Source organism: Bemisia tabaci, chromosome 2 (assembly GCF_918797505.1).
Source record: "Bemisia tabaci chromosome 2, PGI_BMITA_v3".
Classification (NCBI taxonomy): Eukaryota; Metazoa; Arthropoda; class Insecta; order Hemiptera; family Aleyrodidae; genus Bemisia; species Bemisia tabaci.
The window spans coordinates 41,206,812-41,350,990 of record NC_092794.1 but is presented as its reverse complement, the minus strand read 5'-3'; the positions used below and the strand labels follow the sequence as shown (position 1 = coordinate 41,350,990).

Sequence of the window (144,179 nt, the reverse complement as noted above, 5' to 3'; positions counted from 1 at the left end):
GAAGAAATTTAAGGAAGAAATCCCTGGGAAGCACTCTCTTGTCACAGCTCAGAAAGCAGCAATCCTCGGAACTGCTAGGATACTGAGGAAAGTCTTAAGTTGAAAACCTTAACCAAAGAATCCATACTCATTTGTTCCCCCACAACCTAAACCCCTACCTCACCATCATCGACGAGAAGCAACCTCTGGATGGGCGTCTTAAGACACAGTTCTCACCCCGGTTACTGCAAACCTTATCGTCGGCTGTAAATTGGCCATTCATAGCCAAGTTAACACCGGCCTCAACCCACTCTACTCTCTCTACCAATGAGCATTGTTTGCTCACGTGAAGAGAGCCCAACTACCCAGCAAAGCTGGAGATAACTTCGCATATAATAATAATAATAATAAAAATGGATTTATTAACCTTCTAGTTGTCACTTAGATAGTACAAAACATGACTAAACGTGACTATTACCAAACAAATTTTACAGGTAGGGGGTCTAAATTTGGCTCACGGGGTGTACCGACTTAGGAGGGAAGTCAAACCAGGTCCTACGTGAGCCTCCCACTCTAAAAAAACTAATAATTTTTAATATAAAAAAAATCTGCCACTTTTCGAACTCTCCTTGTTATTTTCCAAAAATGGGGGGGGGGAGGGAGAAAAAGGCAGTTACTTCACTCAAAGTGGCGTCGATTTGTTGTTGCACAGGAGTTTTACAAGGGTTGGAGGTTGGAGAAGTCGTCCAACAAGCATGACGTGCTACTTGAATGGCCACCAGAACAAATTACCTAGTAAATAGTAGAAAATGGAGTGAAAACTGGCAACCATTGCGCTTTAGAAAAGAGCTATAATGATGGAAATTGTTCATTTGGGTTTTCAGTGGACGGGTACAGCTTAAAAGACCATTACTGCCATAATCCACAACTCAAAATCGCCATTTTGCGATTCGAAACACAGGAGGCTGCGCGCCGTGCCGACCCGCTTCGTTTTTGCCCTCTAGCTCCTTTAATTTTGAAGATAACCATGTAATGTGATATATCAAATCAACGCTAAAAGAACGATCTACAACTTTTACAGGACGGTATTTTTCGATCCGGGCCTTTATATCGACGTAAATATAGAAAATGCTGATCAAATATTCTCAATTTTCTATTATTTCCAATTTTACTCACATTTAACTTACTTGGAAATTCAAAATATAGCTTATTCAAAAAGTAGACTCAATCACCTATATTTAAAAAAAAAATGAGTTCTCCAAGTTTATCTCTCGCCCCGCAGTGAACTTTTGAAAATACGTCCAATGATCTTGTTCAGCAATTCGTAATTCTTGCATTTTTGGAAACTAGAGAGTGCACAGAGTTCACAGGAATTTTCCCCGATTTTTTTGAGCAATATTAACCCACGAAATACGAGTCCAAAAGTCCGTATTTTGGGCTCCCATTTAAACGCGCGCCGCTTGGCCCATCTCAAAATGGCGCCCATTTTCTCCGTCCGGCGGTGGCCACACTTTTGACCCGGCGTGCCGGCGGGTACCTCTGCATGCCTCTGCCGTGTGTGGGTCTGTGGGTCGTATAAACAAACGAAGATTGATAACACAAATGATCCGAGCAACTCGACATCTCTTAATATTAAATAATTTAAATCCATTTTCGACTTCAACCAAGCACTTGGCAATAATATTCATCGTATTTTACAACCAGGAGCCACGGCCTATCGGCTCATTTTAAGGTGCATTCTGAAAATCAGTGTTACAAGTCCAGTGTCCAAACCCAGACTTTCTTCCTTTACTTTTTTTTGACCATTCTCTTTTCATTTTCGCCTCAAATCAAATGTTTTGCAGTTTCTTTGTCTTGAGTATGTGGTCCTGAATTCATTCAAGAGTTAGAAGTTCACCATTTATTTAGTATTATAGCCTTTTGACCTCTCAAGCTTTACCGATATGATCTCATGTAGTTCGAGGTTTCTTTGGCCCAAACCAAGTGATTACACATCTGATGTGTGTCTTATGGCTCTTCAAATTCGCAGTTTAGAACTAAATCAGAGACTACAGTTACTTAATCCAGTTCTGCTCTCTTGTTCAATGTTTGTCATAAGTGTTTGTTCGTGTCTGTTCTTTATAAGTGACCACTGTAGTGCATATACACAGTTATGCTATCGGTACAGGTATTATTTCTTGTTTTCTACAGTCAGGACTTTCTCTTAAGCGCAATAATTTACCAAAGAAATTCACCTAGTTGCGTAAATAATTTGGTGTATAGATATTCTGTAAATGTCTCCTTGCGGTGATGCAAAGTTTCTGAGATCTGTCATAAGTGGATTTTGCATTTAGACGGTCACTCTTGTCTGATAAAATTACTGCTCTAGCAGCTTCAAATTTATACTTTGATCTCTGATTCATCACTAAATGACACTCGTGCGGTGTCATTTATCTTTAATCAGTTCAAAGCTATTTCGACCATGAATCATCAAAGGTCCGATCGAAGAAGGAATTTTCTGGTGAAAGCTGTGGCTGAACCGACATCTCAACTCAACTTTCAAAAGCATCAACTTATATAAATTTATCAGGAAGTGGTAATGGTAAGTGGAAATCATGGTAGTGCTCGCTTCTTTCATAAGCAAATTGTGCGCTCAAAATTTCAAAATCTACTCACCTGCATGTATATTTGAAGAGGAATACGACATGATATGTAGCAGGCTACACTTCATCTATGAATAATACGTAAATTTGTCTTGAGAGCATTCTTAGGAAACTTCCACAATTTTTAGTTTTGTTCCTGAGAGAAAATTTTGAGATGACTCTGCTGGTATTCCCAGTGTCTTTTCAGAAATTTTGTACTTCATAGGTATCATCATATACTTAAGTATCAACAGACATTGTACAAGACATAAGATTTATTTGAGGATTCCTGCTATATGTTGTGTTTCCTGCAGCAATAAGGCTCATCATATTTCATGGAATGAAGTAATCAAAAACTATTTACCTACCTACAGCTTGGTCGGTTTCATTTCTTTCTACAGTGAAGAAAATGTTTTTTTTCTCTATTTAAGAATTCAAGGTGAATCAAACCTGTCCAACAAAAATTTTAATAAAATCTCTTTGTTCAAAAACACCTAAGAATCATTTCAATGGTAAAGTTGCCGACGATTCTTGTTAAAAGTCCGAAAGTCGGCTGGTTTACTGAATTTCTCAGGTACAGACGAATGGAAGGATTTTGAAAAGACATAGAATTACATCCTCCCATAAGATAAAGTGAGGAACATGGTTAAGGTTATCTGGGGATGATATTTGTAACATTTCGTTGCATGTCGTATTCCTCTTCAAATATACATGCAGGTGAGTAGATTTTGAAATTTTGAGCGCACAATTTGCTTATGAAAGAAGCGAGCACTACCATGATTTCCACTTACCATTACCACTTCCTGATAAATTTATATAAGTTGATGCTTTTGAAAGTTGAGTTGAGATGTCGGTTCAGCCACAGCTTTCACCAGAAAATTCCTTCTTCGATCGGACCTTTGATGATTCATGGTCGAAATAGCTTTGAACTGATTAAAGATAAATGACACCGCACGAGTGTCATTTAGTGATGAATCAGAGATCAAAGTATAAATTTGAAGCTGCTAGAGCAGTAATTTTATCAGACAAGAGTGACCGTCTAAATGCAAAATCCACTTATGACAGATCTCAGAAACTTTGCATCACCGCAAGGAGACATTTACAGAATATCTATACACCAAATTATTTACGCAACTAGGTGAATTTCTTTGGTAAATTATTGCGCTTAAGAGAAAGTCCTGACTGTAGAAAACAAGAAATAATACCTGTACCGATAGCATAACTGTGTATATGCACTACAGTGGTCACTTATAAAGAACAGACACGAACAAACACTTATGACAAACATTGAACAAGAGAGCAGAACTGGATTAAGTAACTGTAGTCTCTGATTTAGTTCTAAACTGCGAATTTGAAGAGCCATAAGACACACATCAGATGTGTAATCACTTGGTTTGGGCCAAAGAAACCTCGAACTACATGAGATCATATCGGTAAAGCTTGAGAGGTCAAAAGGCTATAATACTAAATAAATGGTGAACTTCTAACTCTTGAATGAATTCAGGACCACATACTCAAGACAAAGAAACTGCAAAACATTTGATTTGAGGCGAAAATGAAAAGAGAATGGTCAAAAAAAAGTAAAGGAAGAAAGTCTGGGTTTGGACACTGGACTTGTAACACTGATTTTCAGAATGCACCTTAAAATGAGCCGATAGGCCGTGGCTCCTGGTTGTAAAATACGATGAATATTATTGCCAAGTGCTTGGTTGAAGTCGAAAATGGATTTAAATTATTTAATATTAAGAGATGTCGAGTTGCTCGGATCATTTGTGTTATCAATCTTCGTTTGTTTATACGACCCACAGACCCACACACGGCAGAGGCATGCAGAGGTACCCGCCGGCACGCCGGGTCAAAAGTGTGGCCACCGCCGGACGGAGAAAATGGGCGCCATTTTGAGATGGGCCAAGCGGCGCGCGTTTAAATGGGAGCCCAAAATACGGACTTTTGGACTCGTATTTCGTGGGTTAATATTGCTCAAAAAAATCGGGGAAAATTCCTGTGAACTCTGTGCACTCTCTAGTTTCCAAAAATGCAAGAATTACGAATTGCTGAACAAGCTCATTTTCAACTTCATCGAACTAGGTACTGTGCAGAGATCCCAAAGGGGGTTTATAGGGACTTTTAGCTAGAAACACCTTTTCATATGTAGAATCGATTGCACCTAGTTTCAGCCGTATGTTCGTTTTCGGCCGGAAAGGGGCCCTTATGCCTTTGTTTACCGGGCTAAAATATAAAACTTGGCAATTCTTGAGTTATGAGGTGGAATTAATGCTGCCTTAAAAGTTTTATAAACTTTGGAGACTTCCTTTTGGGTTAATAATGTTAGATTGAGGATTTTGTGTAGTGAAGAATTGGTGCGCTGCACACCTAAAAATTACTAGTTTAAAAACAAATTAAAGTTTTCATTGTAAAAAAATACTGACAAATCAGTAATGCTTTTGTCAAGGAGACTTCATCGAAAAATTTGATGACAGTTTTGAAACACCTGACTTCATGTGGTGAGATAAACATTGAAATTAATACAACTGCAAAAATGTGTTGCCAAATGTGGCGACACCTCTTCCTAATGACTTTTCTTGTTCATTAATAAACATTTCAGTTCAAACTGGCAATATTCTTGAACATTAGAGTCTCGAGTCTCCTTTCAGTAAATATTGCCAAAGAATTCATGATCAGTACTGATTTATTACCGCAAATTGCTTTTTTGCTTCATAATCAGGGTTGACGACGCGTAACCGACCGGATATTTACGGCCTTTCAAGTCTCATATCACTAAATTTAATAATAATTTATCATATTTTTAGCATGGATAAGTTCAGGGACACCATTTCTATTGACTTATTAACTTGGTTTTCAATCGTTTTGCCATATGTCGTTTATAACCCACGGTGACACGACTATTCCTCTTATCGTGAAATCACCCAGGCGACCGTTTCCGCAAGTGCACAGCGCCACACTACTCGTGAAAGTCATACTTTGCTCGTCATTTGGCAAATATCGAATTTCTGATGGGGAATGACAAATTTAGCCAAGTGAAGAAAAAACAAGCAGGGAAGTCCAAAACGAGGTGTTGGATATAATTCTAATTTAATCGAAGATTTATTGGAGGTAAAGGAAGTTTAATTGGTGAGTGACAACTTGGACTTATTAATAGAGGAAAGCTATGAAGTGCATGGTGGCAAAAGGGAAAAAAAAAACATTTCCGTGTAAATAGGAGCTGCGAAGATAAGAATATAAACATTCGTCGCATAAATTTAAATACATATATATCAAGCCGCTACCTCAGCGCACTAGAGCGCTCTGCGACTCCAAATCGCCATCGGAATCGATCCTCCCACTAATCATCGGGCAGATTACACCGTCTGATCTCCCCCTCCACTCCCTCTCGCCAACCTTTTACTGGACGTCCACGCCGCCTTCTTCCGGGAGGAGCCCAATCAAATATCTTTCTGGGCAACCTACTATCTGCCATTTTCCGCACATGTCCATACCAAACCAGCTGCCTGGTTTTAATATCGTGCACAATATCTTCCTCAACTCCCATTATTTCACGCACTCGTTCATTACGAACGCGCTCTCTCCGCGAGATCCCTGCAGACCTTCGCCAAAAGTCCATTTCGGTTGCCCGTAAGATATCCTCGGATCTTTTCATTAATTGCCAGACCTCACTCCCGTACGTAACTATGCTCTTCACGATGGCGCTGTAAATTCTCCGTTTATTTTCCTTCGAGATTCTCTGATCCCAGAGAACCTCGTTTAACATCGCGATGGCTTTTCTTCCTTGCGCATTACGTTCTCTGATGGCCCGATCAAACTTCCCATCTTGGGTCAGCCATACTCCAAGGTATTTGTACTCTTCACATCCGTTGATGCACCGGCCATCCTCCAACTCTATACCTTGCTGATCACCACCAATAACCAATTTTTCAGTTTTGGAGACACTAACATCAAGGCCCCATATTCGATATTCCTCCACTAACTTGCGAGTCATGTAATCTGCATCTTCTTCGTCTTGTGCCACAACCACCTGATCATCAGCAAAGCATAGAGTATAGAGTGTGCCACCATCTTCCAGCGGGACGCCCATATTTGCATATTTCCTTTTCCATTCTTTCAATGCAGTTTCCAGATAAATTTTAAACAAGGTTGGCGACAGGCAACATCTTTGTTTTAATCCCTTAGTTACAAAAAATCCGGGGGATAAGCCCCCGTGTGTTTTAATCCTAGCATACATCCCATTATAACATCCCTAATAGCATTCACCAACCCCCCCTAAAACCACTTTTGTTCAAGGCTTCCCAAAGCTTCACTAACGGCACACTATCGTAGGCTTTCTGCAGGTCCACAAACACCAAATGCAACCCCTGGCCCACCATCATTTTCTTTTCGATTACTTGGGTGATGGTAAATAAATGATCGATCGTTGATCTCCCTGCTCTGAAACCGGCTTGCTCCTCCGCTTCATGTTCCTTTCATTCCTCCTCGATCTTTGCTTTCAGAATCTTGCCATGTATCTTGCTCAGCGTTCCTGGGACTGATAAGCCCCTGTAGTTATCACAGTCGTCCTTTCTGCCTTTTCCCTTATACCACCCTGTCACTCAAGATTCTTTCCATTCTTTCGGAACATTACCAGTTGCAATACAATCTTGCATCAAGTCCCTCAAGCGCCTAAACAACTTGCCAGTTCCACATTTGATCAACTGTGCCGGTACATTTCCCGGGCCAGGAGCCCTGCAATTCTTTAAACCCCTAATTGCTTTTACCACATCCTCCAGGTGGACCTACACGTTGTTAATACACTCAGTTTTTGTGATTTCGTATTGAAACTCCGGTCGCCTCTCTGTCAATAGATTTTTAAAATGGTCCTCCAGTTTTTCAACTGATATCGGAGATATTATGTCGCGCTTCATGTCCCGGCGTAGCCCTTTCAACAACTTCCAGCTCTCGGCGCTTTTCCTTCCTGCAAGATAGGCGTCCAACCTAGAACAACTTCTCTCCCACGATTCGTTCTTTTTCTCCGTAATGAGCCGTCTGACCTTAGTCTGAGCGTGCCTGTAGGACGTCTTATCCTCAACCTTCCTCGAAGAAAGGAACCGATGATATTTTTCACGCTTATCCTTAATCTCACTCTCTATCTGTTCATCCCACCAGTAAGGTTGTTTTTTGGATTTTCCATTATTATCCGAAACGCCGAGAGCTTCCATTGCTGCCGAATGAATGCAATCCTTTAAAAATTGATACTGGCCTTCGGTATCACTCTCTCTTGCTTCACCTAACTTCTCGTCCAATCGCCGTCCGTAGAGTGCCCTAACACTTGGATGCTGCAGACTTCCGATATTATACTTCACAAGCCTTATACGGTCCACTTGTGGCAAAGTCTGCTGTTGTGTTAGCCTGTTCTCATGGCAGCCCCTCACAGGGAAAGCTATGGCCGCCCCAAGGAAGTAGTGATCACTGCCACAGGAAAGACCTTTCCACACTCTAACTTGCTGTACCTTTAAGCTGGTGTCTTGCTTTACTATCACATAGTCGATGACAGACTGTAAACCCCGCGTAGGCTGGACCCACGTAAACTTGTGTATATCCTTGTGTTGGTAAAACCCATTGAGCACTTTCAAACCTCTTTGCTCACAAACGTCAATGATACGATTGCCATTTTCATTCAATTTAGCCTCACCGAATGGTCCTACGATTTTATTCTTTAGCTGACGACCTGTTCTCCCATTTAAGTCTCCCAACACAACGATTTCTCTACTATGTCCAATATTTCCAATCTCTTCATCAAGCTCCTCAAAGAATTGGTCTTTCACTGCGACAGTTGAGTCGTCATTGACTCCATACACCCCTAGCACAGTCATCATATGTCCAAACACAACGAGGTTCATCCGGATCATACGGGGGCTAATCGCTTCCCACGTTTTCACGCACTTACGCAGACTCTTAAGGATTGCAACACCCTGCTGAGCACAATGGTCCTTCGACACGCCACTGTAAAACAAATCGTAATTTCCAATACTCTTAGATCCTCGCCCTTTCTTTTTTGCTTCTGTCAAAACAGCCAAATCCACGTCGCGACTTTCTATCTCCGACACCACTTCCGTCAATTTCTTGGAAATGCCATGCACATTCCAAGTTCCAAATAAAAGGGTCCGTTTCTGTAACTTTAGTCGATTTTTCCGTAAAATTCCATTGATACCGAGGCTCGATATGGGGTTTTTGACAATTTACTTTTTATGAGTATCGAGGAGTCAGCCCGATGCCTCAACCCCCAATCTGGAGGACCAGAGTTTGATTTCGGAGTTGCCTCTCCAAGACAGGTTGCTTTCACTGCAACTAAGAGCCCTGTCTGCCTTTCCCTTGGGTGATTCCTACGCCTAAAAGCCGGTGACCAACTCCAAGAATTAAAATGATATCCCAAATAATAGATGTCAAGTAAAATTTATTGACATAAATTTATAATTCCTCCTGCCTTCAACACTAGTATCGGAAAAACGCAAGACATAGACAAAAAATTTTTTAAAAAAATCGATTCAAACTTGTCGATATATTTCGTAATTCAAAGCAACTTCTGTCATCACAGCTTGCGTTTGGTTGATTTACGGTCAGCCGCAAATAAATTGAACGTTAATCTGACTCTATGAGAGAAGTTTAAGCACAACTCATATGCTACTTGAGACAACGAGACCAAGTGCAACAAAAATGAATTTATCAATATTAGAAGCTAAAACAGCAATTTTGGCCTCATCAACAATATTGGATTTGACAGTTTCGAAAATTGGACTAAAAATTAGATTTGCTGGTCGAAAAATACCCCCCCCCTGTTACAGAGTTTTACGAAAATCGATGCAAAAGGAGCCGAGATAGAATTTTAGGCCACATCCGCCATCTTGGATTTGCGAAATTTGAAAAATTGACAGAAAATACGAGTTTCTCGTCGAAAAATACCCTCTGATACCGAGGCTTACGAAAGTCTATGCTAAAGGAGCCGAGATACGGGGTGCAGAAATGACGTGTCGCCGTGAAGGAGGAGAAGAAGACGGAGAAGTCAACGGTTAGGGTCTCGTGACGTCATAGCAATGATTGGTGGGTCGCTGGACACTAAATTTGCTGGTGTATCTTGGCCTTCACTGCCTGCCGAAATGACAGCCGATCGGAAACCCTGTTACATGGACTCGCAGCTTGCACGTGTAACTGATAAGGTAAGGAGGGGTAGGTATCGATAAGGGCCTTTTTTGGCCCCAAAAGTCGTCGTTTAAGGGACACCAGCAAAAATCATAGGGAACACGTCTCTCCAACTGTATGCACGCTATGTTTATTATCGAGGGCAGTTATCAAGCCTTATTAAACCCTTACAAAGATATTTTCTTTAATTGTAGCCAAAAAAAACCCAACGACGTAATACCCTAAGATTTTTGCGGATGTCCCTTAAACGTCGATTTTTGTAAAAAGTTTTTTTTTTAACTATGAGCGCATCATCTAACTAAAACCAAACCAGAGTTAAAATGTGTCCTAAAGCCTCCTTGATAACATTTCAAAAGCTCGTTTTAGTTAGACGATGCGCTCGGTGTCAAAAAAGCCCCGGAGTGATGGAAAAACACAAATTTTCGCCAAAATACGCCTGCAGACCTATGTTTAGGCAACCGTTTAACACGTATCCATTGGCTTATGGGCTAAATCATGATTATTTCCGTAAACTACATTGAGTCAACTCAGAAAAACCGCATAAATTTCCAGATTCGAGGAGGGGGCCAAAAAAGGCCCTCATCGATACCCCTCCTTTCAAACAGCGATCTGCTCTAAGCAAATGGGTAGCTACGTAAATATTGGAGAGCTTTTGCGGGATATAAAAGGTCATAATAGATTCCTTTGTTCAAGGCATTAGTTAAAAAATTGTCCCCAGCACTTGGCTGTTACGTCGGTAACACCGTACTGCGCTGCCGCGCGCGACCCGGGCAGGCAGCGTAGCGCGCGGATCTGCCTCAGAACGGCCGGCTCCTCGTCCCCCGATGGTTTTTCCCGTTTCACGCCTTAAATATCGATCCCACAGAAAAATTCATAATCAATCATCAATCATTTATTTTTGTTCTTAATAAAATTTTCCATCGTCCTGATGTAGAAAAATTACGCTAACATTAGCCGTTCAGTAGTTATTTAAATTTCAAAATTTGGGGGCCCCCTGCCCCCCCCCCCCCCCAGGGGACTCAGATTTTTGGGGTCTATGTCTAAATCGAATGTCTATAGGGTAGAGATGAATCCCTGAAATTTTCATGATTTCTACCAGAAGTGCACGATTGTTATGATATTTTCCACTTATCGGCCCCACTATCAGCCATTTTTAAATTGGCCCGGCACGGTTTTATAAGTATTAAAAAGCTAAATAACGGAGCCCATCCATCTTTAGAATGTTCAATGAAAAAGTTACAGTTGATACGAAAATCAATCAACCTAAAAGACTAAAGCGTTAAAGACTTTTCTACAAGCTTTCAAAGATTCAGAACGAGCCCGAGCCCGCCATTCACATTTCGGTAAGCAATTTAACTCAGTCCAACTCAGGCACCCGATGGATTGTATCGAGTGGGGGTTGAAACGATCGCAAAGGCGCACAGTGCGAAATCCTTATGGACGATACGGACAAAAATTGGTGTAAGACACTTAACTTTAAATAATTAAGATAGTAGCACCGACATAGAAAGTTGGATATCTGAGGATTGAGAAAACGTCAACCACCCAGAGCATTTTGCGTTTCAAGCGGGAAATCTTCATTAGAAGTCGACGTCTTTTTCCCGTGTATTTCTTATGGACCTGTAATTTTCGACCCATTCCTCGCCCATTTCTACCCAAAAAAATAGATTGGAGCGAAAAAATTTGAAAATAATGAGTCAAAAATATCTTCAAAATGACAAACTCCAAAAAAAAAAAAATATTTAGTTGTCGACTTGTAAATTTCTTATTTTTGCCCACAGAGGGCCGCACTGGGACTACATATACGATCCAAAAATAGCCCGACTATAAATCTTCCCATGATACAGTGTTACTTATTCGTACCAACACATCATGAGCTTTTTAAACGTTCACGGAAAAAAATTAAATTGCTGATTCAACAATTCAATTGCTAAAAACAGTGAGTGCAATGTTTCAATGTAGATTTTACAACAAAAAAAAATGCTGCTTAAATCACCCCCGTCGTTAAATTAGTTTACAATGTGGTTAGAGTAGCATTTTTTTTTTTTTTTTTTTTTTTTTTTTTTTTTTTTTTTTTTTTTTTTTTTTTTTTTTTTTTTTTTGTAAAATCTACGTTGAAACATTGCATTCACTGTTTTTAGCAATTGAATTGTTGAATCAGCAATTTATTTTTTTCCGTGTTGAACTAGTTCTTTGTGCTAATATGTTAAAAATTGTTATGAATGTTTTCTTTTTGCAAAAACAAATTAGGTACCAAAAGTTTGATATTTGAAGGGAAAGATTTGAGACTAAGTAATTTTACGAAAGCTACAGCATACATTTGTGTCTCCCAGAATCCAAAATTGAAAATTACTTCCTACCCAATAGTGAGGCGTGATTGATCGATTCTCGATTTTTCCCCATTTGAAGCTTTGGTAAAGGATCAATTATTAAAGTTTCCGTCGCCAACACCCGGTTTATCGATCCTTCTCCATAGGTTTAAATGGCAGATCAATCGATCCATTACAAAGCACGCCACGCCACTGTTCATATCATAGGGTATTAAATGACCTGCAGGAACTCAGACCCCCGTAGTGCAGGGTCTGCGGGAGACGAGTGTGCTCGTTACGTCACTGTCTTTTCATCCTTGTAACCATAGTTTAACGGTTTCTAAAAATGGGGACCAAAAATATCTTTCGTGGGGGGGGGGGGGGGGACAGGAGAACTGCCACTTCATATCACCCACCACCATATAAGGACGGACGTAATACGCGGCATTTGGGGTTATTTGACGTGAAAAAAGACCTTGGAACGGTTGGAGCGCTCTCAGTGACCGAGCGCGAAAGTTCCGCGCTAAGCTTGTGTGAAAAAGTTTAAAGCCTACCCATGAGTTAGGAGGAAAAATGAGAGTTTCTAGGGAATAAAGGCTTAAAATACGAGACCGCCGAGCGTGGGAGCTTTCAAAAAGCACTTAGTGCCGGCGAGAAATTTAAAGTAGCTGCACTGAACCCCCCACCCCCCACCCCCCGGTCCCGCAAATCGTGTTACGTATTTTTTTGGCTCTCATTCAGGAACGATATTTGATAGTTTGTACCTACGACGTATGTCGTTTTAAATCTATCCTCGCTCGTAAATTATATTGTTCGTTTCCTTCATGAAAGCTGGACGCATTTCTCCTAAACGGAACCAGAGACAGGTGGAAATGAAGGGGTGCAGCTCGTTAGTTAAGGGCCATAAGAATGAACGGAAACTATAAAGTGCCACTGACAGTGCCAGTATTTCTTAAAAAATATTTACAAAAAAAAATTTTGAATTATTTTAAACATATTTTTTAATAATATTTTCAAGTCCTTATTTTTAGTTATTATGAGGTTTAATTTACATTCGTGTAAATTTAGTGTGAGTACCTATTACGTGAGATCGAAAAAAATAAATAACAGGAAAGAACCGCGCACTGACGCAACGCATGCTATAAGAGGAGTGATTGTAACCCAATCCGCCATGAGCTCCCTGTGGTTCAATGGCAGAGTGTTGGATTATCAAACTCGCGGCCCAGGTTCAAGTCCGCACAAGGGCGTCCGGATATTTTACGCTACTAAACGTCGCAGGAATTCAGGTAAGTGGTTTATAATATTCAATACTTGTGTAATTCATGTTTCAAATGTAATAAATGTGCAGTACTATGAAAATGACGATCTTTGCCTGTAATTCGACATCTATATGACAGAGTGCGCTGAGTATACAGAAGTAAATAGTGTCATTGATCATTGATAGAGCAGGCATGGTATACAAATAGGTAAACATTCCGGTAAAATATTTTCGATTAAATATTTTTAAAATTTTCCTTGGAAATATTTATAAAATATTTACATGGAGGTAACAGGTAGCAATTTTGAAAATATTTTTACAATATTTTAAAAATAAGTGCAAAATAATGTCAAAAAATATTTTTAAAAAGTTTTAAAAATATTGCGGTGCTGACTGGGAATTGCCCGTCGATAGCTGCAAAAATCATAAAAATCGGCTCGGTAGAACGCTGGAAGTAAGCGTTACCAGTTATGCAAAAATAGGAGGTCTCGGAGCTTATCTTATAGACTTATGATGTCATATCAAATTCAGTGGAGCTAATCGTTTAATACCTTTAATTGTAAACCGCCAAAAAACCTGGAAATAGAGTAAATATTCTGTCAAGCATGTGCGATCTTGTCACAAAATTAATACGTATCTAAAGAAATTTAAAAAAAGAAGAGGGGGAAACATAATATAATAAATAGGTAATGTAATAAAAAAGAGCACATTTTCCAATCAGGAACTACATCTGACTTATCCGTGCAAACACTTATGGGCATGAGAAAAATAATGGTACATCAGTTATTAAAGGATATCATGGGTGGCGGTAGCCACCTCCGGACAAAGTCTAAACTCGACAACACTGGAAAGCCTCCAAACGAAAAAAGGTGGCAGCCAACCATAGACACACGTAACTCCCTTATTCTGAAAATTGATTCGACTCGAACTCGACTGCAGCCCAAACGACGGCACGGATTCCAACGATCTTGGTGTCTACTGACGCACCTAAATTGGGCCTACTAAGTTGGAAAGTTTCATCCAGATCCATTGAGTTTTCAAAGAGTTATAAGCACTTAAAGGCCCAAAATGACAAATATTTTTTGTAACATGGGCCGTTCAGTAGCGGGAAACCGACATGATCACCTTTCACAACAGATTTCATGCTTACGCGGCCACAGATTCTAATGAAACCTACAAAGGAACCCGCTTGAAGATATGAGGATTTCATTTCTACCACATTTAATAGGGTTTCAATGCTCGGATAATTCAGCATCGGCAAATAACTTTCAAAATTTTAGCTTCAATGTTTTGAATTTTAGAAAAATCCGGTATAATGGTTCAATGCCATTGGTCGATTCCATTCAGTTCAGCCAGTCTCGGGAACGAAATTTCCCTAGTTACCAATACCAACTTCCAACTCTAACTACTTGAGAACAAATTTATGATTTGATGTAATATAAGAGTTCAATTCTCTGTAGAAGCTAACTAATATTTTTACACACTTATATTATTACGTCCCACGTCTTCTGCCAGAGTCCGATACACTATTTCATTAGTTTCTCTTAAAATGTTCAAGTGATGTCTTTGTTCAGAAGTGAGGTTATCAGTCGGTGTGTATGTCTGACCCAAGCATCAATAAATGTAATTCAGGTAAATTACGTCGATAATAGGACAACAAAGTTGTGCCAAACTATCAAAAGGAAGCAGGATTTACACCACAGTTTGCATTCCCGTGACTAACAGCATCCAAATATTTCCCTACCGTGCACACCAATGGATCGAAAGGAGAGCCCATTACTCTCAGTTTTTAATTACATTATTGTTTTCCTCAAGTCACGAATGCTAGTTTCCATATCTTGATGAGATGTAGTTGTTTTCAGTGGACCCTATCAGTCTCAAGGAAAGATCTAAAAATTACTGTAATATGAGCCTTCCCCCATCACACTACTTGCAACACGGTCACAATGCTCTGACCAAAATTTATTCGCTTTAAATTTTGCTTTCAACCTACGTGCTCTGGAGTGCTTGTGCTTCTCCTAAGTGTATGTTATTGACATTAAGATCTTGTGTTCTTCATGACTAATCTTGGAAAGCTTTCGCCTCTTACCATTGCTGGTTTACATCATCGGCATATGCGGGGATGCGAGGTATAATTCAATCACTAAGTCAACTTATGTCCCTAAATCAGAGATCTTTGACGATGAGTATTAGCTCAAATTTGGTTTTCTTCGAGTCTCTTTGATTTTGCGTCAGAAGTTGTTAGAAACACCATGTGGCCAGTCAATGTGTAACAAAGTCTTTCATGAAAGGTATGTACTCGTTCTATTTTCTCAGCTTGATGATTACTATAAAATCAAGAATTTACATTCCTGCATAAATCGCTGGGCCAAGTAATTACGTAGCGCCCATTCCGTCTCTATTTTAACATAAGGGCTTTTTTTTATGCGGATCGCAGTGGAAGGCGGTGGATCGCGTTGAACATCGGTATTTTTTTATTCTGTTCCTCAGCGTGATCCAAGTGTTCCAGGTGGATCAGGGTGGAACGCTGGATCGCTCTTCCGAGGTGGGGGAGCTCGCGATCCACTGTGATCCTAATCTAATGCGAGGAAGTTGCCGTCCCCAAAAAATCAAAACAATAACAAATCGAACCAAATTCCAAGTTTGGATTTTTTTATCGCTTGGAACACTTGGATTGGTCCGAATCGCTCAGGATTCCGATCCAGTGCATTCCACCGAGATCCACCCTGATCCGCGATAAAAAAAAAGCCCTATATGAAAACTTGATGTAAACACATCAAATAGTGAGGTTATGTTATGGACTTACACTGGTGGTGCAGCTACCGACTGTTAGATAATAAACCCTTAAATGCCATCCGGCTAACTTAGCTACGTCCATAGATACCAAGATCGTTGGAATCTGTGCCACCGTTTGCTCTGAATTCCATTCTATATCGAATCAATTTTCAGATGAAGTGAGTTGAAGGTGTGACTAAGAGTGTCGGCCACCCCTTTGTTATAGGGACTTTAGTAGGTCGTCATTTTCCTCGAACGGGGGTGGCTAACGCCACTCTTGATGTGAAAATATTGTGGTGTTGTTGGTTGCTGTGTCACAGAAGTATTCCATCTTCACCTAGTGAGTTTCTAGCATAATTACTCCAGTGAAACAGTGCACTCTGAAATTAATTCAGCGTTGGGTCTATGTATGGTTCGCGTGCCTACCTAGTTCTTAATGGAATAAATGTAATCGGGTCAATCAAAGCCAAAAAAAATTAGACCAATCGTTAGCGTTTATGATCAAAAAGTTTGCGCCTACGCACCAACTGCGGAACATGCTCTGATGAAGAGTTTGGGGGTGGTGTTTTTAGTCCGACAGTAGACAACAAAATTACTAGGAATTCTTGAACTACCAGGTAACTGAGAGGTAGCCTTCAGTATCTTTCATGAATCAAAAGACGCCATTCAAATTTAAATGCTTACTTACATGCCAGTTATACAATTCGACAAATTATGTGGTGAAGCGACTCTAAGCCAAATAAATCAAAATATTCTCCGCTATAGCGTCAATATAGGCATACTGTATCAAGAGTGGCGGTAGCCCCCCCGGTGGGTAAGCTTACAGTGTAATATTTTCAGCAAGTTTTTCTCTTTTTCAATTAATTTTCTGACTGAGGCCATTGTAACTTGAGGTTGAAATTTAGTCGATTATTACCTGAATCGCTCAAGTTCAACGGAGTGCATAATAGGTATAAGTACAATTTTCTTATCTTCATGTTTCAAGTCACATTCCTAGACGTTATACTCTGTTAAAAGAAAAAATACTTTTGTGGCCGAAGGGGCTTGGCTTGACGCACACTTTTATTGACAAATTAAATACCTCTTACAGGAAATACTTTTTATAATGAGTGAACCAAAAAAAAAATAATTTTAACTCTTTGAATGGACTTTCCACTTAGTGGTCTCACTGTTATTTAATCTAAAATTTTAGTGGCTGAATGTAAGTAGGTATGTCCAACAGTTGAGTTAAACGCAGTAAAAATTGCAGAATTAATGTTGAAACTTTATGAGTAAGGAATAATTTATGCGGCAAAAGAAGTTCATTCTAAGTAGCCCTACACTATGACAATTAATTGCTAATCCATCAGTTTTTAAAACATTATGTACCCTATTTCGATGAGAGAAGTTTAAACTCACCAAAACATCAGGTAACTTTTATTGATTGCAAACTGAATCACCCCCTATTAATGTTTAGTTGATCAAACAAGGAGTTCCAGTTCTGCTCATTGAAAAAATTATTCTCAGTTTCTCCTTTTCCAGCCAAATGTTTCATTAGCTTCACATCATTCCAAAAACGACCTGATATAAAAACTACAAAAAACCCCAAAAAACTTTCAGATTCTAAGGGGTAAAGAATCCGGCCAAAGTCTTAAACTTGTTGAACCAAATTTTCTTATTACTCCTAAAAGAAAATTAAAAATTACCTATACTTTACTGAAAATCGAATGTGGGCCCCTTCATAAACGAGCGATACAACATTCACTGCATGTGTGTATGTAGACCTCTTGTAGGAGCCCAAGCGGTTCGCTTTTTGCAACAAACGCTACATATTCGTGAATGGAAAGTCCTTGAAGGAGCACATAACGTCCTCTTTCTTTATTTAACTTATGCATTTTTTATTCAGAATCTTCATAAAATCAAAAAGAAAAGTATGGACTGATCTGAGCCTTATATGTGCTCTAAAACAATATGAAATATTTTATCGCACAAAGTCGAATATTTTTTCTTTAAAATTTAGAGCTACGTAACTAATTCAATAATCATGACTCGTGTATTAGCAGAAAAGTTTTCTCAGAGACTCAGTAAATTCCCTTGCTGAGCTGCATGTATCTTCAAGTAGGCATTATACTTCTAAAAGGAAATGTAGGCCCCTTCATTTAGGAGTGATGCAACAGTCATGACGTGTAAGTATGTTCAGCCCTTGCAGGAGCCTCTCCTCACCTATTTGCATTTTTATCTAAAGTAAAAAAAAAAAATAGTCGGTAGGTATGGATTGATCTATGAGCCTTCTATGTGCTCCAAAACAATATGAAATATTTTATCGCACAAAGTCCAATATTTTTCGGTTCAGGTCCTACAAATGCTTTTAAGAGAGCAAGAAAAAAAAAATACTCAATCGGCTGGCTAAAGTCCAGTATTTTTCTTAAGAATAGTCTCCTCCTTCAATGAGTGATGCAACAATTGCGACATTTTTATATGAAAAGCCCTTGCAGAAGCCTTTTTATTTGACTCGGCTAAATTTTGAAGAATCACTGACGTGTCCGCAAAAATGCTCTTACTGTAATCATTAGTATTTGTCCCCTCTGCTTGCTGGAAGATTGCTTGCAGCGTATTTTAGGTAGAGTAGAATAGGTAAGAGGGTTTTGACATGGATCCTCAGATATCTCTATGAAGCATTAATTTCAGTGACCCGTTCATTTTTGCGGACACGTCAGTGATTCTTCAAAATTTAGCTGAGTCAAATAAAAAGGCTTCTGCAAGGGCTTTTCATATAAAAATGTCGCAATTGTTGCATCACTCATTGAAGGAGGAGACTATTCTTAAGAAAAATACTGGACTTTAGCCAGCCGATTGAGTATTTTTTTTTTCTTGCTCTCTTAAAAGCATTTGTAGGACCTGAATCGAAAAATATTGGACTTTGTGCGATAAAATATTTCATATTGTTTTGGAGCACATAGAAGGCTCATAGATCAATCCATACCTACCGACTATTTTTTTCTTTACTTTAGATAAAAATGCAAATAGGTGGGGAGAGGCTCCTGCAAGGGCTAAACATACTTACACGTCATGACTGTTGCATCACTCCTAAATGAAGGGGCCTACATTTCCTTTTAGAAGTATAATGCCTACTTGAAGATACATGCAGCTCAGCAAGGGAATTTACTGAGTCTCTGAGAAAACTTTTCTGCAAATACACGAGTCATGATTATTGAATTAGTTACGTAGCTCTAAATTTTAAAGAAAAAATATTCGACTTTGTGCGATAAAATATTTCATATTGTTTTAGAGCACATATAAGGCTCAGATCAGTCCATACTTTTCTTTTTGATTTTATGAAGATTCTGAATAAAAAATGCATAAGTTAAATAAAGAAAGAGGACGTTATGTGCTCCTTCAAGGACTTTCCATTCACGAATATGTAGCGTTTGTTGCAAAAAGCGAACCGCTTGGGCTCCTACAAGAGGTCCACATACACACATGCAGTGAATGTTGTATCGCTCGTTTATGAAGGGGCCCACATTCGATTTTCAGTAAAGTATAGGTAATTTTTAATTTTCTTTTAGGAGTAATAAGAAAATTTGGTTCAACAAGTTTAAGACTTTGGCCGGATTCTTTACCCCTTAGAATCTGAAAGTTTTTTGGGGTTTTTTGTAGTCATTAAAATACTTATGTAGGCTGTTCCAAAAGTGCAGCCCCCCCCCCCCCCCCCGACGATGTACGTTATTATCGGGGTGTACGTACATCGATACTTCTGTATCATGTGATTATACTTCAATGAAGCAATTTAAGAGAAGGCGCACCTTAATTTTGGTGCGCAAGCTAAATTTTGATGAATGCCCAATTATCAATTTTAGAATACTTTTGGTAATGCTTCTTGTTCACTGATGCGAACAGAGCCTAGCTTGCAGTGCTGAAAGAATGCGTCAGGCTGCAAGCTGTGTTGCTTATAACTGAAATACCTGCTACGGCTCTCTCTTATCTTCCTGCTCTCATTACCTGAATGTGATAACGATTTGATGACATTACCATGAACTAGCTAAAGAAGAACACCATGTACGGACTTATGCAATAATAACCAAAGAGGAGTTGCTGAAAGTCATGAGAAGAATGGAATTAGCGCCTGTAGAGAAACATAGATACAGCCATTACTCCTAGAGAGATTAGGTAAAAGGTAATAACTGATGCACATGGAAACTTACAGAGCCAGAAAATTTTCCTAATCAGATTTCAACGAGTATGATTGTGTTATGTAGGTACCACAGATTAGGTTAGGAAGATCAGATGAAGATGTTCACACCAGAGGCTTCTAAATCACTGAGCACGTAAAGTTGCTTTGACCGGTGTTTCCGAAAGAAATAATTGAGAGTTAAAGAGAAAAAAGACACACAATACAGAACCAAAGAATTCTCGCGGCCTCTGAAGGAGCCAGGAGCACATAGAATTGAGTTTTAGTTTGAGCTTTAGAGCTCATTCGACCATTTACCCTAGGGTAGCAAACCATTCATCACGAATTCACGAAACAAAACCACAGATCCACAAAATAGTAATGAGACTGGTAAGTATCTATGAACCGAACCACACATTTGTGAAATTACGAATTACATTACACAGGTACATACTTGATACTACACTTGAAGTATTCACACGCCAACGGCCAAAATGGAGTGGATTGGAAAACCGTTGGCCGTTAGTTGAAGCGCTGGCTTGAACCATGGCAGCCATCTTGAAGATTTGCTGTGACGTAGAAAGGTACACGGACTGGCGCGCTGTTCAAATTTTCCGCGATCCTATTGACCAATCAGAAGGATGGCTTCATTTTTAGCTGTGCCGTAGAAATTATAGTGGGACAATGAATCGCATTTTTAGTGATGCATGTGTATTCATAGATTGGCACTAACCATCACAGCTGTGCCCGTAGTACGTACGTGCAAAATTCAATTTTAAATTCCTGTGGAAACTAGAAAGACTGTAATACATATTCTAACTCTTGAACCCTGCAAATTTTGGGTACTTTCAGTTTCACCTCCAAAAAGCTACCCTGGAGAACACGTTATTTTTGGGGGGACGGAGAAAAAAATGGGAGGGGGAGACAATTGAATTTGGAAGAAAAATCTTTTTTTTTTTTTGGGGGGGGGGACATTTGCTCGGGTTGTGGAGAGCACAAGTATAATAATTCGTCCGACAGGGAGACATATTTTCCAGGGGTGGCGGGAGGAATTTTTCCTGGGGTGGGGGAGGGGAGGAGTATTCTCTTAAGGAAAAAGAAAAATTTCCTGGGGGTATTTACCAAGAAGTAAAAAAAATCTCCCCCCCCCCCATTTCAAAGTTGAGGAGTAGCTCCTTAGAAAAACCCTTGCTTGGTACCCCTGGGGAAGTGAGAAAAAGGCGTGTAGTACCGATCCCCCTGCCCTCCAACAATGAAAAATCCCTACCGACTACCTACCCTCCCTCCCAGAACCCAAGGAAGCTCAATTCGTTCAAAAGTTAGCAGGGGTGGGACGGACTTTTGGTACACCCTGTATGACCCTTAACCCTTCAATTTTTAGTTTAGTCCAAGGACCTCACAGTAACTTAAATTAATTAACCAGGTGGTGCTCTTATGCCAACTTTCGAAGAATTAAAGGCATTTTTTCTAAAATTTACAGTCCTTCAAAATGAGCTTTCCGTGTGATTTTGCTGAAAATGGACCTTTAACCCAATTTGACCCTAGCCCCCCCCCCCCCCCCCAATTAGCGCACCCCAAAATCGTTTGACGTGCATAAGGAGACCATAGATACGGTGTTCTGTGCCAATTTGGAACGAAATCGAACATATAGATTCTGAGATATCGCTGTACACAGATTTGGGGGACATCGGACGGACGGACACACATTTTTTCAAGTATGGTTATTTTGACTCCTGGGACCTTAAAACGTCTAGAAATGATGAAATTTCAACTTTTTTTTCTTTTTTTTTTTTTTTTTCTTGGAGGATGACAATACTTCCTCTCTACCTAAGGGGAGCGAGAAAGTAAAAAGTTACAGGTATGGTCAGTGACTTTTGCATAACCCTGTATAATATAGAATAACCTTTTCAACCCTCAGCTCAGAATATATTATATATATTTTATACTTATAAAATATGTATATGAAAAATATATTATGGAATGCTCTATATTTTATGTATTAATTTTCAGATGTGCTACTAGGATTTACATCAAGTTTTCATATGTAAAGATAGAGAAGGAATGGGCGCTACATACATGCTTGGCCCAGCGATTTATGCAGCAAAATAAAACCTTTATCTTAAAATAATCATCAAGCTGAGAAAATAGAACGAGTACGTACCGTTCATGAAAGACTTAGTTACACGTTGACTGGCAAAATGGTGTTTTTAACAACTTCTGACGCCAAATCAAAGAGACTCGGAAAAAACCAATTTGAGCTAATACTCATCGTCAAAGATCTCTGATTTAGGGACATAAAGTTGAATTAGTGATTGAACACACAGACTAGTGATTGAATTATACCTCGCATCCCCATATCTTCATGATGTCTTTGATGTAAACAAGCAATGGTAAGAGGCAAAAGTTTTCCAAGATTAGTCATGAAGAAAACAAGGTTATAATGTCAAAAACATACTCTCAGGAAGAGCACGAGCACTCCAGAGCACGCAGGTTGAAAGCAAAATTTAAAGCGAATGAACTTCGGTCAGAGCATACCTAGTGACAGTGACGCATGTCGTGTGATGGGCGGAGACTCATATTACAGTAATTTTTAGAACTTTACTTATGACTGATAGGGTCCACTGAAAACAACTAAATCTCCTCAAGATGTGAAAACTAGCATTCGTGACTTGAGGAAAACAATAATAAAACTAGCTGTGGAGGGCGCCCGTAGGGCGCCCTCCACAGCTAGCAATGGTGGTGCAGTAGCTTATTTGGAATCGGAGCGATTAGTTGAATCTATTTAATAATGATGATGATTCTGCGGCAGAAGATCAAGGAATTTAATTGCCTCTCTGCGTTACAGGATGGAGACTGCCATTCTACCGAAAAATGTTATAAAAAGCTCGCATTATTAGTTTTTCTTTTTTTTGTGTTATTTTTTAATTGTTTTTTTATTTTTATTTTTTGATAATTTTCTAATGACTATGAGGCTTTTGGGATTTATAAAAGATCGAAGCACCTCTTTGTGCACGATGTTTTTTTTACGGTTGCCTTTGGGAAGAATTTGGACTTCAAAATTTTTGTACGATGTAGCTCGTAAGAGTGCAACATATAGTTGACCATGGCCAAAAACTGTTTGGGGTAAATAAGACTCGCTTCAGTGTTTGACCCTTAGCTTTGATGATGGTTATGCAGAACGCAATGCGAATTGGAAATTGTCGCCTCTTAAAAGAGAAAGGGAGAGAGGAGTCTGCAGGTGACAAATCAATTCTTGGCAGTGAAATTCTTTCACCGGCCTTCTCGCCGGAAATGACCTGCAAATCAAGACAATTTTCATAACGTTTCCAGACGATCAATCGGGTACCATTCGATAAACCTTTAGAAACGTTGATGTTTCTTAAAAGCATGACAAAAACCCCCTCCAAAAGTGTGAGTTTATGCGGTGGTAAGCCACTAAGATTAAGACTGTCCAAGAATTCGAGGAGAAAATTGAGAGCCTCTCCCTCTTCCTCTACAATGAGCCTGTTAACACTAAAGTACGTTTTAGACACACCTGAAAGAACTTCAACAACCTTGGCGTTAATTTCATTGCAATGCTCATTTTTAGGGGCCAGAATTGCGCAGTTTGTGAAATCTACGTTCGAACGTGAGGAAGCTATCTTTTCCATAAATTTCAGTAATAATATCAGTTTCAGTAATACTGCTTGTCGGTAAATCAATGAATTCCGGCATGGCCTTTTTTAGCAGAAAGGTAAACACCATCACCTATATCGAGTTAAAATTTTGCAAATTCCGCTTCGTCTTGCAAAGTTCTCATATTTTGAGTAAGTTTTCTGATTTTGAAAAGAGGTCAAAGTGGTGAGAATTTGATTGCATTTTGCACCAATGTTTGGCAAGAAGCATGCGGAACAACGGGTAAAACCTGTCTAAAATCACCACCATAGACGACAATTTTTCCTCGAAAAGGGATATCATTACCCATTCTCTAAGAAGTCGGTGTGATAACCATGGGAGCTTCACCCCAAAAAATGATCGTTGTTTTCCGAATAGTCTCAGCCTCTCTTGAGCTAACCGTCAGACTCGATACAGAATTTTCATTCAGAACCGAAAAAATTTTGAATTTGCTATGAACCGGCCAACCGTTAGATAGCAACGATGCGGCGATACCTGTCCAAGCAACGGAGATGACGTCTAAGTTTTCCTTTGTACAATACGCAGTAAGATATTCTTAAACGAAAGTTTTTCTCGATCCTCCTGGACCATCAATGAAAATCGCATTACACGTGTAAGATGGATTTTGGATGAGACTAATTATTTCAGAAATAATTTGATGTTGCTCTGGGTTAGCGGCAGAAATCATGGAATCATCGTTTTAGGGGAGGAGAGTCAGGCTCCGACCCTTGAAGATTCAGGTTAATTGGAAGCAATTCCGGAAGATCAAATGATGATATTGAAAATCCATGAAGTCTTAATGTGCTTTCAATAGCAAAAAGCAGATCAACGTAGTCGACCGACCAACAAAATAAAGAGAGAGGAAGAAACGAAGTATCAAGCAAATTTGAAACAAAGTTGGAAAGAGAAACGAACAAATAAGAATGAAATGTCCATAACAATACATGTTGTTAGCAATACGTGTGCGCACCGCTGCAGTTAATAAGTCAGGGTCAGTCAAACCGCCAGGATGCCTATCAAGAAGTGGTGAAGCGGAGTAGCCGAGAGATTGCGACGGAATGTGGGTGGTGAGTGACGAACGAAAATGCGACCCAAACCTTCTTTGAGGTTGGTGGGAGGAAATCTATACGAAAGAAAACGGAGATAGCCGAAAGAACGTTGTGGGAGGGGTGGCTGAGACCCTAGGGGGGGTATCTAGGGACGGGCAAGCAGGTAGCGGCCAGATGACCGCTCGAAACAGCTGAACTTTACTCGTCGATAAAAGAAAGAAAATTTGAGAAAATCGAAAAAACAATTACAGCCTGCAAATCTACAGATCAGAAGCTTTCATTTAAAAAAAAACCCCCATGCAAATCGGTCCGGTGGTACTCTCAAAGTTAATGTCCCAAAATGCGGACTTTAGTCTGAATAAATGGGAGAAAATTTGAGCCCAGCTAAACTTCACTCGTCGATAAAAGTAAGACAATTTGAGAAAATCGAAAAAACAATCACAGCCTGCAAATCTACAGATCACAGACTTTCATTTAAAATAAAAATCATGCAAATTGGTCCGGTGGTTCTCTCAAAGTTAACGTCCAAATATTCGGACCTCCGTTTTAATGCATCGAAGAAAATTTGAGAAAATCGAAAAAACGATCACAGCCTGCAAATCTACAGCTCAGGGGCTTTCATTTAAAAAAAAAAGATCATGCAAATCGGTCCGGTGGTTCTCTCAAAGTTAATGCCCCAAGATTCGGAACTTTGCATTTTAATAAATAGGATTAAAAACTGAGAGTAATTGGCGATGTCTCTCCCTTCGATCCACTGATTCATTGGTGTGCATGGTAGGGAAATTTTTGGATGCCGTTTGTCACGAGAATGCACTGTGGTGTAAATCCTGCTTCCTTTTGATAGGTTGGCACAACTTTGGTGTCCTTTTATCGACGTAATTTACCTGAACTTCATTTATTTATGCTTCTAGGTGAGATAGATACACGGACTGATAACCTCACTTCTGAATTCCATCGTTCAAAATAAACACATTACTTGAACTTTTTTAGAGAAGCTAAATATAGTGTATCGGGCTCTGGTAGAAGACGTGCGACGTAAAAATTGAAGTGTGTAAAAGTAGTAGTTAGCATCCACAGAGAATTGAACTCTTATTTAAATTAAATCTATTCACAACTAGTTAGTAAGAGGTTGGTCACGAACCAGAACGGGGAATTTCGTTCCCGAAACCGGGCTGGACTGGCTGAACTGACCGGAATCGACAAATGGCATTGAACCACTACCGGTTTTTATTTAAATTCAAACAAGTATAGATAGAATTTTGAAAGTTATTTGCCGATGCTCAATTATCCGAGCATTGACACCCTATTAAATGTGGTAGCAATGAAATCCTCATCCTCAAGCATAGGTAATTCTATGTAAGTTCCATTAGAATCTGCGGCCGTGTAGGCAAGAAATTTGTTGTGAAAGGTGGTCATGTCGGGTGTGTTCGAAAATTTATAAATAAAATTTTGAAAGTTATTTGCTGATGCTGAATTATCCGAGCATTGAAACCCTATTAAATGTGGTAGAAATGAAATCCTCATATCTTCAAGCATGATCCTTTGTAGGTTTCATTAGAATCTGCGGCCGTGTAAGCAAGAAATCTGTTGTGAAAGGTGATCGTGTCGGGTGTGTTTCGAAATTTCAAACTTCCCCGCTACTAAACGGCCCATGTTACAAAAAATATTTGTCGTTTTGGGCCTTGAAAACTCAATGGATCTTGATGAATCTTTCCCTTTTTGTAGGCCCAATTTAGGTGCGTCGGTAGACACCAAGATCGTTGGAATCCGTGCCGTCGTTTGGGCTGCAGTCGAGTTAGAACCGAATCAATTTTCAGAATAAGGGAGTTACCCACGTGTGTCTATGGTTGGCTTCCACTTTTTTCATTTGGACGCTTTCCAGTGTTGTCGAGTTTAGACTTTGTCCGGAGGTGGCTACCGCCACCCATGATGTCTCCACTAAGTTTCAATCGTGACGGAGTAGTGACGCCAAAAATGCAGCTGGCTCTTAGACTATAAATATCTTTTAGGAATTTAAACTAACGGAACGAAACGGACTAAACTGAAAATTAAAGGATACGAGGCACAATAGTAGGGCACTTTGTTCCGCGATATCACACAAACAGCTCATTTTGAAGGACTAAAATGCCTTTCATTCTATGAAAGTTGGCACAAAAGCATCACCTGGGTCATTAATTTAAGTTCCTAAGATCTTTGGACTACCTAAACTCAAAATTGAAGGATTACGCGTCTTAGGTATAGCGAAGGCACTTAAATCACACGAAGAGACCACTTTGATGGACTGGAGATTTTGAAAAAATACCTTTAATTCTTTGAAAGTAGGCACAAAAGCACCACCTGTGTCATTAATTTAAGTTCCTAAAAGATATTTGGTGTGGACCGCGTCGACAAAAGAACGACAAAAAAAGTTTAAAGATTTTCATACCGGACTTTCATTTATCCGATATTTCTCTGGCCGGGAGCGATTGGACCAATAAAGGGCTGAACACACGTTCAAGTGATGCTTCAAAGTGGTGGCTGTTTCGCCAAGTGTTGCCATCGATCACCGCATCGATGCGCAACACTTCACTAAACAGCCACCACTTTGAAGCTTCACTCCGAACGTGTGTCCAGCCCTTGAGAATCGATTGAAAAAAATCAGCATTTATTTCAAACTTCACGCCAAGACTTACAGGAAACGGAACGGGGCGTTTCGTCGCTTTTTGATAGTCTGTAGCTGAGGAGCATACCTTCGATTTTTTTTACCCTACTAACAGACCAAGATTCCACGTTTTCCGCTCAATTCAATTTTTCGCTAAATTTGAAATTCCCGCCATTTTTCATCGGTGGGAATCTCAAAGAGCTTGATGCAAAAACGGCTTTTTTCGCCCCCCCTCTGGAAGTTCTTCAGACTTTGTCTATTGATTACTCATACTTGAGCGCTTCTTTTCCCAAATTTTCAGACCCCCAAAAAATTTTGGGGGGGAGCTAGGGGGGGTGGAAGTCAAAACCTGTGAACCTCGATATCTCTTGAACAAAGAAAGATATCGAGGTCCGGTTTGGACGAAAAATCGTCTAAAATTGCATACTTTAATATTCTAAAGGTCGAAATCCCGATGTCACATTTTTAAGTCAACATATGTGCTTTTTTCCAGTTTTTAGGTCTAGAAAATTTCTTTTGAACGAAAAATTTACAAAGATCTCAATTTTTTATTTGAACCAAAACCAGTTTTTTAAATTGTTCGTCTTTTTCCGCATCCAACGAGTGGTCCATTAAGCTGGGGAACCAAACGGTTCCGGAGTTATGATCGATTGAAGTTTCCGCTCAACGCGCGCCGACCGATTTTTGCGCGCAAAAAAGTCGGATTTGACTGTTATTAGATCAGATTGAATGTTCAAACTGAGCAAAATGCTTTATTAGGGACTCTTGAGGGTCGCTGAGTTCAGAAATTACCGATACTTCCAAATCATTTACGTTTTTAAAATTACAGCTCCGCAGCGCTATTTTAGAGGCCCACTGAGCGCCGACCGGCCGCTCAGTGGTCCTGTCCGAAGCTGCAATTTTAAAAACGTGAATTTTTTGGAAGTATCGGTAATTTCTGAACTCAGTGACCCTCAAGAGTCCCTAATAAAGCATTTTGCTCAGTTTGAACATTCAATCTGATCTAATAACAGTCAAATCCGACTTTTTTGCGCGCAAAAATCGGTCGGCGCGCGTTGAGCGGAAACTTCAATCGATCATAACTCCGGAACCGTTTGGTTCCCCAGCTTAATGGACCACTCGTTGGATGCGGAAAAAGACGAACAATTTAAAAAACTGGTTTTGGTTCAAATAAAAAATTGAGATCTTTGTAAATTTTTCGTTCAAAAGAAATTTTCTAGACCTAAAAACTGGAAAAAAGCACATATGTTGACTTAAAAATGTGACATCGGGATTTCGACCTTTAGAATATTAAAGTATGCAATTTTAGACGATTTTTCGTCCAAACCGGACCTCGATATCTTTCTTTGTTCAAGAGATATCGAGGTTCACAGGTTTTGACTTCCACCCCCCCTAGCTCCCCCCCAAAATTTTTTGGGGGTCTGAAAATTTGGGAAAAGAAGCGCTCAAGTATGAGTAATCAATAGACAAAGTCTGAAGAACTTCCAGAGGGGGGGCGAAAAAAGCCGTTTTTGCATCAAGCTCTTTGACCCCCCCTTCCTAAGCGTTCTGGTCTATCTATATATAAAAAAAAATCTGGATCCTATTTCCAAAATCTGATTAAGGGGGCTCACCTATGACCTATTTCCTATCGATAACCGAAAAAATCATGGAAATCGGCCCAGTAAAACGCTCAAACGAACTATGACAAAAAATAAAAATTTACATTGTTTGAATGGGACCATTCGCAACTTTACCACGCAATATAAAAAAACCTGGGTCATATTTTCAAAATCTGAATAGAGCGAGCTCATCTGAGGACAAGTACCCATCGATATCCGCAAAAATCATGAACATCGGCACAGTAGAACGCTGGAACCAAGCGTTACCAGCTATGCAAAAATAGGAGGTCTCGGAGCTTATATATTATGATGAAAAAATATTTTAGTGTGTGGAGCAGGTGGAGCTCGCAAGTTATTGCTTAGAGTTAACATTTTCCGGAATTACCTCTCTGTATCGTTCGAAACATGTGGGCCTGAACTCGGGTGTTCTCCTTCGAAGATCTAACAATAAATCAAATTTTAAAGATGAGCTTTTAACGCCCTAAATAAATACTCCTCGTTGTATTCATAAATATCCTGAAGTATAGCTGTATAATCTCTCAATTCGGAGGGCTTCCCCTTCTCGTCTATTTCAATGAGATGTTATACGATTCTGACGTAAGAGTATAACTCTATTTCCACATGAGTCCCGAAAAGCATTGAGGTATACAGAATACAGGGCTCACTTAGAAATTGAAGTGCGCCCTTATGTCAGGTGCGACGATCTGTGCATCGTGGGACTTTCACCCCGAAACATGTAAAAAAGTAATATTTGCAACAATACGTAGCGTTATTTACTTTATTTCGATATAAAATATTTTGATCAACCATGTTCATTCAAACACTGGAAAAAACGTTTCCTAAATTCAAGGCGACGCCGTGTTGACCTAAGAAAATTGGATACTTGAAAAAAGTGGACAAGAAACGAAGTCTTGAATGAAGAAAACGGTTTTGCCTTGGTCGACGAAAACGCGATTTCTTGAACCAAAACTCCTGTTACATTGAAGCACGAAAACGTTTCCTTCAAATTAGGAAACACCGCCGCGCGAAGAGTTTCCTAAAAGTAAGTAAGTGTTGTGTTGTTTTCAGGAAACGTTTCCTAAAAAAAAAGGAAACAGTGCCTGCGAGCATTTCCTTAAAATTAGGAAACGGCCGGTTCCGCCGCGTCGCTGCCTTGAGAAGCGGCTCCTCGCCTAGTGTCCACACCCGTTGAAGCGCTTACCCCTATCGTTTGTACTGCCGGGGATGATTTCCTTCACGTAGTTGACGCGCTTCGCGCTCCCTCTGGAAGAACTCCGTTTCGCCCTGGCTGAGATTTGATCATGTAACCTTCGACATTGTCCCGGGAAGAGTGAAATTCCGACACCGTAGTCCACTCGGCCATCCTACCCTCGCGAGTGATGAGGAGTTATTTTGCTATGTTAAACCTATTCGCATCTATCTCTTTGGCTACACAGATGCCCACCTGCTACCGTTCAATAGCACTTGGGTTTATCTATAGCAAATACTACCTCAATTATCATTTAAATATATTAAATATCCACATATTTCCCTTTTCTCTCTGTTTATCAGCCGGTTCTCAGATATTAATTGAAGACCGTGGGCCATCGCCGCCATGACTTAACCAACGTATTCCCCTTTATTTTTCATTCGGAGATAGTATGATCATGGAGTAAATTATTTTTTTATTTAATTATGGTTAAAGGACAGATTTTCATACGTGCCTCTCAAAGGTAAATTATCACTCATTCGATTATCCAATTTGCCGCCCATATCATTAAGGTTAATGCGTAAATCAAGAAAGCTCATGTGAGAACCGCTTCTCATACTGAAAGTAAATATGATTTAAAATTCCAATAAAGTATAGACAAAATAATCTAAGATTATTTAATGCTGGCTATAAAATTGGCACATAAAAGATAAATGATCTTTATGGAGTTTTCAAAATGTACCCGGAATAGCGGTAAAGATGTGGTGATAAAGGCATGCATAGGTGATACTTTAATGAGTACATATCGGGCCGAGTCAAGCTTTCTGGGATTTGAAGACACTTAAAAATGTTCGAAGCTACGACCAGATTCAAAGAGTGTACTTGCAGTAAAATGTTGAAAAGCTTCGCATTATTTATTTATACCTACATTAACGGACGCACGCTTTTGTATAGAAAATTTAAAGAAATTTTCGTCGAATCAGAAAATTCACCGAAAAATATTAAAGGAACTTTGGCTCTGATCCGTGCATCTCTAGAAAGCATTCTGACATTTTGGACTGAAAACAATATTTTTGATAAGGCACAAAAATTCCGTTTTATCAAAACCTCCACCTTTCCGACGCGTAAATTCTTTACGAACAAGCGATTAATTGATTAAATTTGGATATACTGAATTTGTTTGGAGTGGAGTGGATCTTACGAATAACGCCATCCAAGCGGTTCGGTCGGATTTCTGTAAAGGACCGTTCAAATAATATGTAACGCTCTAAGGGAGAGAAAGGGTCAAGGAGAGAGTTACGCCGTTTTGTTTTTACGTGTGAAAGAATACCTACGTCGCAAAAGTGTTACGAGGGAAGAAGTGAGTGGGGGTCCAAAAATTGGAAATTTAGCGTTACGTTTTTTATGAGCATGATGTCATTCATAGGCGTAAGGGTGCATCGAAATTTTCACGTAGGTAAGCCGCAGAGAGCATGCGGTGGTATACGGACGGAAGGGCTCATCATCTCAAAGTGTAGATGCGCCCTTCCGCCAAAGGAGCGACGGTATATTTGATAGGCCCCTCTTGAGCAACTCGCCGAATACATATGGTGGTGTACGGCACGTTGCATCCACCTCCTCAATAGGCGTTTGGTAATTTTTTTGTTTCCTAATTTTAAGGAAATGGGTTTCTTCTATCAACATCAAATAGATCCTTAAATTGAGGAAACAGGAAATGCTATGCCCGTTTCCTAATTTTAAGGAAACTGATCTCTTCAAACGACACTCCATGGATTCTTTAATTCAGGAAACGGCTTTGCTTCTCTCCGTTTCCTAATTCTAAGGAAACAGGGTTCTTCGATCAACACCACATGGATCCTTAAATTTAGGACACAGAAGCGATTCCCTCGTTTCCTAATTTTATGGAAACAGTTTTCCCGTTTCAAGTATCCGTTAGTCTGTTTCAAGAAAACGTATACGTGGTTCAAGAAAGCATGGTTTTCTTAACTCAACACAATTGTGTTACCTTGGATCGAGATAACTGTTAGCTTGTTCCAAGCTAACACCGTGTTGGAAATAGGAAACTTTTTAAGGGTACATGTTTCCTTAAATTTAGGACAAGTTTTTTTTCAGTGTATTTGACAACAATGGATGAGAGGTATCACAGGCAAAGGAGTGGAGTGATATTCTTTAAGAAATATGGAAAGAAAAAAACTTCGAAAGTAGAAATGAGCACAACTCGTCTTAAAGTATACTTGGTGAAAAAATTAAACAGTAGTGCTCATTTTTTTTCTTTCCTCAGAATTCAGGTTTTGAAATGAAATATGAATTATGAAGGGATTGCACGTTTTTGTTTTTTTTTTTGGGGGGGGGGGGGCAGTTGAGCTATAAAGGACGACAGACCAGTCTTATGGGAAAAGTGGGCCCGGTTAAATCGGCCGGCTTTTTGATACGTTGTAGGTCTTAACCTACTGATCAAAAGTGTCCATGGGCGTTTCTTCCTATCTCGAAGTATACCCCCCCCTCCCGTTCTGAGGGTCAAAGTTGCCAATTCGACGTATAATTGGTAGTTTTTACGCCTGGGTTTGTTGGTCACCTATAAGATTCTGTAATGGTTTATTGAGTCTATTGTATCCTCTGAACAGGCTAGAGACCACCCAAACTCAAAAACTGAACAATTTGGCCCGAAGGGGAAGGGGGGATGTTTACGCCACCGATTTCAGCATCGGCGAGTCGTATTAAACCAATTTTTTCGCCATGTTTTGGAGAATTTTTTATACAAATGATTGCGACTGCATCTTGAAAGGTCGACTAAGATGAAGCTCAAGATATACCCCCCCCCCCCCCCCCCGGGAGGAGGGGGGCGACCGACTCGAGCAGCTGAAACTGGCTTGCGCGGGTCGGATCAAACTGATGCTTCTACCATGTTTTGGAGAACTTTTCATGCAAATGACTCCGACTGCTTCATGAAAGGTCGGCTAAGAATATACTATGAAAAGTGCGCGACCTAACTCTGGCAGCGAAACTGGCTTTCGCAAGTTGCATCAAACCGATAATTTCGTCATGTTTTGCAGGAGACTTTTTTTATCCCAATGAGACCGACTGCATTTCGAAAGGTCGACTGAGATGGAGCACGGAATATGCTGTAAGAGAAAGAAAGCCTCTCAATCCTCGCCTTCCCTCACAATAGGATCATAGGTCAGTATGGCACTGACACTATTATACTGGCACTTTTTAACGTGGCTAGTACGATTTAAACTTAATAAAATTTAACGCCATTCCTTTTAAATCTCGAGGCAAAATGCGATTGGCTTGCTCATGAAACAGTTGACATTCTGCAAAAGTTTTTAATGCGCAATAATATAATGTGTGATTTCATCTAATGGACTCTTTTGATCAGTAGGTTGAGACCTACAACATATCAAAAAGCCGGCCGATTTAACCGGGCCCACTTTTCCCATAAGACCGGTCCGTTGTCCTTTGTTAACTTTAATTGAGGGGTTTGGAGGACAAGACGCACAAGTGCAGTTTTTGCAATGTCGACAACCATGTATTTGAAGTTTCGAAATTACATGAATCCTTATGACGGAAAGATGGTTCAAACTAACTTTTCGATGCTTTAAAATTGGATTTTACTTATGAATTTTTCACAGAATTCACTTTCAAACTAGTTTTAGTTGAGTTCAAAAATATTTCAACTTATTTAAAAAAAAAAAAAAACTGCACGTGAGCGCTTTCTCCTCCAAGCCCCTTAATTGGACCAAGTTTATCAGAAAGGAACCAACCCACATTTTCGAAAGAATTGAATTAGGAATGTTTATTTACCTATGAGTTCCACTTGTCGTTTATTTTCTCCTGCCAATTAAAAACTGAAAGTCGAAAAAAATTAATTAGTTTGTGGAAAGAGAGGTCAACGTCAAGTGGCGTGGCGTGATTTGCGATCGATCTGCCATTTAAACCTATGTAAAAAGATCGATATTCAGGGTGTTCGCAACGAAACTTTAATAATCGGTTCTTCACCATACCTTCAAATGGGGAAATATCGATAATCGATCATTCACGCCACGCCTCTGTTAAAGTTTATTTTCTACATTGAGCCTTATGGAGGAAAATAAAACTTCAAACATGTTATTCTCTGTTTCAACTTCATACGGGTTGGTTACTTTCTGATGAACTCGGTCCAATTTTCCTTTAAAACGCAGCTCATTCGTTTCTAAACTCTATTTTAATCGGGCAAGCAATAGCGCTCTATGAGTGTGAGCTGCTTGTAGGAGTAAGAAAATTGAACGATGACTATAAAACCTCACATTTTATAAGGTCGAGGTTTGCGTTATTATCGTCAAACATCTTTTACTAACCTGGACTGGTAAGAGAGGAAAGCGGAAACTTAAGTACGCGAAAATAACAATTCTTTTCAAGCAGTTTCAGGGGGCTGAGATCGACTCCTACGTCAAAAGCAGGGTAATTAAATGCGCTTTTCGAGGAATATTTGATCTTTCTTAATCGACAACAAAAATAAGCGCGTCTATCTGCAAACTGGTTCAAGCATTATTGTTTCATTTCAAGAATAATACTGTATAAGAGCGGCATTCGGTTATTAATAACACAAACAAAGGCGAAGTAGCTTTTGAGCTTCACCACACTACATACAAATTTCTACAAGCAGCGTCCTTCAAGACGTAGGGGTTGCGGCGGGACTCAAGTATGTAACAACAAATGAATGACGTCATTGAAGTCTTAGACTCACCCGACTTAAAAATACAGGTCCCTGATGTCAGGTGGAATTAGAAATTCCGCATTACAAACCTACGTTTATTTCATTTTGAATATTTGATTTAATGGACATTTTTTACTATCCGAATCATTGACTCGAGGCAAAGAATGAAGAAAGAAGCATGTGCAAAGAATGTCGGAGGAGAGGTTGTTCGAGTTTTGAAGTTGGTACCAGCTGGAAAAAGCAACGGGGACGTCTCATGATGGGCGTTGATGAAAAGATGTTGCGATGTCAGTTTTGCAATAATCTATCCAACCCGTACTTCGCAGAGACAGTATGATCTGGACTTTCTTACAGCTTTTACATTTTTATTGATAGCTTAACTGTACTTTTATATTCTGTTTTTGTATTTTTTCCGGATTGAGAGAGGATGTTTTTGTAGATAAGTCAATTATGGTAGGTAAATAATGCTAAATCCCGTCCAGCATCGAATATTCTGGGAATGAATTCCGTTCGATTAATTAATCAATCAGAAAATGTCATGGGGAAAGCAATGATTACGTAGGTAATCGATGAGCTCATGAAAATTAATATTCTTTGAATTCAATGACCCCTCGTTTAAATTAACAAAGAGGTTTTTTCATCCTCTTTTTCACCTATTTAATTTAAATACATTTTGCAATGGACCACCAGACAAGGTGCAAATGTAAGCTTTCTGATACATGTTTCTTAACCAGACTTTCACGTAAGACACGATTCACACAACGAAAATTACTGAAACCAACTCCTAAGGAAGATATTAACGATTTTATTTCACATTATGGTTACGAGGAATATGAACTGGCCGCTCACAAAAAACTCAAAGCTCTACGTGAGCCAAATCGCGCACTACAACGGTTTCAGCAAGCTTCTCAATCGAGCAATGTTCATATCCCACCGTGTCGTGTTTTTCAAACTGCAAGTAATTTGCTGTAGCTGAGCCAAAGTGTCAAGTTGAGGTTGCCAGATTTTTTTTATCTCAGAGACGTTCACGATAACGTTTAGCGCGCGATGTGAATCACGTAGAGCATTGAGTGTTCATGAGCGGGTGGTTTGAATTCACGCATAAGAAACAAAAAATTGCGGATCATTAAATATCTTCGTAAGGAGTTAATTTCGGTAATTTTTGTTGTGCGCATCGTGTTCTAAGTGAAATTTTGGTTACGAAACGTGTATCAGAATGCTGAAAATCGTACCTCGTCTAGTGGTTCATTATGAACTTTCATTCATACGCAAAATATAGTCCAAATCTGGTTCCAATTTTGCTCCGATTTTATCTTTGATTGGACCAAATTTTCAGTTTGAAGCTACAATTCCTGTCTTGGTTTGGAAACAAATTGTGTGCCTTTAGGTCTCTTGTGCATTTAGGGTGTTCTAAAAGTCCAGCACCCCCCCCCCCCCATTTTGCACGACCCCTCACCATGATTTAATAGCTGATCAATACAGAACAGCACTCTCAGAAAAGCACGGACACAACACCAATTTTCACTTTATTTTTAACCTCTAGGAGAGAAATGCATTTTCAAAGGATGCGACATCATCGACCATCGCTCGACGGCAATGAATAAAATAAAAATAAAGCTTAAATAATTTCACAATTTACTCCGATCATTGATGATATTAAGGTAGCCATTGATTCTCTACCCGACGTCCTTTTCACACATAACAAGGATCGTTAAAAGGTACAGAGCAAATGGCACTAAGCAGTGATGTACATATGATATCACACCAAAAACACTTCCGTGTAAAAATGACCCGCCAAGCTAAAAATATAAATATTCGTCGCCTCAAAAGCAATGATATCAAATGAAGTAGACGCCAAGCAAATTTCCTGAATATAAATTGTAAGTTTCTCCTCCCTTCAACATTATTACCGGAAAAACAAAAATTATGGACAAAAAAAAATAATTTAAAAAAACCGATACAAAGGAGGGGTATCGTTAAGGGCCTTTTTTGGCCCCACCCTAAAATTCCTCAATTCCGCGATTTTTTGGTCATTGAAGGTCTATATTTTACGGAATGCACAATGGTTTTGTCATTTCCGGTCTATTTCGGGGTCTACCACTGGCCTAAACATGGGTCTGAAGGCCAATTTTGGCGAAAAGTGCGGGTTTTTCAGCATTCGACGCGCTGTTTCGTAACGATCCCTTCGGCGGACAAAAAAATCCTTCAAGTATGTTCATTAGGGATGTAAGAGAGTCACTTTGGCCAATTTTCGTCGATGTCAAACTTTGCGCTCATAGTTAAAAAAAACTTTTTAGAATTTTTCTTGTTTTTCATCATTATTTAAAATGGCTTAAAAAAGGCGATTCATTTTACACCAGAATTAAACTTTTTTGGCAGAAAATGGTCGTGGGTGGTCAAAACCTTCCTCTAAGAACTTTTTCCGATTTAAAGCCCCCCAAAAAAGCCGGTGTTGCCATATTTCATTGCCTAAAATCATAGAAAACCGAGTACTTATTTCAGTATTTGGGGGCTATTTCTCGTCGAGTTCATTCAGAAAAGTCCAAAAACCTTCATTTTTCATATGTTATGGCCGAATCACCAGTAATTACATACATTTATCTAACTACAGAACCTCCCATCGCGGCACGGCGTTGCCACATCATCGGGGGAAAATCGAGAAAAATCCACGTTCCCCTGGATTTGAGCCATTTTTTCGGATTATGCGGATGGAATAAAGTTGAAAGACTTAAATTGCAGTATTCAGAGATGCAAGTGGATCATACCTCGTGCTGGTATTCATTATTTTAATATATTGCGCTTATAGACAACCCATATTCTTACGATTTCTAGGCACGATATTTGCGCAAGAGGATGCGACTTTCAAACATTGGCCGTGATCTGAAGTCCGAAAGAAAGTAAGCCATGTGTCAGAATCGCGAGTCCTCAATGCTGAATTTTTACCCGCCCTGACAACCACCACCATCCCCCTCCCTCCCCCAGCCCTCTTATCGGCAGCGATTGTTCAGAATTTTGCTTCCCTAAATTAATTTAAAACAGTAACTTTTTATCTACTCCACCTGAATTCGCATTTATTATCGCATATATTATTAATATCGCATTTCGCACATTTCATTTAGCAACATTAAACTTGCATTTAAAATTGTCCTTACCCTCGAATAATACTGCTGCCCTCGTTGCCCCCTCCTCTCTTCTCAGGTTTCCTTCACTCCTCTCCAGTTGCATCTTCATCTGTCGCCTCTTCATCAGGTTCCTCGTCCTCTCCATCAGACCACTCATTTGGAGCTACCGTTGCGGAATCTTGAAGAAATGACCCGTACTCATCTGACAAACGCTTGGTTTTTTGTGCTTCTGTCTTATGTCTGTGATGAGCGAGGTACCACATGACAGATGCGATGTGCGCACAGCAGCCGACGACTCTAGCGCCCACATTGCACTGGCAATACCACCCAGAAACGCCTATGGGGTGATACTGTATCCAAAGGTGGTATTTTTTGGCTGATACATGGCGGCTCTGCAATTTCACCCTGATGACGTCGGTGCATTCTCGGTGAACGAATAGCTCATACAACCCATCATCGTTCTCGTGTTCAGCTGCGTATGACTTGGCTTGTTTCAGCTGATATATCCCCATGGTGATCAGGCGCAGTTCGTCCAAAGTAAGCCTAGGAAAATCATTGAGGCTCTCTGAGTCAAGCTGAGTCCATGTCGCTTTGTTGTTTGACCAGTTCTGCACTTTTCCTTGCAGTGGATTTTCGTTTTTAGATAACTGCAACATTCTCTGCGCAATGATGGTGGAATTCTCATCTTCGTCCCCTATTCTGGATGGTCTAAATGCGTTGATGAAGCTGCATATAATTCTGACATAGTCACCTATGTACGGGATTTGAGAGTTGGGCATAGTATGAGCTAAGGCCTTAAAAGTCTTGATGGTCCCGTTTACAGCTTCAACAACCCATCCCACAGAGGTCACCAACCTGGACGCGTTGGCCTCTTCAGCAGAATGCTGTTTTCTATTCTTCTCAAGGAACTGCGGCATTTTTACTATCAGGTCTAAATCCTCTAAAAATCCCACAGCGTCTCGGAAACCACGGTCTACAACAATTACGTCTCCTTCCTTCAACCAGGATCGTAGCCCATCTGCCGACGAGACCATGTGCGAGGTGATGATGTTGGCGTCGTTATTCTTACCGTCCGCGAAATAAGGACCGAGGACGTCTAAGACAAGACCTGTGGTACTGACAATTATGAAAGGTTTAACCAACGGTCGGCCTTTATGCATTGAGAATGTTCTTCTTTGCAGCTTATAGTTACTGCTCTTTTCAATGTAAACATATGTGCCGTCAGCAACAATGATGGCCTTGTTGTTACCGTTACCATCGTCAAAAATGCTTTTTGCGAAGTCTCGGGTGTGTTCATTAATTAAAGTATCCCTCGAGATACTTGCCAAACCCAGGTGTTTCGGAACAAATTCTGACATGAGTGCCTCACGGACATTACGCATGGATCTCTGAATAACACTTTTTGAAACTGAAAACAAAGTCGAGAGGACGTTATAGGATAGACCTGTCCTCATTTTCATCAAAAAAATTGCTAAACTTGTACGACTAGTTCTATTTTTACTGTCTCGTATGTGGCTACTTATACTGTTTAGAATTGTGTCAAACCGTTGGATTGTTACCCCGGTCAAATTCCAGTAATCTTCAACAGTCAGAACACCAGGCGTATCAAAGTCTAAACCTTTGCGCGCTGCTATACTCCTCACGCCATTTAGTAACTCTTTAATTTCTTCAGCATCGAGAGAACATTCCTCAGACTGTTTTTGGATGTCGACATCAGGTCTCAAATATGATGAGATCAGATGACCCTCACAGCATCGTGCTCCTGCAGGAATAATGTAGCCTTTATCAACAAAAAATTTATATCTAGCCATAGCAGGAATACATACTCGGGTTACCTCGGGTTTGCTGGACCTGCATACAATACAATTCCGATGGCTCGAAGAAGCTCTTCCAACATGAAGCTTCATCTTTCCTGCCGATGAGGTAGTTTCATTTTTACAAAGTGTATGCTCGGGAATGGGTTGAGGGGCTGAACTGCATGATGGCTCAGTAGAGTTCCTTCTCCGTCCTACGAGAGGTGACGCGGTTTCTTTTTTCGCCACTGATTTGTAGCATTTCAAACAAATCTGACTTCCGATAGTTACAGATGAGTTTTGTTTTTTTAAGCACTCAAGCACTTGCTCACCAGGGATGGAACGCAACTTAGATTTCAGAGCACGGGCTCCACAGGCATCACAACATATGCTTTTTGGCATTTTCCAATAAAACAGTTCAACACAATATTCGAAGAGTTCCTCAAATCAGTTAACACTATGTCCCGAATAATATGTAAGTCACGCACTTTAAAGTCTCTCTCACGACCGGGAAAAACGACAAACCGATAGGCTGATAATCGGGGTAAAAAAACCGCTTAGAGAAGCACGTTTTGAAGTAAAAAACAGAAGAAAAGGAGCACTAAACTTCAAACTATCCGAAAAAATCTGCGGGATAAGCTGACTGAAACGCGATCGCGAGCACACTGAAACCTCAATTTCAGGTGCGAATCAACCGCATCTGATGTAAATATTTACTAGTTGTTAGTGATGAAGTACTTACTGAGATACGAAGATTTGAAGATTCGGTGGATTGGAGATACGCTATAACACCCAGTAATCAGTCTATCTTTAGTCTACCGTAAAGATAACCGTTAATATACATCTACGGTAATTGTCACTCTAAGCATCTCGCAGACTGAAAATCAGCGTATTCGCAATACGCGATATGCGCGACTTTGTATACGTGCAATCATATGTCTTCTAAAGGAAATAATATTAAGCATCCTAAATCTCACACATATCATCGAGGCCCCTTTTTCGTTCTGTGAACTAGCAGTTAGTTCTTTTGGGTTTGAATAGCCCTGATTTTTCGTATCGTTTTCATAGCATTTTTTCTTGTATGATTTTTTCTCGCACCGCGTCAAGGACGGCGCATGCGGCACGTGTTGGGCCACGTGCGGTCCATGAAAGTTGCATAAGCGGTTATGCAACGGAACTTTCCATCGATTCTCGGCACGTGCGCCTCCACGTGTCGGCCACCTTCGTTACATAAGTGCGTTATGTAACGGAATTTTCCATCATCTCAGCGGTTATGCAACCACTCTTATATATACTCGGCCACATCAGTTGGTCATCGCCACTCTGCCACTCTCAGTCCCTTGGACTACACGGCACTCTGCCACGCTCTGTCTCATAAACTTCACGCTAGTACTTACGGTCTCTCTGCAGTTTTGCTACACTCTCTCTCTCTCTCGAGCACGCCTGATTGGATGCTCATCTCTCTCACTCCCCCTCGAACACGCCAATTGTGGATGTTCATCTCTCTCTCTCTGACTCCCCAGAGCACGCCAAATGTGGATGCTCTCCTCTTGTTCTCTCTCACTCTAGAGCACGCCAAATGTGGATGCTCCCTTTTCGTTCTCTCTCTTGTTGAGCACGCCAAATGTGGATGCTCTCTTCTGTCTCTTGCACATTTGAGTACACCAGATACTCCCATTCTCTCTCTCTCTATTCTCCCGGGCGCTCGCTGATGAAACCCGCACCGACTGTCTTATGACGTCATCGCGACTCTGAGAGCGCCCACAATCCCTTCGGTAGATTGGCCTGGTCCTCCGAGTTCTCTCTCTGGCTGGGGCTGCGACACATTCTCACTACGAAAGTCTAAAAATTACTGGAATATGAGCCTCGGTCTTCACCTGCGACTGTCACTGAACTTCGACCAAAATTTATTCGCTCTATATCTTGCCATCAACCTATGTGCTCTGGAGTGATTATGCTTCTCTAAAGTGTATGTTATTTACATTAGGAACATGTTTCCTTCATGATTTATCTTGGAATCCTCCTATCTCTTCTATCGTTCTTGTGACGCTTGGCTTGCGTACCTGAGTATGTGAGGCACAATTCCATCCCTTTTCGGAACATTTCAATCATAGGTCAACTTAATGTCACATAATCAAAGGTCTTTGACTGTGAGCATTTGCTCAAATTGGTTTCTTCTGAGTCTCTTTGATTTTGCGTCAGGAGTTGTTAGAAACTTCATTTTGCCCAACAATGTATAACAAGGTCTTTAATGAAAGGTATGTACCCATTTTATTCTCATAATTTCATAAGTTGATGATTAAAATACAATGAAGGCTTCATTTTCTTTCATAAATTGCTGTGTGAAACGGGTGCGTCCATTCCTCCTCTATTTAAAAGAGTAACAGAATGTATCGCTCATCTGTTTAGAGGACTTCAGTATTAAGATACGTAGATACGTGTTCCTGCCTAGTTCCATTGGAGTAAGTGTGATCGTGTTAATCAAGGCTAAATACAATTAGATCCTATGGTATTAATGTAATCATAAATGCCTCTCCACTCTTACCAACTAGGTACGGTATATCCTCCGATCAAAAGATGAAGATTGCCGTCTCAGTAGGTACGAGGGTGAGCCTACGAACCCAGGTATGGTTACCGTAAGCACCGCTCTGGCCTCTCACATTCAGATGAGCCTTTTTCTCTAATGAACTCATGCCAATACTTAGATCTCCAGACTTATTTACTGCATTAAGAACACATAAGATAATAAATCAAATAGGTCAAGTCAGTTGTCAATCTTTATACCAAGTGCAGGTACCAACATAATTGTTTGTTATTGGGTGGACAAAAGACACTAGCTGCAACGCAGCGATTCATAGATTTAATTGTTCCCAACCGATCCCTGATTTGACGTCGATCCTTTGGATAAAAAGATCATGATAGTTCCATTATTATTAATTAAAAACATCATTTAATTTGACAACAGTTCTGTGTGCGTTTCCCACTGTCTGAAGTTCAGTAAAAATAAGGACTCAATTTGTGGTGGCCACATTCTTTATGATGCAGTTACTTCTCAACCAATGAACACCAGATTCGTTTCGTACTTAGAGTTTCGCCTTGTAGGATCAATTTTTGATTGGCTCTTGCATTTCGGTTAAAGCGAAAGACTGAGAATGAACCATGGAACGAAGGGTACAACAAGAAACAAACGGAATGAGAGAGGGGATGTAAGTAGGAAATGGTAGAAAAGCAACAAGAGCAAAATAAACAAAATCTCGAAAATAAGAAGGCAAATTTTTATCCAGACGAATTTCTACATCAATCTTAAAATACATTCTCCTCAAAACCCTTGTTCTTTTAGTGCATTTTCACGCTATTCTTAGTTTTTGCTGCTATACTGTGTGCCATCCTATAAAGTCCTATCTGAAAGTAAATAAATTCGCGGGCAATTTTTAAACTTTACTTTGCTGCAATTGGTCCGAGTTCTCAGGATCTGGGAAGTTGCAAGAATCAGAATCAGCATTAGTGCGCTCTCTCGCGGCTAACGCCGAAACCCTAGTTTTCACTTTCACTTTTCTCCACCAGTAGCGCTCTACTTTCGTTCCGGTTCTCCGATTCGCTCTGAACTTCCTGAATCCTACACCCAACTCCGGGAGCCACCGAATGCTTCGGTTTTGCTAGCTCCTCGTATAGCCAGACCTTTAGGTACTTATTCACCCAAAAACGACCTGATATAAACTACAAAAACCCTCAAAAACATTTTTCGGGCAAAAAATCCGGTCGAGGAAATTGACGTGTCACTTCCTTTTAATCAAGTATAAGATAGGCAAAAACCTTTGATGAATTCCCAAGGTCCACTAAGACTAATTATCATCAAAAAGTTCCAAAAACTTACTCGAAAGGAAAAAAATAAAATGAAAAATAAAACCCTTGCCAAAAATAAATAAAAAAACCGATTTTGAGATAAATCCCTTGAATGAACTTGAAATCACGAAATTGGTCGAGGATGTCAACTGAAATTTTTCCCTCTTTAATTATGAGCTCCACAACAAGCGTGACTCGCTTGTACCTTTTCATACACGAGCCGCACGAATTCATCTCTTCTTCTCTCCTCTCCTTCCGTCCATGGACAGAGGTCCAAAATTTTTCGGATTTATTGACGCGACCGGCTGCGGCTCGGTGCGTAAACATGGGTGGATTACTAAGATTACACATAAGTCAGAGAGAAACACGTACAACCTGTTGACTTAAGTGGGGCTCATTCCGTGAAGGGACTCAACTCCTCCACTATAACAATTCCATTAATAATTTTGCGATTCAGAAATCCCCTCACTTGTCCGGACCTAACGTGTCTGTCGAAATGTCATCCAATGGTACAGATGTATTTTATACTTAACTGATAGAGTATAAGAACAATTATTACTTACAACCTACCTACCGTCCAAATCAAATGGTAAGCTCCCTTAAAAAAATCCCATGTTTCAGATGAATCATGTTTCGAAAAAGTCTAACATGTGGTTATGGAAAAATGGGTCGACTGGTGAAACTGCAACCGACTTAAAGCCGACATCAGGGATGATAAGAAGGCACAGATTCACTGAGAGCATCGAGCCGCAGCCGGTCACGTCAGTGAATCCGAAAAATTTTGGACCTCTGTCCATGGACGGAAGGAGAGGAGAGAAGAAGAGATGAATTCGTGCGGCTCGTGTATGAAAAGGTACAAGCGAGTCACGCTTGTTGCGGAGCTCATAATTAAAGGGGGGAAAGTTTCAATTGACATCCTCGACCGATTTTGTAATTTCAAGTTCATTCGAGGGATTTATCTCAAAATCGGTTTTTTATTTATTTTTGGCAAGGGATTTATTTTTCATTTTATTTTTTTCCTTTCGAGTAAGTTTTTGGAACTTTTTGATGATTATTAGTCTTAGTGGACCTTGGGAATTCATCAAAGGTTTTTCGCCTATCTTATACTTGATTAAGAGGAAGTGACACGTCAATTTCCTCGACCGGATTTTTTGCCCGAAAAATGTTTTTGAGGGTTTATGTAGTTTTAATGTAATTCATTCAGCAGCTTAGACCCGTCAGTAGTAAACTGGTTCATTATTAAGTGTTTCCCGGAAGGAAAGGTCTAAGGAAGGTCCGCGTCCCTCCAGACGGAAGGGTCTTACTCTCACGAAAACTTTGTTCTGTTAACAAATGGTGGTTTATTTATTATAATGTAATTTGATGTCTGTCTCTTTTGACGGTCATTACTTGTAGGTGGATCAATTTGGTGATCTGTTTCTCGCTTTGTATTTTTACAGGTCGACACTTCCAGGAACTTGGGATATCATATGTACATCACTGCTTAGTGGCATTTGCTCTGTACCTTTTGACGATCCTTGTTATGTGTGAAAAGGACGTCGGGTAGAGAATCAATGGCTTCCTTAATATCATCAATGATCGGAGTAAATTGTGAAATTATTTAAGCTTTATTTTTATCTTATTCATTGCCGTCGAGCGATGGTCGATGATGTCGCATCCTTTGAAATGTGCATTTCTCTCCTAGAGGTAAGAATAAAGTGAAAATTGGTGTTGTGTCCGTGTTTTTCTGAGAGTGCTGTTCTGTATTGATCAGCTATTAAATCATGGTGCTAATTTTTCTATTACGCTAAGGAGTGCTTAAGATTTTTTTACAACGCACCCATAGTGTATTCAAGTGTTTCTCTGTACTTATACTAGTTCTAATTGAAAATTTGCATTCATTGTTGTCAAGTGGATTTTCCTGACCCAGTTTATTACTGAATCGAGCAAGTTGGTGAGTGGTTTTTGTTCATTTTCTATTTTATTGAGCATGTTTGCATGACATATGCACCTCACAAGTAGGGTAGTCGCCACGACAACTACTGTGATTACGAAAATACGTAATTCAAACATCCGCAAGTAGTTGCACGACTACATATAGGTAGTCGTGCGACTACCCCAGATGTATTCATGCGACTACCCTAGTTGTAGTCGTGAGCCTATCTGAGGGGGTTCTATTCACGTACCCTCCTAGTCACAGGGGTAAAGTCGTTTTTTTTTACCATGGTAGCTGATGTGGCTTGGTTCCTTTCTGTTTAATGCGGTCCATCTGGGGGGGGGGGGGGGGCAACGCTTATAACGGTACCATAACTGTTATATAATGGTTATACGACGGCAGTTTCCTATGAACATTCCGTTACTTAACCATTATATAACCGTTATATAAGTGGTATACTTTCGTTGAATACTCATTATAATTTCATTAATTTTTTTTTTCTATAAATCTGCTACTAGGGAACTAACAGGTTTTATAGGGAAAGTATGCTAGGCAACTGTTGAAACGCTTTTAGGCGACCGTATGCAGGGGCTCTTCTGTGTGATTTCAAATATGCTTTGTTCAGTTTTTCCCGGGGCACAGCGGCCAGGGGTACCAGTTTTGAAGTCTGATACTGCCCAATCCGTTACTAGGGAGGCCAGTGCTAAGTTTTAGCAAAGTTTTAAGCGAGCCCGAGTAGTGGCGCGGAAAGTGCTGCTGTCTCTTATAGATTATTCAGGGAGTTTTTAATCTGGACTTCCCTATTACCGGCACATTTTCTTCAAAAGAAAAAAAGGTGTTTTTCGTAATTTTCAATGGTTTAATTCGCAATTTACCCATCCATATTTTCATAATTAGTAAGCATTTTAAATCAGTGGCGTGGCGTACTCTCTTGAATATCGATTGATCTGCCCTTTAATTGTGTGGAAAGGTATCCGATCGGTAGAAAAGGTGTTCGCAACGAACACCTTAATAATCGATTCTTTACCAAAGCTTCAAAACAGGGGCTTGGAAGACAAGGCGTAGTTTTTTTTTAAAAAAATTGAGGTATTCCTGAATTCAGCTAGAACTAGTTTGAAAGGATATTATGTAAAAAATTCAAACCTAAAATCCAACATTAAAGCATCAAAAAGAGAGTTTTTACTTCCGTTCCACCATCAGGATCCATGTAATTTTGAAACTTTAAACACGAATTTCTTAAAATAGCAAATACTTACTATGCGCCTTGTCCTACAAGCCCCTTAATGGGGAAATATCGATATTCGATCATTCACGTCACTGTTTCAAATGTGTTTCTAAAATACTTAGGTTTATGAAATGAAAATCCGATCGTCATCACGATGTTTTAAATCTGTAATAAAAAAAAAAAAAAAAAGTTTTACCCACGTATACAAGTTGAGTAGAAAATAATTTTGGAAATATTTACAAGAAAGAAAAATATAACAGAACAAAAACAAACTTAAGGCCATGAAATTAAGTATATACAAAAAATAGTACACCTTTATAAAATATTGGTTACGTGACACCAATTAAGTATCCGTATTGACGACAAGAAGCTTTTTATTTTTTTTTTAAATAAATAAGACTACAATGAACCCGTTCTACCCGTGGCTGAACAAAGGGTGAGAAGCAATATAAAAGAAAATATATTTTCCATAAACTCTGTTGAATATATATCGTTAAAAAACGCGTTTAGTCATTGAAAGGGAATCATAGTAATGCCCCTGATTAAATGGACAGAAAGAAGTGGATCAGTCTTTGCGTCTTTCGGAATATCTATATAGGTACATGGATTTTAAAGCTGTGTTCTTTCTTTAATATTAAAGCAATGTCCAGAGCTTGCGTGATTTGAGAATGTAATCATCCAGGAATCTATACTAGGGCCCACGAACGATGATCCCTAAAAAATCGGGCGAATAAACGCGTGGGCCATGTGAATGACAACGCTGCAGGGTCGAGCACGCACATCGACGAGACCGGGTATTGTGAACGCGAAAAGCTATTGTATGCGAACTGCTGCTATTCTACCCCTATCTTCAGGTCAAAATTCTTCATAGGAAGCCCTTTCGTAAAAGACCAATTTCTTGTAACTTTGCCCCAATCTCTCCGTCCATTACATGGTTGGATTGCTCGTAAAATTCTGAGCTAAATCATATATAATTGTTATATACAATTTTTATTATTTCCTTCTTTTTCCTTTTTGAAGCGAAGTCCAAGTTTTATTTATAACGTCGTATCTCGAACTGTAAATTTGCTGCTATTTGACCGATTTTTATAAACGAGGCCTCTTTTTACTCGTGTTTTAAAGGAGAGTAACGAAACACTTGCTAAAAAAATGTTACACAACTTTCAACAAATTTTGGTTTTTTCTAGCGGGAGGGTGAAATTGTAAATTACGCGTAAGTAATTAGGGTTCGATTGTGGCTCGGCTCGGCATTGTCCCCGAACTCGAGACTCGGTTCGGGCCGGGGTGTCGCTGTTGCCAGTGTTTGCAAGAAATACCCGCGGCTCAGGGATCATCGTTCGTGGGCCCTAGTATAGTATAGTGATTTGTTATAACGTTAATCACAAGCCCAATTACATCTACTAGACGGATGGAAAAAATCAAGAGTCACTAGCAGTTGTAAGCTGCCCTATGTATGATACAAGGCGATCAAAACATATCGATTCAATTCTATATTAAGTATGTCGAGTGGTGGTGCCATTTCTCATCATCTCCAGCCATACTTACTAAATCAGTCTAGCACGTTGCTATTCTACCGTGCTAAAGAAAAACGATGTAATGGGCATTCATATATTGCCCAATTCTTTGGAAAAAATATTATTTTGGAGAAAATTCATGAATGGTCTGAAAGTTTTCGATTTCCTGGGGAAAGTCGATATGCAAAGTCTATGACATGTTTCGTCGTTTCCCGAGCGAAGAAACGTAACTCCATCTCAATATTGCAAAGTTGACTCAAAAAATTCAATTTTTTACAAAAACGCAACCGCCGTGCAATTTTTGTCAAATTTTTTTATTCTCACGTGAGATTAGACGAAAAGTCAGTGAGATTTTCAGCTGTCACTGCCCAATATTTTTCTCATAAAAATGCAATTTGCGAAGGGTATTCTGCAACATTGAAATGCAGTTGCGTTCTACCGGGAAGAGAACTACGATTAATTGGGGGAAAATATTTCCAGATAACCTTATTTTATCAGCAAAAATTTGACAACGTCTGGATGCTCATACGTCGTTTATTACCTTCGTGCAGTAATATTGCTTTGGGTGCTTTTAAGTAATTATAGCTCCTCTGACGTTAGGGGGTACCTATCTCAATTGCCACTCGAGCTCTGCTCTCCGTGTAACTCAAAGCTTTCCGGGGCTCATGCGGAAATTAATAGAGGGAAGCGCTTCGCGATCTGTCGATTGAACTGCCGTATAAACTTCTAGAAAATGATCGATTAACCAACTGTTTGCAACAATCGATTGCTTAATAATCGATTCTTTACCACAGTCTTAAATGAGGAGATATCAATAATCGATCATTCACATACCTTGCTACTGGTGGAAATAGAGGTGTCCCATCACGTCAGAGAGGAATCTCGTAGTGATCTCTTATCTCATGCTGAGAATGATTAGGGAAGGACAGTGACAAGGCGTAAATGATCGATTGCCAATACTTTTTCCATTTGAAGATATATGACAAAGAATCGATCGTTTAGGTTTTCGTTGCGAACACTCACTGCTTATCGATCTTTTTCCATAGATTTGAAAGGCAGATAAATCGATAGGTCACAAAGCACGCCACGCCTCTGGTGAAGGAACGCATTCAGTCTGAGTCCTTTGAACCTTAATAGGTTTTATTAGCGGCACAGATATACTTAGAAATCTCTTGAGTCCTCCCGAACGCAAGACAATCAAATTAGCATGCGACATTTGAGGGGAAACATATTGAATGACGCACTCCAAGAGACGTGGTAGAAAACATTGATCTGTTCTCTTTTCTTGAGGTAAGTAAACGTGCTGTTGATCTGATTTAGTGGCTGGGAATTTAAGCGATTTGATTCTGTGTGATCGGATAAAGAAAAAAGGACCTTGGACGCAAAAAATCAAACTTAATTATTTGATATGAAGCCCTAAAGGTGCGCTTTGTGGTCATTTTGAAGGTAGCAAACGCCCAAAAACGCTGGGCCAAATCAGAAATATGATGGTTTGAAATATGTAGGAAGGTATAAAGTTTGTCTAAAGTTAGAGTCTGCCAACTGAATGAAATTTTAGTATTTTATACCTCATATCCACGCATTAATAAATTTACATTTCGATGGTGTAAGTCGGCAATCGCATAACTCGGTTTGCGACGTCGCAGACTTCCTATCATACTTTACTAAAAAGAGATAAATATACTTTACTAACCACCAACTGCCGTGATTTTTCTTCTGTGAGCGAAGAAAATTCTGCAAAAACTTCGAAGAATGATATCAATTCGTTTGCCTTTAACAAATTAACATACCTAGACGCGGAGATTTTCAGACACCGCAAACTAGTTATGTGATTGCCGACTTACACCGTCGATTTGCAACTTTTCATAAGAAACTATGAAGGGCGAATTCCCTCAAAAATTTAAAATCCGATTTTTTTCGACGATTTGAGAAAAATCGCTCTCCTGGTCGCTCCTTTGCGTGGACGGTTGCACTTAGTCATATGACTGAAGTACAAAACCGCGTATATTTACTAGAATGTTCCAAAATTTCCGCTCCTTCTTAATTTGTTCGCAATAAAACAGGCCTTAAAATATTTACCGAATATTTTGCCAGCAGAGACGAATAATCAAGAAAGTTGTGGGTTTTTTGTTGACTATTTGTTGAAAGAAAAAATGTAGCCTGCAACGTCAAAAACGGAGAAAGGTATGCGGTCTCGCATTTTGGCTTTGGATTTTGAGTCCAAACGGCACGTGTATACTCCGGTTTTCCTGTTTCCTTCTGATCATGAGAAGAAGGTACGTTCAAAGCATGCAAGGTTTGTGTGAGCAAAAGTTTTACTTGTTTCTTTCCTACAATTACTGTACACTGCACTTGCAATCCTCTCCTTCTTTACTCTCAAAGGCTACCCATAAGAACTGTCTTTTTCGACTGTGCGAAAAATTTCAGCATGAAAGACAACTTAAACGTGAATTGACTGATGTTAAACTTTTTTAAGGGCAAATAGGAGCCGCATCCGAGTGGATATCCGTATCTTGTTTTTGAGAAATTAAAAGAAGAAAGGACCATAAGGAAAATTAATATTTTTCCTCTCTCTCTTTTTTTCTCAGACTTATGTCAACGTAAACTTCTACCGTTACTGTATTCTGGAAACGCGACAGTTGCTGGAAGGGGCACGACCGATTGAACCACGTCTGTATTGTAAGATGGATGTGGCAGATCGGCTTGTCCACGGCTCATGGTCACATTGAAAAACCTGAGAAAAAGATACAGATTTATTTTAAAAATCAAACACATGAGCTAATTTGATAGGAAATACTGAAATGTTCAAAAACATTTTTTCGATTTAAAATATAGCTCTTTGATTTATTCCCTAAAAAATAAATTTTTGGTCGTATGTACTTACTGAACATTTGGTGTCCCATATCACTCCATGGCTTCAATTTTTGAAACAAAAACTCTCAATCCCAGTAATCAAACTTCGAACTTCGTAATGATCATTGTTTCCGTAAAACAATAATAAATACTCACTAGGTGTGAACAGTAAGATATGTATTGGATAACTGAGCTGGCCTGATAAAAATGTTCCATGCGAAATTTACATGGAAATCAGCCGCATGGAAAATTGGGATGGAAAAGTTTCCATGCGCATATGGCATGGAAACCAACTTCATGGAAATCAGCCGCATGGAAAATGTAAAGCAAGGTGGTTAGGGAAAAAGAGGCACCCCAAAGGATTATTTAAGAAAATAATTTTCGAAATCGTGAAAAATAAAATCAATTGAACTATTGAGAGTCCATGTTAGCGTTGTCGTAGGTTCGGATTTTTTTACCTGCATCGGAGATTGAACCTGGGACCTACCCAACACTAGCCGAAGATCCCACCGATTGATCTTTACCGAGCGATGAGAATAAGAGCCGAAAAACCGGGATTTAACATCGATTAGAACAGAAAACTACAATATTCAAAATACAGGTACATTTTTTCGTTCTTAAAAATATATTTTATTTTTACTTCATTTTATTTTTAACTTTACTTTAGTTGTTTACTTTATTTTATTTTTTAATTCTTTGTTTTAACTTTATTTTATAACTTTATTTTCTTTGACTTTCTATCTCTTTACTTTATTTTTTTAAAATTTGTTTTACTTAAATTTATTTTTTTCTTTATATGATCATTTCTTCACTTACTCTTATTTTCTGTAAATTTATTTTGTTTAATTTATTTTAAGGTTTTACTTATTTTTTATGAATTTAAAATATTTTTCTTTAGTCACTTTTTTATAATTTAATTAAATATTATTTTCCTTTATTCACTTTTTGCTGCATTTATGCACGCCCAGTTGTCACATCGATCACAAAAGAATGGAATGTCAACGATTTTTTTGGGGGCTGCTAATGCAACCCGCAACAATCGTCCGTGAATTCTTTAAAACATAACGTTTGACTCATCTTTTTATTCCTCCATCCTTTTTTGGCGCGTATACGTAGTATATTGCCTTTGCGATCGTTTCGACCCCCCACTCGATACAATAACCGAGTCCCTTAGTTCCTTACCGGAAAGTGACTACCGCGAACTTCTGAGATTTCCCAAAGCGTGTAAAAAGTTTACTAATCCGTCAATAATTAGGATTTAGAGTTGTTTCTCATTCTGAGGCTTTCTAGTTTATGTGTAATGAATACCAAGACTCCACGTTACTTGGTTTTTTTAAAAAAAACCTAAGAATGCTCAGCGCTAATTTAAAATCATTAATATAAACTTCGAAGGATTCTGCCTTTTTCTATTTCACTCGAGGGGAAGTGTCCCCTCCCGGACTCTCTTCCCCACCCGGTGACTGACGCTGCGCTGTGCTGAGCGGTTCAGCCTGAACCTTTCCCCTACGTCTGATCGTTCCCCACTCCTCTGTCAATCGAACCATATGCCACCGCTTACGTATTGTCGCTCGCCCACCCAGGTACCTAGCGGCCAGCGGTCAGTTGATGATAAATCTCGCTCATGCTCCTATGCAGCTACGCATTGATTACGCCAGCTAATTACTTTCTAATAATTAGAATTTCTTCGATAATAGTTTTCTTTATTTATTCGACTGTATTTTTTTCTCTGCTCTACTGTGATTTCCTTGGTTCTCTACTGTGTTTTTCCTAAATATCTGAGTCAGAAATCTGAAGCACTTCGGTATGCACCGAGTACTTCAGATGTGTGACCTGAAATCTTCGGTATATACCGAACTACTTCAATTGTCTGACCCGAACTTCGGCAGATGGACCTTAACTTTTCGGATGCGTGATCCGAAAACTTCAGAGATCCATATGATCTCAGCTTCGGGTTTCATGCACAAATTTTTTTCTCCGTGTTTCCTTTTAAGGGACGCAACTAAAATTTCAGTAAATTTTTTTCAGAAAAGTAAAGAAAAAAAAAAAAAGAAAAAAAGTGGCTAACGATGGTTCCTCACCTTCACGTGATGTTGGCTGTTTTTACTAAGTGGGAACCGTCCATTTTAAGATATAGTCTATTTCTTGCCCTGCCATTATTATTCTACAAGTTAATCGTGGAGTGAGAATTTCATAATGTTTTCTATGATATCTTCAAAATATAGTGATAAAAAATTTGCAACTACTACAAAATCGGCTCGCGAAGCAGGCCGAATGTCACTCGCATAGCGAGTGACCGGGGGTCCAGGGGGCATAGCCCCCGGCTAGGCGTGGCGGGCGCGCGAAGCGCGCCCAGAACGGCTCGTATGCATATATGTCGCAGGCAATTAGTCAAATCAGGCATTTAGTCAAATGCCTAGGCAAATAGTCAAGAAATGTAAGAAACTAACGAAGTTTACTATTTGCCTAGGCATTTGACTAAATGCCTAGGCGCTTGATTAAATGCCTAGGCATTTTATTAAATGCCTGAGCATTTGACAAAATGCCGAGAGGTGATCAGGCACATAGTCAAATGAACGGACCGGGGCTAGAGGTGCTTCCATCGCATTTTGAACCGATCACCGTACACGGCTCTGTTTGGTTTCGGAACCGAAAATGGGTCTTGGAAGCACCAATATACCATCCTCCATTCTTGCTAAATTAACGACTGAAGAAGATTTTGAAAACTTGCAGAACAAAGGGAATGAAGAAAGAAAACGCTCTAGGGATTCAAATGAGCCGGAACCATCGGATGCACCTGTAGAAAAAGCTGCTAGATTGGAAGATGACATAAATGATGTCCCTTGCTGTAACTGTCAGACAGGTGGTAAAACTGAACAGTGTTCGACATGTTCTAATGTCTGCCATGCACAATGTGGGCAGACGGGCAAACATCCCTTACCTTCCTTTGTAACTTATGCCAGAATGAAATAGTAATTCGTCAGACACGTTCTGAAACTCATGAAAGGCAAAAAGATGCAGCAGCTGGCATGGCAGAATCAAGTAAAAAACTGTTTGATGATTTACAAATAGAAGACAAAGTTATTTTAGCCGTCCCAAAAGTCGATAGAGGGCCGCTTGATCATCAGAATGTACAAGGTTTCGTAACAGATATTCGTAACGGAGTTTACCAAGTCGGAACTATTGGTGGAATCATAAAAAAATTGGTGCGCCAGACCTGACCTTCGACGAATCGACTGTGTTGATTTCGACTTTTCACAAATTCCGCGAGAAAAATTCATATCGATCCGTGAGGCGGTTGCAGCCGGCTCTATGTTTGGCGGCCAAGGTGTTATGAAGTGTTCCTGTAAGCCAAGCAATTTGACTATTTGCCTGATTTTTAACGAGTTTCACTATTTGCCTAAAGGCCATACGGCATTTAGTCAAATGCCTAGGCTCTTTATCAAATGCCTAGGCACTTTATCAACTGCCTGGGCGAATAGCCAAAGTGGGTTTTCGGTAAAATTTGACTATTTGCCTAGGCATTTGACTAAATGCCTGATTTGACTAATTGCCTGCGACATATATAAGTAGAAGGAAACGAACTGATTCGAGGATTGCTGAGCAAGTCGGCACTCTTCCAATGAGAATGTCACTCTTCCGTTTTGTTTAAAACGTTGCATAGACAGATATGTACACCCCTGTTATGCTTTTCAAAATTTGGTACCACTGCTCTGATAGCCAGGGCCAGGCAGGACAGCCGTAAGTGCAATCTTTGATGAGCCTCAAGACTCATTAGATTCATAAGCTAACCGTGGCCCATACAGAAATTCACTCCCCTATCAGGCCAAAACAGAGCACAAGCAGGCACAAATCCTGGCAGTGTCCCGATCGTGGCTCGGTTCGCCGCGTCGCTTCCCAGCTGAAGAACAAAAGGCGACCCTCGCCGAAGTCAGATCTAATAACTTTCACTCAATTACCCATTTCACCGTCACGCTGGGATCATGGGAAATTTTAAAAAATAATTGTTTCGCATGTATTTGGCAATTTTTTCTTTACTCTCTGTTAAAACAGGAATAAAGCGAGGCCGCATTCATAAAAATCGGCCGAAGAGAAGAGAAGTTACATTATTTGAAATCCGAAGAAATCATTGAAACCTCGATTTCTCTAATGAAAAATAAAATGAAGGGAAAAAAAGAAATGTATAAATTACAATTGAATAGAATTGACCTCAGAATTTGACAAGCAATTTTTTTATATAACGGAGAAAAAATTGAGAGAAATTACAAAAAATTACAAAATATTCGCCTCTTGCAAGGGGCTTCCTCGTAAGAATTTTCACCTGATAACAAGGGTTGAATAGCAGCAGTACTCCATACAACACACGGTGTACCTGAACGAACATTTTTTTTGTCAAAATCGAAAATTCTTCATATTTTTTAACTACAGTGTCTTTTAAATCGTTTAAGCAAAAAAAAAATTCTGTCAAGATTCTGGAAAGTAAAGGTGCTTTAAAAGTATTCTGGGGATATAATAGCTAAATCACCGGTAGTAAATCCCTTTATATTATTAAAAAGAAATTGACTCCATAGTTTAATGCCTTAGTTTCTTGAATATGATTATTTTAAGCACTCAAACATTTATACCCCCAATTTTAGCCATGGGGTGATTTCCTGAGAGCCGATAATATCACGAATTTCTCATAGAACCTTTCAAAAATGGCTTGCTTTTTGGGCAGCCGATTCTGTCATCGAACCGGGATTTAAATAGAAGCTGATAATAACACAAAGCTCTGAGAAAAATTTTGAGATGAACATAGAAACGGTTTATAAATAACGAGGAGAGGCAGGCAAAGCGGCTAAAATCGATACGTACGTATTTTTACACGTAGAATCTAATTTTCACGTCAGGGAGTCGACTCATTTCGATGGATGTTTTTTCGGGATTGAAATTATTATTGTTTCATGAAAAATAAATGCACCCAAAATGACTATAGCATATTGATTTTGACATATTTGCACTCACGAAATTGGTTGGTAAATTCAACGAGTGGGTGCATCGACCTCGTATAGGTATCAAGTTTCTGAAATTTTTTACGGCAAATCAGTAGATTTTCGGGATGTAGATTGCTCAATTTCAATTCATGAATGAATAAAGCAACGACATGGTTGAACTTCTTTGCATGGAAATACGTTTAAAATAACAAAATCAAGACATATTCAATGCATTTGCATTTAAAGAGAGCCAATTTCTTTTCAATAATATAACGGGATTTATAATACCGATGATTTGGGTATTTTCGCCCCCAAATACCTTTAAATGGACTTTATCTTTCAGGAGTTCGACAGAATGTTTCCTATCTTCGCTTTAATTATTCCGTAGCACTTTTCTTCAAGAATATGATAAGATTTTGCTTGAGGCAGATCAAAAAACGTAAACTCGTTCGAATGACTTTCTACATTCACAATACACGGTCTTGTCAAGGTGCGTCGATGACCTCGCAGTGTTGGATCGTGAATTCTCTTGTTGTGCTGCTTGCTTATTTTGAAATCTCTGTATAAATGAAGAGTAAAGGGGTTGATATGTGCGAGTTAATGACGCGCCTTATCAACACATTGTTGGGCGGGAGCGCGAGGGACCAGCTGAGAAATAGGAGCTGTGACTAGAACCAAGATATGTAAGATTCCTTCAGAAAGTCGATTTGCCGCTACGAGCCCACGACATGGATCATCATCAGGAGATCTTAATCTTAAAGTTCTAATCTTTATTTCTCAACAAAATATGTACACTTTACACAGGAAAAATACACGACAAATACACGATACATACATAGGGCTATATAACACTTGAATCTTTATGTCCGGGGGAAAGACGTTAAGGGACAGGTGAAGGATGGAGGCGCAGCATTAGTCGTGCGTGCACATAGGAGAAGGTGCGCTGCAGTATACGTGCGAGCACAAGGACAGGGTGCTGCAGTATACGTGCGAGCACAAGGATAAGAAAGCTGCAGTAGACGTGCGAGCCAGGGCTTGTGCAGCAGTAAACGTGCGTGCACGGGATAGGAAGGAAGGGATTGAGAGCTCCGACTAGGGCGCGACGAGGGCAAAGTCGAGAGCGTCTGACTTGGACCAGAGAGCAGGCCGAACCCCTATCTTTTCAAAACATAGAAAAAACAAGGGAACGGGCATGTAAATGAGACCCCGAACTCTGGTGGTCAGGGATGAAAAGCTGGAGGGATCCCTCTCGTCGGCGCACAGTCGGTTCCCTGCGCGGGGGCGGAGAAAGCGCGCGGTTGAAGCGTGGACGGTGGAACAGGGGAGAGCCACAGTGGGCTCGAACATTCCCCCCACCAAAAAGAAGGTGAAATCCCTCCTTCTTTTTCGAAACAAAAACCAAGTGAAAAAGAGGATAACTAATTCAAGTTAAATTTTACACATTGGGCACAGGAAAAACACGAGATAATTAAGAGGATTACATTAAAGCTCATTCGAGAGGAGAAAATGTCTGAATTTGTGAAAAAGGTTAAAAAACAATTCAGAGCAGACACAAATTAAAATTTACATAAAATTTTAGAGAATTTAACAAATTTACACAAGAATAACGTGGGCTGACTAGCGACGAGCGCAGAAACTGACTGACGAGCTGAGTGAAAGGGCTGACTCAATCAGTTTTCTAAATGCTAATTCATTTATGTTTGAGCGGGGGATGATGACCTAATTTTGAGCCGAGGCGAGAGGTCTGGATGGGGTGCACGTGCACTGTAGAAGGCAGTTCCAGTCAGGGGATGCGGGGGTGGACGATGCACTGGCCGCGGCTCAGGTCATTCATCGCTCGAAGTGGCCCAAAACAAAGGAGAAAGTGAAGGGTTGCGACTCGGCGTGCGGCGCGGCGTGACAGGAAGAAAGTCATAAAACCAGCCGAGGCTGCGCAAGGTTCATCCCTTAGCGGATATATTCTCCCGAACGAGACGGATCAGCTGTTCATGCTGAGTTAAAATGGGAACGTTTAACCTATAGAAATAACACTAAAATACTTCTATTTACACACATTTAAACGTAAAATTTACAACAATGCAGAGGTCCAAATCTCAATCGACGGGAAGGCGAAAGAGTTTCACGAGCGGACGACGCAATGTGTTGGCCGTTGTTTTCACAGACGTAGCACGAACAATGCCGTCTTTGCCTGGATGCAGCTCGATGACTCGTCCCATCTGCCAGTGCAAGGACGGTGCATTTTCATCCTTGATGAGGACTAAGTCACCAACAGCGAGAGTTTCAGCCGCTTGAGTCCGCCACTTAGCACGCTGTTGCAGAGTATTCAGGTACTCCAATGACCACTGTTTCCAGTACTGCTGTGAAATTTGCTGTAAAAGTTGCCATCTGGAGAGACGGTTTGTAGGAGTGGGCGACCAATCATACTCTGGCAAACTCAGGAGCGGGCCGCCGATGAGGAAGTGAGCGGGCGTAAGTACATTGAGGTCTTCCATATCAGAGAAAATTGGGCAGAGAGGCCTAGAATTGAGAATAGCTTCAATTCTAGTTAGGAGCGTAGTGAATTCCTCAAACGTCAATTTTTGATCACCTAATATTCTCTTTAGGTGGAATTTCACTGATTTGATGCCAGCCTCCCAAATGCCACCAAAATGGCTGCCAGTGGGTGGCGAGAAGTGCCATTTGATGTTTTTCAATGTCAAATGTTTTGTGACCATTTCATTTGACTCGTCTTCACGCAAAAATTCATAAAGCTCATCCAAATAATTACTTGTGCCCTTGAAATTTGATCCATTATCCGAAAAAATGTCAGTGCACATGCCTCTGCGCGATGTGAATCTCTCCAACGCGGCGATGAATGCTTCCGTAGTCAGATCGGAGACGAGCTCTAAGTGAATTGCTTTCGTTGCCAAACAAATGAATAAGCAGATGTAAGCCTTATGAGAAGGTGCATTTCGTCGCTTAGAGTCTTTGATCAAATACGGACCACCAAAATCTGTTCCAACTTTCAGGAAGCAGCGCGCGGCAGGGACGACGCGGGACTCTGGAAGTTGCCCCATTTGCGGCGCAACATTTCTGGGAGCGGCTCGGAAACAAATAATACACTTATGAAGTTGAGCTTTAATCGCATTACGAGCTGAAAGAATCCAATAACTTTGGGATATGATGCTTTGCAGTAAGCGAGGTCCGGCGTGAAGATTTTGACGGTGAAAAAAGTCGATGATCAATTTGGTCAGATGACCGTTTTTTGGCAAAATTGCCGGGTGCTTGGCGACCATCGGCAAATTGGATTTATCAAGTCTACCCCCCACCCTAAGCACTCCTAGGGGATCAATGAAGGGGTTCAAACTTAGAATTTGATTGCTGACCGTTTTTCCGCTGCGTAGTGCTTGAATGTCTTGAGCAAAATTTTGAAGTTGAACCAATTTTAAAATTGTCAGCATGGAGGAGTTAACTTCTTCGATTGAAAGTTCTCCTTGAGCAATTTTCGTGGCTGAATTTTTCTTCTTTTGATCAATTTTAGCTCGACCATTTGAGACGAAACGAAAACACCAGGCAATTGTGTTGCGGAGTCGAGTCAGACTTGAAAAACGGCTTATAATATCCGTAGTTTGGGCAATAAAGGCTTTTTTGACATTTTTAAGCTCAGGGATAGCCTTTAATTTTATCTTTTCGATTGGAGTGATTTTCCAAGATTCTTCAGGTCCAGAGAGCCAGTTAGGGCCTTTCCACCATAGAGGATTATTTACGAGGTTTTGCGGCAAAACTGGTCTGGATGCCAGATCGCTGGGATTTTCATCACCTGGTACATGGTACCAAAGATCCGGGGACAATTTTTCAGTAATTGAAACCACTCGATTTGCGATGTAAGTAGACAGTTAGTACGGAGGCTTGGTGATCCAACTCAACGTCGTGGTTGAGTCCGTAAGTGCTACAATTTTCTCAACGCGATATTTCGAAGGTTCAAGGGCTTTAAGTGTGCTCTCGAAAGTTTTAGCTAAAAGGTTAGCGCCACTTAGTTCTAGACGAGGCACACTTAGTGGCTTGACAGGAGCCACCTTGGATTTTGTGATTAAAAGATTCACATTAAATTTTTCGTCATTTTCAGAGCGTACGTAGATCGTGGCACCATATCCTTGCTCAGATCCATCTGAAAATCCAATCAACGTGATCATTTTTGACTTGGAGGGGAAAATCCATCTTGGGATTTTCAAATAAGTTAAGAGGTGCAATTGCCTCAAAACTTTTGACCACATTTTACCAATTTCTGGCGGGGCGGGGTCGTCCCAATCTGCACCGACAATCCACAATTGTTGAATGATTATTTTTGCACATAAGGCTACAGGAGTAATGTAACCTAAGGGATGAAATATTCTTGCGATATCTGAGAGTATGCCTCTTTTCGTGAGTTTGCCACATAAATTCACTTCATTGTAAGAAAATGTGTCTGAAGAAGGATGCCATTTTACGCCTACCACTCCGTGGGTGCTTTCAGCGTCATTGTGAAACTCCAGCGGTATGGCCATATCCCCATTTTCTAAACCTTCCAAAACTTCAGCGTGACTGCTGCTCCATTTTTTCACAGGAAAGCCTCCTTTTTCACAGCACTTAGTGATTTCAACTCGCAGATTCACAGTTTCTTCGACTGTGTCATGACCAGTGAAAATGTCATCGGTTTAGAAAGCGTCATCCAACACCTTGCAGGCTTCTGGAAATTCTTGCTTTTCGTTTTTTGAATGTTGTTTCATTGTGCGATGCGCTAAATACGGAGCTGGGCCGGTACCATAAGTGACAGTACACAGCTCAAAATCTTTCGGAGGGGAAGTTTTGTCATCTCGCCAAAGTATGTGTTGATATTGCCTATCTTCTGGGCGTATCAAGATTTGGCGGAACATCTTACAAATATCACCAGTAAGGGCAACTCTATGCGTGCGGAATCTGATCAAAAGGTGGACGATATCTGCTTGCAATTTTGGACCGGTGTGCAAATTTTCATTGAGACTGATCCCGTTGCTAGCTTTCATAGAGGCGTCAAAAACGACACGAACGCGTGTCGATAGTGCATTTTCGCGCACCACTGCATGATGCGGAATGTAATAGCGGGCTTCCGTACTGCTGGGGGCTAACTGCATGTGTCCAAGCTGCTCATATTCCTTCATAAATTCCTTGTAAGCGTGTTTCAGCTCAGGTTGCTTGTGAAGTTTTCTTTCCACAGATTTCAAACGATTTTCGGCTAATGCGCGTGAATTTGGCAACACCGGATTAGGATTTTTCAGGAGGAGCGGAACTACGTAACGGCCATCAGGTTGGCGATAGTGAAGTTTTTCAAATTGTTGTTCACAAAAGATGTCACCGGGACTCATCACATGATGTTTCTGTGGCTCCTCTGTTTCCCAAAATTTCTTAAAATCTGCACTGAGTGGCAGACCATCGATGGACAAAAGGCTTTTCTGCTTTTGCCTGTTCGGTTTTTTCGATGTGCTCACTCGGCCGATAATTATCCAACCATAAATGCTCTGTAGGGCGTAGCCATTTCTCTCGGTCAATCTTCGTTCCCCCGTGAGAATATAGGGAAAAAGATCAGCTCCCAAAATCATGTCAATTTCGCCGACTTGGTCAAAAGCTGGATCCGCGAGTTCAAGCTGACTCCAAAATTTTCGAACTTCGGGCGTGACAGGTTGAGTAGGAATTGAGTCTGTGATTGTAGAGAGAACGGTGGCACGAGCATGGAGTATCGGCTCAGAATTTTGAGGAGGTTTCAGCGTGCATTTCACTTCACCGAGAGGTTTTACCGCTTGATTACCGATACCTGAAATTTCAGTGTCGGTTGCATACATTGGTAATTGAAGGCGCTTAACGCACTCATAACTGATGAAACATGACATAGCGCCACTGTCAGCAATTGCTCGCACAGGTTTATACGAGTTATCAGGGCACTTAACGTTGAGAAGTACAGTACCAAGGAGAGAAGTGAAATTTCGAGACGGCAGAGTGTCAAACTCTGAGGAAAGATCAAAGACATAAAGACGGAGGGCTAAAAGCAAAAAATGAAGCTTCTTTTCAACCACCTCTACTATTGGCTAGAGGATTGGCGGGGAAATCGGGACAAGTTTGAAATTCAAATGTAGGGCGGGAACTAAATAAAATTGCGGAAACAAAGTATTCTAGGTTGATTTTTGCCCAAATTCACTTACCCACTCATATTTTTTTAACTTTAGGTTAGTTTTGGTCCGTCGTTGACCGATTAATTTCATTTGGGAGTAACGGTCATCTAGCACTGTAACGGCCTGTTTGAACCTGCAGAACCACCATGAGCAGAAGAAAAACTAACTTTATCTAAGATTACTGCCTGTTACTGAGCAAAAGTAGGTGTATTATATTAGGACGCAGACCGAACTTTCTTAATATAATCGTTTTAGGCATTTAAAACACGTTTAGAAGAAGAAATAAGGAAAAATGAAGAGGACAAGTTCAAATCAAATTTCCGTTTGCCGCCATGGATTCCCGCGCTCATTTACACACTCACACAAGCACCCAGCGCCAAACCAGGCTTCACTTTTTTCCCGTGCTTTTAGATACGAGCACTCCGTCTTTATGTCTTTGGGAAAGATGCACTTTAATGTTCTCCGGGGGCGAATTAGAATTGGATGCTCCATCGACGTTTTTCCGTTGATTTGAACACAGTAGGCTATGATGCTGTTGTTTGCAAAATCGACAGGAATATTCGCTAGCGCAGGCAGCAGTTTCGTGCTTTTTAGACAAGCAGTTGGTACATCTGCGTAATTCGATTACTTTGCCTTTTCGCGCGCTTGGAGAAAGGCGCTTAAATTTATTGCATTTGTACAGGCCGTGATTTCCAGAGCACAATTCACAAGTATTTGTAGACTCAACTATTTCACTGTTGAGAAAAACCTTGTGAGAACTATTGTGCGATTTTGACGGATTTGATGTTGAGTTGGTACCCCTGGAAACTTGTGAATCCTTCGCCTGAGCCTTGTTGCTGGAAGAATCCATGGAAGAGCTTTCGATCTGCAGACACTCTTTTTCGAGAAAGTCGAGAATGCTCTCAAGTTTAGGGTACCTATTTTACATCTGCACCGCGATAATCATCAAAGCGTTTTCTGAAATAAAACGTCATCTTGGCGGTGATCACAGCTGTCAGCATGGATGAATAATCTTGAAGTTTGTGATCCAATCCTTCAAGTGCTTGCGTATGTTCACGCACTTTAGTGAGGAAGTTCGGAATGTGTTTCAAATCCTTAATTTCTGGCAGTCCCAAAAGTCCATTGTAGTGGTAGTAAATATGACGACGTTCACACTGATAGCGTTGACACAAAAGTTTCCAAGCTACGTCATAATTTGTCTCGGTGATGTCAAGACCTTTGACTAGGTCCCGAGCGCTACCTTCAAGGGAGCTTAAGAGATATTGAAATTTCCTCACTGTGGGCAACTCCTTCTCGTTATGCACGGAAGCTGCAAAGAGATTGTAGAAGGAGCGCCAATCTTCTAATTTACCCGAAAAACGCGGCAAGGGCAATTTCGGGAGTTGGATTCGGCCGCGCGAGGCTCCGCTGGATGCGGAGGAATCATGGCTCGCTGTCTCGGCGATTTTCGGACAGCACGAGAGATACAGCGTTTCCGCAGAGTGTATCATGCTGTCGAATTTTCCTTGAGTTCTTTTGAACTCAATTTGAGTGTCATCTGGGAGCGAAGCGTTTAAGCTGAGGATTTCCGCCTGAAGCTCATCAAATTGTTTTTGATAAGTTGAAAGTCTTTCGTAGAAAATCTTGAATTGACTTGAGTTTTCTGCTGAGAGATCCTTCTCAAAGGTCTTCAAAATTGTTTCCACGCGATTGTAGACGGTGTTTCTTTTCGCTGTAAGAACGCTTGCGGCATTTAAGTTGGAAGGCGCACTTCCAAACTCGTCTTCCAGATTGACGATATCGTCATTGTTTAAACTTTTTCGGTTCTTTTTTGATAATTTAGGCATTTTGGATTTGAGAAATTAATGAACACAAAATGACTAAACTATAAAATCTTGAACTCAAAAAATGTTTAAGCAACTTGAAAATTAGATTGCTGTTATTTCAATCAACAAATCTAAGGACATTAAATTAAAAAATGAGACTAGTAACACCTAAGGACTGGTGTCTCAATTATTTTAATAAAGGATCCGGCCCGAGGGACCAAAATGGGCGGGAGCGCGAGGGACCAGCTGAGAAATAGGAGCTGTGACTAGAACCAAGATATGTAAGATTCCTTCAGAAAGTCGATTTGCCGCTACGAGCCCACGACATGGATCATCATCAGGAGATCTTAATCTTAAAGTTCTAATCTTTATTTCTCAACAATATGTACACTTTACACAGGGAAAACACGACAAATACATACATACATAGGGCTATAACACTTGAATCCTTATGTCCGGGGGAAAGACGTTAAGGGACAGGTGAAGGATGGAGGCGCAGCATTAGTCGTGCGTGCACATAGGAGAAGGTGCGCTGCAGTATACGTGCGAGCACAAGGACAGGGTTGTCGGGGCAAGGCCCCTTTTTCGTTCTGTGAATCAGCAGTTAGTTCTTTTGGGTTTGAAAAACCCTGACTTTTCGTATCGTTTTCATAGCATTTTTTCTTGTATGATTTTTTCTCGCACCGCGTCAAGGACGGCGCATGCGGCACGCGTTGGGCCACGTGCGGTCCACGAAAGTTGCATAAGCGGTTATGCAACGGAACTTTCCATCGATTCTCGGCACGTGCGCCTCCACGTGTCGGCCACCTTCGTTACATAAGTGCGTTATGTAACGGAATTTTCCATCATCTCAGCGGTTATGCAACCACTCCTATATATGCTCGGCCACATCAGTTGGTCATCGCCACTTTGCCACTCTCAGTCCCTTGGACTACACGGCACTCTGCCACGCTCTGTCTCATAGACTTCACGCTAGTACTTACTGTCTCTCTGCAGTTTTGCTACACTCTCTCTCTCTCTCGAGCACGCCTGATTGGATGCTCATCTCTCTCACTCTCTCTCTCTCGAGCACGCCTGATTGGATGCTCATCTCTCTCACTCTCTCTCTCCCCAACACGCCAATTGTGGATGTTCATCTCTCTCTCTGACTCACTCTACAGCACGCCAAATGTGGATGCTCTCCTCTCGTTCTCTCTCTTTTTGAGCACGCCAAATGTGGATGCTCCCTTTTCTTTCTCTCTCTTTTTGAGCACGCCAAATGTGGATGCTCCCTTTCCTTTCTCTCTCTTGTTGAGCACGCCAAATGTGGATGCTCTCTTCTCTCTCTTGCACGTTTGAGTACGCCAGGTACTCCCTTTTTGCTCTCTCTCTTTTCTCCCGGGCGCTCGCTGATGAAACCCGCATCGACTGTCTTATGACGTCATCGCGACTCTGAGAGCGCCCACAATCCCTTTGGTAGATTGGCCTGGTCCTCCGAGTTCTCTCTTTGGCTGGGGCCGCGACAAGGGTGCTGCAGTAAACGTGCGAGCACAAGGATAAGAAAGCTGCAGTAGACGTGCGAGCCAGGGCTTGTGCAGCAGTAAACGTGCGTGCACGGGATAGGAAGGAAGGGATTGAGAGCTCCGACTAGGGCGCGACGAGGGCAAAGTCGAGAGCGTCTGACTTGGACCAGAGAGCAGGCCGAACCCCTATCTTTTCAAAACATAGAAAAAACAAGGGAACGGACATGTAAATGAGACCCCGAACTCTGGTGGTCAGGGATGAAAAGCTGGAGGGATCCCTCTCGTCGGCGCACAGTCGGTTCCCTGCGCGGGGGCGGAGAAAGCGCGCGGTTGAGGCGTGGACGGTGGAACAGGGGAGAGCCACAGTGGGCTCGAACAATTGTATCGGAGTTCACTGCTTGTTTTTTTTTTTTTTTTTATTTCCAAACCAAAATTAAGATTTTACCGTATAATGTTATACTGAGCTCAGTGTAGAAGGTTCCAAAAATTATTGAGGTTAACGAAATTTTATTTTATGAAGTTTCATAAAATCCTGCATATCTGGTTTGACCCATCGTAATTAGTACCAATTGTTTCTTTTTTTTTCCACAATGCATTAATGAGAATGTCTTTGTTAACAAGCTGCTCAAATAATGGTGGTAACGATTCCATGCTCATTGCATGGCAAAAGTAAAATGTCCATGCATGTTGCATTGAAATCATAAGATTTCCATTCAGACTGCATGGAAATGATGACGTTTCCTTCCCGCAAGGAAATCACTTGAGTTCTGCGGTGCATTGAAATCAGATCATTTCCATGCAACTTGCATGGAAATGATGGAAGAAACACTGAAGGAAATCCTCAGGTTTGAATGATCGCAATTCCTTCAAGGTGTTCTCTTGAATTTCCGGAATGGTTTGAAAACGTCGACCTTTCAAGGTAGATTTAAGTTGTGGAAATGAGAAAAAATCACACGGAGCCAATTCCTGGTTTCTGCATCACGATAATGCACCTGTCCATGCATCCCTCCAAATTCGCGAATTTGGTGCAAAGTATGTTATGAGTGTCCTCCCTCATCCCCCTTATTCACCTGACCTGGCTCCGTGTGATTTTTTCTTATTTCCACAACTTAAATCTCCCTTGAAAGGTCGACGTTTTCAAACCATTCCGGAAATTCAAGAGAACACCTTGAAGGAATTGCATCTCCGGTAGCTTATCAGCTTTCAAACAAGCCCAAGAAAACTTCATTACGACGCTCGGTTTGCCTTCTATGACAAAAGTCCGGTTTCTTTTGGAACAGCCCTCGTAGAAACTACAGAAGCTATAGATAAGAGCAAGAAGTTATGTTATTGTTTTGTTCGGAAATTTTGAATCGGATTTGAGCAGAGTATCATCGCAATTTCTCCTGGCTCCTTCCTCTTTCTTTGTCATACTATTTCTGAAATTAATAACAATGTAAATTCTTGAATGGTTGTCTATCAAGCTGATGATAGAATGCAAACTAAATTCTGCAGCTCAGTGCAGGTAAGTCAATAATGCGTTCCATCTATACTACAAATAGCCAGCGCTCTCTAACCTACAATTCAATCAGCAGTAATGACATGGAGGATGCGGGATACTGCCTCATCAAGACAGTGGTAGACAAAGTAAGTAGGTATCAATACTTTCTGTTTTATGAGAGACTAGCTGTGGAGGGCGCCCGTAGGGCGCCCTCCACAGCTAGCAATGGTGGTGCAGTAGCTTATCGACGGCGAAACTACCAAACCACGTATCTCGGTTTGCGACGTCGCAGACTTCCTGTCATACTTTATTTTTTAAATGAAAAACTACTTAACGTCCAGTCTAGAAAATTTCTGCGATTTTTCCTCTTCGTGCGAGGAAAATTCTGTGAAAATTTCGAGGAATGATATTGATTTGGTCTACTTCAAAAAAATAAAATGTGAGCGTAGATTTTTAAACACCGCAAACGAGATACGTGGTTTGGTAGTTTCACCGTCGTTATTTGGAATCGGAGCGATTAGTTGAATCTATTTAATAATGATGATGATTCTGCGGCAGAAGATCAAGGAATTTAATTGCCTCTCTGCGTTACAGGATGGAGACTGCCATTCTACCGAAAAATGTTATAAAAAGCTCGCATTATTAGTTTTTCTTTTTTTTGTGTTATTTTTTAATTGTTTTTTTATTTTTATTTTTTGATAATTTTCTAATGACTATGAGGCTTTTGGGATTTATAAAAGATCGAAGCACCTCTTTGTGCACGATGTTTTTTTTACGGTTGCCTTTGGGAAGAATTTGGACTTCAAAATTTTTGTACGATGTAGCTCGTAAGAGTGCAACATATAGTTGACCATGGCCAAAAACTGTTTGGGGTAAATAAGACTCGCTTCAGTGTTTGACCCTTAGCTTTGATGATGGTTATGCAGAACGCAATGCGAATTGGAAATTGTCGCCTCTTAAAAGAGAAAGGGAGAGAGGAGTCTGCAGGTGACAAATCAATTCTTGGCACCCTAGTGGAAGTCAGCCTTGTGCAGGTCCGTGTGGCGGAAGGCTAGGTCCGTGCAAGTCCCCGTCACCTCGTGCAGCCATCTGCGAAGGATGGGATTCCCGAAATTATGCCTTTGTTTCGCTTCCCTCTGCACGGGCTCACGGGAGGTGACGGGGACTTGCACGGACCTAGCCTTCCGCCGCACGGACCTGCACAAGGCTGACTTCCACTAGGGCAGTGAAATTCTTTCACCGGCCTTCTCGCCGGAAATGACCTGCAAATCAAGACAATTTTCATAACGTTTCCAGACGATCAATCGGGTACCATTCGATAAACCTTTAGAAACGTTGATGTTTCTTAAAAGCATGACAAAAACCCCCTCCAAAAGTGTGAGTTTATGCGGTGGTAAGCCACTAAGATTAAGACTGTCCAAGAATTCGAGGAGAAAATTGAGAGCCTCTCCCTCTTCCTCTACAATGAGCCTGTTAACACTGAAGTACGTTTTAGACACACCTGAAAGAACTTCAACAACCTTGGCGTTAATTTCATTGCAATGCTCATTTTTAGGGGCCAGAATTGCGCAGTTTGTGAAATCTACGTTCGAACGTGAGGAAGCTATCTTTTCCATAAATTTCAGTAATAATATCAGTTTCAGTAATACTGCTTGTCGGTAAATCAATGAATTCCGGCATGGCCTTTTTTAGCAGAAAGGTAAACACCATCACCTATTTCGAGTTAAAATTTTGCAAATTCCGCTTCGTCTTGCAAAGTTCTCATATTTTGAGTAAGTTTTCTGATTTTGAAAAGAGGTCAAAGTGGTGAGAATTTGATTGCATTTTGCACCAATGTTTGGCAAGAAGCATGCGGAACAACGGGTAAAACCTGTCTAAAATCACCACCATAGACGACAATTTTTCCTCGAAAAGGGATATCATTACCCATTCTCTAAGAAGTCGGTGTGATAACCATGGGAGCTTCACCCCAAAAAATGATCGTTGTTTTCCGAATAGTCTCAGCCTCTCTTGAGCTAACCGTCAGACTCGATACAGAATTTTCATTCAGAACCGAAAAAATTTTGAATTTGCTATGAACCGGCCAACCGTTAGATAGCAACGATGCGGCGATACCTGTCCAAGCAACGGAGATGACGTCTAAGTTTTCCTTTGTACAATACGCAGTAAGATATTCTTAAACGAAAGTTTTTCTCGATCCTCCTGGACCATCAATGAAAATCGCATTACACGTGTAAGATGGATTTTGGATGAGACTAATTATTTCAGAAATAATTTGATGTTGCTCTGGGTTAGCGGCAGAAATCATGGAATCATCGTTTTAGGGGAGGAGAGTCAGGCTCCGACCCTTGAAGATTCAGGTTAATTGGAAGCAATTCCGGAAGATCAAATGATGATATTGAAAATCCATGAAGTCTTAATGTGCTTTCAATAGCAAAAAGCAGATCAACGTAGTCGACCGACCAACAAAATAAAGAGAGAGGAAGAAACGAAGTATCAAGCAAATTTGAAACAAAGTTGGAAAGAGAAAAGAACAAATAAGAATGAAATGTCCATAACAATACATGTTGTTAGCAATACGTGTGCGCACCGCTGCAGTTAATAAGTCAGGGTCAGTCAAACCGCCAGGATGCCTATCAAGAAGTGGTGAAGCGGAGTAGCCGAGAGATTGCGACGGAATGTGGGTGGTGAGTGACGAACGAAAATGCGACCCAAACCTTCTTTGAGGTTGGTGGGAGGAAATCTATACGAAAGAAAACGGAGATAGCCGAAAGAACGTTGTGGGAGGGGTTGCTGAGACCCTAGGGGGGTATCTAGGGACGGGCAAGCAGGTAGCGGTCAGATGACCGCTCGAAATAGCTGAACTTCACTCGTCGATAAAAGTAAGAAAATTTGAGAAAATCGAAAAAACAATTACAGCCTGCAAATCTACAGATCAGAAGCTTTCATTTAAAAAAAACCCCATCCAAATCGGTCCGATGGTTCTCTCAAAGTTAATGTCCCAAAATGCGGACTTTAGTTTGAATAAATGGGAGAAAATTTGAGCCCAGCTAAACTTCACTCGTCGATAAAAGTAAGACAATTTGAGAAAATCGAAAAAACGATCTAATCCTGCAAATCTGCAGATCACAGGCTTTCATTTTAAACAAAAATCATGCAAATAGGTCCGGTGGTTCTCTCAAAGTTAACGTCCAAAGATTTGGACCTCCGTTTTAATGCATCGAAGAAAATTTGAGAAAATTATGGGAGAAAATTTAAGAAAATCGAAAAAACGATCACAGCCTGCAAATCTACAGCTCTGGGGCTTTCATTTAAGAAAAAGATCACGCAAATCGGTCCGGTGGTTCTCTCAAAGTTAATGCCCCAAGATTCGGAACTTTGCATTTTAATATACAGGGTTATCCAAAAGTCACTGACCACCCCTGTAACTTTTTTCCAAATTGAGATAGAAGTTTGAAACTTTGGGAATGTTCCTCGGTCTAAAGTAGGAACTTTTTGGTCCCCCCAAAATTTTGAAGGGCGGCCCCCCTTAAGGGGGGCGGGGGCTAACTTTTTTTTTTCAATGGCAATCCCCCCTTTGTGATACCTCATTCGAAAGATAATAAAAAAAGAAAATTTTTGGCGCAAACCGCAGGTCAAAATGTTCATTTTTGACAAAATGGCGGCCGGTCAAAGTTCAAAATGGCGGAAATTTGGCATCTCCGTTGTTTATTGACGGATTGGTGTGAAACTCGGAATCCTGGGGTTTTTCGAGATGAGAAAAACGATTCTGGCATTGGTTTTCCAGAAAAGTCAGTCCTTTTCAAAATGGCGGCGGTCAAAACGGCGGCGGTCAAAATGGCGGCCTCGAGCGGGAAGTAGATATTTAGGCTGCATATCGTTGGATTTGCATGAAACTTGGTATCTGCGGGTATTTCGGCACGAGAAGAACGAATCTTTCATTGGATATCTGAAATTTTGACAAATTCCAAAATGGTGGCAGAAAAATGGCGGGAAATCAGTTTTACGGCTGTTTACCGATGGATTTGAATGAAATTATTTGATATTTCAAGAATCTAATGAAAGATTCCTTTTTGTCTAGTCAAAAACCGCCAGGCAATCGAATTTCATGCAAATCCATCGGTAAACAGCCGTAAAACTGATTTCCCGCCATTTTTCCGCCGCCATTTTGGAATTTGTCAAAATTTCAGATATCCAATGAAAGATCCGTTCTTCTCGTGCCGAAATACCCCCAGATCTCAAGTTTCATGCAAATCCAACGATATGCAGCCTAAATATCCACTTCCCGCTCGAGGCCGCCATTTTGACCGCCGCCATTTTGAAAAGGACTGACTTTTCTGGAAAACCAATGCCAGAATCGTTTTTCTCATCTCGAAAAACCCCAGGATTCCGAGTTTCACACCAATCCGTCAATAAACAACGGAGATGCCAAATTTCCGCCATTTTGAACTTTGACCGGCCGCCATTTTGTCAAAAATGAACATTTTGACCTGCGGTTTACGCCAAAAATTTTCTTTTTTTATTATATTTCGAATGAGGTATCACAAAGGGGGGGTTGCCATTTGAAAAAAAAAAAGTTAGCCCCCGCCCCCCTTAAGGGAGGCCGTCCCCCAAAATTTTGGGGGGACCAAAAAGTTGCTACTTTAGACCGAGGAACATTCCCAAAGTTTCAAACTTCTATCTCAATTTGGAAAAAAGTTACAGGGGTGGTCAGTGACTTTTGGATGACCCTGTATAGGATGCCTTTCAAGCTCTGGCATTCCTTATCTTGAGAAATGTGAGCAGTTTACGCTTCATCGACGGAGATAGTCAGAGGATGTTGAGGCTGTAGCAGCCAAAAATTTTAGTCGCCACAACTAATATTTTTAGTCGCCTCAGTCTCAATCGATAGCTTTCATTATTCTGCCAGTTCTGGTGATCCGAAGTTCACATCTAATGAGTTTTAACTCACTTTCAGGGTGTGCCAGAGAAATAATTCTTATATCGATTTTCCGTGCTAAATGAAACAGGTAATTGTCTGTCGCACTCTTATAGTGGGTAAATTTGTCAGACGAGGACTCAGATGATCTAGAGGTCAGGCAGGGGGCATTGATGTTTTATATTGAACAGTCGCTCTGTATTATCTCCTATATGTGGTAAGCAGTGACGGCAAGTTTGCGTTCCCAGGTACTGCAAATTTTAGCCATGTGTAGAGAGGTTATCATCAAGGATATCCTGCATTAGTTAGCATCTCGATTTTTATCAAACCAATTTAGTAGTATAGATACACATACCTTCTGGAGAAGTCAATATGAAAGACCTAGATTTGAAGAATTTTTTTCCAAATACAGGCAAATTAGACGATTCGATCAACTTCTGACACAGAATCAAAGAGACTTGCTAATAATCAAATTCACAGTAATGTTTGAAGTCAAGTATCTTCGATTTTGTGGCATTGAGTTGGTTTCATTGTACTCGTCCAACAAAGGGCAATAACAGAGTGAAGCGTATAGTTAAAATTTATACTTTCTTTAAAAAATTGTTTATATAAATCTTCTACTAGGGTAGCTTCTTTAAGTAGACACATCCGCACGACTGACGGGTGAATGTGTAAGCCAGTTTTCCAATATAAAGCATTATAAGTCTTTGGAAACATTGAGGCTTTAGGCACCAGTAGCATGATACACTGAGAAAAGACACATCAACTCCGGAGGAGTTCGGCTGCTAGCAAGGTTTTAGGAGAAAGTGGAAACGCAACTTCATCCCCACAGATTGAGACCCCGAAAGACATCATAGTATTGAGGGGAAGGATAATCTTCTGATGGATAGTTACTGAACCTGATTAACAAGAAATAGTATCTAGGACTCACTATAATGGGATACCATCAAATCATCAATCATTCATGAACAATTATTTAAAGGATCACTATACAGGGTTATTCAAAAGTTACGCACCACTGGCCATAACTTTAGTTCTAATTATGATATCGATTTGCGGTTTGTGGCGTCCTTCCTCATATCGAGGGGGAAACTTTTTGAGGTACTTTTCAGTTCTTCGACCCCCCAGGGGGAGGGGGGGGGCGGGGGGCAACTCAAAAATTTCAAATGGCAACCCCCATCATGTGATACATCGTTAGAAAGAGCATGAAAAAAGAAAATTTTTGGCGCAAACCGGAAGTCGATCTGACCCCCCTGTCAAAAGTTAGGGGGGTCCAAAGGTTATTTAGGGGGTCCGTACCTTCATTTTTTAGAGTAGCTTCGGCGGCTCTTGGACATACCGTTTCTCTTTTCAAAGAGTCCTCGAATACTCCAAGTCTGATACCGAAGTCTTCATATTGCCCCCGGGCCATCAAAGCCCCCCCGTAGGGGGGGATGGGCCTGTTACAATGAAACATTGCATTAAAATGCGAAAAGTCACAGAAGAGCTTCAAACTTAGCATCAAATCCGAGTGGAACTTCTTGCCGATGTTAACGCAAACGCAGCCTGCGACTTTAAAGTGAGTTTTCAAAACTCTTAGCCCCCTGCCCCCCTCATTTTTGGTTGCAGAGCGGGTAAAAACCGGGAAATTCACTACAAATAATGCCCAAAACTAATGTCCAACTTGAGGAGGACCCTTGAAACGTTGCGATCAGTCGGAGAATTGGAATACAAGGACTGCCACCCCCTTGAAGTACGGAAACATCCAAAACACCCCCGCTGCCCCCCTCATTTTTCGTTGCGGAGCGGGTAAAAACCGGGAAAATCGCCAGAAATGATGCCCGAAACCACTGTAGAACTTGACGAGAACCCTTGAAACGTTGCGCTCAGTCGGAGAACTGCAACACAGGAACTGCCGCCCACTTTAAGGACGGAAACATCCATAAAACCCCCGCTGCCCCCCTCTTTTTTCGTTGCAGAGCTGGTAAGAACCGGTTCATCGTTTCTGGCGATTTTCCCGGTTTTTACCCGCTCTGCAACGAAAAATGAGGGGGGCAGCGGGGGTTTTATGGATGTTTCCGTCCTTAAAGTGGGCGGCAGTTCCTGTGTTGCAGTTCTCCGACTGAGCGCAACGTTTCAAGGGTTCTCGTCAAGTTCTACAGTGGTTTCGGGCATCATTTCTGGCGATTTTCCCGGTTTTTACCCGCTCCGCAACGAAAAATGAGGGGGGCAGCGGGGGTGTTTTGGATGTTTCCGTACTTTAAGGGGGTGGCAGTCCTTGTATTCCAATGCTCCGACTGATCGCAACGTTTCAAGGGTCCTCCTCAAGTTGGACATTAGTTTCGGGCATTATTTGTAGTGAATTTCCCGGTTTTTACCCGCTCTGCAACCAAAAATGAGGGGGGCAGGGGGCTAAGAGTTTTCAAAACTCACTTTAAAGTCGCAGGCTGCGTTTGCAAGAAGTTCCACTGGGATTTGATGCTAAGTTTGAAGCTCTTCTGTGACTTTTCGCATTTCAATGCAATGTTTCATTGTAACAGGCCCATCCCCCCCTACGGGGGGGCTTTGGTGGCCCGGGGGCAATATGAAGACTTCGGTATCAGACTTGGAGTATTCGAGGACTCTTTGAAAAGAGAAACGGTATGTCCAAGAGCCGCCGAAGCTACTCTAAAGAATGAAGGTACGGACCCCCTAAATAACCTTTGGACCCCCCTAACTTTTGACAGGGGGGTCAGATCGACTTCCGGTTTGCGCCAAAAATTTTCTTTTTTCATGCTCTTTCTAACGATGTATCACATGATGGGGGTTGCCATTTGAAATTTTTGAGTTGCCCCCCGCCCCCCCCTCCCCCTGGGGGGAGGGGTGAAAAACTGAAAAGTACCTCAAAAAGTTTCCCCCTCGATATGAGGAAGGACGCCACAAACCGCAAATCGATATCATAATTAGAACTAAAGTTATGGTCAGTGGTGCGTAACTTTTGAATAACCCTGTATCAGGGTAGATCAGGGCCGCTGGGAAAAAATAACAGGTTGCGATCTGAGTACTTACGGTAACAACTAAAATGAAGGGTGCGGGAATCATAAAAGGATCATATAGAAATGGATCCAGTTATCTTCGGCTTTGATAAAATAGAAACACGCATCGATTAATCTATCTTATTCTTAATGTTAAAGTTTATAATATTTAAAGTCATAATGGCAGAAATATAACCTAAAATTTGGCTTCTGGAGTTGGCACTCACCATCACCACCGCGCGGTTCTACGGGTTGTTTTAAAATTCAAATTTGTTGTGAAGAATTGACGGACCCGACTTCTTTCGAGTAATTCTCCTTTCGACGCTCATATATGTCCGCAAACTTTTCAAAGGTTTGATCCTTGGAGTTTACAGATTCTAATCATACCCAGTTTGATGGGTTTTATGCTACCCTTACCTCCACAGCCGTGACTACAGGTTGACTATCCGTCAATAAATCGTAATAATGAGTCAGTTAAGTCATTTTTTTATTGTGTCATTCGATAGTAGTAAGTGACCAAAGCTTACAGTTTTTTTCCTAAATTTTTTTGATGACTGCAAACGGGAGAAAAGTTAATTTGAAAGTGCCAAAAATTAGGGTGGCCTAAAACGGCGTTTGAACTGCGCGCTCGTAGGTTTTGCAGGAATACGTCACGAGCAATATGGCGGCGGAATGCGTAGTGGAAGAATCAGAGACGAGAGACCCTCCACTAGTATCTTGGCCATGGTAGAAGCTTTTACTTTCGGGACTTCAGCATTCTACTGTTGACTTACCTACATGGTTGATGTTCAACAACGTGTTGGCAGTTTCGTTTTGCAAACAAGTCGAGAATGGCCGACGTTTGGGAAAGTTGTTTGGCTCATGACGTCATCCGAAGCTCATCATCGACCATGTTGGAAAGTCAACAGCCGAGACTAGCGTGATGACTGTTGCTCCCTAATAATTTTCCATAAGGAATTGTTGAAACCCCGAAAGTAAAAGCTTCCACCTGTCGCTAGGAGGCCAGTAGAGGGTCTCCTGTCTCTGGGAATAATACACGGCGGCAACGCGTTGGTGTTATGTTTTTGTTGGTCAATTGGAGGTTATGTTGGCTACTTTGCTTGAGATTCATATCCATTGATCTTAATTCTCTAAGCTTTCCAATCAGAATGCGATACAGATGTATGTAGGATAAGAAACATTCACACAGAACTTACTTAACCTCAAACGAGAAATCGTGATGTGAACATCAGCAGCGTGGCGGTAGTAAGCAGGTCGGCTCCGACGCCGCCATCTTCCCGTCTATGACGCGCATAATTCGAAGATTCACGGCGGTCGGTCCAAACACGTTTTTCGAGGACCCCTAAAAAGGAAGCGTTATATCTCCGCGGAGACAATTTTTCGTGAAATTTCAACATGCGCATCGTTCTTCTCGTACGGAAAACTGTAAGATTCGACTATTCGCAGGGAAATCCCTCCAGAGCTTAACTGGCTCATTATCAATCGTTCTCCCTTATACCTCATTACTTTCAATTCTGCAAAAAGAGCAGGATGCATCGTAAACCACAAATTCCAAAAATCAATAGTTTTATAGGGTTTTTTTCTACGGTTATAGCTGTAGGTCGTTTGAGTCGAGGCGATGGTCACTCCCGCGGCCGACCGTTTCGCGGGCCCCGTATCTGCTCAACAATTCCATCATTGTCATCTTTTGGGGTTCATGTCTTTAAAACTTAATGTCATGTTTTGGGGTCCAAAATTTGTCGTCAAAGCTTAATAACTGTTTTAATATTTTACTAAAATTAAAAAACGAGGGCATTACGAGTAGAGCTGAGCATACTCTACCCAAATATTATAGGGGTTTCGGGCTTTACTTAACGACTCAATTAGCAGGAGAGCTAAATGGATCGCAAACCGTGCAGAAAAGCCCGATCGAGTCTCTTCGTGTATAACTAGTTAGGCAGCAGGTTTTTGGTCGTCAAATTTTTAGGGGAAGTTTTTTAGGATTGGGCCGGGGTGGCTACCGCCACCTAGAATTCTCCTCTCCTTGTTGTAACCCACTTGGCACGGGCTCAGTTGACCCCTCCCCTCTTCGTATGAGTAGGTACAAATATTTTAAAATATTAGCATCCGACCCGAAAGGATTTAGTGCGGATATTTTTGAATTAATTCATTTCGAGATTCTGGGTGTATGGCGCGAAGGTATAAATCAACGAGATGAGGAAGGATGATCAAGATAATTTTTAGTTTTGGGTAATTACGGGAGAGGAATAGTGGCCAAGATGAGAGGGAACAGGAGGTGCAACGGGGGAGGGGGGACTACAGGTGCAGCGGGTGAGAAGGGGTAGGTGCGATGCAAGTAATCTCGGTGTCACTTGATGGTTAATAAATCCGGCCGCGAATCATAGACTGTAAAGCCACGGTTCCCTGAGCGGCCCGCGACGCCAAGTCAACAGTAGAAGCTTTACATACGTCGCAGGAAAATAGTAAAACTAGGCATTTTGTCGGATACCTAAGCATATAGTCACATTTTCTTACTTTGATTGAAAGTCTGAAATTTTTTTTTAATTTTTGACGAAACAATTCATTGTTACTGTAAGGAAGAATTCTCTGGCAACATGTGCATTATAGGTACATTAGCATTTTAAAGAATTTTTGGCTCCTGAACGAAAATTTATCTTGAAATTTTCAGCATGTTGTAAAATTCAAAATGTTTAAAGTTGTAACATTTAAATGTATGAGAAGCATTTAAATAGGAAGAAACAAGAAGAGTTTGTACATTTAATGACTTATTTTTCAAAAAAATGTTGAAAAATGGTTAGCTTTTTGCCAAAAACATACATAATTTCTTAAACTGTCAATATTTGACTACATATCAGCCTAGGCATTTCATAAAACGCCTGATCTGACTAATTGACTGCGACACATACATGGACTGCAATTTGCAATTTGAAACCCCCATTTCTGGCTCACTTAAAAAAACGATGCGTATTTGCTGTTACTTTCCCTACAATGATAGGTGATTTTACGATTGAATCAGGAATTTTAGTCCCATTCTGAAAAATGTAGTCTAATTTTGTTTACTGTCATCAGAATCATCTTGTTGGAGAACACTTTGCAATTAGGAACTACTATTTCTAGCTCATACGTAAAATTTAGTATGTGCATAAGGAAAATATTGGTTTAACCGTTGTTTCTGAATCGAATCCAAAATTATAGTCCCTCATTGCAGAATGTATTCCAGTTACCCATACTCATTCAAAGTACAACAGAAGTCCGTCGCCTACATTTTCTTTTAGTGTTTCCTCTCGTGTATTCAGAGAAAACGAAGAAGAGGAGAAAGAACAATAAGAAAAAAGGGGGAATAACATGAAATGAGGGAGAATGTAAGAAGAGGGAGAGGAGGAATAATGAGAAAAAGAGATAATAATAAGATGGGGGGGGGGGGCTATGCCCAATATTTTAAGTATATTTTTGTTATTGTTAAGAAAATATCTTACTAAAAATATTGATACAACTTTTTCAAAGTATTTTTATAAAATATTTTTAAAAAAAATTATTAATCAATATTGCTGAAATTTTTTGAAAATAGTTGGAAAATATCTTTTTAAAATTATTTACTTGACAATATTATAAAATTATTTTTATGCTTTTAATTTATAAATAGTTACATAAAGATATTCTTATAATATTGTTTCGTAAATAATTTTTAAAAAACTAGTTTCCAACGATTTTCAAAAATATTTCAAAACATTTTAAAGTAACATTTTGAAAATATTTTGAAAATAATTCAAAAATATTGTTGTTAACACTTTTAAAATATTAATGAAAAAGTTTTGAAAATATTTTTAAAGTATTTTTTAAAAAATATTTACAAACAATATTCTTGAATTATTTTAAAAATATTTTCAAGTCCTTATTTTCAATTTTTATAAGGAGTAATTTACATTAGTGTAAATTTAGTGTAAATACCTATTACGTGAGATTGAAAAAAACAAATAACAGGAACGAGCCGCGCACTGACGCAACGCATGCTAAAACAGGCGTGATTTTAACCCGACCCACCATGAGCTCTCTGTGGCTCAGTGGGAGAGTGATGGGCTACCATACCCGCGGCCCGGGCTCAAGTCCGCACGAGGGCGTCCGGGTATTTTACGCTCCTAAACGTCGCAGGAATAGGGTAAGTGGTTTATAATATTCAATAATTGTGTAATTCATGTTTCAAATGTAATAAATGTGTAGTACTATGAAAATGACGATCTTTGCCTGTATTTCCACATTTACTTGACAGAGCGCGCTGAGTATACAGAAATAAATAGTGCCATTAATCATTGATAGAGCGCGCATGGTATACAATTAGGTAAACATTCCGGTAAAATATTTTCGATAAAATATTTTGAAAATATTTTTTTAAAATTTTCCTTGGAAATATTTTCAAAACATTTACATGGAGGGAACAACACTTTCGAAAATATTTTGGCAACGTTTTAAAAATAAGTACAAAATAATGTCAACAATTTTTTAAAAATTTTTTAAAAATATTGGCGTGCTGACTGGGAGGGTGGAGGAGAAGACTGAGGAAGAGATGAGAAAGAAGAGGAGTAAGAAAATGAAGAAAGAGGAAAAAGGAAGGAAAAGAGGAGGGAGAAAACAAAAAAGATTAATCATTTATTTTCCCCGCTTTCCTGTCTTCATCTCTCTCCTCTTTTTCTCCTCTTTGTCGTCATCTTCTTACTGTCCTTCTTCGTCTTCTTCTTCTTCCGCTTCTTCATTTTCTGATGCGGAGATAAAAGAAATGGGATCGGAAAGATCCAAGTCTTTCAGCCTGAGGTTAAACTCGGTCGCGGAGAATATCGAGTTGACGACTTCCCGTCGCGGGTATGGAAGGTGATCTGTCCAGAAACCTAACTTTGTGAGAGAAATAAAAACATGACCAGCGAAAAGGAAACTTGGTCGGAGAAGAAAAAACTTGGCTTGGAAAGAAAAAAAATACAAAAATAAAAAAAAAATAAAAAAACTTGATTAGAGAATGAGAAAGGTCAACGGAGGAAAAGATACTTGTATGGAGCGGAAATAACCTTTCAGAGGAAAAAAAACTTTGTTGGGAGAAAAATTGGGTCCGGGTTTGAGGTTATGTTCTCAACGATGGCAACGGTTGCATCAGTGATTTCATCATGTTGTCAAGTGTCTATTTAATTTTTAATTTATTAACAAGTGCAGGAAGAAGAAGTGGTGTGTAATCTTAGGTTTGCGCCATGTTGTCAAGTGTCAATTTATTTTTTAATTTATTAACAAGTGCAGGAAGAAGGAGGAGCAGTGTGTAAACTTAGGTTCGCGCCATCTGGCTCGAGGCTCCAACTTTGTCTTCAAAAATAAAAAGGTACTTAAGTTTATGTACATTCTATTATTCTCATTTATATTGACCAAAGATAAGGAACTGTAACCACGACAGTTCGGAAAGGAGTGCAAAAGTTCTTGGCGGAGAAGAGGGTGCTGTCTAACTTCTAAGCATTAGCCACCACGTGCAGTAAGGTCCTTATTTTTTTTTTTTAATGCGAAGTCCAAACATACTTTTTCAATGGACTATTCGAAAGGGACGATATGAAACTGCCACTCCAAATGGAGTCCGAGACAATTCGATAAGTATTCTTGGCGTTTTCTGTAAGGATTATCAAGATAATTCCCCTGCCGGCAGCACATTACGGGCTCCTAGAGAACATAACCTCACTGCACATGGTGGCTATGAGGTTAGACAGCACCCTCTTCTCCGACAAGAACTTTTGCACTCCTTTCCGAACTGCTGTGGTTACAGTTCCTCATATTTGGTCAATATAAATGAGAATAATAGAATGTACATAAACTTAAGTACCTTTTTATTTTAGAAGACAAAGTTGGAGCCTCGAGCCAGATGGCGCGAACCTAAGTTTACACACTGCTCCTCCTTCTTCCTGCACTTGTTAATAAATTAAAAAATAAATTGACACTTGACAACATGGCGCAAACCTAAGATTACACACCACTTCTTCTTCCTGCACTTGTTAATAAATTAAAAATTAAATAGACACTTGACAACATGATGAAATCACTGATGTGACCGTTGCCATCGTTGAGAACGTAACCTCAAATCCGGACCCAATATTTCTCCCAACTAAGTTTTTTTCCTCTGAAAGGTTATTTCCGCTCCATATGTACAAGTATCTTTTCCTCCGTTGACCTTTCTCTTTCTCTAACCAAGTTTTTTTTTTCCCAAGCCAAATTTTTTCTTCTCCAACCAAGTTTCCTTTTTGCCAGCCCAGTTTTTTTTTCCTCTCACAAAGTTAGGTTTCTGGACAAATCAACTTCCATACGCGGGTTCTCTGTGGAAGCGTAGCTTATGATGCGATGCTATATTTTACACGGTGGCGCGTAATGGGCGAGTTGACGGCCGCTTGAAAATATGGCTAATTATCCTAATATAACACGATGAAAGTGAATATTGTCCCAATGAGACACTCCAATCCATCTTACCTCAAATGAACCGCCCTATCCGCATTATTCCGCGCTCTATTCATCGCCCTCATCTGCAGTTTATCTTGTCAAAAGTCAAAAGTCATGTAAAATAGGGGGAAAGGTCCGGACGTCATACACCTTCTAGCCCCATCATGACTAAGAAAAAACAAGTTGCAATCGAAACACATGGGGGGTTTCCTTTCACCCCTATGGTGTTTCAAAAGTGAGGGTTTTTCAATTTTTTTTTATATTTTAATGGGACCCCTTCTCATTCGATTCGAATAGGTAAAAAAAACTGTCTTGGTAAAATTTTGATGAAATCGAAGAAGAGGTCGCGCCAGATACACGTCTCCCTTAATGGTAGCTATTTTTAGTTATTTTTTGATCGACCCCTTTTATGTGCTGACAAAAAATTTCCCGGGATAAGGATGGCAATTAATACTTTTTCTATGTAACACTTGTAATAGTTACACGTTTTTCTGCTTAAAGGTACCTGAATCAGTTTTATATCGCTTGTAAGCATCCCTTTTAGTCTGCGTTAAATTGCTGTTTTCTTCTTGAAATATTGAATTTTCTAACTATCGAGCCCACTGTGGCGTAGGGGTGCGCAAAATTCTCAACGTTAGCGCTGAACAATCCGAATAAGGAAAAATTGGTCAAAATGCATGCAGATTAAGGAAAAAATCGTCCGCAGCCGTAATTCCAACTGGAAAATGGCGCTAAAGCCCTCCGAATATTTGCATCGTTAAATTGCCGAAAAAAATCAGGTTTTTTTCTTATTCGGATCGCTGGAGGTGCCATCAGAGACACAATTTTTTCATCAAGCATAAATTATTATCGAAAGCGTATAACTCAAGAAATTTTGATATATCGAAACAAGCCTTCAATAAAGCGAAATTTTGACACCAAAAATAAATGTTTCGTAAAAAAGAAGGGTGACGGGCGTTTACACCTGCATAAAGTACGTAGGAATGCCGACAACTGAGTATGATTTATCCCAAGTAGCATTTTTCAACGTAAAAATTGATATAATGTATCAATTTATAGGTATAAAGTTGTAAAAAATATTGCAATAATATAGCTATAAAGTAGCAATTCTCAGTCAACATTTGGACGATTTTTCCCGATTTCGTCAGGTCAGATCGATAAAAAAAATCTATACTTAATAGCAATGTCATTGCTATTTGTGGCGGTGCCAAATGGTTTGAGGAAAATTGAGGAATTTATCAGTCTACCCTCATTTTTACAACGTTGCAGAATCCATTCGAAAATCCGATCTTGCCGGAATTGACAGGAAATTCATGATTCAATCATCCAGCACCCTTTAAATTATTCTGTCCGAGGCGGGATTAGAACGCGCAACCTTCCGATTACTGCCGTGCGCCGCCTTTACCGTTTGAGCTAGCCAAGATACCTGTCGGGTGCCTCCCTTTTCACACATTATATAATATGTAGCTCCGACATGAAACGAAACCCTTACCGGCGCATTTGCATGAAATAAAAAATTCAAAGAATTAAAAGTAACAAAAACAGAAACGAAATAAAAGGAGGAAAGAAAGGCATGAAAAGAAGTAAAATTAAATTTCCCGGAACTTGGTCAAAAGCATAGACGATATTTATTTTGATTGACTGGAAATTCAAACCTTTTAAAAAAGTATTGAAATTTTTAAAGTTTCAGATTTATCGAGTTTGAGCTATTTCGAGAAGACTAAATTGAGGAAAAATGGTTGTTTCATCAAATTGTTGCGATACATTCCTGCATTCATGCTTCAGATTTGAAAACATGTTACGGAAAGGAACACGCGGGAGTTTTTCATCATACTTAATAGCAAGATTATTGCGATAATTTTTGCGCCTTGCAATTAGCAGATTGGCAACAGGTGACACAACCAATAATCGGAATTTATTGCTACATCATAGCAACAATATAGCAATAATTTCCGCGCCTTCAAATGAGGGAGTAGGCAATACGCATGGCAAATATAATATAGCAACATTCCTACGATTTTATGTCCATCTATAGGTATCCTTGCTACTTGGGATATACGAGTTTTCAAACTAAATTCGCTAATGGGTCATTCCGCACGAAATCGTCCAGGCACTGATGCTTGACCGTCCCTGATTTTTTTTTTTTTTTTTTTTTTTTTTTTTTTTTTTTTTTTTTTTTTTATATATAATTTGGTCATTTGTTAAAATATCCATTAGAAGTACAAAAACCATTTTTTCAAATTTTTTGACCAGCCAGAAATGGCACAGATGCGAAATCCTGTGCATCTCTCCTACATTCGATGGTTATAAAATAATTATAATAATAGTTAACTATCGAAACCTCGCTGAAGCTGGCGCGACCTCTTATTATCATCGAATCAGCCTAAAATTTCTCAGGATTCAGTTTTTTGTCATTTAGAACCGATAATTCAGGGTCGGAGGGTCCCATCAATATTTCAGACATTCGATTTTTTAAAACACCCCTCTCGTAAAAATGGCAAGTGCTCAGATCAGTAGCTTTTGCCTTTGGAGCAGACCTAAACACTGATGTCAGTGCTGCCGGGCGCTGATCTGCTACGTGAGTGTTAGGTCCGTTCAAAAGGCAAGCGCCTCTGATGTAAGTGGCACTGACCTAAATGTCTCCGGCGTAAGCGGAGTGGAAACTCCCAGATGTGCTGTAGAGACTAAAATTTAGTTAATTATCGATGCACCAGGTACTTTAATTGACTATAAAGTAATGACTTGCAGTTACTTCACTATTTGACGACCAGGGAGGGCTGCTGTGAGTTTTCAATCACAAGCAATTATCACAATTTTCAGTGGAGAACGGATACAAAAATTGAAAATAAAGGAGTGAAAAAGTTAGAAAAGGATTAAAAATAAATTAGGAAAATTTTAAAAAAAATTAAGACTGAAATTTTAAAAAGAGTTAAAACAGGAAAATAAAACCAAATTTAAAACAATATTTTTTTAAAAAGAGCTGTTAAGTTAAAAGAATAATAATGCTTAAATAAATACATCTAAATACATATTATAGCGGTGATAATATTTTTACTGATCTGACTTTTTTGTGTTTTAATTATTTAAGTGCCATCATAAACGAAGAAGGTAAAACGAATTATTCAAAAGTTTGGCTACCTAAACAAATTTTCCATCCCTCTTAAAAAATCCCCCCTTCTAAAAAATATGCCGCTCTGTAGGATAAAGTTTGTGGTCCCCGTGTCCCGAGGAAATATTCTCCCACGAAAATGAAATAGGGTGGGGAAAGGGGAGCCATCTCTAATTTTTGGGAGTGAATGCGGTTCGATTAAGACTGATTTCAAAGACTTACCCTCTGAACCAAGTCCTGACCTCAGTCCCGCTTACCTCAGAGATATCTCTGCACTTAGGTAAGTCTTTCTCCCAACGTCAGTGCCTCTTACCTCAGTGCTAACTTCTTGGATAAGTGCTTAACACTTACGTCAGAGAAAACTGAACTGACCTCAGAGTAAATTGCACTGACCTCAGTTGAAAATTCACCGACCTAACACTTGCCATTTTTACCAGGGCCTAGTGTCGCATTACCATGTTTGAACACTTATCTTATCATTTTACGTGTTTTTTATGTTTTCTGAGTTCCTTTAACATACCAGTCAAAAACCTTTATTTCTTTTGAATTTATTTATTTATTTTTTTGATTGGAGTGATTGGCAATCCACTTGGTAATGGTTCTGTCTCCAAGCAGAAAAATAAATATAACTCTTTGGCTAATTTTGAGCTCAGCTGACGGAATAAATAAACAATAATTATAATTAAACAAATTTCAATTTTAAAAAAGCACGGGACATTCATTAAACAAAGAAAATGGAAAAATTTAAACAAAAAAGTCCTAAAGTGCATGACAGTAATCAACCGTTTCAATCATTTGCTGACGTCACGTTGGTACATTAAAAAGAATATGCATGATAAATTCCCGTGTCTCAAATAAACAGAAATGAATGCACCTCGGTTCCAGCTTAAAATGTAAACAAAACTTTTGAGTTACAGGATGAAAACATTCGAATTTAACACTTACATTTCCAGAATAAATGCTACTTCTTGAAACACTAAAAATTAAATTTTATTGACACACAGTCTGACTAGGGATTGTTCTTTAAACATTATATTTTAGGGTCTTTCTTAAATAAGAGGAAAGTAATTTTTTTTACGCGGACGGAAAAACGCGCAACGGTGCTATTTTTTGACAAAAATATAAATGCGCTCTATTGAAATCCAAAATCAAAATGCGAGCTGGTTTCGACAGATTAAAATAAACTCAGCCCTGGTTGTTAAAATGAATGTAAAATTTCAAATCGAAATTCGTAAAAGTAACCGGATTTGTCCAAACGGAAGCTGGCAAGGTAAAACATTTCGGCAAACGATTGTAATAGCTTTACATGGTAATGTCAAAAAAAAATCCCAATGAGCTCATTTTTACGGTTTTAGGAATGTCAAAAATATATTGAAACTTCGCCTTCTATTTTAATGGTAGGCAACACGAGCCAAGCCCCTATGTGGTCAAGTAGTGGTATCATCGTAACATGATATAATCACTCTGCTGGAGGCCTATAAAAAATAAAAAGTTTCCTGCCAGATGGGCGGAGGTAACTTAAACGTCATTTCAGCTTGCCTTCAATTTTTAGTGAAGGATATCGAAACACAAGTTCCAACGTGGTCTAATAGTGGTATCTTCCCCTCATGATGGTCCGATGATCTCTGTCGGTGAATTTGTTGCAGACATGATGACTTCCTATTGAATTGCATCAACTTATTAAAACATTTTTAATCGTATATACTCGTATATCGTATGATGTTTGAGTCCGAATTTGGGTTCCCGCGCATTTACCGTTTATCAGTTACCGGTCCGGTCAGTACCGTTGCGCTATAAAGTTTACAATTGTTTGTCTAATCTCACGTCCATATGCGGTCATTCATATATGATAGACACATAACAATGAACTTAAGGGTTTCACCTAACACACTCTTACCCCCTGTAACGGTGCATAACGCTTTTCCAGGCCTTTCCTAAACAAACACGTAACCCTTACTTAATGTCAGACTTTATCAAATTAAAGACTAACCCAAATTAAAAAGATTACAACCAACCACATTTTACGGATCATAGATTTGGCTTATTGTAATATACCCCTAAACATGGTACAAAAAGCACTCTATTACCTACACGTTTCTCTTCAAAGGTTCACGTCAGACACGGTTCGTGCGACAAAAATTACTGAAATCGGTCTTTAATTAAGGTGCGAAGGTGTTTATTTAGCATTGGTTGTGACTGCAAACGAATCTAGCTCACATGAAAAGACAGAGTATACGTGAATCAAATCGCACTTTGAAACGGTCTTGACAGGACTCTTAATCTAGCAGTATTCCTTCTCCGCCAAAGGTAAAAGACGTGCAGCAGCTGAGCCAAAATGTCGACATTGCGGTTGCCATGTTTTCATAACGCAGAGACTGTTACCGTCTATGACGTTTACTGTGCTATTTAACAAGCAGACTAAGGTTTTTTTGGCGCGTATACGTAGTATATTGCCTTTGCGATCGTTTCGACCCCCCACTCGATACAATAACCGAGTCCCTTAGTTCCTTACCGGAAAGTGACTACCGCGAACTTCTGAGATTTCCCAAAGCGTGTAAAAAGTTTACCAATCCGTCAATAATTAGGATTTAAAGTTGTTTCTCATTCTGGGGCTTTCTAGTTTATGTGTAATGAATACCAAGACTCTACGTTACTTGGTTTTTTAAAAAAAAAAACCTAAGAATGCTCAGCGCTAATTTAAAATATGAATATATAAGCAGAAGCAAACGAACTGATTCGAGGATTGCTGAGCAAGTCGGCACTCTTCGAATGAGAATGTCACTCTTCCGTTTGTGGGGCCCCTTTAAACAGGAGCTAGGCAACGCACACAACCTTCAGTGGAATAGCAATTGTTTTACTATGCAATTGCTAAAACTTATTGCAATCTGTGCTTCTTGAGAATAAACCGACTAAATTAATAAAAAGAAAGCCAGTTATAATGTTAATCTGACGCTTAATCCGACCCAAAAGATTTGCCATCAGGAAACTTGCCGGTAGAGTTGACAGAGACTCCCTAATGAATTATTACTATACCAACATTTACTCCATTTTGAACTATGGCGTTCACCTGCCGGGACATGCCTTAGATATAAGTGATATCATATTAGCCCAAAAGAAGGTTTTGCGAAAAATTGCAAAAAAAGATAGACTTGGGTCTTGTAGTACGCTGTTCCCTGAACTCCGAGTTACGACAGTCTCCCCTCGGTACATTTTTTTCCCACTCAAGGAAGCGATGAAAATGGGATATATAAATAAGGAGATAAGCAAAAATGACTATGACATGGACACAAGAAACATTCTAGTGAGAAGGACAAGAAATTTTGACACTGACTGGGACGGGGATAGCTTGTAGTATAGGGGAGTCAGGTTTTTCAACAAATTACCTACCTAGATCTTCTATATTATACAGCTACAAGCAAAATCTTGGAAGAACTATTTCTGACGAACTGCCGGACCGATAAGAATGATCTTTACATGTATGTCATCAGTAGTAGATGTAGATGTGAAAAAAATTATGAAACCCCGAACTTTTAATGTTGTAGAGCTTTCAAAGCTCACGTCACTTAAGTCCAATGTTAACAGCGTGAGAGATATGTCGTTTCCGCTGGAAACGTCAAGGTGTGGGATTCTACCTGAGTGACTCGAATAAACAATAAAACAATGGAAAATCTCGTGAAGGGCTCCTCATTCGAAGAGTTGAGGAACGGTGCATCGCTCAGGGTTCAAGGTTCACGGTATAAGGTTTAACTCAATTTTTCCTGCATTCTTCCAGCTTCGATTTGTGGCATTGGTCAATTTATACTTGATTGCTGAATTTCTATTAATATTTACAGTAGATACAGAGTGAAAAGGCAGGCGCTGCGTCGCGTCGGGACTGACCAAATATTATTAACTCTTAACTGTCGAAATCAGATTTTTTTTTTAAATTAAGTATTTAAAAATAACATAATAAATGGAAATTTCTCCAGTAAGTGGACTGTAAAATTATGTACATCCAGCTATGCCTCATCATTTACAAATCTGAGTGTTGCGTCAAAAATTTTGAAATCGATACAGCTCGAACACAAAATGGTGTATTAAAATGGAAGAACATTTTTGCCGATACATATGCGTATAGGGCCCGTGAAGCGGGCCTGAGGGCGCGAGGCGCCCTCCCGGGGGTTCGGCCGCGTAGCGGTCAGGGGGCAGGGCCCCCTAGTAGTTAAAAGAGATCTTCGTCAAAACCAAGTAGCCAAATTTGTTTATTAAGATATTAAAAGAACACTTTTTACAAAACGCTTACTACACCTTGCTAGAATGTTTAATTCTATACTAATGAAGCAGACTTCACGTTGATTGACTCACCGACTCACTCACGTATCAGCGGATCTCGTGAACGGAAGGTCGTATTCCTAGTAGCATGATTCACTTTCCCCTTCCTAACAAACGTATAAGGAATTGATACCGGTTATATAAGCACCATTTTAACTAAAGTTTATATATCGTGTATATAAGTTTTATATAAAATGCCCATTAAAAAAATTATTCATATTTTCAGAAGATAACGTTTATATAAAATTTATATAATTGAGGAAGGGTTTTTATAAATTTTCTTTATACGCATAGTATCCTTTTGCTTAATTTGCTTAATATAACTGTTATATAAATGACCTGAATGACTTTAACGTAAACCTATCTCATTTTCATGAATGATGATGATGATCTCATTTCAATGAACACCCTCGACTCTCGGACTGCGTGGGATAGGTATTATTAGAGGTACTAGTGGCTCCGAGACGAGTTAAAAGGGGATATTTCGGCACTTAATCCGAGGAGCCCTGTTACCTCAGTTGGTAGCGTGTCTGGCTCATAACCCTGCCCAGTTAGACAGCAATATTTTAAAAATATTTTAAAAATATTGAAATTTAATATATTTTTAAAATGTTTTTCATGTATTTTTAAAATATTTTCAAAAGTACTTTTGAAATACAATCAATGAATATTTTAAAAACATTTTAAAAATATATTAAAAATATAAAAAATTAAAATTTTTAAAATAATATTTTATAATATTTTTAAAGTATATCATAATTATTTTTGTTAATATTTTAAAAATATTATTAAATATTATTTTGAAAATTTTGATTTTTTTTAAAATGTTTAAATTAATATTATAAAAATTTAAAAGAAAAAAGGAAATGATAATAATAATAAATAAATAACATAAATACATCGACATAAATTCAAACTAGAAAAAGGCCCAAATAATTAAAACTGGAAAAAGACGCAATTATAAAGTTAAAAAATAGAGAGGGGGAAAGAGGGAGAGAGAGAGAGAGAGAGAGAGTTAAAAAAATGAGAGTTAAAAAAATAGAGAGAGTTAGAAAAAATGATAGTTAAAAATCATGATAGTTAAAAAAAAGAGAGAGCTAAAAAAATGAGAGAGAGTTTAAAAAAATGAAAATGAAAAAATTACATCATGAAATAAAAAACAATAAATAGATAAATAATAAAGTCTGGTAAAATATCATAAGAATCCGTCAATAAACAAACATATTACGGACTCAGAGGCCTGCGATAGTTAAGAGATTGAATTTAGGGGCCCATCCATATCAAGCCTGGCTGGTCTGGTGGTAAAGTACTGGACTTCGGATTGCAACTCCATCCCGAGGCGTGGGTTCTAATCCCGACTAGGACGCCGCGGATTTAAGGTAAGTCACAACTCTACGATGATCCACCACCTGGTAGTAACGCATATGAAAACTTGCACACTTCATAACTAGAGTGCGCTACCAGCCAGGAAGAATAATGAAAATTCATTTTATACACTCTTTGAATTTGGTTATATAACTTTTATACTAAGGGTTACATAATAATGTAAACTTTTAACTAAAAAACTTTACATCGATTACATAAACAATGAATATTCTTTAGCTTGTGGTTATTTACGGTTTATACTTTTAAAAACAAATGTTTTTATATAACTCTGCTACTAGGGATGACCCTGAGATTCCGCACTGGGATCCCTCTCTACCCCGAGGCGCCGGATACGGGAGGATTTTGTGATCCGCTCGCCGGCTCGCGGGATATCGCGGTCCGCGTGGGTCGATTTTTCCGTAAGGACAACGGATGCGAGTGAGATGGAGCGAGTTCCACGTCTCGCGCTGGAAGATAGCTGATTAATTAGACGTATTTCTGCTAAACGGAACTAAGCGCCAAATTGAGTTTCTTTTGAGGAATTTAGAATGCCGGTTATCGCGTTCTATCAAACGGAACTAAGCGCCATGGAAAAGCATTGCAAATATAGCACAGAGTGAGCCCGACGCCTGGTCCCGCCGCCAATTCAAGCCCCCTCCCCCCTCTACCTTCCTCCCTCGATGGCGCTTAGTTCCGTTTGACAGAAATACGTCCAATTTTACCTAAGATTTTTGCGAGTGCCGACTCGTGCATCCGTTGCCGGGCGACCCTATTAGACTTGTGAAAATCTGGATCGTCTCTGCTTTGGACGGGCGGAGCTTCTTTTTTTTTGGGGGGGGGGGGGGGGGTAAATACATTGCCACAAAAACGCAGCTGCGATCTAAAGAATGGATCGTTTTCGATACATCAAACAGGTGAGATTGTATCGATATCGATTGGTTCAACATGTAGACGTAGCCTCGAAAGTCAATTGAGTAATCTGGGGGAACGGGTTATTAATTCTTATTAGTATAAAATGGCATATAAAAGTGAAATTGACAGGGGTATTCTCATTTCTAGCTTTTCCTACTTAGATCCTAAAATTTTCGTTTGAAGTTACGTTCTATTGCTTGAACCGAACAATTCATCGAACCACTATCGAGTACGATCCATACAGGGCCATGTAAAACTTCAGCTCCCTCCCCCACCCCACCCGTTAACTTTTGATCGGTAGCTTTCAGACAAATGTTTTGCGGATGAAAGGAACTGCTATAGGGCATAATTGGACTGCATTTTGCAATTTAGACCTATAAACTCTGGCTTATCTGAAAAAACACTTATGTGCATAGGGAAACCAGTGGCGTAACGGGCGCCCCCGCAGACCCTGCTATGCAGGGGGGCCCAGGCGCCAAGGGGGCCCTCGGCCGCCGGAATTTTTTTTTTCTCTCTCTATCTTTGATCCTTAGCTTGGGTTTCAAACTTTGGGCATTTACTTACCGAGATGGGGCTTCTTCCTCCGATTTTTATTGTTAGCTCGGGGTTTTTCATACTTCTTTCGGACTGTTCCGAACTTTTTATTTGCTGGAGGGCCCCTGCCTTCCAATGTCCACTCAGTGATTACTAAATCGTTTTTCTTTTTTTGTCACTTTTCGTATTTCGGGCTTTGGGAGATCCAATAATCCTTGGGCCTGGGCTGGGCCCCCGCCACCCTTTAGATCCTTGATCCTTTAGGGGTCCCATATAATCGGGTACGGGATCTGGGACGGTGAGGGGTGAGGCAGTCCAAGTCCGTGATTTGAGATGCCTCGGACCAAAAAATGGGAAGGGGTGGGAGGGGGGGATAATTTTGGAATTTTATCGACATGGGGGGGGGCTGGAAAAAATTTTGCGGGGGGGCCCAGCGGAAGTCCGTTACGCCACTGAGGGAAACTAATGGCGCATAAGTTGTTTTTAAACCGGGCTGGAATTTATAGGTCCAAATTGCAAAATGCAGTCTGATTAAAACGTCGGAGGTGGCGCTCCCAGGCTGCTTGGCGGACCCAAACTAAAAAGTTTCTTCATATTGTTCGTCGAAATATTCCCGACCAAAAGAGCTTGCTGCGAAACCGGCTTTTTTCGCCCCTCCTCTGGAATTTCTTTAGATTTTGTCTATTGATTACTCATACTTGAGCGCTTCTTTCCCCAAATTTTCAGACCCCCAAAAAATTTTGGGGGGGAGCTAGGGGGGTGGAGGTCAAAACATGTGAACCTAGGTATCTCTCGAACGAAGAAAGATATCGAGGTCCGGCTTGGACGAAAAATCGTCTAAAATTGCATACTTTAAGATTCCAAATGTCGAAATCCCGATATCACGTTTGTAAGTCAACATATGTGTCTTTTTCCAGTTTTTGGGTCTAGAAAATTTCTTTCAAACAAAAATTTTACAAAGATCTCAATTTTTCATTTGAATCGAAAGCAGTTTTTTAAATTGTTCGTATTTTTCCGCATCCAACGAGTGGTCCATTAAGCTGGAGAACCAAACGGTTCCGGAGTTATGATCGATTGAAGTTTCCACTTAACGCGCGCCGACCGATTTTCGCGCGCAAAAAAGTCGGATTTCACGGTTATTAAATCAGATTGAATATTCAAACTGAGCAAAATGCATTATTAGGGACTCTTGAGGGTCGCTGAGTTCAGAACTTACAGATACTTCCAAACAATTCACGTTTTTAAAATTACAGCTCCGCACAAGACCAATGAGCGGCCGGGGCCTCTAAAATAGCGCTACGGAGCTGTAATTTTAAAACCTTGAATTTTTTGGAGGTATCTGTAATTTCTGAACTCAGCTACCCTCAAGGGTCCTAAATAATGCATTTTGCTCAGTTTGAACATTCAATCTGATTTAATAGGTAACAGTGAAAATTTGGGAAAAGAAGCACTCAAGTATGAGTAATCAATAGACAAAGTCTGAAGAAATTCCAAAGGGGGGGGGGGGGCGAACAAAGCCGTTTTTGCATGAAGCTCTTTAAAATAGCCCTGTTTTCAAAAAATCGTGTGCGCTGATTACAAAATCCTGAGGAATTAAACTTGTGATTTCAATGTTCAACATTGGAAAACTTTCAAGGAAAATTGCAAATCTCATCATTGAAGGTTGCAGACAGGCCCCTTCGGCTACTCCGCAGCCCCCCCCCCCTCACTTAACATAAGAATCACAAATATGGTTCCCTAGGATTTTTAGATCGGCGCACACGATTTTCTGAAAACAGACCTATTCTAAACATGGATCGCAAATATCGCGGAGAAAAATATCATAACCACGTAAGCAGAAACAGTTCGAATCGCCATTAGAAACTAGGGGGCGCTACGCGGCCCAACCCCCTGAAGGCGCTCCGCGCCATCAATGGGCCGCTTCGCGGCCCTATTTTTACTCTCCTATCGGTGTTAGTTTTATTTTTCCCCTAAAAAATTACGATATGAGGTATACTTTACTTTCAGAATGAAATAATTTTTGGTTTTGATGAATAAAGAAACAAAAATTTATTTTGAAGTCTAACGGACGCGTTTTGGAATGACTGCTTGATGAAATATTGCAGGAAAACAACGAACAATTTTAATCAGGTAATAATTAAGTATATCGGGAGACGGGGATCGAACCCACACCTTGATCTAGGTGGACGCTTCCTACGTCTTTGACGACTTGGCCACCGCTCGTCTTGAGGAGGTTAGGAGCTAATCTTGTGTAGATAAGTGTAGAGCTGATGCGCAGGCTACACAGCTACTGCGCAACCTCCTCGACCACTGCGCATCCTCCTGCGCATAGCGGCAGCAGTCTCGGAGCATTCTGAAAATTCACTCACTTTTATAACGTGATTGTAAAAAAACCTGGGTCCTATTTCCAAAATCTGAAAAGAGCCGGCTCATCTAGGGCCAATTACCCGTCAATTACCGCAAAAAATTTGGAAATCGGCCCGGTAGAACGCTCAAACGAACTATGACAAAAAAAATAAATTTACATTGTTTAAATGGGAGAATTCGCAACTTTACCATTTAATATAAAAAAAACCTGGGCCATATTTTGAAAATCTGAAAAGAGTTGGCTTATCTAGAGACAATTGCCCGTCGATAGCCGCAAAAATCATAAAAATCGGCTCGGTAGAACGCTGGAACTAAGCGTCACCAGTTTCGCAAAATTAGGAGGTCTCGGAGCTTATAGTATAGAAGATAGGGAACTCAATTCATTGATAATTTTGAACCCCCTTTCCCATATAACACAACTATGTAACCCAACACACCCCCCTATTTAATTATACACATAATGCTTAATAGCTTCTCCTCCACCCCCTAAAATATTCCATAAATTGTAAGAAGAGGAGAACATATAGCTGGACCAAATTCATAGTTTCTTTTAAAAAACAATGCGACATGAAAACTTTACTAATAAAGTTTAACAAGAGAGGATGATATAAACGTATCAACAGTATGCTTCACAGACCAGTGAGCGGATATTATCACTTGGCAAGTACCGGCGCTCGTGAACTTCACCAATATTTTTTGGTTTTTAACGTTGACCGTTGAATAATGATGTAATACTACGTGCAAATATCTATTACAAGAAAAATCCTTTAATTAATACCACTAATTTCAGCATGTGTACCAAAGTAGTGCGACTCGCCAATTTTGAAAAAGTAACTACAAATCTAGAAACACAATTTTGTAAATGATCACTAATCACTCTGATAGCTGATTGTGGGGGTTTTCCTGTGCGTAGCACGGGCTTCCTGCTAGTTTGTAATATTCATCTGTTTTGTAACTTGTTCTTAGTCGCCTTGTATTGAGCGTCTCTGTTCAGGCTAATGTACCAATCTTTAAGAATGAAAATAAAAAAACAAGCAGTGAACTCCAACACAATGTGTTGATAAGGCGCGTCATTAACTCGCACATATCAACCCCTTTAGTTTTCATTTACAGAGATTTCAAAATAGGCAAGCAGCACAACAAGAGAATTCACGATCCAACACCTGCTACGGAATTATTAAGACGAAGAAAGGAAAAATTCTGTCAAACTCCTAGAAGATAAAGTCTATTTAAAGGTATTTTGGGGCTAAAATACCCAAATCACCGGTATTATAAATCCCGTTATATTATTGAAAAGAAATTGACTCGATATAAATGCAATTACATTAAATAAGTCTTGATTTTGTTATTTTAAACGTCTTTCCATGCAAAGAAGTTCAACCATGTCGTTGCTTTATTCATTCATGAATTGAAAGTAAGCAATCTACATCCCGAAAATCTACTTATTTGCCGTAAAAAATTGCAGAAACTTGATATACCAGGTCGATGCACCCACTCGTTGAATTTACCAACCAATTTCGTGAGTGCAAATATGTAAACATCAATATGCTATAGTCATTTTGGGTGCATTTATTTATCATAAAACAATAAAAATTTCAATCCCGAAAAACCATCCTTTTAATTTCCATATAAAATCGAAAAAATCGAAATATGTAGACTACCTGACGTGAAAATTAGATTCTACGTGTGTAAATACCTACGTATCGATATGCTGAACAGAGACTATGTGTGCACACAGTCTGAAGCCCGCGGCAACATTAATTCAACAAAAAAACTGTAAAAATTAGATCGGATTTTAGCCGCTTTGCCCGCCTCTCCTCGTTACTTACAACAAACCGTTCTTATACTCATCTCAAAATTTTTCTCAGAGCTTTGGGTTACCTATTATCAGCTTCCATTTAAACCCCAGTTTGATGGCCAAATCGGCTGCCAAAAAAGCAAGCCACTGATGAATGAGTTCTATGAGAAATTCGTGATATTATCGGCTCTTAGGAAATCACCCCATGGCTAAAATTGGCGGTATAAATGTTTAAGTGCTTTAAAATAATCGTATTCAAGAAACTAAGGCATTAAACTTTGGAGTCAATTTCTTTTTAATAATATGAGGGGATTTACTACCGGTGATTTAGATATTAAAGCCCCAGAATGCTTTTAAAGCCCCTTTACAATCCAAAATCTCGACGGATTTTTTTTTTTCTTTTTTTTTGGCTTAAACGAATCAAGAGACACTGTAGTCAAAAATATAAAGATTGTTCGATTTGGACGAATAAAAAATGATTAACTCGTCCAGGCACACCGTGTATTGTATGGAGTGTTGCTGTTATTCGACCCTTGTCTTCAGGTCAAAATTCTTACAAAGAAGCCCCTTGCAAGAGGCGAATTTTTTGTAATTTCTCCCAGTTTTTTCTCCGTTAGGTATATGATTGAATTGCTTGTCAAATTCTGAGGTCAATTATATTTAATTGTAATTTATACATTTCTTTTTTTCCCCTTTATTTTATTTTCTGTACGGAGAAGTTTTGTTGATTTCTTCGGATTTCGAATGCTGTAACTCCTCTTCTATTCGGCCGATTTTTATGAATGAGGTCTCTTTTTATCTGTGTTTTGACGGAGAGTAAAGAAAAAATTGCTAAATACACGCGAAACATTTTTTTTTTGAAAATTGGATGAATCCTAGCGTGACGGTGAAATGGTTAATCCAGCGTAAGTAATTGAGGTATTTGAGGTGGAGGCAAGGCGGCCCAAGGCCCATTGTTCTTCGTGACGCCGACGCATTGATCAGGAGCGTGGGGAACAGAGGGGTAGGTGGATTCCTGTATGAGCCACGTTTAGCAAATGGTCTAATGAGTCTCGAGGCTCATCACAGATTGCACTTACGCTGCCCTGGCTAATGGAGCAGTGCTACCAAATTTTGAAAAGCATAACAGGGGTGTGGAGATCTGTCAAAGCAACGTTATGGACGAAACGGATCAGTGAAATTCTCATTCGAAGATTGCCGAATTGGTCAGCCATCCTCGAATCAGTTCGCTTGATTCTGCTTATATATGCATATTTTAAATCAGCGCTGCGTATTCTTAGGCTTTTTTAAAAAAAAAACAAGTAACTTAGACTCTTGGTATTCACTACACATAAACTAGAAAGCCCCAGAATGAGAAACAACTTTAAATCATAATTATTGACGGATAAATAAACTTTTTACATGCTTTGGAAAATCTCAGAAGTTCGCGGTAGTCACTTTTCTGTAAGGAACTAAGGGACTCGGTTATTGTATCGAGCAGGGTTCGAAACGATCGCAAAGGCGGTATACTACGTATACGCGCAAATAAAAATAAGCGGTACGTACTCTTACCAAAGTCTGTCTCCAAAAAATATTGGTCGAGGAGCAGGCATTCCCAAGGAATTGTAGTATTGCTGTGCTAATATCTCTAGATCATTGGTGTACTTTCTCTTCCATTTTGTCCTTCTATTTTGAAACCATATTTTTATCTGAAAAATCAAATGGTAAAATGAGCGGAAATTCGCTAAAAGGATTGTCAATCTAAACATAATTTCACCTTTTCCGGAAAGTGTATAAGGGTTGCATTTTATTTGCACGGAAAGACGTATTGCAAAGAACTCTATACGATGGTCATCCAAGAAGTTAGGTTCCTTACCTTGTATCTTCCAAACGAAAGGAGATAAATCAAATCGGTAAGAAGACACATATTAGGCATACTCTAAGCCTTAGGAAACTCAAGTTTTTGAAAATCGGTCAAATGATTCGCGAGGAAACTCAATTTTACTGAGACAACCTCCTGTCGCCGCGTGCCCACCTCCGGGGCTAGGATGAGCGGAGAGTCGATTACATCAGACTCCGGTATTCGCCTGTAAATATTACATCAAAAAGGAATTTAAAAGTTTTCATTGAGTAGGTCTTACCCTACTTCTTGACGTAGTCACTAAGTCTTTTTTGAAATTTCTGGTATCATTACAGCAGCTTCTTGATGCCTTCCGCGTAGAAGCTCTCACCTTGCCTCCGAAAACATGTCATTGACAGCGATCTGCACTTCCAAATCAGTTGCTTTGAGCCGGGAAATTATTCCCCAATCCTCCATACTCTCTTGATTTAGTCTTATGTAACTTCCATCTGTTTCCGATCGGAAAAACTTCCACGATGAAGGCGATTGCCAACCGATTTAGAGGTACAGATCGCTGCCAATGACTGATTTCGGAGCCAAGTCGAGAGCTTCTACGCGGAAGGCATCAAGCAGCTGCTGTAATTATACCAGAAATGTCAAAGAAGACGTGGAGACTACGTCAAAAAGTAGGGTAAGACCTACTCAATGAAAATTTTGACATTCCTTTTTGATGTGATGTTTACAGGCGAATACCCGAGTCTGAAGTAATCGACTCTCCGCGCATCCTGGCCGCTGAGGTGCGGGCACGCGGCGACAGGAGGATGTCTCAGTAAAATTGAGTTTTCTCGCGAATTCCTCGACCAATTTTCAAAAGCTTGGGCTTGTTTTAAAGCTTAGAGTACTTTTGCCTAGTATGTGTCTTTTTACCGATTTGATTTAACTTCTTTCCTTTGGAAGATACAAGGTAAAGAACCTTACTCTTTGGATGACCCTCGTAATTTGTCATAGAGAATGGCTTAAAATTGCTCTCGAGACGTTCAAATTTTCCAAAACTTTCCGGAAGGGCGGTCGGGGCTCCAACCCTCCCCCCTGCAGCTGGAGAAGTCCTCTAGACCCCCCTCTTTTTAAGTTCTAGGGGCGCCTTCAGGGGGTTGGGCCGCGTGGCCCCCTAGTTAAGGAAAATCGAGGGTTGCCTAGTATATCGTAAAAGCGGGGAATGTGTCTTCTTTAAGCCTGGCCGTGTGGCCGCACCAAAATGGTAATGCACTCATTTCGGAAGGTATAACTTCATTGTTGATATTTCTGATACTGTATTTAACAATTTAATTGTTAAATCAACAAAAAAAAATCAAAACCAGGTCAAGAATAATACAAAATGAGTATGCACTGTATGAGCCCAAACTTTCTAAAAGCAGATGTTGGAGATTAAGTTATTCACTTAAAGAAGGGTGACATTTGATGGAAAAATGTCAGGAGGGTCGTATTGAGATCAAAAAGGGAGAAACGTTTTCGATCCAGAGGCGATGCGTAAATGATCGATTATCGATATTACCCATTTGAAACCATTGTAAAGAATCGATTATTAAGGTGTTCGTAGCGAACACCCTGTTCATCGGTCCTTGTCTATAGGTTTAAATTGCAGATCAATCATTTTATCGCGAAGCACGCCACGCAACTACGCGAAACGCTAGAATAACGCGCGACTCAAGCGCGGATGGATCACTGTGTGGATCTTGTGCATAATACAAACCTGTGTCTCAGTGAGCTGGAGTGTCTTGGAGAGGAAGGACCTTTTAGCGACGGAGAGGTATTTGTTCCTCTGAAATTCGGCCTCAAGCGTCTTGATTTGAGATGCTGTGAAAGCAGTCCGCGGTCTTTTCCGCCGCTCGTCTTTATCTACGTCATCGTCTATGATTCCGTCCCTTCTGTTGTCCATCTCACTTTCGTCTGATCAAACAGAACAGCATGAAATTATTTGATATTTCAAGAATCTAATGAAAGATTCCTTTTTAACCAGCCAAAAACCGCCAGGATATCGAATTTCATGCAAATCCATCGGTAAACAGCCGTAAAACTGATTTCCCGCCATGTTTCCGCCGCCATTTTGAAGTTTGTCAAAATTTCAGATATCCAATGAAAGATTCGTTCTTCTCGTGCCGAAATACCCTCAGATACCAATTTTCATGCAAATCCAACGATATGCAGCCTATATATCCACTTCCTGCTCTAGGCCGCCATTTTGACCGCCGCTATTTTGAAAAGGACTGACTTTTCTGGAAAACCAATGCCAGAATCGTTTTTCTCATCTCGAAAAACCCTAGGATTCGGAGTTTCACACCAATCCGTCAATAAACAACGGAGATGCCACATTTCCGCCATTTTGAACTTTGACCGGCCGCCATTTTGTCAAAAATGAACATTTTGACCTGCGGTTTGCGCCAAAAATTTTCTTTTTTTATTATCTTTCGAATGAGGTATCACAAAGGGGGGGGTTGTCATTTGAAAAAAAAAGTTAGCCCCCGCCCCCCAAAATATTGGAGGGACCAAAAAGTTGCTACTTTAGACCGAGGAATATTCCCAAAGTTTCAAACTTCTATCTCAATTTGGAAAAAAGTTACAGTGGTGGTCAGTGACTTTTGGATAACCCTGTATATAGACATACCGTCCGTGTTCCGGGCTCCGAGGCGGAAAGTTCCAGGCGTAGCACCAGGAGCAGTCGAAGCTACGGCGCTGGCACCCGGCATCTTCGACGTCTGAGCCCGGAATGGGCGGTATGTCTATACATATAGCCCGTAACTTCTTTTTCAGTGAGCTCACTACCGAACTAGGTGGGGAAAAAACGCTCATAATCATCGTATCAATTGCTAAATTTTAAAACCACGCTGTCGTACTAAGGAAGAACGCCGTATGAGCATTTGCAGTGTCTTTCTCCAAATAAAACATGTATTATTCAAGAATCTTATGTAGCTTTTCTCGAAATTTTTAGATACTTTCTTAGATTCAATTGCCATTGAAATTGTTTAAAAAATGTAAAGAAAAATAGGTAATCACAATTTTACCGGGTAATTAGTTTTTATAATTGAAGGAAATGCGGCAACACCTGAGAACCCACGCGGCGTTTTTCCTCAGCACGGCAGTATTTGTCTCAATTGCGAAGTTTCAAAATTTCTGCTCCCATATTTCCTTCTTTTAAAAAGCAACTCTATAACCTAAAATTCATGCTGAGTATTGACACGCAGGGAAGAAAAATCAATAATTTTTCAAGATTTCGTTTCAACTATATGGACCTAGCTATGAGAGGTGCTCATCGAATGATGACCCTAAACAGGAGGGCCGTTGGAAAAGGGTAGCTCGACACCGTCATCTCTAGCTCATACTCCGCGCCCGTCAGTCACACGGGACTCACGTCGCACAGCACCCAGCGGACATCATGCAGCCGGCTGGCTTGCCCTTTTCCAACGGCCCTGTTTAGGGCCATCACTCGATGAGCACCTCTCATGGCTTAGTCCATATTAGCCAATGAGCTGCGCTGCGCTGGTTGGAGGAGTGGTGGCTAGCCGCCACAACTAGTTTTCCAAACATAATGTAAAGTTTAACGGGAAGTCTGCGACATCGCAAACGAAGATACGTGGTTCTGCATTGTAGGCACTGATATGTAATTTTTACTCGCTGGGAAGGGGTCAACACTTAAATACTTAGAAAGAAGAGGTTGGAGATGTGAAAAAATCTACAATCGGGGTAGAAAAGGAGGAAAAAGTGCGTCACGCAATACTTACTCCCACCGTTGTTTGTGCTTATTCCCTTCTTTTACTCTTTTTCCAACAAAAAGAGAACTATTCTTGTCACATCTACAATTTAACATTTAATGCTTAACATAATGAGCCGAACCAAGCGTGCAGCGCGTAGTTGAACACGGATTCAATTTTCACGATTCTGACTAGAGATATTTTCCGTCTTAATGGGGTACGTCGCAGTGTCGCGCACATTGGGAGTTTAACCAACAAAATTGGCCAAAATTCATATCTTGGCCAAGACATTATAGGTATATACCGGGTGTCCGTAAAGTAACTGAAAAGTGGGTATAATTTTTGAACAAAAAAAGATAGAAGGTCGCGGTTTGTGGCATTCTTCATCATCCAGAGGGGGAAATTTTTCGATGGAGGGTTTTTCTTGGTGGACTCCCCTGGGGGGCCCCAAGGGGGGGCAACTTTCAAAATTCAAATAGCAACCCCCATTTTTTTAGACATGGTTAAAAAGAACTTAAAAAGACAAGAAAAATGACGCAAATAAAATTAAAATCGGTTCACTCGTTCAAAAGTTACAGCCGGTCAAAATTTTAAATTGACCACTTTTCAAAAAATCACCGTTGAGCTCCAAATTACCGAAAAAACAAAAACAAACCTGGAATCAAAAGTTTGAAAACTGCCCTTTAAGGCAAGGAAAAACAACTGACGTTGTCACAAGTTTGGATGGCACTGTTTCAAAATAAAATTTCGGAAAATTCAACATGGCGGCAAATTCGAGGAAACGCGAATAATGAAAATTCCAGAAACCGTTATCTTTCAAATACCCTCTAGTTTAAGGAAATCAGTGGTATCAACTTTTTTTCCTTTATTTGGCCAAGTAAGAGCAATAATTTGCTGACTTTAAAGTTGTCAAGCGGGACGCCTTCAATCGTTGGAGTATGCGACATCACATGCACAGGATTAAGTGTGCTGTCAAAAAATGAAGCCGATGTGAAAAAGCGCTCCTCCTTTGGGATGCTTTAGTAATGTTCAAGGTCCTCATCCTCAAAAAAGAAGAAAAGAGAAATTAAGCAATTTTTACCCACAAACTAGGTGAGCCAAAAAAACATGGTATATCCTGATGGGATAGAGGCGGTTGACATTTTTGACATTTCTCTATCTGAAAATTGAAAACGAAAGAATAATTGTGATTCTCTAATTCCTGGCACTCCAAGTTGGCAAGAAGGATATCTGCTACGCTTTCAATTCCGAAAACGCCGTTCTACTCTTGATTATTATCTGAGTTGAGATTATCGTATTGACAGCCTCAACCTCACGATTTGAGGAACCGATATTTTAGGTAATATCTGATGCAATATCTGATCGGTAACACTATTTACGAGTCTGAAATCAGTATGCTAAGTTCTCTTGATCATACTGCGTTCTGATTTAGGCAATTACTATTGTAAATTTACTATTGTTTGCAGCAAAATGAAGATAACTTTGAACATTTGACGGAATAACAGAGCATCAGGTATAAGATCTTCCACTTTAAAAAATAATAATAATAAAAAATTGCTCAATTTTTCTTTTCTTCTTTTTTGATGAGGACCTTGAACATTACTAAAGCATCCCAAAGGAGGAGCGCTTTTTCACATCGGCTTCATTTTTTGACAGCACACTTAATCCTGTGCATGTGATGTCGCATACTCCAACGATTGAAGGCGTCCCGCTTGACAACTTTAAAGTCAGCAAATTATTGCTCTTACTTGGCCAAATAAAGGAAAAAAAGTTGATACCACTGATTTCCTTAAACTAGAGGGTATTTGAAAGATAACAGTTTCTGGAATTTTCATTATTCGCGTTTCCTCGAATTTGCCGCCACGTTGAATTTTCCGAAATTTTATTTTGAAACAATGCCATCCAAACTTGTGACATAACGTCAGTTGTTTTTCCTTGCCTTAAAGGGCAGTTTTCAAACTTTTGATTCCAGGTTTGTTTTTGTTTTTTCGGTAATTTGGAGCTCAACGGTGATTTTTTGAAAAGTGGTCAATTTAAAATTTTGACCGGCTGTAACTTTTGAACGAGTGAACCGATTTTAATTTTATTTGCGTCATTTTTCTTGTCTTTTTAAGTTCTTTTTAACCATGTCTAAAAAAATGGGGGTTGCTATTTGAATTTTGAAAGTTGCCCCCCCTTGGGGCCCCCCAGGGGAGTCCACCAAGAAAAACCCTCCATCGAAAAATTTCCCCCTCTGGATGATGAAGAATGCCACAAACCGCGACCTTCTGTCTTTTTTTGTTCAAAAATTATACCCACTTTTCAGTTACTTTACGGACACCCGGTATAAGCTCCGGGACCTCCTAATTTTGCGTAACTTGTAACGCTTAGTTCCAGAGTTCTACCGGGCCGATTTTCATGATTTTTGTGGTTATCGACGGGCAATTGTCTCTATAAGATTAGCCCGTTCTATTCAGTTTTTCAAAATATGACCCAGGTTTCTCTTTACATTACATGGTGAAGTTGCGAGTTCTCCCATTTAAACAATGTAAATTTATACTTTTTGTCATAGTTCGCTTGAGCATTCTGCCGATTTCCAGCCGATTTCCATGATTTTTGCGTAAATTGACAGGTAAGAGGCCCTAGATAACTAGATAAGCCCGCTCTAATCAGATTTTGGAAATAGGACCCAGGTTTTTTTTAAAATCACGTTATAAAATTAAGTGAATTTACAGAATGCTCCGGGACTGCTACCGCTATACGCGGGAGGATGCGCAGTGGTCGAGGAGGTTGCTCAGTAGCTGGATAGCCTGCGCATCAGCTCTTTACTTATCTTAAATTCACGCCGTGACCTTTAGACGAGCGGTGGCCAAGTCGTCTAAGACGTCGGATACGTCCACTTTGATCACAGTGTGAGTTTCATCCCCGACTCCTGATTTTCTTAATCATTACCTGATTTTCATTGTTCGTTATTTTACTGCAATATTTCATCAAGCAGTCTTTCCAAGACGCGTCCTTTTGACTTCAAAACAATTTTTTTTTTCTTTAAGTATTCATCAAAACCAAAAAGTATTTCTTTCAAAAAGTAAAGTATACCTCAAATCGTATTTTTTTACGGGAAAAATAAAACTACCACTGTAATGAGGGTAAAAACTAGCAGTGAACTCCGACACAGTGTGTTGATAAGGCGCGTCATTAACTGGCACATATCAACCCCTTTAGTCTTCATTTATACAGAGATTTCAAAATAAGCAAGCAGCACAAAAAGAGAATTCACGATTCAACACTGCGAGGTCAACGACGCACCTTGACAAGACCGTGTATTGTGAATGTAGAAAGCCATTCGAACGAGTTTACGTTTTTTGATCTGCCTCAAGCAAAATCTTATCATATTCTTGAAGAAAAGTGCTACGGAATAATTAAAGCGAAGAAAGGAAACATTCTGTCGAACTCCTGAAAGATAAAGTCCATTTAAAGGTATTTGGGGGCAAAAATACCCAAATCATCGGTATTATAAATCCCGTTAGGTATATTATTGAAAATAAAATGACTCTATATAAATGCAATTGCATTAAATATATCTTGATTTTGTTATTTTAAACGGCTTTCCATGAGAAGAAGTTCAACCATGTCCATGCTTTATTCATTCATGAATTGAACGTAAGCAATCTACATCCCGAAAATCTACTGATTTGCCGTAAAAAATTTCAGAAACTTGATATACCAGGTCGATGCACCCACTCGTTGAATTCACCAAACAATTTCGTGAGTGCAAATATGTAAAAATCAATATGCTATAGTCATTTTGGGTGCAATTATTTTTCATGAAACAATAATAATTTCAATCCCGAAAAACCATCCATTTAATTTCCGTATAAAATCGAAAAAATCGAAATGAGTCAACTCCCTGACGTGAAAAATAGATTCTACGTGTAAAAATACGTACGTATCGATTTTAGCCGCTTTGCCTGCCTCTCCTCGTTATTTACAAACCGTTTATATTCATCTCAAAATTTCTCTCAGAGCTTTGTGTTATTATCAGCTTCCATTTAAATCCCGGTTCGATGACCGAATCGGCTGCCCAAAAAGCAGGCCATTTTTGAAAGGTTCTATGAGAAATTCGTGTTATTATCGGCTCTCAGGAAATCACCCCATGGCTAAAATTGGGGGTACCTATAAATGTTTGAGTGCTTAAAATAATCATATTCAAGAAACTAAGGCATTAAAGTATGGAGTCAATTTCTTTTTAATAATATAACGGGATTTACAACCGGTGATTTAGCTATTATAGCCCCAGAATGCTTTTAAAGCGCCTTTACTTTCCAGAATCTTGACAGAATTTTTTTTGGCTTAAACGATTTAAGAGACACTGTAGTTAAAAAATATGAAGAATTTTCGATTTTGACAAAAGAAAATGTTCGTTCAGGTACACCGTGTGTTGTATGGAGTACTGCTGCTATTCAACCCTTGTTTTCAGGTCAAAATTCTTATGAGGAAGCCCCTTGCAAGAGGCGAATTTTTTGTAATTTCTCTCAATTTATTCTCCGTTATATAAAAAAATTGCTTGTCAAATTCTGAGGTCAAATATATTCAATTATAATTTATACATTTCTTTTTTTTCCTTCATTTCATTTTTTCTTTAAAGAAATCGAGGTTTTAACGATTTCTTCGAATTTCAAATAATGTAACTTCTCTTCTATTCGGCCAATTTTTATGAATGCGGCCTCGTTTTATTCGTGTTGTAACAGGGAGTAAGGAAAAAATTGCTAAATACACGCGAAACAATTTTTTTGAAAATTTCCCATGATCCCAGCGTGACGGTGAAATGGGTAATCGAGTGAAAGTTATTAGGTATGACTTCGGCGAGGGCCGCCTTTTGTTCTTCAGCTGGGAAGCGACGCGGCGAACCAAGCCACGATCGGGACACTGCCAGGGTTTGTGCCTGCCTGTGCTCTGTTTTGGCCTGATAGGGGAGAGAATTTCTGTATGGGCCACGGTTAGCTTATGAATCTAATGAGTCTTGAGGCTCATCACAGATTGCACTTACGGCTGTCCTGCCTGGCCCTGGCTATCAGAGCAGTGGTACCAAATTTTGAAAAGTATAACAGGGGTGTACATATCTGTCTATGCAACGTTTTAAACAAAACGGAAGAGTGACATTCTCATTGGAAGAGTGCCGACTTGCTCAGCAATCCTCGAATCAGTTCGTTTGCTTCTGCTTATAAATGCATATTTTAAATTAGCGCTGAGCATTCTTAGGTTTTTTGTAAAAAAACCAAGTAACGTAGAGTCTTGGTATTCATTACGCATAAACTAGAAAGTCCCAGAATGAGAAACAACTTTAAATCCTAATTATTGACGGATTAGTAAACTTTTTACACGCTTTGGAAAATCTCAGAAGTTCGCGGTAGTCACTTTCCGGTAAGGAACCAAGGGACTCGGTTATTGTATCGAGTGGGGGGTCGAAACGACCGCAAAGGCGATATACTACGTATACGCGCCAATAGGGCCGCGAAGCGGCCCATTGATGGCACGGAGCGCCTCCAAGGGGTTGGGCCGCGTAGTGGCCAGGGGGCGTCCCCCCCAGTTTACTTTCATCATTAATCATCATCATCTCATTAATATAAACTTCGAAGGTTTCAGACTTTCAGCGATTCTACCTTTTTCTATTTCACTCGAGAGGTTGCTAGATTTTGCGATAAATGTGAATTTTTTACATGGATTTGAATCGGGAAGAGTGCTAAAAAAGCAACTTAGCTTGCAACAATAGAGTCCGGGAGGGACGAGAGGCTGCCTTCCTGGTAAACCCCATGATTTAGCCGGAAATGTCATTAACAAAATTGATTCCGTTTGAAGCATCAATTGTATACTAGGGGAGAGCTATTTTAAAATAATAATTGTAAATGGACAAAGATGCTACAGAAAAGGAAAAAGGAAAGGGAAAGGAAATGAAATGAGGGTATGATTACTAATATACAATCAGAGAGAATAAAACAAAAACATCATAGAAACTCATATGGGATGAAAGTATATAAGAAAAAAACACAAGTGGGCTCATTGCGATTCGGAACTCGAACTATACTATTGTTGAGCAGTTTTTAGACCCCTACGCCACCGATAATATTCTTAAGAAGTTAAGATGAACTTTTGCTACTTCAGCGAATCAAATTGCGGAAGGAGATCCATGGATTGTCTTTTTCCGCCACCCGATGGGATGACGTTCCAGTCAAATGCGTTTTTGAAGAAATGATCGATTCCCATCATCGCTTCATCCACACACATCTATTCATGTGCAAATGATGGCACGCTCCGGCGACAAGGTTCTATGGCGAAATTATTTTTGCCTCCAGAGTCTCCAAAATGTATACATCTTAGCGATCAAACGTCCAATCATTGAGAAAAATGGCTCGCGGAGCGAGCCGAATGTCACTCGCACGCGAGTGATCGGGGGTCCAGGGGGCGTAGCCCCTTGGCGGGCCGTGACGGACGCGCAAAGCGCGTCCAGCACGGCTAGTATAAATAGACAATCAAGACACACTTCCGCTTAAATTCAAACATTTTTTAGATACGTGAAAAAGCTAGGCTCTTTGGAACCGCAATCTGCCCACGCTACTGCAAATAAAATGGAGACTTTTTTCCGAGTGCCTGAATGAAAAGGAAATTTTAAAAAATATTTTTCATATGCATCGAATAGCCACTAAATAGGCTAAGTACGCACTTAAGCACCACAAGGCATTCTTCCCATCAAAATTGTACGTAGAAAGCTAAGGACGCATTAAAACGTTTCAAAGTTTACTGACAAGTACGGAAATAAAAGTTTTTTTTCTACTTGGAAGTTAATTCACACTTCAAATTAACAAAAGAAAAAGACAAAAAAAGGGAGTTTACTTGAGAGAAACTCAAGACTAATTTCGGTATATTTTACGATGGATGAATTCTTCCGTGGACTGAATTTTTGTTGGAAAAGATTAAAGGTACCTTGTATCAGAGGGAAGGCAACGCGAGTGAAACTAATCTAAAGGCCTTGTCTCCACGGGACTTTTTCATGGGATTTGTCCCAAGTTCAAATCGCAGGAATGAAACTTTTGGGATTTTTCCCAGTCACCGTCTTCACGGGTCGGGGCTCATACGATCCTGCGACCCGGCGACAAGTTTGCGAGGCAATGTAATTTAGTAAAAATCGATTGTTTAATAGGGATTAAAATAATAATTGAACACGATTGACAATCGGACACATCATTATAACTAAACAAACACGAATAGTGGAGTAACCAACAAAATATCGCATCGTTCAATTTCACTTTTTCTTCCTCTCTTCAGTTAGTCCTAGGGGTACAAGGACCACACTACTTGATACTGGGAAAAATATTGAGTTAGTCAATATATTTTTCCCGACTATGTGAATGGGATTTTTTCCTGGGACAAATCCCGTGAAACGGCCCGTGGAGACAAGACCCTAGATCGGTATTTACCTTACCTCTATAATAGTTTAGGCAAATTGGTGTATTGGTTGATTTCAAAGCCTACTTCGGCTAGCGTTGATTATGGGTTTTCTCGCTTGGGCAGTTTGAATTTACTAATTAGGTAATATATAAATCAGGAACCTTTATTCCTCATTTCTGAGTTAATATTGGAGGTTTTCAATGTGTTTCACGTATTTTTTAAAGAAAAAAGAATTTAAAGAATTTTTACGATAAAACATGCACGGCGTGGCGGATTCATTATTGAAATTGATGGACAAAGAAGACAGTAAAAAAGTGGAGCATTCCTATCGGTGCAAGCGAGTGGTTGTTATGGGCAAAGGCAGTAAGTATAGGGTAACTCCCGAAAAATATCCAAGTAGCATTGATCGCGATAAGTTGCGATTTGGTCGGAGAATGTATCGCGATTTTATCTGTGTTGATTTGTTGCAATATTATCGGATAAAAAATTGCAATGATTGAGATAAAATTTCGATTTTATCGAACGCAATTTTATAGAGATAAAATTGAGACAAGATCGAGGATAATTGCTCAGACATTGACGATCCTAGTGATTTTGTTGCCAAAAAATCGTAAAAAAATCCTAATTTTATTTCAAAATAACCCGATTTTTCGGGTACTTAAAAAATACTACATGGGTCAAATAGTCCGGCATTTTCTCCCTTAGTCTATAAAAACCACTCTTTTGAACCAAGAGGATCACTCTATGCCTTTGTCTCCTTTGTTTATAGTTTTTTCTGTCAATTTAGAAAATCAGCTCGATAGGTAGTCAGTTTCGAAGGTGAAAAGTGAACTGTGCGCCTGCGACAGGAGTCGGCTGAAAGCTGCAACGACTGTTTTAACGGATATTAGCGCGGAGAGGATAAGTTAATTGGTCTGCAAGAAAGTAAGGGAAGAGATGAAAAGATGAGCAACAAAGTAAACACTGTGACAAGGCGACGCGACGCGACTACGTGACGCGCGGCGTCTTGCAAAAGGCGAAGACTATGACCGGCACGGTGCAAGAAGCATCGACGAAAAATAACTGAGAATGTGAGAGCGACGAATCCACAAGAGACGCGCTCAGCAGCTCTACAGATTTCAGCTGAATATTTTTTTTTTCTTTTTTAAGCGTGCCAGTAGGGCTCGCTTTTTGAAATCACTCGGATGTACCATAGTACAGCACACCGATCAACCAATGCTATTCAACGGGCCGTCCAAATATTTTTTTCCTCGGACCCGTTTTCTTGTCTTTGAACCATTATACTGTCAAGCCCTGATGGTCTCTTACCAAAAAACCGAATGAACTGCTAATTGGGAACCCTTGAGAACATTTTCCTGTCAAAACCGTATTATTTCATTTGACAAAAACCTCATAGAAGCTTTCTTACGCTCGGAGGACTCAACTCCAGAACCTTCTTTCCCGCCAAAACTGTTTAGCCAATGAGCGTCTTGCACTGCAAGTGCAATCTGTGATGAGCCTCGTGACTCTTTATACCATGTACTAACCGTGGCCCCTGCAGAAATCCACTCAAACCACTGCAGTTATCTCCCGATATAGCTTTGGGTGTCAGGTTTCGAGCAAGGCAATAAAAGACGGCGAGGAGAGGGTCGCCTCGTCGAACCTATTATCTTCCACGCCCGATTAACCATTCACCGTGACGCCAGGATCCACCAAATTTTCACAAAAATTGTTTTCCGTCTATTTAGCGAGTTTTTCCTTACTTTCCGTTAAAGTACAAATAAAAAGAGACCTCATTTGTAAAAATCGGCCGAATAGGAGAGAAGTTACAGTTCGAAATCCAAAGAGATTAACTCAACGCGATTTCGATGCACGACAGTTCGCCCAAATCACGGTCGTGCGAAATGCCGCATATCAGCTTAAAATCAAGATAATTGGACGGAATCTTTAAAATCAATTTACATTCAACGTTCATGAATCAATATTTTCTCCCAAATTTAGCAAAAAGTACCAATTGATGCAAATAACAAAGACGTGAAAATAGTAGGTATGTGTCCAACATTTTAGTTATTCGGCACGCTTTTCCAACATATTCATGTTGGATTTTTCTGCTTGTTTTTCTATTGTTTAATGGCTTTGTGTCAAGTACCTGCAGTCAACTTTAGACTAGTGCAGCTGAATATTTCGAAGCCTTTTTTCAATGTCCATAAGCGTACCTAGGTCATTTTGCTAGGGGAGCCTTATCTTCCTACCACCGGAGGATCTGGGGGGTAAGAAATACCCCTTTGTCCAGACGCGGGGTCGGGCGGGCCTATACAATGGACAGTTTTAGAACTTTTTTCGGAAAGCCATGATAGTAAGAGCTTAAAAGTTGCCATTTGGCATAAAAATAAAGCTCAGTTTTTTTAAAGAACTTTTGGATGATATCCTGAGTCCGGCCCTACAACACATTTGTTGTCAAATTTGGCCCCACTGCTGCCAGATTGAACTACTAATGTGTTCAATTATATGTATTATATCTTACCGTCAGTCTGAGCATACTGTACTAAAAAGTACTCAAGTTAGGTGGCTGGAACATTTTTCCAGCGATATCCACGAATCAGAAGCCCACTCTAGCCCGGAGGTAATTTTTCATTTCTGAGGGATATGGCATTTTGTTTAGCACTCCCCTGCATCCTAACCTTACATATACCGTATAATAGTGAGTCGGAGTCTACCCATAAGTCTCGTTAGCCATAATACAAAGTATGAACTGTAATAGCTCGGGGTCTATACAACACTATCAAAGAAACAGAAGAACTAATGACTAAGTAGGTGCAATCCGAGCGGGCCTCGGAGGGCCGCCGGATCGAGCCACCGAGGCTCGACCGGAGAGGATTTGACAGGGAGAAAAAAACGGGCGGTGCCCGATACCCTCCCGAGATTCCCTCCCGGATCCGATTCCCTCCCGCTGCCCAAGTCCGTTTCCGATTTCCTCCCGCTAATGACCTTTATTAAATGAAGCGGCAACGCCGCATTAATCATTCCACTTACCATTTCCAGAGTGTAGATTCACAAAATTATGATGAACTGATGAAGAAAGTGGGCTAGGTTGATAGAAAGCTCCCAAAGTCTGTTTCATATGTATGCCTGAAACAAAATTTGAGAACCCTCTCCCCCCTCTAACCCTCTTCATGGCTGCGGCTTCATGGCTTAAATTTGAGCGGTATTTTTTAATTTTAGTTACATCCCAGTAAAATCCCATGGTCCATCGACTGATAAATTTGACAATAAATGTTGTAAGTATTTATGATTCAAGTGTCTGATACTGAAATACCGCGCTGCCGTACTGAGAAAATCTGTCGTATGAGGATTCGAGAGTTGTCAAATTCCTCATGGTAAATTGTTTATTTTTGAGGTAAGTTGTGAATATTTTCTCTTGAAATTTTCAAGTCACATTTTAAAGCACATTATCTGCTCGCACTGATGAGGAGACAAGATTAATGCGGCGTTGCCGCTTCATTTTATGAAAGGTCATTAGCGGGAGGGAATCGGAAACGGACTTGGGCAGCGGGAGGGAATCGGATCCGGGAGGGAATCTCGGGAGGGACTCGGGCGCCGCCCAAAAAAACTTAACACTATCTTGAGTTGGATTGGAGTGGCCCGCCGCCCCGGCCTCCCCCGCACACTCCGTCACCATTGCAAACACAACTGCACCCCTACCCCCCAAAGGAGTGAAAACTTAAAAAGTACTCACATTTTACTGGAAAAAGACGCGTTCTGGACTACGGAAGAAGCTACGACTGATAACTCCCACCAATCAGGTGTCGTCCACTCCCCTCCAACAGGGGCGCTGCTCTGGTGAGGTGAGAGACAAGTGGCTGAAACCTGACCGGCGGCGGGAAGATTGAATTATAAATTGTCTGGCTTGCTACAGAGCAAAATAAAACCTATGAAAATTAATAAAAAAATAAAGGTAGTATTTAGGCGCACTTTTTTGGGATTTTGGCGGAGCAGGATTGCGTCCCCTAAGGCATTCCCTGCAAGTTGGGGGTGTCCTATTCTGACCTATATCGCTTGCAATGATTATAAAAATATTGTGAATTGCATTTTAATTCCATGCGTTTGACGGGCCTTGAACGAATCCTGGCAATTTCTCGAAGAAATCGAAAACTTGGCAACAAAGATGACGACGGGGCGGGCTTAAGATATTAGAAGATTCTGAAAAAAAACTGAGCTTTATTTTTACTCCAAAACGCAATTTTTTAGCTCCGACCATCTCGGAATTTCGAAAGAAGTTCCGAAACACCCCCTCCCCTACCCTCAGGAAGGCTCTCCCCAATTTTTTTTTTTTTTTTTTTTTTTTTTTCTAATTTAACTTTATTTGGACGCATTTTGAGGCTTCCAAAACGGAAAGTTTCCATTAAATTCTGCGGAAAAATTACGTTTATTTGTTGTTTATCTTCAGCAAAGAATACTTTCAAATTGTTGCATTGAATAGATCCGAATCATTATTGAAATCTTAACTGTATTTGGACGCATTTTGAGGCCTTCATGATGAAAATTTTAGAAAATACTAAGTGAATGAACACGGTGTTTTCAATTTAGACTCTTCATTTAGAGGGATAATCATCCTCGGCCTTAATTTAACATCCAGCGCGAAAACGCGACAGCGTTATCTTGAAACGTTGCTACTACGTTACTTCAAAACGTTGCGCTCCGCGGACAAAAGCAACGTCTTCTCAACGTTGTGACAACGTTAGCCAGGAACACTACCTGATTTTTTGCGACGTTGCTACAACGTTGCTGCAACGAACAATTGCCGGGCGGGCTCTGCCTCTAATGAAAAAATTCAAAGATTTTGGAGTACAATTGGTTTCTGATTTTTAGAGGGCATCTTGCAAATTTTTAATTTTAGTTTGATTGACAATATACTCATGTGCTGCTTACTTGATTTTCTGCCGGCCTCGCGGCGCGTCAATTTTTTTAAATAAAGTTGAACCATCTGCTTTTCTAGGTGCTACCACACAACTAAATTCTAAAAAGCATAGCTGCCACGGGAAATTCAGGAGTTTATTAGAAAAAAAATGAAGACAAAAATAAATACTCAAAAGTTATCGATAGCAGAGGATTGCCCAAATACGTCCACTTTTAACAGTAATAACAGTGTATCACAAAAATTGCAACGTCGCTTTCCCTTAAAGATCAAAAATTCTTTAGGTGCGCGACAAAGCGGAGTGTGTATTACTAAGTTCACAGAGGCTAGGGTGGTTCATTTGAGATGAATTGGTTGATATTTCTTTCTCCCTATTCTCCGCAGAGCTTTGAGGGAACCCGTTGATAGTGTGGAAGTTTTAAATGGTGCATAATATTTAGAGAAGCGCTCGAGATTGGTAAGGGGGTGGGGGTCGAGGAGACACCTCCGGCCGCGTCGCGCGCTCTAAAATGATGCGGAAACGGCTATAAATCAAAGCACGCGGGGTGCTCATTAGACGGTGGCTCGAGTTAGTTTTCGGGGACTCGCATCTTGTTCTGTCTCATCGCTAACGAGCATGTGGCTCGGGCCATGTCGTCTCATCAGCCCAATTATCTACCACTTACCAACAAAGATATATTGGCTAATCGCTTACGCATTACGCCAGCTTAACTTTACCTCTCGATGAACTATTACATCCAGCTTTTGTGTCGATATACACATTCGCGCTTTATGTCTTCGGTTTCCGTGACAAAAGAGCAGCTTGACTCAATCATTGTTTTCTCTCTTTAGTGGAATAATTATGTGAGATTGTAAGAAGGAAAAATAAGTTGATGGGTGCAACAACGTCGTTTTGATGCAGTTATGCGTGTTGATTTGTGTCACTTTTTCTTATGTCAGATTGACGCAGAGGACTTGGTTGCTCAATACAAGTTTGTGTTACATCGACCGTAACCGTAGGTTACTTTGAAACATCGGGACATGAAGAGAGTATCCTGCAAAACTTATGTACTCTTGTTTCCCTCCCCGACACTTGGAGGTTTGTGACTTGTGAGTGGCTAACGCATTGGATTATCACCGATGCGATCAAGGCTCGAATCTTACAACTGGCGCCTAATTTTAATGAGGTTGCAAATTTTCGACCCAATAATTTGGCCGCTTCAACACAAAGATTCGGTCGATTTGACACAGAAAAGACTGACAAACAAATATTCAACCAACAGCTTGCGTGTTTCACTTCTCATTTTAACATAAAATTTTGGTTACTTTTTCTTACCTAAAGTGTAGAATTTAAAAAAAAAGCTTCTATAAAAATATCCGATAAAGTCTAGGGGGATGCGGAGAAAAAGGGCTGTCGTCCTGTTTAGAATCACGGTTGCGCTTTCAATACAGCATACTGAAAAACAGTTACGAAAACTCACGCGGCGGACACAATGTAGGGATCGTAAGCGACACTATGTCAAACAGTGGGAGGAAACTCTTGGTCGTGCTTACAATGCCGGCATTGTTTGGGACAAAGCACAGCACATCTCATCGTTGTTATTACCACGAGTTCATTGTAACACGTACTTAAGTACTGCTCGGCCTACCATGACTGGTATGAGTAAAAATGTACCGGTAGATATCGACAGAAGTAAAAATAAGTACATTTCAACGATAAATAATTGCTCAACTGGTTTCAAGTAAATAATAAAAAATTAAATTGGAGAAACCACGCATCTCCTTTGGCGGCACCACTGATTGTCTGTCAAACCTTATATTTTCCTTAAAAAACTAGTCAATTCGATTTCTTGAAAATCTCCTTGATTTTCCTCTGATCTCGTTTTAAAATCTCTCAAATTTCCAACAAAATGGCGACAGGACATTCTCGTAAAAAATTAAATTGTTTGAATCAACTTTATACAACCTCAGAATTGAGTTATGTGCCTTTTTGCGAGGAACAATGATGTGATGATTAAGTTCGAATTTCGGTTTTGGCACATTTTTCATTTTCTAATAACGGGCACCAACGTAAGTGCTCCTCTCACGCTGTTTTCCACTAAACTCACCCTCCCCATCCGACAAGTAAGGAATGATAGAAAAAGGAGAAAAAGAAGAAAAGAGAAAGGAGATGAAGAAGAAAAGAGAAAGGAGATGAAGAAGAAAAGAAAGAGGTGGAGGAGGAGAACGAAATAAGAGAGGGAAAATTTAAAGAAAAGAAAAGAGGAAGAGGAAAAGTAAAAGAAAGAGATGAAAAAGGGAAGGAAAAAATGGAGTAAAAGGGAAGCAAAAAAATAAGAGAAAAAAGAGGGAGGAAAAAGATCGAAAGGATAATGATGATTAAGAATAGAAAAAATGAAAGAGAAAGAAAAAGAGGAAAATAAAAGAAAGCAGAAATGAGAAACAAGATGGAAATAGAAAGAGGGAGGAGAAAAGAAGAGGAAAAATAGGAATAGTGGAAGTGGTATAATTTCAAATTGCACTCTTAATCGGGAAACGTACAAAAAATAGCTGGTTACATGCAAGAAACGATTACATCAACACCATTTCAGTTCGCCTTTAATTTCGTAGGCAATAGGAGCTCCCGCGTGGTCGAATAGTGGTATCTTTGTAAAATGCCAGGCTCACTCGGAAAAAACTGAAAAAAAAATAGCTTTACCAAATTCGAACAGTTCCTTCGACGTATGTCAGTCTGCCTTCAATTCTAAATGTAGGCAAAACGAGCTCCTACGTGGTTGAATAGTGGTATCACCGTAAGAAGGCATGCTTATTGGGAATATACAGGGTGAGCGAAAAGTCCCCGACCCCCCCTCTAACTTTAGAACTAATTGAGCTAAAAAAAAGAAACTTTGGGAATGTTCCTATCTCAAAGGGGACCATCTTTTGAGGGGGTCAAAATTTTGGTCCCCCCCTCAGGGGGGGACAGGGGCCCCCCAACTTTTTTTTTTCAAATAGCAACCCCTATCTTGTGATACCTCATTCGAAAGAGCATAAAAAACTAAGAATTTTGGCGCAAACCGCAGATCAATATCTCAATTTTTGACCGAGTTATGATAGGTCAAAGGTCAAATTCGACCTATTTTCAAAAAAGCTTAACTCCGGTTCAAATTATCGTAAAGAAAAAAATGAAACGGGAAAATTTACCAAATTGTGTTCGCTTTTACGTAAAAATTGCAGAAATCACTTCGATTTAATTTTAAGGGGGGGCTCGGACCCCCAAATACGTTAATTCAAAGGTCATTCAATTTTCCTGCGAAATAAGCCAATTTCCTCTGGATTTGCCTCCACATCATCTCAGTAAGGTCAAAATCAGTTCAATATTACGTTGGCAAGTCCCCAAATTTCGGGAAAAGTTAAAAAAACGAAACTTAAACGGTCAAATTTAATCACCTTAAATTTCGTTTTTTTAACTTTTCCCGAAATTTGGGGACTTGCCAACGTAATATTGAACTGATTTTGACCTTACTGAGATGATGTGGAGGCAAATCCAGAGGAAATTGGCTTATTTCGCAGGAAAATTGAATGACCTTTGAATTAACGTATTTGGGGGTCCGAGCCCCCCCTTAAAATTAAATCGAAGTGATTTCTGCAATTTTTACGTAAAAGCGAACACAATTTGGTAAATTTTCCCGTTTCATTTTTTTCTTTACGATAATTTGAACCGGAGTTAAGCTTTTTTGAAAATAGGTCGAATTTGACCTTTGACCTATCATAACTCGGTCAAAAATTGAGATATTGATCTGCGGTTTGCGCCAAAATTCTTAGTTTTTTATGCTCTTTCGAATGAGGTATCACAAGATAGGGGTTGCTATTTGAAAAAAAAAAGTTGGGGGGCCCCTGTCCCCCCCTGAGGGGGGGACCAAAATTTTGACCCCCTCAAAAGATGGTCCCCTTTGAGATAGGAACATTCCCAAAGTTTCATTTCCTTAGCTCAATTAGTTCTAAAGTTAGAGGGGGGGTCGGGGACTTTTCGCTCACCCTGTATTCAAAACAGAGCTCTTTACCAAACGGGAAATTGTTACTTGAACTTCAAGTCAATTTGCCTTCAATTATCAATGTAGGCAACACGAGCTTCTACGTGATCGAATAGTGGTATCATCGTAAAATGACATGCTCACTTAGGACACACACTAAATAAGAGCAATTTACCAAACGAGAATAGGTATTTTCATGCCATCACTCTCACTCTTATGCCTTCAATCATTAGTGTATTGCTTTACCTCACTACAATTGCTTTAAGTCATACCCCATGGGGGAAGGCCCGGCGCAGGTAGGGCCCAGCTCTACCCGCAATGTAAAGGCCCAGCCCTACCTACTTCAGGACCCAAATCTTCCTGCTTCAGGGTTCAGCCTTACCAGGTAAGGGCTGGACCCTGATTCAGGAAGATTTGGGTCCTGAAGTAGGTAGGGCTGGGCCTTTACATTGCAGGTAGGGCTGGATTCTGCCTCCAGAATAGGGACCCGCCTACCCCGCGCCAGGCTTGGCCGTGTGGTAAATGGGGTGAAGCAATTTTACCTATCCGGGTAGGTCTCAGCCCTAATCTCGGTTTTTGAGTGTAAGTACGATAACGATCAGATTATGTCATAGGCACGATCAGATTTAATGAGCAAAATTTAGAGGTGTAGAATTTGTGTCATTTGAGGGACTTGGGGGACAAGGCGCTCAGGTGCAGCTTTCGCTATTTTGAGACATGCGTGTTTAAGGTTTTGAAATTACATGGACCCATATGGCGGAGAGAGGTTCAAACTGACTTTTTGATATTTAATAATTGGAATTTGGGAGCGAATTTTTCACAGAATATGCATGAGGACAAGTTTTACAAACAATTATTGTTATTATTTTAATTTTTTTAAAAACTGAACTTATAAGCCTTGTCCTTTTAGGCCCTCATTTAGAGTACATTTTCATTAACCCTAGTCTGCCTGAGTGGGGTCAGGTTGACCCCACGAGAGTTTCAACTCTTTGCCATTTCTCGTGGTATGCACGAAATTTTTTGTCCTTCACAGATAGCTCTACAAAAACATCTAGGAACACGATTTTGAAGGAAAAACAAAAAAAGAAAAAAAAATGTGCGTGAGAGATAAAAAAATTCACGAGTACCCCTAGAAAGCCTGAGCTGGGTCAGATATCCTTATAACATACTAGCCGTTCTGGGCGCGCTTCGCGCGCCCGTCACGCCTAGGTCACTCGCTAAGGCACACCCCCGGTCACTCGCTACGCGAGTGACATTCGGATCGCTCCGCGAGCCGATTTTGTAGTAGTTGCAAATTTTTTTATCACTATATTTTGAAGATTTCATAGAAAACATTATGAAATTCTCCCTCCACAATTAACTTGTAGAATAATAATGGCAGGGCAAGAAATAGACTATATCTTAAAATGGACGGTCAATCCCCACTTAGTAAAAACAGCCAACACCACGTGAAAGTGAGGAACCATCGTTAGCCACTTTTTTTTTTTTCTTATCTTTTCTTTTCTTTACTTTTCTGGAAAAAAAATTACTGAAATTTTAGTTGCGTCCCCTAAAAGGAAACACGGAGAAAAAATTTGTGCATGGAACCCGAAGCTGAGATCATATGGATCTCTGAAGTTTTCGGATCACGCATCCGAAAAGTTAAGGTCCATCTGCCGAAGTTCGGGTCAGACAATTGAAGTAGTTCGGTATATACCGAAGGTTTCAGGTCACACATCTGAAGTACTCGGTGCATACCGAAGTGCTTCAGATTTCTGACTCAGAGATTTAGGAAAAACACAGTAAAGAACCAAGGAAATCACAGTAGAACAGAGAAAAAAATACAGTCGAATAAATAAAGAAAACTATTATCGAAGAAATTCTAATTATTAGAAAGTAATTAGCTGGCGTAATCAATGCGTAGCTGCATAGGAGGATGAGCGAGATTTATCATCAACTGACCGCTGGCCGCTAGGTACCTGGGTGGGCGAGCGACAATACGTAAGCGGTGGCATATGGTTCGATTGACAGAGGAGTGGGGAACGATCAGACGTAGGGGAAAGGTTCAGGCTGAACCGTTCAGCACAGCGCAGCGTCAGTCACCGGGTGGGGAAGAGAGTCCGGGAGGGGACACTTCCCCTCGAGTGAAATAGAAAAAGGCAGAATCCTTCGAAGTTTATATTAATGATATTAATGATGATATTTTACCATTTAGCATCACAAAAGCTTACTTTGAAGGTGTATTCATTTTTCTCTTTTTAATTTTTTTCAGAAACTTATAAAACAAGCAAAATTTTTCAGATTTTTTTCGTTTCCAGTATTCAGTAGCCCTATGATTTTTTTTTCTCATGCTGAGAACAACATGGCAACATGTGTATGATAAAATAGTTGCATACCTCGCGCCGTGTTTTTTTAAAACTTAGATATGCTTTATGGTTAAGGTCTGTAAGGTTAGTGCACTGATATTAACTAAAAACATGAAAAAAAACATAGCTAACTAATTGATTTTCAGCTGGGGTCAAATTGACCCCGCTCAGGCTTTCTCGTTGGTTCAGAGGCTCAGGCAGACTAGGGTTAATGAGACATATTCTTCAATCAAAGTGAGATTCTTTTTTATTCAATGAAAAATTGTGTCATCAATGCCACAGTTACTTTAATTTTCATTTAAAAAAACTCATTAGAGTTTTAAGTAAAAAATAATAACCAAATAATGTTTTGGGGGGGGGGGGGGGATAGAATGATCCAAACACGTAACTCAACTGGTAGAGCTGGCGGTATATTACCATGCCAATAATATAAAAGTATTTCACTCAGAAAAAACGCCTGCAAAAGAAAGATTAATTTAACTTTAAAAAAAGTGGTATTAAACCATCAGATTTTACCTTCCTGGAGACGGTTGGAGTGTCCAGAAGACACAGGTTCTGAGCCGTTTACGAAACTCTCTTGACTGTCGTCGTTACGGTCCTCATTTCCGACCCAGTGCTGTCCCGTCCGACTTGTTTCGGGAAACGATGTGTTCATAGCCAATCGGATCCCTGCCAGGGATTCTTTGGCGTCATCTGATAAGTTCAGGAGACGCCGAATGGAAAATTGGTGCGACGATTTGGAGTCTTCATGGTTCCTCGTCTGCGTCGACGAATCGTCGCCTTCGTTAATTGCGGAATCTATCGTTTCCGTTTTCTCCGAAACGTCTGTCATCGCCAGTTTAAAATTTACTAATTGATTCGTCGTTGTCATGTATGAAACTAAGAAATTGTTTAAGGATCTTCAGTCGAGTTACTGCGAAGTGGTGTGTCACTATGGATTGCCTAAGCCTGACCTCCGCATTTGAAGAGTTTCTGGGGGGGGAAAAGAAATACATTATGAATAAATTAATTTTTACGGTTTTCAGATTGTTGAAACAACGATGAGACATGCTAGAGTACTGGAAAGACATGTGAATGGAGAGGCCATTACCTTTTACACAGTATTATTTTAGTGAAGAGATTAAAGCGATGGGAGACCTTTGTACTCCCATTTAGATTTAGTTCGTACGTAGTTTTCTGTAATGAGTGAACTCCATAAGTCCACAATAACGTTTTACGAATGGAAACGCATTTCGATGGAGAATCAACAAAACCTTGTATCTCGATTTTTGTTGGTTTTGAGTTAGCTATATAAACGAGTTGTAGGAGATGTCCTTCATCTGCCATCAAAATATTTTTGTCGAAAAAAATCGGGAAGTTACCCAAAACCGTAATTGAAATATAACATACCTCGGCGCTAATTTGTAATACACATATCTCGCGCCGCACTCTGTGGGATTCGACCAGAATAGCTGGCCAAAACTATTTATGACCAGATATCGCCGAGTCTTAAGAATATTTTACAACCAGTGCTTCTTTTTAAGTGATACTGTGCAAAATTTAACCACCAAACACATTATATGACAATATGAGGAGAGTTTAATTAGAATGAAGTTCCCCCAAAAAGGTTTTTTAAGGACGCAAAGTATCTGAGTAAAGTGGTGCATTTAGATGAGTTTCTCCTCAAGCTACAGTCCACTCTATGTAACAAGGACACCCTGTGACCCTCATTTATGGTCAAAACAGCGTATGTCACTTCACAATTTAGGGCGAAACAATCCATCTCTCACATTAAGGACTTCCCTAAAAAAAAAAAAAAAAAGAAAGAATTATATGAATCATTCTAGATATTTGATTTATGACAGTTTTGATCTAAAATTAGTGTTAGTATGAAGGTGCTGGGACTTTCATGCACAAAAACATATTTAAACAGCAAAACAGCATTCTCCTATACTGATCGTTCAGGTTTCAATTCTCGGTCGAGGCTAAGCTTTTTTATTCTCGATTTTTTTTTTTTCTTATGCTATAGCGTGGATGAAAAGGGATCTTTGCTCCTGCTAAAATGGGAATAGGAAATAAATAAGAACCAAGAAAATATTTATGCTCATGAATTTGACACTTTATTGCTCCTCTAATCACTAAAAAAATTCGAGGGTAGTTACATACTTTAACTGCAGAGACTTGAATTTGATAATAATGGAAGATTTAATTTTAATAATGTCTCTTTACAATCTGCTAGCTGAGGAAAATCGAAAAATTTCTTTTACGAGGCTTCAAATGAGCCCCTCAGCGTAATTTCATGGTGCCAGAGAGCAACTTTTGAAGCCCCAACCCACGGCCGCATGGACTCAAATTTGTCTGTCAAATAAAACGTGACACAAATATGTCTATACTCAGGGGTAATGCATGGAGAGGGTGCTAAATAACGGATTAAACACTTTTGCAAGACTTTAAAATGACCCTTCCATCCGCTTTCAATTTTTTTACCCCTCTTTCGGGGGCGTAGGGGCCAGAGAAACAGGTTGCGTGACCAAATATCACCAATTTTGGTACTAAATGGGTCAGAGCTGTGGGAAAAATACCATTTCAGTCGTTAGTATCGACATAATTTTTCTCATTCATGTTTTGTGAAAATCGCTCAAAAGTTTATCTTTAAGGTCAAAAATTTCAATTTCCTCCGTTTTTCTCCGTCTGTCACCCCTGAATCCTGAATATATACTCACTTTGGGCTATAACATTCCGCCTTCAATCGCTTGAGGGCAGTTCAGGCCAAAAAGAAATGGGCTTCTGAATTTCGAAAAAAACGTTTACTTTTACATCACTTTTTAACCTCCTGTGAAAATCACTAAAAAATGAAATTTAGGTAATACTGTGGTTAGTTGTGTAGAATATACCCCTACAAATATGTTCCATATCACCGAACTTCCCTCCCATGGGCACAGTCGAATTAAACTGACTGACGAATAGCGCATACATACCAAAATAATCGTTGAGTAATAGGTAACTAGGTGGTCTCTTCGCGGAAGATGGAGCCACTTGAAAAATGGCACATAGGTACATGTTTTCACGGGTAAAAAACAGTGCAGATTTCGAATATAACATTGGTTCTCCAAAAAAAAAAAAAAAAAAAAAAAAAAAAATTAAAATTGAGGTTTTAGCCAGGTTTTTCCGTCAAATACCACAGTGTGCGCCGTCGCGAAGTTATTGCACAAAGGAAAAATCTAGGAGCCTCTAGCTGAGGTAAATCAAAATGGTTAGAGGTGTCGTCAGCTAAGTTGATGGTTGTTAACTTTCAGTTTGCAGGCGTTTTCGCGTCACAACTATCCACATGAAAACATCTGGCTCTCTCAGAAGCAAAAACACAAGCTTACATAAGTTTTTTAATACTTTCAAACCTTGTAACACTTTAATTTTTAGCCACTCAGAAATCACAACTACAAAAAAGTCGCAAATCATAAGTGATAAGCAGTTTTTTTACAATACGATCATGAGACAGATGTTTTCAATGTGGATGTTCGCGAACGCCGCTTTGTTCAGAGGCCCAAATTCGTCTTTGGCGCTTGCAAACCTAAAGTAAGCAACCGTCAACTTAGATGACGACACCTCTATCCGGTTCACGTATAACAGTATGGGATTTTCTTGAGAGATAATTATGTCTTGTTGCACCAAAGAGGCGCGGAAAGTTTCAGTTAATCTTCCCTCATTGAATTGACGCTCCTCCATTTTTACCAAAAATCTCGCCTTCACGAACCGCGCCAATCGCGCTTACCGACGCGCGTGGTTGGAAATTATGCGCTTCTGCGCTACTTAAGTCTTTTAACTTTGAGGAAACTCTATTTAACGTAAGTAATTTATGAATGCAAAGCACATACTAAATGCTCTAAGTACTAGAGACTACGAGGTGAGCAAGGCAGCCTCAGGCCATAGGTCTGGTTGAGGAAGTGACACGTAGGTGCGTGTCAGATGTCAGCAAGTATAATGAATGATGCAAGTAATGCGCACAAGATGTGTTATCGATGTTGCAAACAATTGTATCGAAAGGCGCCTCGTCCACCGGGAAAAGAAAATTTAAATTTTTTAATAGAAGTATTATGAAAATCATTTAAGAAAGTGACCTGCTACCTATACCTACTTCTAATAGAACGGGTTACCTAATCTAATATGGCGTTTAAAAGTATTATAATTAATAAAGAACACTATGACTGTCTAGCTGCAGGACCCACAGAAACTTCCAGTGCATTAATTTAAGCAGAATGTTCAGTATTACTCCTCGTTAGGCATTAAGCCGATCAAAATAGTTACATAACAGGCACAAAATCTTAATTCGAAATTCACATATCTCGATTTACCTAACAGTGTTGGTTCCTAATTCTCGAAACGCATAACTCGGTTTTTCCTCCGAATTTCCTAACTGGTGGGGCTATTTTTAAAATGTTTAAGGCATGGTGAAAAGCATCCTGTCATTTCTACGCTGGTAAAAAAACCTCTTGGACCAATGCCGCGGTGCATTGACTTAAGAGTGCAGTTTCTTGTCGCCGGATTGTTGCTTGATACAAGAGTCTGAACTCTTGTTTCAAGCGGATTTTGCATTGATTCAATTCAAAATCCGCTTGAAACAAGAGTCCAGACTTTGTTTCAAGCAACAATCCGGCACAAGAGACTGCATTCTTGAACCAAGAGGTTTTTTTTACCAGTGTATCTCCAAGAATCAATCATGAGTGGCGGGAGCCACAACCGGGCAAGTAACCTAACCTCCAAAAATTGGCAACACAGCACAGCCCGGTCGAGGCAACGACACCATAGTTACACGAACTTGGCTTATTTGGGTTTTTAGTTGCGGTCCGGTAAACTTTTAAAAGCAACGGAGCGACGGATTTTAGAAATTTTGGTGTCTAAAGGTGCGTCTCGATCCCGTCTAACGAACTGTTGAGTTTCAAGGAGGTTGATGATTTATTAAACGAGATAATTACGCACATGTGCCTAAAATAGCGAAAAGCATCCACTTTGACCATTTTCATGTTCGGACAAAGCTATGGAGAATACGCGACATCAGAGCCCTATATAATGTTATATCAAAAGAATTGTCATGTTCCCGTGTAGTGTGCGTTTAAGTTTCATTAAGATCCAAGGCATCCTAAGAAAAAAATTGCGTCTAAACTGCTTTTCGGGTGCAATGGGCGACCCGACCCGCCGACGCTTATCATTGAATTTCTCGCTTACACTATTCTGGAATGAAGTTATGGTTATTTCCAGGAATCATCTTGAAGATATGAGGATTCTAAAAATTATACATAAGTTGGGGTTTACTTTTACCATTTAGGCTGTATCTTGGACAGCATCCCGAAAATCATGAAACCCGACTTCGCTAACACATACACACGGTAGAGTAACAGTGTTAGTGCTCTCTGCAGTCATCAACTCACGAGCGGAACAACAAAACAAATCACGAATGTTAGGTTAGTTCCTATTTCATATGCTATTTCATGGACATCAAGAACGATCGAGACAATATGAAATCATTTGGTTTCAATGATTTCAATCCATTTACGACTTCAACGATGTTTGTGACAACCATTATCATCGTGTTTTACAACCTGGAGCAGAAGTCCATCGCCTCATTGTGAAGTGAATTCTGAATATCCAATCTTATAACTCAAAACCTCACCATTCTATTCTCTCATTGTTCTCTCTTCATTTTTGGTTCAAATCAAGCGATTTAAAGTCGCCTCACTAAAATTATGTGATCTTGAATCCATTCAAGAGTGTGAAGCTCACATTTTTCTGGCATTACAGCCTTTTTACTCCTCCAATTCTACGGATATGAGTCCATTTCGCTCAAGGTTTCTCTGAGCGATACCAAGTGTTTATACATTTAAGATAAGTGAGATTTGTCTTTTGGTTCTTCTCTTAGCAGTTTTAAAGTAAATTAGGTATTACAGTACCTTCATCCAGTTTTGTTTCCTTGTTTAATGTTTGTTAAGAGTCTTTCTACGTGAGCACTCAAGGATATACATACTTACGCTCAGGCACCAATACCATTGTTTTTCTCTCACGTCAGAATGTACCTTTAAGCATGCTAATTTACCAAAGAAACTCCTCCAGTGATAAATAATTTTAAGCTTTATTACGAAGTGAAAACCTCTGTGCGGTGTCGCTAAATTTCTCAGATAAGTCTCAGTTAAGACACTTAGAACAGACGTTCACTTTTGTCCGTTACGATCCCGGCTCTTACAGCTTCACATCATACTTTGATCTCTGATTCATCGATTAATGGCATTTTTAGTTACATTCATCATCAATCAGTTCAAAGCTATCTCAACGATGAATCATCAAACGTCATATCAAGGAAGAAATATTCTGCTGAAAGCTTTACGACGGAATTGACAGTGCAACTCAACTTACGAAAGCATGAACCAGGATATAAGAATCTGTCTCTAAGTGAACATTTTTTTCAACTCATCAGGCAGTTTAGCAGGTAAGAAATCTACAGTTGATTAATTAAGGATTACCAGATTACATGTACACTGGTTTTCCAACATTTACGGTAGATAGGGATATTTTTATCGATAATGATTAATGACGAAACGAATATATCAATGCCATGGCCAAACTGGGAAACTACATACCAGAATCCACAAAGTACATCCTCAAAGACTTTCAGAGTCTTTTCATTTCTCTTCTGATAAATAATTCAACATAATTTCTGAAAACTGTGTAATGGACCACTAGACAAGGCACGAATTCAAGCATTCTGATACATGTTTCTTAAACAGAATTTCACGTAGAACACGATTCGCGCAACGATAATTACTGAAACTAACTCCTAACGAATATATTAACCCTTTCATTTCACATTGGTTACGAGGAGTTTGAACTGCCCGCTCACAAGAAACTCAAAGCTCTACGTGAGTCAAATCGCGCACGACAACGGTCTCAGCAAGTTTCTTAATCGAGCAATATTCATTTCCCACCATGTGTTGATCGAACTATAGGCAATTTGCTATAGCTGAGCCTAAGCGTCAAGATTAAGGTTGCCAGATGTTTACATCGCGCAGAGACTGTCATGATAACGTTTAGCGCGCGATGTGAATCACGTAGAGCATTGAGTTTTCATGAGCGGGTGGTTTGAATTCACGCATCAAGAATCATTAAATATCGTTGTGAGGAGTTGATTTCGATAATTTTCATTGTGCGCATCGTGCTCTACGTGAAATTTTGGTTACGGAACATATATCAGAGTGCTGAAATTCGTACCTTGTCTAGTGGTCCATTAATGACTTCGATGCGCAGAAAATTCTTTTCTGGGATTTTAAGCGTAGTGGTCACTAACTTTTCCCTGATTTTGGAATGTCCTCTTTTGACATTAGGTGTCTCAGATAAAAATTCTTTTCACAAAAATTTCAAGTTTTTACTTGACTTAATTTTAAGTGTTTAGTCTCTTTAAACTGAAAAGTCCAATTTTTTTACTGGGAGAAGGAATTTCAATGCTCCGCAGCAAAACTACCTGACATATTTTCACAGTGAGGAGGGCTTAATTTCCTAACTTTTACAGAACCTGTCACCCTGTCTGTCCCTCAGAAATTCAGTGAACCAGATGAGATTCAATGAGGGTCGTTGATAACTTTACCACTAAATTGATACCGCTTAACGGATTTTGGAGGGAGCAATTTTACCTACTAACATCGTTGTCAAACAGGGTTTATTCATCAGAGCCCTGAATTGAGGAACCAAGAGAAAATAATTTGTTTTCATTTACTCCTCAAAGATGATACTGACCATGATGCAGGTCAGTACCTATGAGAACTATATAGATCTCATAAAATTTCAGTAAACCTTGTCGCTGGGGGAAAGATCTAATACACACTGAAGATAATCATCGAATAATGTACTCTCCTAAATAAAGACAAAAATTACAATGAAAATGTTCATTATTTGATGAAAAATAAAGTACAAAAATTCTCAGAGTCACAGAGGACACCAAGAATGCCAAGAAAATCTTAAAATAATTTCCTTTCACAAAAAAAAAATAAAAATGACACTGAACATTTCTAGCAGGACTTCTTGATAATCAGAGAACAAAAATTCTGAGGGCTTGACACTTTTGATCCTTACAATTTTTAGATTGTTACACTAATGAGGTCTGGGAAGCTGTTGAATGCCCTGATTTCCAAACTTCTATTACTCAAGCAGCACACATTTCTTTGGATTTCAATTCCATGGTAAAATTATTTCTATTGCATTGTAGTGTTGAGAATGTTGCCTATTTACTCATTGAAGGAACAATTTTTAGAGCAATTAATTTGAATAAGTACCTCCCGTCGTAGCGATTTATCATTGGATTTCTTCGTATTTCTTTTCTTTCTAATTTTTCTTTTCTTGGGATTCTACAATCGTATTTCTTTTCCGGGATATCTACGGTTGAGTAGATTTTGATTTTTAAAACTCATCTCTTTTTAAAACTAAGAGAGCGTTGAAATAATTATCTCTTACCATGTATAACTTTCTGCAAAATTTGCCCCAGTTGATGATCTCACAAGTTCAGTTGTGAAGTCAATTCAGCCATAGCTTTCCGAAGAAAATTTCTTCTTCGATCTAACAATTAATGATTAATCGTCGAAATGGCTTTGAACTGATTAATTAAAAATGACACTCAAGGGTGTAAAAAAATAAGACGGATCCGAGAAACTTTGCTACACAGCAAGGAGATATCCACTTCATAGCTATACGCGTTAAATGGATTACATTTTGCAATTAGGAACCACTAATTCTGGTCCATTTTAGAAACAGAATACATGCTATTGGTTTCCCTATGCAGATATGTGCTTTTATGGGAGAGCCAGAGGTAATGGTTCCTTATTTTAAAATGTAATCCAATTCCTTCACAAGTGGGAGACTTCATTTGGTAAAATAACAGTTTTCTTGCAAAAATGAGATGATATAAACTCCAAAAAACCCAAAAACTTGGGTAAAGAGACTCCGGGCAAGTCACCATCCTCTTGCCAAAAACCTCCAAAAGCTCTTCTTTGTTCCCCTCTTCAGTGGTAAAAGAAAATTCTAGGTGGCGGTAGCCACCCCGGCCCAATCCTAAAAAACTCCCTCTAAAAAATGACGACCCAAAAAAAAAAAAAAAAAAAAAAAAAAAAAAAAAAAAAAAAAAAAAAAAAAAAGACGGGTGGCTGCTGCCTAACTAGTTTTACACGAAACAACGCGACCGGGCTTTTCTGCACGGTTTGCGGTCCATTAAGCTCTCCTACTAATTAAGTCGGAGAGTAAACCCCAAAAACCCTATAATATTTGGGTAGAGTATGCTCAGCTCTACTCGTAATGCCCACCCTTTTTAAGTTTAGTTAAATATTAAAAAAGTTATTAAGCTTTAACGACAAATTTTGGACCCCAAAACATGACGATGATGGATTGACCAATCGCTGAGCAGATGAGCAGATTCGGGGCAGATTCGAGGCCCGCGAAACGCCCGGCCGCGGAATGGCGGGCGTGATTTTGGCCAACAAATTACAGCTAAACCGTAGAAAAAAACCATATAAAAGTATACATATTTCAAATCTGTGGTATATAATGCCGGACCGTTTTTTTCAAAAATTGAAATTAACGACGTATAAGGGAGAACGATTGATAATTGAGTCGTTTTTGACGTTTTTGAAAGTCGAGCAGTAAGTAGACCTACAGCAATAATTGTAGCATAAAGCCATTTAAACTAGGTAAAATTTAAATCTGTAGACTTCAAGGATTGTACTTCCGCAAAGTTTTCAGACTTATATGGACGCCAAAATGAGAATTAATCAAAGAAGGAGCGGGTCCTTCAATTCTTCAAGCACATTTGAATTTGAAAATAACTTGTAGAACCGCGCGATGGATGGTGAGCGCCGACTCCACAGGTTAAATTTCAGGTTATGCTACTGTTATTATGGCTTTAAATATTTAATTAATACGAAGAAGATAGATTAATTGAAATAATAAGATGAAGATAGATTAATTGATGCGTGTTCCCATTTTATCGTAGCCGAAGATAACGGATCCATTTCTATATAATCCTTTTATGATTCCCGCACCCTTGATAAATTTAGTTGCCACAGTAAGTACTCGGATCAACCTGCCATTTCTTCCCAGCGGCCCTGATCTAGTGATCTTTTCAAGTAATTGTTCATGAATGATTGATGATATCCCACTATAGTGAGTCCGAGATACTATTTCTCGTTAATAAGATTCAGCAACTTTTCACCAGAAAATCATCCTTTCCCTCAATACGATGATGTGTGTCTGGGATCTCAATCGGTGGGAATGAATCTGCGTTTCCACTTTCTACTAAAATTTTGCTAGCAGCCAGGCAGCCTACCTCCTCCGGAGTTGATGTGTGTTTTCTCAGTGTATCATGTTATATCGGTGCATAAAGCCTCAATGTTTTCATAGACTTGTAATGCTCTATATTGGAAACGCGGTTTACGCATTCACCCATCAGTCGTGCGTATGTGTCTTCTTAAAGAAGCTACGCAGCACTCTGTTAATGAAATCAACTCAATGTCACAACATCCAAGATACTTGACTTCAAACATTACTGTTAATTTGATTATCAGCAAGTCTCCTTGATTCTGTGTCAGAAGTTGATTGAATCGTCTAATTTGCCTGTATTTGGATAAAATTCTTCAAATCAAGGTCTTTCATATTGACCTCTGCAGAAGGTATGTATCTATATGCTACTATTTCATTGGTTTGATAAAATTGAAATGCTATAACTAATGCAGGATATCCTTGATGATAACCTCTCTATACATCGGCTAAAATTTGCAGTACCTGGAGACGTAAACTTGCCGTCACTGCTTACCACATATAGGAGATAATACAGAGCAGCTGTTCGATATAATACATCAGTGCCGCCTGACCTCTAGATTATCTGAGTCCTCGCCTGACAAATTTACCCACTATGAGAGTGCGACAGAAAATTAGCTGGTTCATTTAGCACGGAAAATGGATACAGGAATTAATTCTCTGGCACACCCTGAAAGTGAGTTAAAACTCATTAGATGTGGACTTTGGGTAGCCAGAACTGGCAGAATAATGAAAGCTATCGATTGAGACTGAGGCGACTAAAAATATTAGTTATATAATATTTTGGGCTGCAACAGTATATCAACAGAGCATCTGTTTTGACAGAAAGTGGGCATTGAATGCCCGAGTTGAGAAATCTCTCATAAATACCTGCTTACTTTACCTGCCACTGTATTGATGTGAGAGTTACCTTAATCGGATGGTTGCAGAATCTCCCTGGCAATTCCCAGCATAGATATGATGGTGCTCCACATAATTAACTTACCGGCAGAAACATTCGCTCGATAGAATCGTATGAGAGGGATCACATAGCATAGGATATAAAATTAAGCCTTGAATTTAGGTGATGTTTATACTTTAACCTCTGGTTCTCGGTCTACGGTACGAAAGGGACGGACTAATACAGAAGAACCATACATGACAAGAGGCTCCTAAGTTGTCATTTATTTGAGTCCTTAGCTGAAAAGTTCATGCCTGAAGGTGTGACAGAAAATGGACTGTTTTTTCCATCCTTGAAAGTAAAACAAAGAATCAAAATTGTACTCTCCGTTTTACCCTTATAGTGCGTTGAAACTCAATTGCAGCCGACTCTGCATGACCAGAATTGGCAGATACAGACTCATAAAAATGAAATGTTATTGAAAGGAAAACCAAAAATTAAAGTGGTATTCTCTGTTGTACCCTGATAACGCACTGAAACTCAATCGCTGTTGACTCTGTATGACCAGCATTGGCAGATAAAGGCTCCTGAAAATGAAATGTTATCAAACTGTTTCATTACCGTTCAGAAGATTCATGCTATTGAGATCGAAATTTCAGTTGTGGTAACTGTAATTTTTGCTTGCGGAAGCATCAACTCTTACTGTTTATCTTTTCCAATGACGAGTTAACTGGTCACATTTCTCAAGATACAGAATGCCATAGCTTTAGAGACATCTCTCATAAAACTAAAAATATTGATAAATACTTACTTTGCTTACTGTCTTTATGAGACGGTATCACGCGTTTGCAATGTTATTTCTGATGATGAAATTGGAGCTCGGAGAAATTGCGATTCGAATGGTCAAAGGACCTGGCAGGCATAACTAGGTATAAGCAGCGTAAATGATACAGGTCCTGCACTGAACTGCAGAATTTAGCTTGCATTCTATCATTAGTTCCAAGAATCCAAAAAAAAAATGTTGGATAATGTAAGACATAAAAGGTATCCTTTAACACAGGTGATGCCTCTAATGTAAATCCTGGTTTTGTGCCTACTGTACACAGGAGATGGAACATTACATAGAAGTCCTATATTAAGAGCAGCTCTGAAGTTGTTGATTATCAGGGTTCTTGCCTGACCCATTCACCCACTTTGAAGGTGTGACAGTAAATAGACTGGTTAATTTTATAATTGAAAATAAACCCATTATTAGTTAAACTGGCACTCTCCCTTTCACCCTGTTGCACGTTTAAAGTCAATGTGTCTTTGAGGACTCTAGTTGACCAGAATGGCCAAATGGAGAATCATAATGATGAAAGCTATAAAAGGATTTCATTGCAGCAGGCCGATTATTGAAAGTTTGAAGCAGTCTGATAAGAGATCGAAATGCGATATATTGCACGGTTAAGATAGGGCTGTCTTGCCTTGTCGTACTGACATAGTTTCAATAATCAGCATGCAGTTGAGAAAATTTATGTCATCACAACTAAAGTTTATTGTATACCATCTCCTTATGAACGGAAAGATTTAACGCAAGTACCAAGATGATTTCGTATGATGTCTGGATAGGAATGCACATAGTAAACAAGTAAGTAGCAACTTTTCGTTTCAGGCACATTGTGCCCAAGCATTGTGCCCTCAGTAATCAGAGAATCATAAAAGAAAACTCACTCACAACGAAAAAGGTACCTAGAGAGAGAAGGAATCATGGAAAATCAAGAATGGTCACATTTGGAAGTATTATTCCTCGGGGCAGCATAAAATTGAAAATGTTTCGTGCGTACAATGAGAAAACCATTCAAGAAGTTATATTGTTATTAATTTCAGAAATAATATGACATAGAAAAAGAGACAGGAGCCAGGAGAAATTGAAATTGCAATGCTATTTTGCTCAAACCCGATTCAAAATTTCCAAACGAAACTAACTATAACATAATTATCATAACCTCTCTAAGCACTATCTATGGCTTAGACTGCGCATTAGGAAATTTCGGCGAGACTGGAGTCCCTTCAGGCGGGACGATAGGCAACTCAGCAACACCCAGCAAGTCCGAGACCGAGACAATATTGGAAATGCCTGTCATGCCAGTGCCGTTGCCTGATACGGGTACTTTTCGTTCGTATATCCGGATGTATCCACTAAGCGGAAGGCGCGTCTTTACCCTGATTTACCCCGCTAGCTGTCTTACCTACCGCGCGACTTAGATTGCGTTATAAGTCAATGCGCTTTACTGTAGTTTCTATCGTTCGTAGCCAATGAGAATTAGGCATTACGTCAAGTGACCCAACTTTGTCACGATTTCAATACTGACCTGCGGTTTTTTTTCTGTGACGTACAGGGTGTGCCAAAAATATGGATCCTTCCTTACTGATGTCTCGAGAACGATTACAGATTATTGACATGCGGTTTGAACGAAATTCCTTAAAAAAAGGTGGGCCGCTTTCGAGGGGGGGGGGGGGGGGGTCGTTTCCTCTCTGCCTCGCGCCCGCGGGAACAACTTTTAAATTTAAAATGGGAACTCTCTTTGCCTGATACTTCGTAGAAGTCATACCAAAAATACGTGATATCCTTCCAAAAAAACAAAAATATGATTTTTGTACAAAATTTCGGCCCAATCCAAAAAATGTCACTAATTACCAAAAACAAAAAAAAAACCAGGCACCCAAAAAATATGATGGCAGTACCGTTTGGATTCATCATATAAAAGGAAATGATATCAAAACGGCCCAATTTTCTCTTTCATGCCCATGCAATATACCAAACACCCCAACTTTTTTCACAAAAAAAAAATAAATAAATAAATAAATACCTATAAGGCATGATGACCTGAACACGTTTATTGGATCCATCGCTTTAAAGGAGTATGATATCAAATCGGCCCAACTTCTCTGAAATATGCCCATCTCGGATCAATAATTTTTTTGAGACCTTCCGACTCATCGCTGAGGAGACACTGATCATTACTTGACCCTTAGTATATGTCCTTGTTTAGATGTCAAAGAGTTCCTTATGAGAACTGTAATGAATTTTTTTTCTTTGAAGAGATAAAATCAAAAAATCGTCATAAAATTGAAAAAAAAATTCGAAGAAAAAAAAAGGAATGGGCCGGCCGGCACGTACAAAAAAAAGGGGGAAATGTAGATACATTGGTATGCCCCAACATTTTGGCATGGGTGACCGACCCGGTCTTGCCAACATCCATGAAGTTGCTAAGAAAGAAGCATTGTAAGTAGGAGGCACATAATATTCGCAATAATACGCCAAGGTTCAGTAGTTTGTAAGGCCTTCTATCAGAAACAAACAAAGAATATGGCATTGCTTGAAAGTTGTTAAGTTGTTCACCCATGTGTGAATATCTTTCAGTCTATCTTTCAATGACGATTTCAAGAAGGACTGATCCTCCTTTTTGACGATGATACTTGTTAATGTATATGTGAAAGAGAGACGATAATCACCCTATATTATCTACCACTTGTATGTACGGCCGGCCGGCCCATTCCTTTTTTTTTCTTCGAATTTTTTTTTCAATTTTATGACGATTTTTTGATTTTATCTCTTCAAAGAAAAAAAATTCATTACAGTTCTCATAAGGAACTCTTTGACATCTAAACAAGGACATATACTAAGGGTCAAGTAATGATCAGTGTCTCCTCAGCGATGAGTCGGAAGGTCTCAAAAAAATTATTGATCCGAGATGGGCATATTTCAGAGAAGTTGGGCCGATTTGATATCATACTCCTTTAAAGCGATGGATCCAATAAACGTGTTCAGGTCATCATGCCTTATAGGTATTTATTTATTTATTTATTTTTTTTTTGTGAAAAAAGTTGGGGTGTTTGGTATATTGCATGGGCATGAAAGAGAAAATTGGGCCGTTTTGATATCATTTCCTTTTATATGATGAATCCAAACGGTACTGCCATCATATTTTTTGGGTGCCTGGTTTTTTTTTTGTTTTTGGTAATTAGTGACATTTTTTGGATTGGGCCGAAATTTTGTACAAAAATCATATTTTTGTTTTTTTGGAAGGATATCACAATACGACAGTTTCCCTTTCTGTCATAGAGTACCCCGAGCGGACCAAAGAACGGAACTCTTAGTCGTTTACACATTTACCTATTTAACAAAATCTCCAGGAGGTCACAGACAGGCTGGCAGCCCCTCATCGGACCAAAACGCACACCGTACCATTTTTTCCTTGTAGGTATGTGCCTCCAAAGTACATGAAATGACTCCTTGAGGGGCGGGCAAGTTTGATTGAAATTCACGTTGTCTTCTGAAAATGAGCTAAAATTTTTACCTTGAAGAAGAAGAAAATCGAGTTATCATTTTCTTCCATACACGGTAGGTATGCCTATGAGAGGCACCAGGAACGCCTTCCAAAATTATTGATGCAACCCGTACGACGCCGAAGTCAGCGGAAACTTTCTTGAAGCGTCTCCTAAGATTTTCCCCACGCAATACCTAATCCCCTTCAAAGATGAATGATGCAACAGGCGCATCCTGTATGACCGCGAAAGCTCCTCAGATGAGTAGTCTTTTGGTCTGGTCAGAAAAATATTCAATCTTAATTTTTCGTCTTCTCTTCTCATTTCCCGCATTGACGGAGGCGAAATTTTTTGGAAAGCATGACGTGTCCGGCCCAATGCTCTCACTGAGGATCAACCTGTAGATAGACTGCTAAAAATATTTAGGAAACAGATGTTCGGGCTCACTGAGAATGAGGCCAATTTCCGAACTGATAGTACGGGCTCAGAATGGAAAAAGTCAACAAAGACTACGAGAAGGCTTTAATTGTACACTTCCAAATAAACAGTAAATTTTTTGGAAAGCATGACGTGCCCGGCCCAATGCTCTCACTGAGGATCAACCTGTAGATAGACTGCTAAAAATATTTAGGAAACAGATGTTCGGGCTCACTGAGAATGAGGCCAATTTCCGAACTGATAGCACGGGCTCAGAATGGAAAAAGTCAACAATGACTACGAGAAGGCTTTAATTGTACACTTCCAAATAAACAGTACCGTCTTTGTTGTACAAGTATTCCTTAACGATCATTCATTATGGAAGGCCACATTCTATTCGCACTTTTTTTACGCATTGGGCCGGGCGCGTCATGCTTTCCAAAAAATTTCGCCTCCGTCAATGCGGGAAATGAGAAGAGAAAACGAAAAATAAAGTTTGAATATTTTTCTGACCAGACCAAAAGACTACTCATCTGAGGAGCTTTCGCGGTCATACAGGATGCGCCTGTTGCATCATTCATTTTTGAAGGGGATTAGGTATTGCGTGGGGAAAATCTTAGGAGACGCTGCAAGAAAGTTTCCGCTGACTTCGGCGTCGTACGGGTTGCATCAATAATTTTGGAAGGCGTTCCTGGTGCCTCTCATAGGCATACCTACCGTGTATGGAAGAAAATGATAACTCGATTTTCTTCTTCTTCAAGGTAAAAATTTTAGCTCATTTTCAGAAGACAACGTGAATTTCAATCAAACTTGCCCGCCCCTCAAGGAGTCATTTCATGTACTTTGGAGGCACATACCTACAAGGAAAAAATGGTACGGTGTGCGTTTTGGTCCGATGAGGGGCTGCCAGCCTGTCTGTGACCTCCTGGAGATTTTGTTAAATAGGTTAATGTGTAACGACTGTGTAGGCGACTAAGAGTTCCGTTCTTTGGTCCGCTCGGGGTACTCTATGACAGAAAGGGAAACTGTCGTATTGTGATATTTTCTTTTACCACTGAAGAGGGGAACAAAGAAGAGCTTTTGGAGGTTTTTGGCAAGAGGATGGTGACTTGCCCGGAGTCTCTTTACCCAAGTTTTTGGGTTTTTTGGAGTTTACCTTTTAACTATCAAAAATAAGGAACAAAGACAGTTATTTTGCTCTCCTGAAAAATCGGATTTCCCGAGATATGTGGAATGGTAGTTTCACCATCGATTTGTAATAAGAGGAATCGTGTATGAGCATGAGTAAAACTGAAAGGAAATACGATAAGTAGGTACGCTCAAATCCTATGCTCATTTATCGGTTTTGAGCAAATATGTATAAATGATTGAAACTATTATACCTAATTGAAGTCATTCTCGCCAGTATGATCAGCGAGTCTGTTTATAAAATATAGGATAATGCAGTTTTCTGACTTCTTTAATCCAAAGTATTTGGTTACACGCGTAAGTGCTAAACTTCTGCATGGACTGAATTAAGCGAAAATGAAATAAGTTAATTTGTGATAACGCCAATGGTAGGTACCCAACAAAGGAATCAATGGCAGATATTTCGGCAGAAAATGTACCAAGATTCTTGGTCCAAGAAAGTCGGACCGTTGATGGTTTCTTTGCGCAAATGAGGTCATCAGAATGAGCTTTTTTAACCAACTGTTGTGTCACAATTTTTTTTTTGGATTAAAGAAGGATTATTTTAATAAAAAAAATGCATATGTGCAGTTTTCGATATTGCGAAAAATATTCGTGTTTGAAGTTCCGGAATTGCATGCATCCTAATCGCGAAAAGAAAGTTCCAACTGACTTTAGGTGCTTAATAATTTGAATTTTGGAGCAACATTTTCAGAGATTATGCATGTGTACTAGTTTTAATTGAAATTCTTATTTTCTCATTTTTTTTTTCAAAAACTGCACTTTTGCGCCTTCTTCTCCAAGCTCCTCAAATGTTAAACATGGCAACGATATTAATTTTTTTCAGGATTGATGCGGTTCGTGCAAGTAAAGCCATGAAAATAGAGTAGAGTGTTATACAGGGTGATCCAAACGTCCCTTCCACCCCCTCTAACTTTTTACCTAATTGAGGTAAAGATTTGAAACTTGGGGGACGTTCTTAGGTCAAAGGAAGCTACTTTTTGGCCCCCCTAAAATTTTCAGGGGGCCCCCCTTGGGAGGGCAACGACCCCCGACATTTAATTTTCAAATGGGAAGACCCCCTTTGTGATAGCTCGTTCGAAAGAGCATAAAAAAGAAAACTTTTCGCGCAAACCCGAAATCAATATCTCAAACCGTTTCAAAATGGCGGCCGGTTGAAGTTCAAAATGGCCGAAAATTCACACCGGTTATTTGTCGATGGATTTGCGCGAAAATCGGTACGTAGAGGTATTTTGACACGAGAAAAACGAATTTGACGTTAGATTTTCAAAAAAAACCGAAATTTTAAAAATGGCCGCCAGTTAAAGTTCAAAATGACCGAAAATTGATTTTCTTATGAATCTAAGTTCAAATTTGTTTATCTTATGCCAAAATACTCTCAAATTCCAGGTTTTAGGCAAATCCATCAGCAAAAAACCGAGGTGACAATTTTCGGCCATTTTAAACTTTAACCGGCGGCCATTTTGGAAATTTCGGTTTTTTTGAAAATCTTACGTCAAATTCGTTTTTCTCGTGTCAAAATACCCCTACATCCCGATTTTCGCACAAATCTATCGACAAATAACCGGTGTGAATTTTCGGGCATTTTGAACTTTAACCGGCCGCCATTTTGAAACGGTTTGAGATATTGACTTCGGGTTTGCGCGAAAAGTTTTCTTTTAATATGCTCTTTCGAACGAGCTATCACAAAGGGGGTCTTCCCATTTGAAAATTAAAAGTTGGGGGCCGTTGCCCTCCCCCCCCCCCCAAGGGGGGCCCCCTGAAAATTTTAGGGGGGCCAAAAAGTAGCTTCCTTTCACCTAAGAACGTCCCCCAAGTTTCAAATCTTTACCTCAATTAGGTAAAAAGGTAGAGGGGGTGGAAGGAACATTTAGATCACCCTGTATAAACGGTAAGGCGGGATGCTAACAAAAAAGTAATTCCTCGAAAAACTCTTTAATTTCAAGATAAAACATTCAAACGAAGCTACATCCACCTACAAATCCAGTTATACAGTCACCGTATTATAAAGTTGTTCAGAAAGTTTTTACGACACCTGTCTTTGAATGGTTTCACGGTATCCCACTGTGATTCTCATTTCAACTTGTTACTTTGCTCACCAATTTTGAAATTCACAAGTTCTTCGAGAAATTTTTAAAGGTGGGTTTCTTACGTGGCCATCAATTTTGAATTTAATTATAATCTTTTAACTTCAACCTAAGACTATATGTCCTGGGAAATTCAACTTTTGCAAGTGGGTAAAACGTTGTCGTCAGTTTTAAAGTCGTTAAAAGTTGCGTCTGGGTCAATTTGGAAATTGTAACATCGTCGCACAGTGGAACGAGTCTTTACAAGTTGAACATGAACTTTTTGACAAAAATTGTAAGATTTTACGTTTCTCTCGTCACAATTTTGATCGTAACGGGTTATTTACAGGGTGATCCAAAAGTCCCTTCCACCCCCTCTACCTTTTTACCTAATTGAGGTAAAGATTTGAAACTTGGGGGACGTTCTTAGGTCAAAGGAAGCTACTTTTTGGCCCCCCTAAAATTTTCAGGGGGCCCCCCTTGGGAGGGCAACGGCCCCCGACATTTAATTTTCAAATGGGAAGACCCCCTTTGTGATAGCTCGTTCGAAAGAGCATAAAAAAGAAAACTTTTCGCGCAAACCCGAAATCAATATCTCAAACCGTTTCAAAATGGCGGCTGGTTGAAGTTCAAAATGGCCGAAAATTCACACCGGTTATTTGTCGATGGATTTGCGCGAAAATCGGTACGTAGAGGTATTTTGACACGAGAAAAACGAATTTGACGTTAGATTTTCAAAAAAAAACCGAAATTTTAAAAATGGCCGCCAGTTAAAGTTCAAAATGACCGAAAATTGATTTTCTTATGAATCTAAGTTCAAATTTGTTTATCTTATGCCAAAATACTCTCAAATTCCAGGTTTTAGGCAAATCCATCAGCAAAAAACCGAGGTGACAATTTTCGGCCATTTTAAACTTTAACCGGCGGCCATTTTGGAAATTTCGGTTTTTTTGAAAATCTTACGTCAAATTCGTTTTTCTCGTGTCAAAATACCCCTACATCCCGATTTTCGCACAAATCTATCGACAAATAACCGGTGTGAATTTTCGGGCATTTTGAACTTTAACCGGCCGCCATTTTGAAACGGTTTGAGATATTGACTTCGGGTTTGCGCGAAAAGTTTTCTTTTAATATGCTCTTTCGAACGAGCTATCACAAAGGGGGTCTTCCCATTTGAAAATTAAAAGTTGGGGGCCGTTGCCCCCCCCCTAAGAGGGGCCCCCCTGAAAATTTTAGGGGCGCCAAGAAGTAGCTCCCTTTGACCTAGGAATATACCCCAAGTTTCTAATCTTTACCTCAATTAGGTAAAATGTTAGAGGGGGTGGAAGGGACTTTTGGATCACCCTGTATAATAGTATAGGGTACATGGTTTTAATAATTTTGTACGAGAGAACCGATGAAACTTCTTTTAAAACGTCAACATTTCATATTCATGAAGATGTACGCTTTTCAAATTTTTAAATCATGTCCGACCTCTGCCATTGACTCGATCCACCGTGCGACGCATCAGCTGAAAGAAGATGTCCTACCTGTAAAAACTTTATGACACTGTGTAGTTTTAGTTGCCTAGTTACCTCCCCCTGTCTCTTCTTCTATCTGTCACATTCAAGAGGTAATGCACTCAATGTCTGTCTCTTCCCTTTTTTATGATTCTTAGATTTACTGTTAGTAAAGCTATTGAAAATAACCAGCTCCATTTGGTGACCCCGGCCCTGGTAACAAGCCGACTGGTGAGTTACATCTTGAGGATATCCTCAAAAAGATATCAGTTTTGATTTTCGGTGGGACATCTTAATAGCAACCTTAATAGCATCTGGAGAATATTTTCGAGGTATCAGTGTCTGATATCTTTACTAGGTATCTTCAAATACCTACTCTAAAAATAATCGTTAAAATATCAACACTGACATCTTGTATAATATTTCAAATTATTTAATTATGAGTGCTTAAAGTTATTTTCTACATAATTTTACACAGCACAAAACAATGAACAGGACGTCTTTACTGATTTCCGGTGATTATGCAGTTTGAATATTAGACTTGATATTCGGTAGCAAATTGGAATTTCATTTTTCATCACTGATGTTGAAAATAATTTCTTTGAGTCAATACGTGCCGAGATTTTTAGGGGGTTTTACAAAGATATCTTCAAGATATCTCCGGCCTTTGTTCCGACGTAATTAGTGAGGTCAGCATATAAATGTCAGTGATTTAAATCTCCGATGATGCACTTCAAAAATAAGAAAGTCATCATTGTGATAAAATCTCAGGTATCACTAATTATGGCTTCAGAACATCGTATTACGATATCTACCAAATTTATTCGTGTTGTTTTTAAAGATATTTACTAACGATATTTGAAGACAAATTCAGGAATATTTGGAAGTATTCATCAGTCCATAACATACTCGTTTTCGCCCATAAGTCTACAGGTCATTTTCCAGAAACCCGCAACGAATAGTTAGCAAGATGTATCTTTGTTACCTTAGAAACAAAATGTATACATCATTGACCGACAACTTGAATTTCACAAATCGAGAAATCATCAACATGATGGCATATTATGAATGAATAAAGATTTCTTCAAATTATCGCATAATGATATTCTGCAGATTGATTTTAAATATTTTTTGAAGATATCGACTTATGATATTCTGAAGATAACTTCAGCAATATCTTAAAGTTACCATGTAGTTTCTGAATTTTCCGTCAGGGTTCTCTGCTGTCTCTTTTTTAAGGAAAATATATGTGTCTCAAAAGTCCGTGCTCCCCCCCCCCCCCCCCGTAACTTTTGAACAGTTGGAGATAGGAAAACGAAACTTTGGGAATGTTTCTATGTTATAGAAGACCATCTTCCAGGGGAGTCAAAATATATGTCCCTCCCTCAGGGGGGACGGGGGAGCCCCCAACTTTTTTTTTCAAATGGTAACCCCCATCTTGTGGTACATCATTGGAAAGAACATTGGAAACTAAAAATTTTAGCGCAAACCACAGATCAATATCTAAATTTGACCAAATTATGATAGGTCAAAGGTCAAATTTGACCTTTTTTCAAAAAATCCTAACTCCGGCTCAAATTTTCGTAGAGAAAAAAATAAAACGGGAAAATCTACCAAACACGGAGAAAAACATTAGTGGCTGGGACTATTCGTGGTTGGTAAAACAGAATTAAGTTTCACGCAACAGACAAATTAGAAACTGTTACTCACTGAGTTAGCGGCAAAGACATAAAGACGGAGCGCTAAAAGCAAAAAATGAAGCTTCTTTTCAATCACCTCTACTATTGGCTATAGGATTGGCGGCGAAATCGGGACAAGTTTGAAATTCAAATGTAGGGCGGGAACTAGATAAAATTGCGGAAACAAAGTATTTTAGGTTGATTTTTGCCCAAATTCACTTACACACTCATATTTTTATAACTTTAGGTTCGTTTTGGTCCGTCGTCGACCGATTAATTTCATTTGGGAGTAACTGTCATCCACGACTGTAACGGCCTGTTTGAACCGGCAGAACCACCAAGAGCAGAAGAAAAACTAACTTTATCTGAGATTACTGCCTGTTACCGAGCAAAAGTAGGTGTATTATAATAGGACCCAGTCCCAACTTTCTTCATATATTCGTTTTAGGCATTTAAAATACGTTTCGAAGAAGAAATGTGGAAAAATCAAGAGGACAAGTTCAAATCAAATTTCCGTTTGCCGCCATGGATTCCCGCGCTCATTTACACACTCACACAAGCACCCAGCGCCAAACCAGGCTTCACTTTTTCCCCGTGCTTTTAGATACGAGCACTCTGTCTTTATGTCTTTGGTTAGCGGCCTATGCTAACCCGAGTTGGTAAATGATGATCTCGTGCTCCTAACTGGGACCGTGATACCACTTGACATACCGACTAGTCACAGAAACCTAACTCCTTCGCTCTCAAATTTATCAACCCAGAATAGTTGCATTGTCCACCACGTTAGGTTTGCTTACCTTGAAATCTGGTAAACAAGGACAGCACTAAGTTGTGTTTTACGACCAATCTGGAACTTTCAACATACACTTATTTGAAGGTAATGCGTACATGAAATAAGTTGTATTTCTGAAAAGAATTGGTGGGAGAATCAAATTCGAGATGTTAATTCTGACGTCAATATATTTAGCGTGTGGATTAGCTAATGATGGTAATATGTAATGACAAGAGCATGTTTTTGGAGCCGGCGGTCAGCTGTTTACTTTCGGATTGTGCGGCTTCAGAATTTTGTTGTTTTTGCATTTACTGTGGGTTTTGTTCAAATTGCTTGGTGATATTAAAGTTTTCAAGTCCGAATAATCTGTCTGGACACATTTGAGTGAAAAAAGTCCTAATGTTTCGATCGGTTTTTGTCTTCCGTTTCAATATGTTCACAGTGAAAGATATCTAGTGAGAGAGATAGTGATCAGATTCTAGTACCTATGCATCTCAAAGAGCTCCACATTTCGGTTTTATTACACAGCCACAAGGAGACAAATACTAGTAAATATTCAGGTAAAACGTTCATACATGTCTAACCGGAGGAATCATCTCATCTCTCTTTCCATTGTATCAGGATTCATACATTGAGTGCTGATTCAAACCTAACCTCTCAATCTCATGATCCCTATTTATTGGACTATTTTGCTAATTCTTTTTATCTTTATCAAAGGGACTGAGTTTAACTGAAGAGACCTATTTACACCTAGACCTAACAGGTTTGAAGTGCTTTTA

The 144,179-nt window shown here is 39.7% G+C and overlaps 1 protein-coding gene across 1 annotated transcript; it reads right to left on the bottom strand.

Moving 5' to 3' along the window:
* Nucleotides 1–46,206: 46,206 nt before the first annotated feature.
* LOC109036705 (homeobox protein HMX3) lies at nucleotides 46,207–123,349 on the bottom strand. Its single transcript, XM_019051059.2, has 4 exons — nucleotides 120,785–123,349; nucleotides 99,620–99,816; nucleotides 97,602–97,738; nucleotides 46,207–51,253 (listed from the first exon to the last, which is right to left on the bottom strand). Exons 1-4 carry the CDS (start codon nucleotides 121,137–121,139, stop codon nucleotides 51,115–51,117), a joined length of 828 nt encoding a protein of 275 aa, XP_018906604.2. The 5' UTR covers nucleotides 121,140–123,349; the 3' UTR covers nucleotides 46,207–51,114.
* Nucleotides 123,350–144,179: the final 20,830 nt, after the last annotated feature.

What these genes read in the sequence shown, in the direction of transcription:
- LOC109036705 (XM_019051059.2), bottom strand. Translation starts at nt 121,139, where the DNA reads ATGACAACGACGAATCAATTAGTAAATTTTAAACTGGCGATGACAGAC. An exon ending in CTCCAACCGTCTCCAGGAAG is followed by an intron (nt 99,817 to 120,784) that starts GTAAAATCTGAT and finishes CTGTTTGATCAG; the next exon opens with ACGAAAGTGAGATGGACAAC. An exon ending in TCCAGCTCACTGAGACACAG is followed by an intron (nt 97,739 to 99,619) that starts GTTTGTATTATG and finishes TTGATTTTTCAG; the next exon opens with ATAAAAATATGGTTTCAAAA.